Source organism: Trachurus trachurus (assembly GCF_905171665.1).
Source record: "Trachurus trachurus genome assembly, chromosome: 4".
Classification (NCBI taxonomy): Eukaryota; Metazoa; Chordata; class Actinopteri; order Carangiformes; family Carangidae; genus Trachurus; species Trachurus trachurus.
In genome coordinates, this window is record NC_139898.1 from 30,226,893 (window position 1) to 30,371,071 (window position 144,179).

The 144,179-nt window shown below is 39.6% G+C and overlaps 1 protein-coding gene and 3 long non-coding RNA genes across 9 annotated transcripts; all 4 read right to left on the reverse strand.

The window, feature by feature from the left end:
• Positions 1-3,053: 3,053 nt before the first annotated feature.
• On the reverse strand, positions 3,054-92,687 carry LOC310984919 (complement factor H-like). Of its 6 annotated transcripts, XR_014595334.1 has the most exons (27): positions 92,442-92,687; positions 92,157-92,345; positions 91,580-91,685; positions 90,777-90,853; positions 90,416-90,598; positions 89,884-90,066; positions 89,487-89,663; positions 89,163-89,327; positions 61,811-61,978; positions 60,317-60,481; positions 59,295-59,462; positions 58,806-58,958; positions 57,010-57,189; positions 56,730-56,918; positions 55,923-56,090; positions 48,862-49,050; positions 48,215-48,400; positions 28,200-28,382; positions 11,309-11,494; positions 9,028-9,213; positions 7,648-8,151; positions 6,302-6,445; positions 5,220-5,396; positions 4,847-5,011; positions 4,288-4,455; positions 3,452-3,619; positions 3,054-3,212 (listed from the first exon to the last, which is right to left on the reverse strand). XR_014595334.1 is itself a non-coding variant. In XM_083970297.1 (20 exons), the coding sequence occupies exons 1-20, from the start codon at positions 92,509-92,511 to the stop codon at positions 22,527-22,529; spliced, it is 3,276 nt and encodes a 1,091-aa protein (XP_083826423.1). In that variant the 5' UTR covers positions 92,512-92,687; the 3' UTR covers positions 22,213-22,526. The 6 variants fall into 6 exon arrangements, 2 of the variants coding, with proteins under 2 accessions (XP_083826423.1, XP_083826424.1); XR_014595333.1 differs by lacking the exon at positions 48,215-48,400; XR_014595332.1 differs by lacking the exons at positions 57,010-57,189; positions 58,806-58,958; positions 59,295-59,462; ... (1 more) ...; positions 61,811-61,978; positions 89,163-89,327 and adding exons at positions 81,110-81,286; positions 84,332-84,484; positions 85,035-85,202.
• On the reverse strand, positions 16,738-18,627 carry LOC310984965. The gene is made up of 3 exons (XR_014595341.1): positions 18,474-18,627; positions 17,503-17,685; positions 16,738-17,302 (listed from the first exon to the last, which is right to left on the reverse strand). It is a non-coding gene; the product is annotated as an uncharacterized lncRNA (long non-coding RNA).
• LOC310984966 lies at positions 37,297-38,652 on the reverse strand. The gene is made up of 3 exons (XR_014595342.1): positions 38,499-38,652; positions 37,528-37,710; positions 37,297-37,327 (listed from the first exon to the last, which is right to left on the reverse strand). It is a non-coding gene; the product is annotated as an uncharacterized lncRNA (long non-coding RNA).
• On the reverse strand, positions 73,806-78,823 carry LOC310984964. Its single transcript, XR_014595340.1, has 4 exons — positions 78,533-78,823; positions 77,888-78,073; positions 75,096-75,281; positions 73,806-74,103 (listed from the first exon to the last, which is right to left on the reverse strand). It is a non-coding gene; the product is annotated as an uncharacterized lncRNA (long non-coding RNA).
• Positions 92,688-144,179: the final 51,492 nt, after the last annotated feature.

A 144,179-nucleotide genomic window follows, 5' to 3' on the forward strand; every position in this document is an offset into this window, starting at 1 on the left:
TGCAGCAGGGCAAGCCAAGGAAGCTGTTCCTACATGACACACTGAGCCATCTCAGCAGAATATCAGAGACTCTGCAGAAGTCAGACATCTCCATCGCTGACGCCCACCGTTGTCTGAGCTCCACACATGCTGTATTCGAGAGTTACAAGACCAGGTAAGGTTTGTTTAATAAGATAATGTTTTTCTCAGTGTTCAAATAAATACTAGATACATTTTAATATTTGAGGAAAATGTGTAGTACAGTAAAGTGGGATTTTGAATCATCAGAGCAGGACCAATGATGAAAGCCACCAATGACAAGTTGAAGGGCCAGATCCAGGGGTCAGGAAGGTGAAGATAGGGCTCTCATGTCAGAAGCAGCTGCTGGACAGGCTTATCGAGAGCATCGGGGAGAGATTCAAGGATGGCAGCTCAGACGTTTTGATGGCTACAAAGCTGGGGGGGGTGCGAATATCGCTACATTTTTTTTTTTTTAAGACGTTAGTTTAGGCGGCAGCTCTTTCCCGCAGGAAAGCGCTGCGGGAAACCCTGCTAACGCTGTGGATCTTATAGACATTATCCTCACCATCTTTGCATCAACCACAGACTATGAGAGGGGCTTGATCATCATGAAAGTTGTCAAATCAGACTGGCAGTCGAACGTTAAAGCAGACACGTTCTCACCTCTCTGAAACCCACTCTCGACAGCATGAGGTAGGACCGCCTTATTAATATCTGACTGAAATAAATACATGTTAAAATATGTAAAGAAATTCAAAAGTAAATGTAGAAAATTAAATAAATTAGTGTTATAGAGATAGGCTCCAGCTTACCCGTGACCCTAATGCAGGATAAACGGTGTAGAAAATGAATGAATGAATGTTATAATATAAAATGAGCATTTTTTTTTTGTACAATGTTTTTATTTTGTATTTATTTATTTATGCAAGCATTTTTCTGTTCACAATGGCCATTGCTTTTTCATCAGCTATACAGTGAAGAATTTCTCTGAGATTTTTTTTGAACTAACATACGTAGCTAAATGCCCATCCCAATAACTCCCAAAAGACATTTGATGACATTACCATACAAATTACTGTTAGATTGTAGATTTAAAAACACAAAATATACAGGTTTTTTTGTCCCTAATTTTTACATGCAACCATGATGCTCCAATTTAACCTCAAATACCTTACTGAAAAGGCAGCATGTTTGTGATATGATATATGCAACATGACCCCTACCAAATTCCTAACTGGCATATTTGGAACAGTGGTAGAATATACATGTTACAGTTACAGTCCATGTATGAGGGTTATGTGTGATGTAACAAAAACATAAATACGAATATCGCACAATGCAGTTTTCTTTCTCTCTTCTGACCAAAGAACCTGCTCTGATGTCTTTGGACCTTGAGGAAAATTTGCATCAGTGTTCCAGAGTGGGGGCTGTGGGGGAAGATTTGTGGTTAGTAGCACACCTCAGCATATAGTGGCTGTAAATCAGCTATCCTGGTCTACATCACCAGATAGTTATGCATTTAAAATTTTCTGGAAGTTTCTTTGGAAAACAGTTTTGGATATGCATACTTGTGCAGTTAATGTTGCTCTCCTCCCACTGCCCATTGTTGCATGTAATTGTGGCATCTCCCACCATTATGTAACTATCACGGCAGTGATAAGTTACTTCAGAGCCAGACAAGTATTCCCTCTGGTATGACGTCACAGCAACAGCATTTTCAACTTTAGGAGGGGGGCTACAGTGACTGGCAGTAGCTGCAAGAGATTAATGTATCATGTTATACCTCATAATCTTCTTCATAAATTTCAATGTCTGATAAAACATTACAGAGGATGACTCACGTGCACAGATTGCGTTGAGCGATATTCCATTTGAATGCCATTTTCCGTCAACACATGTTAAGTGATCAATTTGAGCCATGTATCCTTCCTTACAACTAAATGGGACACTTTCACCTTGTCCATATTTGTTACGTTGAAATGTCACTTCCATATTAGGAATCCTTGGAAGTCGTCCACACTGGCTTCTTTCTATAATTGATATGATAGCCATTTAGGTTTGTATATTTTGTTTTACTAAAAAATAAAATTGCCATTAAATACACAAAATATCTGCACCCAAAATTACATTTGTACTTCTCCTAAAAAATCAAATTTGAAAGAAAAATGTAACTATACTAGTTAGGTCATGTAGTCTGATCCATAGTGTGCTGTGCCTAGGGTCCTATGATTTCCATGATTTATATCCCACACATCCCACTTAATCATGGACATAATCGTGGAATTGTCTGGGTAAAATTGCACAGAGGGAAGCAAATCTTTGTGTTTTCGAGGAAGATACAGAGACTGCCCCTGACAGGAACGCACATCGAAAACAACTCTGTCTCGTAACGTTCCGTTATTATCTCATAGCGTGGTGAATGTGCAGGTCACAACTTGTCCACGAAAGTGTTTGGGAGTTTTTGGATTGTGTATTTGATGAGTTTGATGAGGGAAACCAAGAAATCCCATCAGCCTCCGTAGTGTAGCTCTGAGCAGCTCGCGGTTCGGCTCGGCCATTCTAAAAATAGCTTACACCGACAATTAAAGATAACGAACCTACTGCTATGACTAGGGATTATCAATGGGCCAATTTGCCAAAATGTTGAACTAACTACTTGCATGGCGGAATGGGGCAGGATACCTCTGTACAGTCAGTTTGCTACTGTGTTTGGGACTGAATGTTTGTTTGTTTTTTTCAGTATTGCAAAATTGTGTATTGGCCAAAGAGGTCAGTTCCTTCAGAAAACTAGGTTGGGAGTCATATTTGAGGACAATTTGAGAGTTGTTTATTCAGGATTGTGCTAAATTCCGGCTCATAGGATAAGCAGCAGAGAAACAGTAATTGGATGTAAATGGGTAAAGACCATATGACAACAAATGCCAAAATTCTTACCCTCATCGTTTTTGTCTTTTAACTACTTGTATAGTAACTTGTACAATTCTGAAACTTCATTTTATCTTAGAAATAGAAATGTTGTAATTAAGACTTGTAAGGCATTAAATATTCATTACCAATGCACTGTTTAAGTCCAGACCACACTCCATCATTACATGTAGCTTCCCCCCACCAGCTTTTGGTCACAAGCTTATAGCCCTCTTCACAGGTGAAGTACAGTGTATCATTGTAAGGGCCAACTATAAATCCATGTGGAACTTTGGGTGGTGGACATGCTGTATGAAGGAAAGAGCGAGAAGAAAATGACATCCAGATAAGACAACACATTCTCATCACATTACTTTTTGTAAATCTTACAATTCTAGTTAGGCACTAACTACATTTTATTGACTTTTGCCTTGCCTTCAGTTTATTAACCACATGGATGAAAGTCAATTTCACTGATCCAGCAGCCTACCAAAGTGACAATGTCGTTTTCAGAGTTCACAGCATTGCATTTGTTGTATGATCTTACCTGTACAGCTCTGAATCCCAGTCCAATTACCTTGACCACAGACAACGGTAAAACGTCTTTTACTGTTGTTTCTGCATGCAAATTGGACTCTTTCATGGTGGTTGTAACTTATCTTCTCATTACGTGTAATGTATGCATTACTGATGTTAGGTTTTTTACATGGTCTCTCTGAAAGAAATTAATAAAAATTGTGAAAAATAATTCTCAAGCAATACTTTGAAATATACTTTATACATATCATTACTTTAATGATAGCCTTAGCTATCAGATATTACAAATTATAAATGTTACAAATCATATACACAGGTAAGTTGAGCTATGCTCAAAGCTCGTCTTGAGGGTCTCTTCAGACTCTGAAAGTCTTTGTCCCAGTTTACATGCAACAGGGAAAATCAAATAACTGACAGTAGTCATTACTCGGGACCGGTCTTGGTCTGATCATACATTGAAAGACCCTTCCTTTCAAGTGTTTATAAATTCACAATTATTGTGAAACTATTTCATGCCTTCAAGAAGTACTGCCCTTTGTTTCCTCTAGTGGTCCAGAATAAGTGCATTGATTTAGAATATTTGCCAATCCTTTACAAATGTAAACTTGTACCATTTAAACAAAGAAAATAGAATACATGTATGCTTTTTTACCGGACAAATTGCATAGATTCACTAAAGTTCAAGTCTCCATTAAAGTAACGCAATAGTAGAATAATACTCGTAGTTTTTACAAAATAACTTTTTGCTCCAACAGATGGGATGGATTGTTTGTTCTTTTTACTCATAGTTATTCATTGACTCCTGTTTTACAATTTTTGGAAGTGACTGTATCTATGTTTTCTTACCTGTACATTGCGGTAACCCAACCCAACCTTTTTGTCCACAGGTTAGAGAAAAATGCCCCTCATAACCATCCTTGCAGACATATTCAACCTGCTCATTGTACTTGTATAGTGACTGAATGTTTCCATCAATGTCTGAATTTGGGAAATATTTTCTGTTGCACGTTACCTCTGGGGAAAAGGAGGGGGAAAAAAAGAAATGTAGAGACTGGTGACTGGCAAGCAGGACCTACATTTAGCTTAGGATAGAAAATCATGTGGAAAAAAGTGTATAGATTTAAATGTAAAGCAATTACATATAACATCCGTTATTGCATTACAATTTATGTTAAATTTGACATAATAGTAAAAATAAGTCTTCTTTTTATGGCTTTGTCCATTTTGGAAGATATGCCTATATAAAACATTTGACTGATTATTTCCAAGCAATGTGCTTATTTCCATTTCTTATAATGTATTTTAAATACATGCACATAAAACTAGAATTAAAAAAAAAAATTGAAAAAAACAAAACTTAAACAATTAATATAAACAAAATGCTGCATTTTTGTTATTTTCTTACCTCTACATTGTGGATTTCCGTCCCAACCATTTTCACCACAGGTCAGATAAAAACGTCCTTCGTAACCATTCTTGCAGAGATAATTGGCCCGTTCATGGTAATTGTATTTTTGCTTATAGTTCACAATGTCTGCAATTGGGAAATCATGCCTCTCACATGTTATTTCTGAAAAAAAAATTGTACACAATCATTGCATCACTGTCAGCAGTGACACTCACTTTTCATTTCAGAATTATAGAATATCAGGCGACGTGATACATAATTTATGGATTTCCTTTTTTTTTTTTTTTTGCAAACACAAATGCTCACTGTTGCAATTAACACCATAGAGCACAATATATTAAAAATATAATGATGATGGATGTTCCAGTACCTTGACAGAGTGGATTTGGCCTCCACCCATCCCTGGTGCAGGTGGCCCAGGTGGCGCCATCTGTGCTTGTGTAGCCCGGCTTACACAAATAACCTACTGTCTCATCCAATGTTATATTTTGTCCTGAGTAGGCATCCCAGTAATACACATGTGGGTCCTTTCGATCACATATAATCTCTAGGGTAGGAGAGAGAGACTTGTTTATCTCAAATACTATAAAATATAATTGATAATCATCTTCACATGTTGATGAACCACCATATCTTGCATCCATGGATACAGTTTGTCAAAAGCCTGTGGAGTTTCATTTCTTTGCATATTGTAGCTGCGTAGTACAACAATCCAAAAGCAGATTTTGCAAAGGTCGGTAATGGATGAGTATGCATGAGTGGTGCAAAGAACAATTTGAATTGTAGATGATGGGGGGGTTGTAGATGATGCACTTCTGTTCGTCATTGACCAGATGTGAAGCGGCCACGACGAGAGTACCGGTAAGCACTTTGAATTCTGAGGCCATGAATAGGTGTCCAGAATGAGATATCTTAATGCTTGTCCTTCACGTTGAAAGGAGCCAACTGAGGTGAAATAGACACAGGTCTATCTTTCTTTGGAGGCTTTCTTGGGGAGGTGCTATCTTTTCCAGAGGGGGAAAACCCAAGGGATATTTTCTAGAGGGAGAAAACACCCACAACTATTTGGAGCCCTACACCCTACCCTGGGAATGCCTCAGAATCCACCAGGACACGTTGGAAAACATTCCTGGGGAGATGACTGTCTGGAATACCCTCCTTAGCCAGCTGCCATCAAAATGTTTATACAAATAATGGTCAAATGATTATTTTGTACCTCAAGTGTGTTGGCAGTCTCCTCTAGGGTGAAACTTTGTCAATGCTTCTACCTTGAGACAAATTACCTTCTTTTGCACCTCTCTGGCATTTGAAGATGATTTATATAGACTTTCTCTGTAACGATTTGACAAGCAATTGGAATAAAAATTCCAGATTAATTAGTACATGTTACTCTTGATTACAGAAAAAGCTTGGCATACGTTTGCAGCTAAAATAGGTGTATGTCAAACTTACCAGTTTGCTGTAAAGATTCATCCACATTCATCAACAGAATAAAAAGCCAAAGAAGGTGAATGAGTCTCATTGTGAACGTTGCAATTTCAGTATTTAGGAAATTCCTTCTGGTTTTCCCCTTGCAGAGATCAGATCAAAGTATTTCTGCACAGAACAAATGCACAACTTGGCAATGAAAACAGTCAAAGGAACATGGGCACCTTTCCCAAATCCCTCCCTCCCTTCAACTCCCTCTCAACATATAAAATATAAACCTACCAGAAAACAATGACATAAAGTTGTATGTAGTGAGAAGAAGTACAACTTGTTCTCATTTACTTTTCTAATACTCTACAGACAATTACAGAATGAAACAGTAAGTTCCTTATGTATAGAATGACTAGAAATCACATTGTATGCACAACAGAAAATAAATGCACGCAGAAGAAGGTAAAACAAACCTATGATTCCTCACCACTTCTTTTTATGAGTAAAGGCAAAAGATAATCGCATCTAACAGTCAAGAACTATACAGCTACATTCCCTTTAATTTGGCACTATATGTCTACCATATAATTTGTGCAAACAGCATGGAGCTCTTTATTTTTTAAATTGTTGCAGATAATTGCAGTTGGTGATAGTACTTGTCTTCCTCACTTTATCAGGTTAATCATTCACTTGTTTGTCCAACCAGCTCACATCCCGTTAACCAAAGTATGCTTGACCGCAAGTTTATTAACATGTGCTGAATGTTTCATCTCATCCCGCTCCTGCCCACTCCCGCTGAATTTCTTACTATTACTGCCCGCAACCGCAACGTGTCACACACGTCAAACATGTCGTTTTATAGGCTTCTCCAAGTGTCAGACTTGCCTTGCTTTGTTTTTGTGTTGTAAAAATTTGTACGGAATCATTGCATCACTGTCAGCAGTAGTAAGCAAGGAGGCTACATTTACTAACATAATTACAGTAATAACATACAGTAGAAATACAAATACATTTAGATTAATTCAGTTTAACAGTAATAGCACTGTCATTCTCCAGAATTTACTCTCACTTTATGTATTGAATAGTCATGGCCATTACAGAACAGCATTGCAAGTCAGACATTGATTCTGCACAGCAGGTGGGTAAGCTGTTTGAGCTAAGGCTGGGTCACAGTTTATAGCGTCCAAAGTTCCTCTAGAGAACATTTTACTTTTCTCTAAACTGGATTATAACAAGGAGTTTTCCATTTTGCTGCTTGTACACAACAATATATATTATTATTTTGTTAACCAAACGCTTCAAATCATGTTTTTGTGTTGTAAAGACCTTTTACGAGAGACTTTGTGCAACTGTGTAGAAAATAACAGGATGTCATTTACCAAAAGTTTCCAAAAGTCTGATAAATCCCTTCATAGGTACATTCAGGTAATACAGCAAGTGTGACTCAGTGACAATTCCAGTAGACAGGTAGAAGTAACCACAATCTGATGAATCAAAGTTTACTTTTATTGAGTACATTTCCACCCAGGAACATGAATTATAGAAAGATGAAAGCTGCAGACGGTTTTCACAACAGCCTAATTTTCATACAGAAGAATTCCAAGTACAAAGGTATAAAGACCACCAACACGCCTCGCCCAGTTAATCATCAATCACAACTCATATTTGTCACTATCAGTTCACTAAAGCTCTTTAATAGCAGGTTGGCAGGTCAATCACACCATTATTACACGTCGGACGCATTGGCAATCTGCCATCATGTCTTCCTCTGGTACAACTGAACTCGATTAGCTCATGATGAGTTACATACAGCTTCTCTTGGTGAGAATACCTGAACTGAATATTATGACCGTTCATGAGTTCTTCATCCACAGTGCAGGGTTCTGCAAAAGATGACAGACACATTCCTGTTAATATCAGGAATGACTGTACAGTATACTGTATCTTTTGTTTAGTCTTAAGTATATATATAAAAAAAAAAGCTTGACATTGAAATCAATAAATCAAATTGCAGATGGAAAAATAAATCATGAACATAATACACTTCTCTTCAGGTAAGACTTCCACATGAGAGACTAATTGTCTGTCTCTCTGTATTGATTTTACATGCTGTCTTGGGGGCATTTTGCATGACTTGTGTTTTTAAGGCAACACAACATTCGAAAATACATTTCCTGACTTTAAAAGAATAGTTCACCCAAAATTCAAATTGCACTCATTATCTACTCAATCTCATGTTGACTAAGAGCTGGGAGAAGTTTCAGAGTTATCCGTCTTCTCTGAGTTACAGGGGGTCTCGGCGTAGCAGTGCATGTCAATGTAACGGTTGCAAATGGATACCAACTGTCTTCGTAACAAAAAGACACACCAAAAAACATCCAAATACCTCCATGCTGCTCGTATGTAATGTCCGTCTTGTATTGAAGCCCCGAAATGCGAAATTGTACCGAAAAAAATTAAATAAGTCTATATTTCAAGCTTGTTTGCAGCAGAAGCTCCTCTTCCTGGTCCGTCCAAATCTCGCGCGATTTGCGCCAGCGTCAGTAATCGCACTGATGCCGAGACCCCCTCTAACTCAGAGAAGCCACGGATAACTCTGAAACTTCTCCCAGCCCTTAGTCGACATGTGGGTGAGTAGATAATGAGTGAAATTTCAATTTTGAGTGAACTATTCCTTTAACTTAACATGTAGGTTTGTTACTGCAACACTGGAAGCTAAAATCTGTGTTATCTATGAAAACGTTCAGAAAGCAACTTACGGAGGCATCTCATCTCTCCAGTCCACTCCCCATTTTTGCATGTTTTGAAGGGGCCACCCTCCATAGTGTAGAGATTAAAGCAGGAGTATTCAACCCTTTCATTGTGTCTGTACTCATTATTTGCAATCGTTGTGATGTCTCCATCTTGAAGAGGAGGTGGTTTCCCACACCCCGACCCTGGAGGAGCTAAAAGTGTTACAGAACGTGGTCAGTGACAGAGTACGAGGTGTTATGTTGCAATCATTACATTTCACTGAGCTTTGACTTTGATCTTCTGTAGTTAAACAATATTTTACAGTCACAAATATGCAGCCATTTCAGCACATGTAAACAATAGCAACAACAAAAATGAATATAACTGAAAAGCTCTTGAATACATCCATGGATCTATTTTGCTCTACACAATTCCACAGAAACTTCATATTTTCAGTACCGGTACTCATGTTTTCTTAAATGTGTTGAGAAACATGATCACTTCCCAAATCATTTCACTGCAATGTTGCCAGCGCCTAAACATTACAAAAGTTTATTATTGCTTTAGTTACAAAGAACAGATCATGTGTTGCCCTTTAGGTCTGATGTAGTGTTATTTTTGGCGGCCTGTTATAATTTCAGTTTTAGTCTAGTCATGTCAAACTGATGTCATTTTAGTTTTTATTAAATTTATTCATATTCATACTCTTAATTTTTCTAGTCAAGTTTCAGTCGACTAAAAGTCTGAGCATTTTAGTCTTATTTTAGTCAGAATAACCCACAACTATTTTCATCTAGTTTTAATCGACGGAAATGTATGACATTTTAGTCTAGTTTCAATGTTTTTAATCTCTTTCTAGTAATGTAATTCTATTTACGCCAGTCAATACAGTAGAATTACCTCGTATCGTATAGACCAAACCAATTTTTTCTTTTAGTCAAACCCATTTTACAATTCAAACATTATTATTATTATTATTATTATTATTATTATTATTATTATTATTATTATTATTACCTTATAGACTCAAGAAAACATCCATTCCAGACGTGGAAGATGCTGCTCAACATATTTATTTTCAGTTCCCAGACACTATATTTAGCAGATATTTTGGAGAACCCACTTTACACTCTCTCTCTCACAAATACACACACATGCTAGTCACACACACACACGTGCGTGCATGCTAGCCACACACGTCTGACTGTCTCAGTGGTTTGATGATACCCGGCTGCCAGGCCATCATTCCCTTTCTTTGTGGCAGACTTAACTTTGTTTCTTAAATTGTGGTTAACGCTAACCCACCACGCTGCATCTTCTAAATAAGAGTGGGGATTGAGGAGGTGACATTGCTGCATAGGTGACAGAAATAGTTTACTGCAAAATAATAACGCAACCAAACATTGTAACGTTATTTCGTATTAAGCAAATTAAACATCTAAGAAGATTGCTGAGACTACGAAAATTGGGTTAAGAACTGTCCAACGTATCATTAAAAACTGGAACAATAGTGGGGAACCATCATTTTCAAGGAAGAAATGTGATCCAATGTCACCACAGAGTCCAGACCTTAACCCCACTGAGAATTTTTGAAAAATTAATACAACTCTGAACAGAAATATGTGGGGCATTAGAGTTTTGTTTTTTCTATATTCATAACATTTATGACATCTCCATGTAAGTTTTAATGCGTTTATGTTGTATGAATGACTCTATGACGGTGTAGCCTACTGTAGAAACGGAATTGGCCTTAGGGGATAAATAAAGTTTTCTCTATCTCTATGTCAAATAAGCAGCTGGGTTAAATTTAATGTGACTTTACAGACCACTACATCCTGAGTTATAACAATTTTGACATGAATTAAGAAAACACCCCGAAACAGCAAATTCCCTGAGACTGTAGAGCAGTGAATCGTCATCATCATTATTTTGAACAAGTTGTGACAAAAGAAAATAACTCATATCCCCCTCCACCTGTATCAGGGGGAGGAGTGGGTGGTAAACTTGTGATGTGACATCTTTCTGTTGAGATTCAGTTTTAGCAAATAGCTGTATACAGCATAAACACACACGTCGATTCTATCTTTCATAATTTTATCTATGTATGAAAATGAATGTAAAAAAAAAATTGCAAATTTGATTTAAGAAGAAAAGATAAAGACAGATGAAATAAGGAAATAGCCTTTATGTCCACATGATAATGCATGCAGTCATAAAAAAGTGTGAGAAAAGTAATGTCTATTACAGTATTTCCCAAAATAATAAAAATGTATCACACAAATACTGTATATTATATAAAAGGTTTACCTGCGCAAGAGGGGACTTGGTGATCCCATTGTCCATTGGTCCCACATGTCAGCTTTTCACGTCCTCTCCGAGTCCTCGGCTGGTCACAGCTGAATGTGAGGGAGTGGCCTGGTCTTATGAGCCCTCCATCCTCTGGTAAACCTTGTACTCTAACGTTGTCAGGTACAACTGGGCGGACACAGCTAACTTTTGAATAAACACAGTCAGTCAGTTAGATCGCTGAACGGGGATTAAGCTGAGTAAAGCAGTAATATGATGTGTAAACAAAAGAGCTTTTGTCAGACAAAATGTAATCAAGTGTCATCACTGCTGAGGACGTTTCTGACATCATGTCACTGTCACTTGTTTTACTGAATTTAAGGACACTACTTACCAAATGTACCACTTACTAAGCCTCCATTGTAACCCTAACTTTACTAACCTGGGGCATAATTCCACTGAGAGTCCCTGTAACGTCACTGAGCTGACAATTTACAGAAGTTCAGTTACATGACATCGTAAACAGTATTATTTTCTTTTACATTATGTAATTTAATTTTTGATTGAATGTTTAATGTAGATTTGCTACAGTGACAATGATAGTAATATTAAAACATTATCATTATTATTAGCCCACTGTTATTATTAGATTGCCATTGTTTTTTTTGGTCTTCTCACTGAATCCCATCCCAGTGCAGGGCTATTGAAGTTTGTGAGATTCTGTGTGCTACGCTATCGAGAGAAAACACTATAGTCCATTCACATTGCTTCTGGGGGATAATTTTGCAACAAGATAGCATTACTGGTTATCTAGTGCAGTAGTAGTACTAATAGTAGTTTTTTTTATGATATTCCAACGGGTATATAATATCAGAAGCTGTTTTATCTTGTACACCACAAAAGAGCTGTTTTGAAATTGTCCCACAAGTGAAGATGAATTGGTTAGGGTGGATTTTAAAATGAATTTTATACACAATAGGTCTTTTCTTACACCTTTTGCATTAATGTAAAATTGTAATCTAGAACATATACTGCCTATTCATATAAATCGGCGTTTTATTTTTTCAGTATTAGACAAAATGTAATTGATTGTTCTAATATGTATTAACTCAAACCAAGTGATTGATCCAAATTATGTTTTAAAAGCTTTGGGCATGAGTATCATAACTCCCTTAGCATGTTCTGAATATGTACACCTTTGGTAAACTACGTTTACTCTTGCTGACACACAGAATAACATTTGAAGAATAGCTTGTAAACACAGCCACACATATTTAAGTAGTGCCGTGGACGACTGAAAACAAAACCAACAATTCATTGTTCTCCCTTTACATTCCTAAAGGGCAATTCCAGGCAAATTCAACCTGGTGCTCTAGTTTTCTTAGATTTTAGGTCTAAAAGAATGAATCTGAATCTTTTTAATTGCTCCAGTTATGCAGTACTTCTGTCTGTCACCATGTCGCCACAGCAGTGTATAATGGGAGCAGATGGATCTTAGGCTGTTTACATCCCACAAAACCACATTTTAATTCCACAGAAAATGTCAGATGGCTATTCAAACACACAATGAGGTGTTTGTTTTCTTCAAAAAAGCCAGCATGTATGTAAATGGAGCTGTAATACAAAGTCTGCTTAAGTCAGCCTAAACAGCCTAAGATCTGTCTGCTCCCATTATACGCAGTGGCAATGCATGGACAGAACCACTGCATAACCTGAGACATTAAAAGGAAAATCTTCAGATTCATTCTTTTAGACCTAAAATATTGTGAAACTATACCCCAGGTTGAATTTGCCTGGAATTGTCCTTTAATCTTGAAAAATTGTTGTTGGCTTTTGTAAAATGCTTGTGGATATACATACGTGTACACTCAAACGTCCTCTCTCCCCATTCTCCATTGTTGCACATAATCTTGGGGTCTCTATCTGAAGTATAATGTTCCAGACAGCCATAGTTTGCTGATTGACTGTTTGTTGAGATTAGTTCAGCATGTTCAACTTTAGGTGCGCGAGGACAGTGAGTTGTAATACCTGAAAGAGATGAAAACATGTAAAGGGATATTCTGGGGTAAATTTAATCCATGGTCTAACGCACCGTGACCGAAGACCCCACCTCAAGATATCAAGTCTGCCAACCGCTAGCTTCTCTATTTGTAGCAACTTTAGCAAAGGCCGCACGATAACAAACAGCACAGTCTCTTTCTCCACATGCAAACCGCGATCACAAAGCCACAAATAATGCTCAGAACAACACCAAACTTTGTCAACAGTACAAACAGGGTCCCAGCACATAATACAAGGCATCAAACATCTGTTAGCTTTGTCTGGTTTCTATTGAAAAGAGACAAAAACACAACTCACCAGTTATACTTTATGCAGCAACTTTCTGCGTCAACTGAATATCCCTTTAATGTTGTTATAACCTATATATGTTGTAATCAAATATTCAATGTGACTCATGTATAGCAACGCAATATCAACATAATGTAAATGAGCAAAAGTTCTTCATTCAAAGTACTGCTGCATCAGAACTGCTGCAGTTTTCACAAAGTCAGGTTTGAATGAAATTGAACTGACATGTATTTTCCTCACTCCTCTGATGTGCCACTGACAACAACAATCAGTAAAATTGTGTCTTATATAATATCTGAAGCAATTTCAAATGCTTCTGAATGTACGTACGTGTGCATCTAATTCTGCTGCTATTTTCCCATTCTCCATTGTTGCATGTAATTGTAGGGCCTCCATCCATAGTGTGATGATAACGGCAGTCATATGTTATTTTAGAACCAGAAGTGTATTCCTTTTGGTACAACGCCGTAGGAGCAGCATTTTCAACTTGAGGTGGGGGGCCACAGTGTTTGGCAGTAGCTGCAAAAGATCAGAGCACATTCAGCATTAAGATATACCTCATAACATTTTCATTTTCAACATCTGATAAATAAGACTGAGGAGAACTCACGTGTACACAATGACGTATTGTTTGGATGCCATTCTCCTTCAATGCATCTTAAGTGTTGAACCTCAGAGGAGTATCCTTCCTTACAACGAATTAGGACGCTAGAACCATCACTATGATTACTTTGTTGAGATGACACTTCCATATTAGGAATCGCAGGAAGTGGTCCACAATCACTTTCCTCTAGAGTTGGTACAATAACAAACAAATAGACTTGTTACTTAACGTAGCAATGTAAAACCAAATGTCCACATTCAGTTTCAGATATTCTTGTAAACCAGTGGTTCCCAAAGTGTGGTACGCGTACCCCTAGGGGTACGTGAGCGCATTGCAGGGGGTACGTAGAAACATTAATTAATTTATTACCAAGATGATAAGTTGATATTCCGAGTCACTTCATAAGCCCATTACTGAAATGGTACGTGCGCCACAACTAGTTCCCCCCAGAAGACAACAACCTGTAGCACAGCTTTGTATAGTTGTCAAAAGTATCGATGCAAAACGGCGCATCTGGATACATTACTGGTTTCTAAAGTATCGATATTAACAGCGCGCCCCCACAGCGCCCGGCGCGCGCACTCGACAGGCAGAGCAGAGCAGAGGAGAGCAGAGCAGAGCAGGCAGCGTCCAGAGCGTTTGGACCTGAGTGAGTAGTTACACAGAACTAGACGCACGTAGGGTGAATTTAGCCCTAAAAGTTTAAAACGGCGATATTAACGGCAACACTCCTCTCTCGTCTCCTCTCTTTTTCTCCGCTGTCTGCGTGCACGTGTGTGTTGTGAGAGAGGAGGGAGGGGGGAGGGGGGAGCCCCGCCCGTCAGAGGAGAGGAGATGCATTGTAATGAATGTAATAAAACAATAGCAACACGCTGGAATTGCACAACTCTTAGTTAGCTTTTCATTTAATTAAAAAAACAAAAACAAACATCTGTTATAAGTCCCTTTGATTATAATAAAAATAAAATATTGGAACAATAATAAGCTGGGAGACACTAGCCTGATGCATCAGCCGCTTACTTCATTACATTTCATATAGCGTCTGAACACGAGCCATAGGGATTCGTTTGCTTCCGGGAGGCGGTTGCTTACATTTGCTTCAACTAATCGCTGCTGCTTGGTGGTCACGTGTGCTATACACCGGTTAAGCTCATGGGCCCTAATTTCTTGGCGCAACTCACGGGGGCGCAGCGAAGCGAGCCCTGACGCAGCTGGCGCAGTGGCATTTTCCTCCAGTGCAACAAGGTGCGCAGCGGATTCGGTAAATTGGTGGACTGCTGTGCGCTGAGATGGGAGTGGTCGCGCAGCAGGGGGAGGTGTCGACAGATTCGCCGTGGCGCAGTGACAATTTGTTGCCGATAGACCGCGCGGAGAGTGCGCCGAAAGCTCGCCAGCTCCAACCTGGTCTAATGTCAGCGCAAGGCGAAGCGCAGCCAGCGCAGTGGCAATTTGACTGCCCAGCGCGCAGTGCAGACACGTCACCAAGACCTCACAGGCAGATTTCCACACTTCCAGGCACATTTAAATGCAATTAATAATAATAATAATAATAATAATAATCATCATCACAATAACCCCTATTTATTGTATCTGAATCAGCACATACACCTATATCTATATAGATTGTCCCGTCACACTGATGACCATCAAAGGCTTGCGTAATGGAAACTCAGCCTGACTGAATTAACACAGATGAAACCAGGGAGGGACTGAGACAGCCGTGGATGTCCCAAGAGCAGGTGTTGACACTACACACTGTGCCGTTGCAGATGATCAGCTATTTATTTATTTATTTACTTATTGATTTATTAGGGGCCAGCGCCGCATCGTCACGCGACCATAACAAATACAACTGAAAACAAATAAACTATCATCTCTCACAGCAAACCACAATCAGCCTGGCATAGTGCTCATAGTGAGCAGATATTAACATCTCCCCTCTCAGGTAAATTCTAAAGAAAAAAGAAAAAGAGAGACGCTCCGCGATGCATCCATTACGCACAGCTGTTTGTGCACACGTGTTTAAATATAGGTTACTAAATATGAGTGTCTTTATTAATGGAAAAGGGCTGTGTGTGTTTTGTTTTTTGTTTTTTTTTACTGGGCAACAGCAATCTGTCAGAGCAAACATCATAACCTCCTCCCTCCCAGACTACTTTTGCACCATCAGCCCGTGAGGTCTGTTCGCGTGACCTGACACTGCCAGCTTGGACCGGACCAGAACATCAGTTTCCTCCCGTCTCACTTGCTCTGACAGATTGAGAGCTGTTGCCCAGTAAAAAAAAACAAAAAACAAAACACACACACCCCTTTTCCATTAATAAAGACACTCATATTTAGTAACCTATATTTAAACACGTGTGCACAAACAGCTGTGCGTAATGGATGCATCGCGGAGCGTCTCTCTTTTTCTTTTTTCTTTAGAATTTACCTGAGAGGGGAGATGTTAATATGTGCTCACTATGAGCACTATGCCAGGCTGATTGTGGTTTGCTGTGAGAAATGATAGTTTATTTGTTTTCAGTTTTATTTGTTATGGTCGCGTGACGATGCGGCTCAATAAATCAATAAGTAAATACATAAATATAGCAGATAATCGTGTAGTGTCAACACAGCAGTAATCCATCCTCATCTTTCATCTGTGCAGCCTTTGATCTGTCATCAGTGTGACGGGACAATCGATATACTGTAGATGTGCTGAATGTGTATGCTGTAATCTGTATGTGCTGATTCAAATCTTCTCTTCCACGGTGAAATCAAACGTCCGCCTTGCGCGCGCGGCGGATTTAAAGGCGAGGAGAGGAGCTCATTTGATTGGTGAAGATCTGACTCGGCTGTGTCAAACCCACTCCTCGCCTTCTCTCCACCCTCTATGCCATTTGCGCCGGTGGGAGGGAAGTAGGCGGGATGCGCTCCGCTGCGTCTCGAAGCAAAATCGCAATCTGCTCCTGGCCACTCCCCGTTGGCGAAGCGAAGGCGAGGCGCAGGGCAGATGCGCCTCGCCTGCACCTAGTCTACCAAATTAGAGCCCATGATCCCTTAAACAAGAGAGATTGGTTCATCTCAAGTAATAGAAATACTTGTACTTGGTAACGATCATAACATATTGACCAACGGTTTACATGATCTGTCAGCATTTGTTGAGAAATAAAACACATTTTCCTTTAGTCTGTAGTAACAAGACAACCATGACAATCTTGTGTATAACAATTTCCACCTGTATGGGTGATGCAAACAATAAAGTCTGGATTACTGAGTTTACGTTCACAAACAGGTGTGGGACTCCATTCTGCTCTAATTCCTAGTTTTGTACATGTTGACGGTCTAAAATCAATGCGACCATGGCCAGGAACGCATTGATAATCCAGGATATCATCTTGATCGTACTCTTGACGATCTCCAGGCACAAATCCATTCTCAATCACTGGGACTGTACATTTAAACCCTGATGAAGAAAAAAACAACCTCAACTTTATGAAAATCCAAATGAACATTTATCACTGATTGACCTCATGTGGGTTGGGTTTAATCTGGGCAAGTTTGTGATAGATATCTAGGGCACATGCCACAGTACATTTAACATAATCATCAATTATTTGCTTAAGTCCACGTGCAGTAAACTGTGGTGTGAATTCAAACTTAAACGAGGAGGTAGTCTCTAACTATTTTGTTTTGCTTGTTAAGGTGATAAAATTGATTGGTAGCGGCTAACAGTGGCTATAGCAGCTTTTCCTGATTATTTGTCCTTTCAGCTTGTTGTACCTGTGCATTTTGGAGCTTGGTCACTCCATTCTCCATTCTCATTACAAAAGATTTCTTGTGCCCCAGACAGGATTTGACTGCTGGGCTTGAAAAAATCGAAGCACACTGCCAAAGGAAGCTTCCTCTGGGTCACCAAGCAGCAATGGGCAAGACAGCAATGGGCAAACAACTAAATTCTTTGTCTCAAAACAACAGAGAACCTTTTTATTCTTAGACCTGGCTCATGTCAGGCTTGGGGGTAGCAAGGCTATTTAGGCCTACTGTAAAAGCCTCAGGTTGTCCTCAGTCCTCAAGTTGGAGAACATGGGTATCTAGAATACCCTCCTCAGCCAGAGGTCAAATGATTGTTTTATACCTCAAATTGTCAATGTGTGTTGGCAGTCACAACTCACAAATAACATTATTTGCACCTCTCTGGCATTTTCCCCTTTATTACAGAAAAAACTTTACTTTTAAAATAAGCTAACCTACCAGTTTGTTGTAAAGATCCATCGATGTTCATCAACAGAACAGAAAACCAAAGAAGGTGAACAAGTCTCATTGTGAACATCTAGAAATTGCAGCATTTAGGGATTTGCCTCTGGTACTGGTTTCCCCCTCGCAGATCAAAGTATTTCTGCACAGAACAAATGCACAAATTGGACATAAAAACAGTCTAAGGAACATGGGCAACTCTCCCAAATCCCTCCCTCTCTTCACCCGTGACCAGAACACATTGAAAAAAGTTGTATGTAGTGCAAAGATGATTATGTCCTACTTTTCTAATACCGTGCATTTGACAGAATGAAATAGTAACTTCCTTAGATCTAGAATGACTGGAAGTCACACTGCATGCACAACATAAAATAAATGCACACAGAAGAAGCTACAACAAACCTACAATTCCTCACCAGAGCTTTATATAATCACATCTAACAGTCAAGAACTATACAACTACGTTCCCTTTAATTTGGCACTGTGCCTACTATATAATGTGTGCGAACAGCATGACACTCCTTTATTTTGTAGATGATTGCAGTCAGTGATAATACTTGTCTTTCTCACTTAATCGGGTTAATCATTCACTTGTTTGTCCAACCAGTAAGTATGCTTGACCTCAAGTTCATTAACATGTGCTGAACGTGGACTTCTAATTCATTATTACTCTCTGTAGTTTATACCTCCATAGCTCTGGGCTCAGGTAGAGGAGACATTCAGATCCTTTGGTAGAGAGTAGAATCACCAATACAACAAAAAATACCCCATTATAGGAAAAGTTTCTTAATGTGAGATGGGGCATGCCACAACAGAGCTGGGAGTTGCCCTTCCAGAAAGTCAGTTTACTTGTAGTTGGAAATCTCAGATGGTCATCATACCGTGCATGACTGACTGACCAACAATCCACACTAGTGTTGACTCCACCTTAAGCAGGTGATTACAAGGAAACATGAATGTGTTTTCTGTCATAATGTAGATGTAACTGTGGAAGAAGGAAATAGACTGAACACTAGACTGACTTTTATTTTAACATCGATGCACAGATGATAAGTTAGTAACTGTACTTTATAAGAGGTCTGACTATTTATTCTTGTTAATAATTTACATGTTTGGTCAGACATCACATGATTTCCAGTTACTGGCAACTAGGCAGAGTGGTCACACCATCTTTACAAAGCTGAAACTTTTCCACTGTGTTGACAAGTCTCCCTGTAGCACACACAAACTCAGTCTTAGAGCTAAATTTCTTATTTCATTCAAATATTACGGTTGTTTATCATTTCTCAATCCACAGTGCAGGGTCCTGCAAAAGATGGGGAAATTTTAGGTCAATAAAGCCCTATTCGCACGGAATTAGTATTACCTGGGGACCTCTGGTAATTTGTAATAATTGCGGAGGACGTCTGTGATCTTAATCCCGTGCGAATGCGCCATGTCAGTAAAAAAGTAAATAAAAATTCCCCCGCAAATTACCTACTATATTTCACCAAAGACCGACGTCCCGTGGTAAAACTAGTCCCGTGCGAATCTGCATCTCAGTAATTGAGGGGCATTTTTTGTTGTATCTGTGTTTTTAAGAGCCAAGTCACCACCACACACACCTTCACTGCTGCCGATAACTGCTGCATTTCGATTTGAATTCGTGAGTCTATCAAGTGCATTGTTTATCAATACGTCATGCCTGTGAATCTGTGAACGCGCACGTATAAAAGGCGGATTCAAGGCAGCAGACAAATCACAACCAGAGCACCGCAGAGAGTAGCGAGGTGAGCGCAGCGCACGCCTTATTTCTCCTGTGATGAAGAAAAAAAAAGAAGCCTGCGGTCCGACCCTACCCGAGTTATTGAATGTTTACGTTTATTTAGAAGAAGTTTAATTGGTGCTGATTAAACTTGTAAATGATGCTGCTCTGGATACGATTCTTTCCTTATATTCTGACTCTTTTAAACAGTGGCCAAACAACAGAACCATTTTATTATATTAGACTATATCCTATATTTTCCATCTTTGCTGAGCATATAAAGGTTTGTTCTAAATTAAATAAAAGCCTGTCCCATATAGACGTGTGTCTCTCTAGACGGGTCCGCTCGGCGCACACACACACACACCCTCCAAAAAAAAAAAAAAAAAAAAACTATTGGCAGAAGTCCGGGCTGTGAGAACCGGCAGCCTACCTCTGGTATGGATAATCAGCGTGGTGATCCAATGGATTTGATCGATCCCGGAAAATCTGTTGTGATAGACTCATGTGTTTTCATAATGTTTCATAAAGTGGATACAATCACCGCAACTCTGTCCGGAGCTTCGCTACTTTTATTTCCGTATCCTTGGTAACAATAACCCCTGGTACAAGGACAAGAATACCTCATCATATACTTTTCAAATATAATGCCCTGCCTGTACCTTTGGCCTTGATAACAGCACTTAAAGTGCATTTTGTTCTGTACCAAAGTCCTCACACAACCCTGACAAATTTTTACTGTTATTTAAAAGTATTGTTATTCCATCTAAAAATAAAAGAGAAGATATCATTGCAACAGATACTGACAAAGAATTGGTTCAGACATCGGACTTCAAAGTGTCTCCCACACCAACTGTCCCACTACAGGCCCTTTTTGGTCAACCATGTTTGTGTAATTATGCCCTAAATAACTAATAGACGGTTTCTTAATATTAAACTGAAATCATCCATTCCAAGTGTAATGTGACTTGTAACTTGCCAAGGTATCTCATCTCTCCAGTCCGTTTACTATTGGTGGAAGGAAATGTAAACAATCTATGATCACAACACCGTAAAATGTCCCAAAAAAAAAGCAATAGATAATTCAGATTTTTTTCAAACTGTTATTAGGCGCCATACAAAAACATTGAATATTTTGCAGACAGTATGTTAAGTATGATTAGATGGATTTAGCAGTAAATAATTACTACAGTTACTTGCAATATCAATATTTTCTCTTTATCCTAAGTGCAATTTGAGCTACTTTCGTGGATTTCAAATATATCTTCTTGAAAATAACAGGGTATTATTCCCAAAAGCTTGTAAAAGTCTTGCTTCTCCACAAAGCATCATAAGTAATGGGCAGCATGCTTCTAGGTTTAAAACACAGCAAGGATGACTCAATGACAATCCCAGTAGGCAGGTAGTAATAACCACAATCAGGTAAATCAAAGTTTGTTTTTATTTATATACATTTTTTCCAGTCAGGAACTATATATAGATAATATAAATGGTAGCACTTTAACCCCAGGCACAGTGCCTAGGGTTAAACTATATCCCGATACTGTATATGATGAAACTGTACATGTCTCCAATCATCACAGCAATGTAAGATGCCTGTGATCCAGATATATTTCAATCTATCATCAGCTGTCATATTAGAAAACATGGTAGGAAAGTCTATAACTATGACATATTTGACCAGCCTTATGCTTTAACCAGGGACAAAGTTTTTCTCTAATCATATCCAATCACTCTGAGATGTAAAAACAAATATGCAAAAATAAAAAATATTTTGCAGATCCAGTAGGTTTAGTGTGCACATTTGCATCAGCAGTAAAGAATAATTAGTTACATGCAATATGAATATGTTCTCTTCATGCTGATTGAAAATGTACTTTGTGCAACTGTGTAGAAAATAACAGGATGTCATTTCCCAACAGTTTCCAAAAGTCTGATAAGTTTGAGGTGTGTCTCCCTTAAGCATCATAGGTGATGGCAGCATGCTTCCAGGTTTATTATACAGCAAGTGTAACTCAATGACAATTCCAGTAGACAGGTAGAATTAACCACAATCTGATAAATTAATCAAAGTTTACTTTTATTAAGCACATTTCCACCAAGGAACATGAATTATATAAATGGTCGTAGGATAAAAGCTGCAGACAGTTTTCACAACAGCTTAATTTTCATACAGAAGAATTCCAAGTACGAAGGTATAAAACAGTGAACGCATGTTTTATTAAGAAAAAGACCACACACACTCCTAGCCCTGTTAATCATCAATCACAACTCATATTTGGTCACTTTCAGTTCACTAAAGCTCTTTAAACGCAGTTTGGCAGGTCAATCACACCATCATGACATGTCTGGCGCATTGCCACTCTGCGATCATGTCTTCCTCTGGTACACCTGAACTCGATTGGCTGACCATGTTTTGCATACAACTTATCTTCAGGAGAATAGCTGAAATCAATATTACGAGCGTTCATGAGGTCTTCATCCACAGTGCAGGGTTCTGCAAGAGATGACAGACACACAACAGTTTGTTAATATCAGGAATGACTGTACAGTATACTAGCCTATTTGTATATATTACTTAGTCTAAGCATATAAAAAATATGCTTGACATTGAAATAAATAAATTTAAATTGCAGATGGAAAAATCATGAACACAATACACTTATCTTTAGGTAAGACATCCACATGGGAGACCCACTGTCTGTCTCTCTGTATTGATTATGCATGTTAAATTTCCACTGGGTACAGCACGGCACATTTCAGGAGCGTCCCAGCAGCGTCTCTCCGTGCCACAGTGCCTATCAATCGGTAGCATTTTTATTTTTGAAGAGGCCGTTGCTAAATCGCGTGAAGCTCAACAGAGCAGATTGCACCAGACAGGAAATCCGACACTGAATCAAAGTAATACTCTTCCACCCCCTTTCAAAATAAAACACACTACGCAGTTCATATAGCCCAGGGGTCCCCAAACTTTTTGCAAAGAGGGCCAGATTTGGTGAAGTAAAAATGTGTGGGGGCCGAGTCGGCCGACCATTCAGCCTGACATCCTTTGAACCATTAACATTAAATGCAAATTAACTATTTAATACTTTTTTTTTCATTGCAAATGGAATTCTTTTCATTTCTTCACATAGATAAATAAATCTAAACAAGTTTTTACCAAAATCACTCTGCTTTTCATATTTGAAGACCACATAAAATGACATAAATGTCTGGAAAAAAAGGAAGCTTAAACATATCTAGGTTAATTTGAAACATTATTATATTTTATATTATATTATAGCTATTTTAAAAAATCAAAAATTGCACTTGAATAAAAATCAAACCAAAAACAAGAATAGACCCTGTCTCTGTTAAGAAAAGATGCACTCAAATATAAAACCACACACAACCAAAACAATAAATAAAATGGCTTATCAAGTCTCAACAAAACTGCACTTGAATAGATATTGACCGTGTCATCACAGTAGATGAGGTAAGTAGTGACTGAGGCTGTGTATGTTGCTCCAAGACGGGTGTGGTGGGGGTGTCAGCGGCGTGGAGTGGGTCTCTGTAGCGGGGACAGCTCCGTGACACCGCCGGTGGGGGCTGTAGGGACGGGGGCGGGGGGCTCACGGCAGCACCGCTGCTCATTGGAAACAGCAGTGATGACGTGCTTTCACGTCCGAGTCTCCAAACCAGAAGCGTTTGTAACAGTAACAGCACCGGAAAAGTCGCTAGATTTGTCGCTAGTGGCTTTTGTCAAAAAGAAAGTCGATGAGAGGGGTTGGAAAGTCGCCAGATTTAGGGAGAAAGTCGCCAAGATGGCAACTGACGTTACCTTGCGTTGCTCCTCACAGACTCACATGCTGCACTGTGTGTGTGGTAGCGGCCCCGCCTCCCCCCACAGAGACAAAGATCCTGGATGACTGACAAGAGGCTTCACTCCCTTCATTTCATTCAGCTATGGAACAAACGCGCCCAGGTGCTGAGACCGAGTCACAGAGTGAAGCCTCTTGTCATTCAGCCTGTTTGGATGCCAGAGACGAGGAAAACAAACAGGCATGCACATGGCAATATATCGCGGCTGAAAAAAAAAAGTTGTACGTGCTGGCGGGCCGCATATTATTGATTTTTTTAATTCCAGAGGCTGCGGGCCGGTTGGAATTTGAACGCGGGCCGTAGTTTGGGGACCACTGATATAGCCTATCACAAATTCACATCAACATTACAATCAATTGGACAAAGGGTCCCAGAGATTCGGCACCATGGACGACGAGAGATTAATCATGGAAGTTGAAGTTGACACTACAGATCCTTTTTATAAGGACAATGGCAGAAAGGACAAAGCCTGGCATTTAATTGCAGGAGAAGCAAAGTAAGCTGTTTGTTGTTGTTGTTTCCTTACAGTTTATTGTGGGATCTCGCAGACTCGCGTATGTTCAGGATTATCGCATGAATACTGCTGGCTCGCAAGGCAGTGCTACGCTGCCGCGGTGCGCCCGTTGGGCATTGACGCCGGGCAGAGGACAGAGCAAAACCATGGCACAACCGTTCCACGGTGCTGACAGACCCAGTGGAAATCCCCAGGCGGCATTATTATGACTTGTGTTTGTAAGGCAACACAACATTTGAAAAGAAATTTCCTGACTTTAACTTAACGTGTAGGTTTGTTACTGCAACACTGGAAGCTAAAATCTGTGTTATCTATGGAAACGCTCAGAAAGCAACTTACTGAGGCATCTCATCTCTCCAGTCCACTCTCCATTCTGGCATATTTTGAAGGCGCGACCCTCCATAATGTAGAGATTAAGGCAGGAGTATTCAACCCATTCATTGTGCCTGTAACCAGGTTTTGCAATAGTTGTGATGTCTCCATCTTGAAGAGGAGGTGGTTTCCCACACCCCGACCCTAGAGGAGCTAAAAGTGTTACAGAACGTGGTCAGTGACAGAGTACAAGGTGTTATGTTGCAATCATTACATTTCACTGAGCTTTGACTTTGATCTTCTGTAGTTAAACAATATTTTACAGTCACAAATATGCAGCCATTACAGCACATGTAAACAATAGCAACAACAAAAATGAATATAACTGAAAATTCCCAGAAAAGCTCTTGAATACATCCATGGATCTATTTTGCTCTACACAATTCCACAGAAACTTCATATTTTCAGTACCGGTACTCATGTTTTCTTAAATGTGTTGAGAAACATGATCACTTCCCAAATCATTTCACTGCAATGTTGCCAGCGCCTAAACATTACAAAAGTTTATTATTGCTTTAGTTACAAAGAACAGATCATGTGTTGCCCTTTAGGTCTGATGTAGTGTTATTTTTGGCGGCCTGTTTTAATTTCAGTTTTAGTCTAGTCATGTCAAACTGATGTCATTTTAGTTTTTATTCAATTTAGTCATATTCATACTCTTAATATTTCCAGTCAAGTTTCAGTCGACTAAAAGTCTGAGTATTTTAGTCTTAATTTAGTCAGAATAACCCACAACTATTTTCATCTAGTTTTAATCGACGGAAATGTATGACATTTTAGTCTAGTTTCAATGTTTTTAATCTCTTTCTAGTAATGTAATTCTATTTACCCCAGTCAATACAGTAGAATTACCTCGTATAGTATAGACCAGTGGTTCCCAAAGTGTGGTACGCGTACCCCTAGGGGTACGTGAGCACATTGCAGGGGTACGTAGAAACATTAATTAATTTATTACCAAGATAATAAGTTGATATTCCGAGTCACTTCATAAACCCATTACTGAAATGGTATGTGCGCCACAACTAGTCCCCCCCAGAAGACAACAACCTGTAGCACAGCTTTGTATAGTTGTCAAAAGTATCGATGCAAAATGGCGCATCTGGATACATGACTGATTTCTAAAAGTATCGATATTAACAGCGCGCCCCCACATGCCGAGCAGACAGGCAGAGCAGGGCAGAGCAGAGGAGAGCAGGCAGCTTCCAGAGTGTTTGGACCTGAGTGAGTAACAGAGTTACACACAACTAGACGCACGTAGGGTGAATTAAGAGTTTAAAATGACGATATTAACGGCAACACTCCTCTCTCGTCTCCTCTCTTTTTCTCCGCTGTCTGCGTGCACGTTTGTGTGTGTTGTGAGAGAGGAGGGAGGGGGGAGCCCCGCCCGCTGGAATTGCACAACTCTTAGTTAGCTTTTCATTCAATAAAAAAAACAAAAAAACATCTGTTATAAGTCCTTTTGATTATAATAAAAAATAAAATAATGGAGCAATAATAAGCTGAGAGGCACTGCTGCTGTATTGAATATGATGTCATATTCAAAATGTTTCTGGGTAAGGTTTTAGTATTGTGACAATCCTACAACTCTGTGAAGACACATTTGACCACAACAAACACCAGCCAGAATCAACTAAATTGCAGGAGAATATGTGTAAAATGTCTTTGTACAAATTGAAGAGAGAAATTGAAATGATTTTCGTTTCTTAATCAGTTGTGTTAAGTTATGACCACTTTATGAGGGAGGGGGTACTTGTGGTATGGCAAAACGGCTCAGGGGGTACGCAAGACAAAAAAGTTTGGGAACCACTGGTATAGACCAAACCAAATTTTTCTTTTAGTCAAACCCATTTTACAATTCAAACATGATTATTGTTATTGTATTATTATTACCTTATAGACTCAAGAAAACATCCATTCCAGACGTGGAAGATGCTGCTCAACATATTTATTCTCAGTTCCCAGACACTATATTTAGCAGATATTTTGGAGAAACCCACTTTACACTCTCTCTCTCAAACAAATATACACACATGCTAGTCACACACACGCGCGTGCATGCTTCCCACACACGTCTGACTGTCTCAGTGGTTTGACGATACCCGGCTGCCCGGCCATCATTCCCTTTCTTTGTGGCAGACTTAACTTTGTTTCTTAAATTGTGGTTAACGCTAACCCACCACGCTGCATCTTCTAAATAAGAGTGGGGATTGAGGAAGTGACATTGCTGCATAGGTGACGGAAATAGTTTACTGCAAAATAATGATAACGCAACCAAACATTGTAACGTTATTTCGTATTAAGCAAATTAAACATCTAAGAAGATTGCTGAGACTACGAAAATTGGGTTAAGAACTGTCCAACGTATCATTAAGAACTGGAACGATAGTGGGGAACCATCATCTTCAAGGAAGAAATGTGATCCAATGTCACCACAGAGTCCAGACCTTAACCCCACTGAGAATTTTTGAAAAATGAATGCAACTCTGAACAGAAATATGTAGGGCATTAGAGTTTTGTTTTTTCTATATTTCTATTTCTATATTCATAACATTTATGACATCTCCATGTAAGTTTTAATGAGTTTATGTTGTATGAATGACTCTATGACGGTGTAGCCTACTGTAGAAACGGAATTGGCCTTAGGGGATAAATAAAGTTTTCTCTATCTCTATGTCAAATAAGCAGCTGGGTTAAATTTAATGTGACTTTACAGACCACTACATCCTGAGTTATAACAATTTTGACATGAATTAAGAAAACGCCCTGAAACAGCAAATTCCCTGAGACTGTAGAGCAGTATCATCATTATTATGAACAAGTTGTGACGAAAGAAAATGACTGATATCCCCCTCCACCTGTATCAGGGGGAGGAGAGGGTGGTAAACTTGTGACGTGGCATCTTTCTGTTCTCAAGGAGAGATTCAGTTTTAGCAAATAGCTGTATACAGCATAAACACACAAGTCAATTCTATCTTTCATAATTTTATCTCTGTATGAAAATGAATGTAAAAAATTTCAAATATGATGTATGCAAGAAGAAAAGATGAAATCACATGAGGTGTCTTTTCAGGCTATTTGACAGAAATGTTTAGCGGAATTGAAATAAGCTTCATGTCCACATGATAATATATGCAGTCATAAAAACATGTGAGAAAAGTAATGTAAATTAATCAAAATATTAAAAATGTATCACACAAATACTGTATATTATCTATTGTCTTAAAAGGTTTACCTGCACAAGAGGGGACTGGGTGATCCCATTTTCCATTGGTCCCACATGTCAGCTTTCCTCGTCCTCTCAGAGTCCTCGGCTGGTCACAGCTGAATGTGAGGGAGTGGCCAGGGCTTATGAGCCCTCCATCCTCTGGTAAACCACGTACTCTAACGTTGTCAGGTACAGGGCGGTCACAGCTAACTTTTGAATAAACACAGTCAGTCAATCAGATCGCTGAACGGGGATTAAGCTGAGTAAAGCAGTAATATGATGTGTAAACAAAAGAGCTTTTGGTACACAAAATATAAACAAGTGACATCACTGCTGAGGACGTTTCTGACATGTCCCTGTCACTGGTTTTACTCAATTACAATCTACCACTTACTAAGCCTCCATTGTAACCCTAACTTTACGAAGAAAAGATAAAGACTGATGAAATAAGGAAAACCACAAAAGAATGAGCACAAGTTCACATGAGGTGTCTTTTCAGGCTATTCGACAGAAATGTTTAGCGAAATTGAAATAGGCTTTATGTCCATATGATAAAACATGCAGTCGTAAAAAAAATGTGAGAAAAGTAATGTTTATTACAGTATTTCCCAAAATAATAAAAAATGTATCACACAAACACTGTATATTGTCTTTTGTCTTAAAAGGTTTACCTTCACAAGAGGGGACTTCGTGATCCCATTGTCCATCGGTCCCACATGTCAGCTTTCCTCGTCCTCTCAGAGTCCTCGGCCGGTCACAGCTGAATGTGAGAGAGTGGCCTGGTCTTATGAGCCCTCCATCCTCTGGCAAATCTTGTACTCCAACGGTCTCAGGTACAACTGGGCGGTCACAGCTAACAGCTGAATAAACACAGTCAGTCAATCAGTCAGATCGCTGAACGGAGATGAAGCTGAGTAAAGCAGTAATATGATGTGTAAACAAAAGAGCTTTTGTCAGACAAAATGTAATCAAGTGTCATCACTGCTGAGGACGTTTCTGACATGTGAAGGCAAGGCAAGGCATCTTTATTTATATAGCGCATTTCATACCAAGGCAACTCAATGTGCTTTACATAAAGACAAAACATTTAAAAAAAAGAAGCATAAGACAGAATAAAAACAAACAAAACACTAAAAACAGAGTTAAAAGCAAGAGCAAATAAAAGTAAAAGAAAAGAAAAAAAAGATAAAGTTTTAAGTTCTCAGCTATAAGCACATGAAAAGAGAAATGTTTTTAACCTGGATTTAAAAGTGTTTACAGTTGGGGCTGATCTCAGTTCTGCTGGTAGTTTGTTCCACTTGTGAGCAGCATCACAGCTAAATGCTGCTTCACCATGTCTGGTCTGAACTCTGAGCTCCACTATCTGACCTGAGTCAGTAGATCTCAGAGCTCTACTGGGTTTATACTCTACTAACATGTCATTCATATATTCTGGACCTAAACCATTTAGTGATTTGTAAACCAGTAGCAGAACTTTAAAATCTATTCTGTAGCTGACTGGGAGCCAATGTAAGGTCTTAAGAACCGGGGTGATGTGATCAGGGGCCGTATTCACAAAGAATCTTAAGGCTAAAAGTAGCTCCTAAGGGCCGAATTTAGGAGCAACTCCTAAAAAAAGTGGGCGTGTCAGTCTTAAATTTAGGACTCCTAGTTTTTTAAAATATGAGTAATTCACAAAGTATTTTATGCCTAAAAGTAGCTCCTAAGTCTGGGAGAGCTTAAAAGTCCTCGTGAGGACACCTAACTCAGTAAGACCTATTCACAAAGAATCGCAAATGGCTGCAGCCAGGCAAATGTATGGAGGACTGCGAATTGCTGCAGAGGGGGGTGCTGGAGCACCTGCCCCTTTGCCCTTTGATGCCCAACGTGCCTTTTTGTCGGTGTTTTTTTTTTTTTTTTTTTTTGGGTCATCTACAACATTTTCGCTATAAAACGGGAGTAGTGACGGTGACGGACTGTCCAATATAGGCGTCACAACGGTCGGACCGAGGTAACTGCGACTGCTGCGATGCAGTCATGCTGATGTGAGCCAAAAATATTTTTAAAAAGTTGCTGGGTGCGCTAGACACACACATCTGTTAGTAGTAATAACTCATGTGATAAGGCAGCTCCCCCAGTAAATTAAACTTATTGTTAGTCTGGGTTCAAATCCTGCTATAGGCCACAAATGTGGGTAATGCATTTTCTTTTCTCATCATTATTATGATAACCATATAGGGCTGTCAACGAATGTGAAAATTAATATTAAAATGTGGGAAGAAAAAAAAACAGCGGCTGCTTTGCGAGTGGACGCACTGACCCTCATTGCATTTATACAGCGTCACACTGCAGAAAGTGAGACACGACAAAAACTGTAGCAGAAAGATGCAGATGGCAGAGAGAAAGACAGAAAGTTCAGAGCCCAACTCGGCAGCAGAGAGAGTGGTTTGGACTCGAAGCAATCTAAAAAGCCCCGTCGGACCTGACGGCAAATAAATAAATAAAAAGTGGAGCGGAGCGGCCGGCGGCGAGGAGGAGGAGAAGGAGGAGGGAGGGGAGGGGGTGCGCCGCCGGCCCTCAACAACCAATCACCGTGTTGAGCGCCTCGAATTCGTGCACGAGAATTGACGTAATCCATAGCAACGGGGCGTCACCAGGGGCGTGACTCTTAGTTTGCTCTTAGTGATTTATCCTTAGTAAGAGTAGGTCTCAGCGGCTTTGTGAATAGCTTTTAAGAAAAAACTCCTACGTAAAAACTTTTAGTGCGAGTTAGGAGCACTCCTAGCGGTAAGATAAAATGCTTTGTGAATACGGCCCCTGATCTCTTTGTTCTGGTTAAAACTCGAGCTGCAGCATTCTGAATGAGCTGCAGCTGTTTTATACTTTTTTGGGGGAGACCAGTCAGAAGACCGTTACAGTAGTCTAGTCTACTGGAGATAAAAGCATGAATCAGCTTCTCCTGATCAGTTTGGGACATAAAACCCTTAATTCTGGATATGTTCTTAAGTTGATAAAAGGCTGATTTGGTGACTGATTTGATATGGCTGTTGAAGGTCAGATCTGAGTCTATCAGCACGCCAAGGTTTCAGACTTGGTCTTTAGTTTCTAAAGACAGTGACTCAAGGTGTTTACTGACAGCAACCCTCTTCTCTTTATTTCCAAAAACAATGACCTCAGTTTTTTCTTGATTTAACTGAAGGAAATTTTGGCTCATCCAATTTTTGACTTGCTCTAAACAGTGACATAATGACTCTATTGGACTGCAGTCATCTGGAGACAGTGCAAGATATATCTGTGTGTCATCTGCATAACTATGATAGTTGACATTAGAGTTCTGTAGAATTTGACCCAAAGGCAGCATATACAGGTTAAACAGAAGGGGTCCAAGGACTGACCCCTGAGGAACTCCACATGTCATAGCCACTCGATCGGATTGATAACTACCAATGGTCACAAAATAACTCCGTTCCTCTAAGTAGGACCTGAACCACTTTAGGACTGTCAGTGTCACTGGTTTTACTCAATTACAATCTACCACTTACTAAGCCTCCATTGTAACCCTAACTTTACTAACCTGGGGGCCCAGGCTGGGGCATAATTTCACTGAGAGTCCCTGTAACGTCACTGAGCTGACAATTTACAGAAGTTCAGTTACATGTATCGTAAACAGTATAATTTTCTTTTACATTATGTAATTTAATTTTATTGAATATTCATTTAATGTAGATTTGCTACAGTGAAAATGATAGTAATATTAAAACATTATCATTATTATTAGCCCACTGTTATTATTAGATTGCCTTTGTTTTTTTTGGTGTTCTCACTGAATCCCATCCCAGTGCAGGGCTATTGAAGTTTGTGAGATTCTGTGTGCTACTACGCTATCGAGAGAAAACACTATAGTCCATTCACATTGCTTCTGGGGGATAATTTTGCAACAAGATAACATTAATGGTTATCTAGTGCAGTAGTAGTAGTAGTAGTAGTAGTAGTAGTAGTTTTTTTTTTTTTAATGATATTCCAACAGGTATATACGGTAATATCAGAAGCTGTTTTATCTTGTACACCACAAAAGAGCTGTTTTGAAATTGTCCCACAAGTGAAGATGAATTGGTTAGGGTGAATTTTAAAATGAATTTTATACACAATAGGTCTTTTCTTACACCTTTTGCATGACTGTAAAATTGTAATCTAGAACATAACATGGATACTGCCTATTCATATAAATCTGCTTTTTTTTCCAGTATTAGACAAAATGTAATTGATTGTTCTATTAACTCAAACCAAGTGATTGATCCAAATTATGTTTTAAAAGCTTTGGGCATGAGTATCATAGCTCCCTTAGCATGTTCTGAATATGTACACCTTTGGTAAACTACGTTTACTCTTGCTGACACACAGAATAACATTTGAAGAATAGCTTGTAAACACAGCCACACATATTTAAGTAGTGCCATGGACGACTGAAAACAAAACCAACAACTCATTGTTCTCCCTTTACATTCCTAAAGGGCAATTCCAGGCAAATTCAACCTGGTGCTCTAGTTTCCTTAGATTTTAGGTCTAAAGGAATGAATCTGAATCTTTTTAATTGCTCCGGTTATGCAGTACTTCTGTCTGTCACCATGTTGCCACAGCAGTGTATAATGGGAGCAGATGGATCTTAGGCTGTTTAGGCTGTTTACATCCCACAAAACCAAAATTTAATTCCACAGAAAACATCAGATGGCTATTCAAACACACAATGAGGTGTTGAAAGCCAGCATGTATGTAAATGGAGCTGTAATGCAAAGTCAGCCTAAACAGCCTAAGATCTGTCTGCTCCCATTATACGCAGTGGCAATGCACGGACAGAACCACTGCATAACCTGAGACATTAAAAAGAAAATCTTCAGATTCATTCTTTTAGACCTAAAATATTGTGAAACTATACCCCAGGTTGAATTTGCCTGGAATTGTCCTTTAATCTTGAAAAATTGTTGTTGGCTTTTGTAAAATGCTTGTGGATATACATACGTGTACACTCAAACGTCCTCTCTCCCCATTCTCCATTGTTGCACATAATCTTGGGGTCACTATCTGAAGTATAATGTTCCAGGCAGCGATAGTTTGCTGATTCACTGTTTGCTGAGATTAGTTCAGCATGTTCAACTTTAGGTGCATGAGGACAGTGAGTTGTAATACCTGAAAGAGATGAAAACATGTAAAGGGATATTCTGGGGTAAATTTAATCCATGGTCTAACGCACCGTGACCGAAGACCCCACCTCAAGATATCAAGTGTGCCAACCGCTAGCTTCTCTATTTGTAGCAACTTTAGCAAAGGCCGCACGATAACAAACAGCACAGTCTCTTTCTCCACATGCAAACCGCGATCACAAAGCCACAAATAATGCTCAGAACAACACCAAACTTTGTCAACAGTACAAACAGGGTCCCAGCACATAATACAAGGCATCAAACATCTGTTAGCTTTGTCTGGTTTCTATTGAAAAGAGACAAAAACACAACTCACCAGTTATACTTTATGCAGCAACTTTCTGCGTCAACTGAATATCCCTTTAATGTTGTTATAACCTATATATGTTGTAATCAAATATTCAATGTGACTCATGTATAGCAACGCAATATCAACATAATGTAAATGAGCAAAAGTTCTTCATTCAAAGTACTGCTGCATCAGAACTGCTGCAGTTTTCACAAAGTCAGGTTTGAATGAAATTGAACTGACATGTATTTTCCTCACTCCTCTGATGTGCCACTGACAACAACAATCAGTAAAATTGTGTCTTATATAATATCTGAAGCAATTTCAAATGCTTCTGAATGTACGTACGTGTGCATCTAATTCTGCTGCTATTTTCCCATTCTCCATTGTTGCATGTAATTGTAGGGCCTCCATCCATAGTGTGATGATAACGGCAGTCATATGTTATTTTAGAACCAGAAGTGTATTCCTTTTGGTACAACGCCGTAGGAGCAGCATTTTCAACTTGAGGTGGGGGGCCACAGTGTTTGGCAGTAGCTGCAAAAGATCAGAGCACATTCAGCATTAAGATATACCTCATAACATTTTCATTTTCAACATCTGATAAATAAGACTGAGGAGAACTCACGTGTACACAATGACGTATTGTTTGGATGCCATTCTCCTTCAATGCATCTTAAGTGTTGAACCTCAGAGGAGTATCCTTCCTTACAACGAATTAGGACGCTAGAACCATCACTATGATTACTTTGTTGAGATGACACTTCCATATTAGGAATCGCAGGAAGTGGTCCACAATCACTTTCCTCTAGAGTTGGTACAATAACAAACAAATAGACTTGTTACTTAACGTAGCAATGTAAAACCAAATGTCCACATTCAGTTTCAGATATTCTTGTAAACCAGTGGTTCCCAAAGTGTGGTACGCGTACCCCTAGGGGTACGTGAGCGCATTGCAGGGGGTACGTAGAAACATTAATTAATTTATTACCAAGATGATAAGTTGATATTCCGAGTCACTTCATAAGCCCATTACTGAAATGGTACGTGCGCCACAACTAGTTCCCCCCAGAAGACAACAACCTGTAGCACAGCTTTGTATAGTTGTCAAAAGTATCGATGCAAAACGGCGCATCTGGATACATTACTGGTTTCTAAAGTATCGATATTAACAGCGCGCCCCCACAGCGCCCGGCGCGCGCACTCGACAGGCAGAGCAGAGCAGAGGAGAGCAGAGCAGAGCAGGCAGCGTCCAGAGCGTTTGGACCTGAGTGAGTAGTTACACAGAACTAGACGCACGTAGGGTGAATTTAGCCCTAAAAGTTTAAAACGGCGATATTAACGGCAACACTCCTCTCTCGTCTCCTCTCTTTTTCTCCGCTGTCTGCGTGCACGTGTGTGTTGTGAGAGAGGAGGGAGGGGGGAGGGGGGAGCCCCGCCCGTCAGAGGAGAGGAGATGCATTGTAATGAATGTAATAAAACAATAGCAACACGCTGGAATTGCACAACTCTTAGTTAGCTTTTCATTTAATTAAAAAAACAAAAACAAACATCTGTTATAAGTCCCTTTGATTATAATAAAAATAAAATATTGGAACAATAATAAGCTGGGAGACACTAGCCTGATGCATCAGCCGCTTACTTCATTACATTTCATATAGCGTCTGAACACGAGCCATAGGGATTCGTTTGCTTCCGGGAGGCGGTTGCTTACATTTGCTTCAACTAATCGCTGCTGCTTGGTGGTCACGTGTGCTATACACCGGTTAAGCTCATGGGCCCTAATTTCTTGGCGCAACTCACGGGGGCGCAGCGAAGCGAGCCCTGACGCAGCTGGCGCAGTGGCATTTTCCTCCAGTGCAACAAGGTGCGCAGCGGATTCGGTAAATTGGTGGACTGCTGTGCGCTGAGATGGGAGTGGTCGCGCAGCAGGGGGAGGTGTCGACAGATTCGCCGTGGCGCAGTGACAATTTGTTGCCGATAGACCGCGCGGAGAGTGCGCCGAAAGCTCGCCAGCTCCAACCTGGTCTAATGTCAGCGCAAGGCGAAGCGCAGCCAGCGCAGTGGCAATTTGACTGCCCAGCGCGCAGTGCAGACACGTCACCAAGACCTCACAGGCAGATTTCCACACTTCCAGGCACATTTAAATGCAATTAATAATAATAATAATAATAATAATCATCATCACAATAACCCCTATTTATTGTATCTGAATCAGCACATACACCTATATCTATATAGATTGTCCCGTCACACTGATGACCATCAAAGGCTTGCGTAATGGAAACTCAGCCTGACTGAATTAACACAGATGAAACCAGGGAGGGACTGAGACAGCCGTGGATGTCCCAAGAGCAGGTGTTGACACTACACACTGTGCCGTTGCAGATGATCAGCTATTTATTTATTTATTTATTTATTTACTTATTGATTTATTAGGGGCCAGCGCCGCATCGTCACGCGACCATAACAAATACAACTGAAAACAAATAAACTATCATCTCTCACAGCAAACCACAATCAGCCTGGCATAGTGCTCATAGTGAGCAGATATTAACATCTCCCCTCTCAGGTAAATTCTAAAGAAAAAAGAAAAAGAGAGACGCTCCGCGATGCATCCATTACGCACAGCTGTTTGTGCACACGTGTTTAAATATAGGTTACTAAATATGAGTGTCTTTATTAATGGAAAAGGGCTGTGTGTGTTTTGTTTTTTGTTTTTTTTTACTGGGCAACAGCAATCTGTCAGAGCAAACATCATAACCTCCTCCCTCCCAGACTACTTTTGCACCATCAGCCCGTGAGGTCTGTTCGCGTGACCTGACACTGCCAGCTTGGACCGGACCAGAACATCAGTTTCCTCCCGTCTCACTTGCTCTGACAGATTGAGAGCTGTTGCCCAGTAAAAAAAAACAAAAAACAAAACACACACACCCCTTTTCCATTAATAAAGACACTCATATTTAGTAACCTATATTTAAACACGTGTGCACAAACAGCTGTGCGTAATGGATGCATCGCGGAGCGTCTCTCTTTTTCTTTTTTCTTTAGAATTTACCTGAGAGGGGAGATGTTAATATCTGCTCACTATGAGCACTATGCCAGGCTGATTGTGGTTTGCTGTGAGAAATGATAGTTTATTTGTTTTCAGTTTTATTTGTTATGGTCGCGTGACGATGCGGCTCAATAAATCAATAAGTAAATACATAAATATAGCAGATAATCGTGTAGTGTCAACACAGCAGTAATCCATCCTCATCTTTCATCTGTGCAGCCTTTGATCTGTCATCAGTGTGACGGGACAATCGATATACTGTAGATGTGCTGAATGTGTATGCTGTAATCTGTATGTGCTGATTCAAATCTTCTCTTCCACGGTGAAATCAAACGTCCGCCTTGCGCGCGCGGCGGATTTAAAGGCGAGGAGAGGAGCTCATTTGATTGGTGAAGATCTGACTCGGCTGTGTCAAACCCACTCCTCGCCTTCTCTCCACCCTCTATGCCATTTGCGCCGGTGGGAGGGAAGTAGGCGGGATGCGCTCCGCTGCATCTCGAAGCAAAATCGCAATCTGCTCCTGGCCACTCCCCGTTGGCGAAGCGAAGGCGAGGCGCAGGGCAGATGCGCCTCGCCTGCACCTAGTCTACCAAATTAGAGCCCATGATCCCTTAAACAAGAGAGATTGGTTCATCTCAAGTAATAGAAATACTTGTACTTGGTAACGATCATAACATATTGACCAACGGTTTACATGATCTGTCAGCATTTGTTGAGAAATAAAACACATTTTCCTTTAGTCTGTAGTAACAAGACAACCATGACAATCTTGTGTATAACAATTTCCACCTGTATGGGTGATGCAAACAATAAAGTCTGGATTACTGAGTTTACGTTCACAAACAGGTGTGGGACTCCATTCTGCTCTAATTCCTAGTTTTGTACATGTTGACGGTCTAAAATCAATGCGACCATGGCCAGGAACGCATTGATAATCCAGGATATCATCTTGATCGTACTCTTGACGATCTCCAGGCACAAATCCATTCTCAATCACTGGGACTGTACATTTAAACCCTGATGAAGAAAAAAACAACCTCAACTTTATGAAAATCCAAATGAACATTTATCACTGATTGACCTCATGTGGGTTGGGTTTAATCTGGGCAAGTTTGTGATAGATATCTAGGGCACATGCCACAGTACATTTAACATAATCATCAATTATTTGCTTAAGTCCACGTGCAGTAAACTGTGGTGTGAATTCAAACTTAAACGAGGAGGTAGTCTCTAACTATTTTGTTTTGCTTGTTAAGGTGATAAAATTGATTGGTAGCGGCTAACAGTGGCTATAGCAGCTTTTCCTGATTATTTGTCCTTTCAGCTTGTTGTACCTGTGCATTTTGGAGCTTGGTCACTCCATTCTCCATTCTCATTACAAAAGATTTCTTGTGCCCCAGACAGGATTTGACTGCTGGGCTTGAAAAAATCGAAGCACACTGCCAAAGGAAGCTTCCTCTGGGTCACCAAGCAGCAATGGGCAAGACAGCAATGGGCAAACAACTAAATTCTTTGTCTCAAAACAACAGAGAACCTTTTTATTCTTAGACCTGGCTCATGTCAGGCTTGGGGGTAGCAAGGCTATTTAGGCCTACTGTAAAAGCCTCAGGTTGTCCTCAGTCCTCAAGTTGGAGAACATGGGTATCTAGAATACCCTCCTCAGCCAGAGGTCAAATGATTGTTTTATACCTCAAATTGTCAATGTGTGTTGGCAGTCACAACTCACAAATAACATTATTTGCACCTCTCTGGCATTTTCCCCTTTATTACAGAAAAAACTTTACTTTTAAAATAAGCTAACCTACCAGTTTGTTGTAAAGATCCATCGATGTTCATCAACAGAACAGAAAACCAAAGAAGGTGAACAAGTCTCATTGTGAACATCTAGAAATTGCAGCATTTAGGGATTTGCCTCTGGTACTGGTTTCCCCCTCGCAGATCAAAGTATTTCTGCACAGAACAAATGCACAAATTGGACATAAAAACAGTCTAAGGAACATGGGCAACTCTCCCAAATCCCTCCCTCTCTTCACCCGTGACCAGAACACATTGAAAAAAGTTGTATGTAGTGCAAAGATGATTATGTCCTACTTTTCTAATACCGTGCATTTGACAGAATGAAATAGTAACTTCCTTAGATCTAGAATGACTGGAAGTCACACTGCATGCACAACATAAAATAAATGCACACAGAAGAAGCTACAACAAACCTACAATTCCTCACCAGAGCTTTATATAATCACATCTAACAGTCAAGAACTATACAACTACATTCCCTTTAATTTGGCACTGTGCCTACTATATAATGTGTGCGAACAGCATGACACTCCTTTATTTTGTAGATGATTGCAGTCAGTGATAATACTTGTCTTTCTCACTTAATCGGGTTAATCATTCACTTGTTTGTCCAACCAGTAAGTATGCTTGACCTCAAGTTCATTAACATGTGCTGAACGTGGACTTCTAATTCATTATTACTCTCTGTAGTTTATACCTCCATAGCTCTGGGCTCAGGTAGAGGAGACATTCAGATCCTTTGGTAGAGAGTAGAATCACCAATACAACAAAAAATACCCCATTATAGGAAAAGTTTCTTAATGTGAGATGGGGCATGCCACAACAGAGCTGGGAGTTGCCCTTCCAGAAAGTCAGTTTACTTGTAGTTGGAAATCTCAGATGGTCATCATACCGTGCATGACTGACTGACCAACAATCCACACTAGTGTTGACTCCACCTTAAGCAGGTGATTACAAGGAAACATGAATGTGTTTTCTGTCATAATGTAGATGTAACTGTGGAAGAAGGAAATAGACTGAACACTAGACTGACTTTTATTTTAACATCGATGCACAGATGATAAGTTAGTAACTGTACTTTATAAGAGGTCTGACTATTTATTCTTGTTAATAATTTACATGTTTGGTCAGACATCACATGATTTCCAGTTACTGGCAACTAGGCAGAGTGGTCACACCATCTTTACAAAGCTGAAACTTTTCCACTGTGTTGACAAGTCTCCCTGTAGCACACACAAACTCAGTCTTAGAGCTAAATTTCTTATTTCATTCAAATATTACGGTTGTTTATCATTTCTCAATCCACAGTGCAGGGTCCTGCAAAAGATGGGGAAATTTTAGGTCAATAAAGCCCTATTCGCACGGAATTAGTATTACCTGGGGACCTCTGGTAATTTGTAATAATTGCGGAGGACGTCTGTGATCTTAATCCCGTGCGAATGCGCCATGTCAGTAAAAAAGTAAATAAAAATTCCCCCGCAAATTACCTACTATATTTCACCAAAGACCGACGTCCCGTGGTAAAACTAGTCCCGTGCGAATCTGCATCTCAGTAATTGAGGGGCATTTTTTGTTGTATCTGTGTTTTTAAGAGCCAAGTCACCACCACACACACCTTCACTGCTGCCGATAACTGCTGCATTTCGATTTGAATTCGTGAGTCTATCAAGTGCATTGTTTATCAATACGTCATGCCTGTGAATCTGTGAACGCGCACGTATAAAAGGCGGATTCAAGGCAGCAGACAAATCACAACCAGAGCACCGCAGAGAGTAGCGAGGTGAGCGCAGCGCACGCCTTATTTCTCCTGTGATGAAGAAAAAAAAAGAAGCCTGCGGTCCGACCTGACCCGAGTTATTGAATGTTTACGTTTATTTAGAAGAAGTTTAATTGGTGCTGATTAAACTTGTAAATGATGCTGCTCTGGATACGATTCTTTCCTTATATTCTGACTCTTTTAAACAGTGGCCAAACAACAGAACCATTTTATTATATTAGACTATAGCCTATATTTTCCATCTTTGCTGAGCATATAAAGGTTTGTTCTAAATTAAATAAAAGCCTGTCCCATATAGACGTGTGTCTCTCTAGACGGGTCCGCTCGGCGCACACACACACACACCCTCCAAAAAAAAAAAAAAAAAAAAACTATTGGCAGAAGTCCGGGCTGTGAGAACCGGCAGCCTACCTCTGGTATGGATAATCAGCGTGGTGATCCAATGGATTTGATCGATCCCGGAAAATCTGTTGTGATAGACTCATGTGTTTTCATAATGTTTCATAAAGTGGATACAATCACCGCAACTCTGTCCGGAGCTTCGCTACTTTTATTTCCGTATCCTTGGTAACAATAACCCCTGGTACAAGGACAAGAATACCTCATCATATACTTTTCAAATATAATGCCCTGCCTGTACCTTTGGCCTTGATAACAGCACTTAAAGTGCATTTTGTTCTGTACCAAAGTCCTCACACAACCCTGACAAATTTTTACTGTTATTTAAAAGTATTGTTATTCCATCTAAAAATAAAAGAGAAGATATCATTGCAACAGATACTGACAAAGAATTGGTTCAGACATCGGACTTCAAAGTGTCTCCCACACCAACTGTCCCACTACAGGCCCTTTTTGGTCAACCATGTTTGTGTAATTATGCCCTAAATAACTAATAGACGGTTTCTTAATATTAAACTGAAATCATCCATTCCAAGTGTAATGTGACTTGTAACTTGCCAAGGTATCTCATCTCTCCAGTCCGTTTACTATTGGTGGAAGGAAATGTAAACAATCTATGATCACAACACTGTAAAATGTCCCAAAAAAAAAGCAATAGATAATTCAGATTTTTTTCAAACTGTTATTAGGCGCCATACAAAAACATTGAATATTTTGCAGACAGTATGTTAAGTATGATTAGATGGATTTAGCAGTAAATAATTACTACAGTTACTTGCAATATCAATATTTTCTCTTTATCCTAAGTGCAATTTGAGCTACTTTCGTGGATTTCAAATAAATCTTCTTGAAAATAACAGGGTATTATTCCCAAAAGCTTGTAAAAGTCTTGCTTCTCCACAAAGCATCATAAGTAATGGGCAGCATGCTTCTAGGTTTAAAACACAGCAAGGATGACTCAATGACAATCCCAGTAGGCAGGTAGTAATAACCACAATCAGGTAAATCAAAGTTTGTTTTTATTTATATACATTTTTTCCAGTCAGGAACTATATATAGATAATATAAATGGTAGCACTTTAACCCCAGGCACAGTGCCTAGGGTTAAACTATATCCCGATACTGTATATGATGAAACTGTACATGTCTCCAATCATCACAGCAATGTAAGATGCCTGTGATCCAGATATATTTAAATCTATCATCAGCTGTCATATTAGAAAACATGGTAGGAAAGTCTATAACTATGACATATTTGACCAGCCTTATGCTTTAACCAGGGACAAAGTTTTTCTCTAATCATATCCAATCACTCTGAGATGTAAAAACAAATATGCAAAAATAAAAAATATTTTGCAGATCCAGTAGGTTTAGTGTGCACATTTGCATCAGCAGTAAAGAATAATTAGTTACATGCAATATGAATATGTTCTCTTCATGCTGATTGAAAATGTACTTTGTGCAACTGTGTAGAAAATAACAGGATGTCATTTCCCAACAGTTTCCAAAAGTCTGATAAGTTTGAGGTGTGTCTCCCTTAAGCATCATAGGTGATGGCAGCATGCTTCCAGGTTTAAAACACAGCAAGGATGACTCAATGACAATTCCAGTAGACAGGTAGAATTAACCACAATCTGATAAATTAATCAAAGTTTACTTTTATTAAGCACATTTCCACCAAGGAACATGAATTATATAAATGGTCGTAGGATAAAAGCTGCAGACAGTTTTCACAACAGCTTAATTTTCATACAGAAGAATTCCAAGTACGAAGGTATAAAACAGTGAACGCATGTTTTATTAAGAAAAAGACCACACACACTCCTAGCCCTGTTAATCATCAATCACAACTCATATTTGTCACTTTCAGTTCACTAAAGCTCTTTAAACGCAGTTTGGCAGGTCAATCACACCATCATGACATGTCTGGCGCATTGCCACTCTGCGATCATGTCTTCCTCTGGTACACCTGAACTCGATTGGCTGACCATGGGTTAAATACAACTTATCTTCAGGAGAATATCTGAAATCAATATTACGAGCGTTCATGAGTTCTTCATCCACAGTGCAGGGTTCTGCAAGAGATGACAGACACACAACAGTTTGTTAATATCAGGAATGACTGTACAGTATACTAGCCTATTTGTATATATTACTTAGTCTAAGCATATAAAAAATATGCTTGACATTGAAATAAATAAATTTAAATTGCAGATGGAAAAATCATGAACACAATACACTTATCTTTAGGTAAGACATCCACATGGGAGACCCATTGTCTGTCTCTCTGTATTGATTATGCATGTTAAATTTCCACTGGGTACGGCACGGCACATTTCAGGAGCGTCCCAGCAGCGTCTCTCCGTGCCACAGTGCCTATCAATCGGTAGCATTTTTATTTTTGAAGGGGCCGTTGCTAAATCGCGTGAAGCTCAACAGAGCAGATTGCACCAGACAGGAAATCCGACACTGAATCAAAGTAATACTCTTCCACCCCCTTTCAAAATAAAACACACTACGCAGTTCATATAGCCCAGGGGTCCCCAAACTTTTTGCAAAGAGGGCCAGATTTGGTGAAGTAAAAATGTGTGGGGGCCGAGTCGGCCGACCATTCAGCCTGACATCCTTTGAACCATTAACATTAAATGCAAATTAACTATTTAATACTTTTTTTTTCATTGCAAATGGAATTCTTTTCATTTCTTCACATAGATAAATAAATCTAAACAAGTTTTTACCAAAATCACTCTGCTTTTCATATTTGAAGACCACATAAAATGACATAAATGTCTGGAAAAAAAGGAAGCTTAAACATATCTAGGTTAATTTGAAACATTATTATATTTTATATTATATTATAGCTATTTTAAAAAATCAAAAAATTGCACTTGAATAAAAATCAAACCAAAAACAAGAATAGACCCTGTCTCTGTTAAGAAAAGATGCACTCAAATATAAAACCACACACAACCAAAACAATAAATAAAATGGCTTATCAAGTCTCAACAAAACTGCACTTGAATAGATATTGACCGTGTCATCACAGTAGATGAGGTGAGTAGTGACTGAGGCTGTGTATGTCGCTCCAAGACGGGTGTGGTGGGGGTGTCAGCGGCGTGGAGTGGGTCTCTGTAGCGGGGACAGCTCCGTGACACCGCCGGTGGGGGCTGTAGGGACGGGGGCGGGGGGCTCACGGCAGCACCGCTGCTCATTGGAAACAGCAGTGATGACGACGTGCTTTCACGTCCGAGTCTCCAAACCAGAAGCGATTGTAACAGTAACAGCACCGGAAAAGTCGCTAGATTTGTCGCTAGTGGCTTTTGTCAAAAAGAAAGTCGATGAGAGGGGTTGGAAAGTCGCCAGATTTAGGGAGAAAGTCGCCAAGATGGCAACTGACGTTACCTTGCGTTGCTCCTCACAGACTCACATGCTGCACTGTGTGTGTGGTAGCGGCCCCGCCTCCCCCCACAGAGACAAAGATCCTGGATGACTGACAAGAGGCTTCACTCCCTCATTTAATTCCGCTATGGAACAAATGCGCCCAGGTGCTGAGACCGAGTCACAGAGTGAAGCCTCTTGTCATTCAGCCTGTTTGGAGGCCAGAGACGAGGAAAACAAACAGGCATGCACATGGCAATATATCGAGGCTGGAAAAAAAAAGTTGTACGTGCTGGCGGGCCGCATATTATTGATTTTTTTAATTCCAGAGGCTGCGGGCCGGTTGGAATTTGAACGCGGGCCGTAGTTTGGGGACCACTGATATAGCCTGTCACAAATTCACATCAACATTACAATCAATTGGACAAAGGGTCCCAGAGATTCGGCACCATGGACGACGAGAGATTAATCATGGAAGTTGAAGTTGACACTACAGATCCTTTTTATAAGGACAATGGAAAAAAGGACAAAGCCTGGCATTTAATTGCAGGAGAAGCAAAGTAAGCTGTTTGTTGTTGTTGTTTCCTTACAGTTTATTGTGGGATCTCGCAGACTCGCGTATGTTCAGGATTATCGCATGAATACTGCTGGCTCGCAAGGCAGTGCTACGCTGCCGCGGTGCGCCCGTTGGGCATTGACGCCGGGCAGAGGACAGAGCAAAACCATGGCACAACCGTTCCACGGTGCTGACAGACCCAGTGGAAATCCCCAGGCGGCATTATTATGACTTGTGTTTGTAAGGCAACACAACATTTGAAAAGAAATTTCCTGACTTTAACTTAACGTGTAGGTTTGTTACTGCAACACTGGAAGCTAAAATCTGTGTTATCTATGGAAACGCTCAGAAAGCAACTTACTGAGGCATCTCATCTCTCCAGTCCACTCTCCATTCTGGCATATTTTGAAGGCGCGACCCTCCATAATGTAGAGATTAAGGCAGGAGTATTCAACCCATTCATTGTGCCTGTAACCAGGTTTTGCAATAGTTGTGATGTCTCCATCTTGAAGAGGAGGTGGTTTCCCACACCCCGACCCTGGAGGAGCTAAAAGTGTTACAGAACATGGTCAGTGACAGAGTACAAGGTGTTATGTTGCAATCATTACATTTCACTGAGCTTTGACTTTGATCTTCTGTAGTTAAACAATATTTTACAGTCACAAATATGCAGTCATTACAGCACATGTAAACAATAGCAACAACAAAAATTAATATAACTGAAAATTCCCAGAAAAGCTCTTGAATACATCCATGGATCTATTTTGCTCTACACAATTCCACAGAAACTTCATATTTTCAGTACCGGTACTCATGTTTTCTTAAATGTGTTGAGAAACATGATCACTTCCCAAATCATTTCACTGCAATGTTGCCAGCGCCTAAACATTACAAAAGTTTATTATTGCTTTAGTTACAAAGAACAGATCATGTGTTGCCCTTTAGGTCTGATGTAGTGTTATTTTTGGCGGCCTGTTTTAATTTCAGTTTTAGTCTAGTCATGTCAAACTGATGTCATTTTAGTTTTTATTCAATTTAGTCATGTTCATACTCTTAATATTTCCAGTCAAGTTTCAGTCGACTAAAAGTCTGAGTATTTTAGTCTTAATTTAGTCAGAATAACCCACAACTATTTTCATCTAGTTTTAATCGACGGAAATGTATGACATTTTAGTCTAGTTTCAATGTTTTTAATCTCTTTCTAGTAATGTAATTCTATTTACCCCAGTCAATACAGTAGAATTACCTCGTATAGTATAGACCAGTGGTTCCCAAAGTGTGGTACGCGTACCCCTAGGGGTACGTGAGCACATTGCAGGGGTACGTAGAAACATTAATTAATTTATTACCAAGATGATAAGTTGATATTCCGAGTCACTTCATAAACCCATTACTGAAATGGTATGTGCGCCACAACTAGTCCCCCCCCAGAAGACAACAACCTGTAGCACAGCTTTGTATAGTTGTCAAAAGTATCGATGCAAAATGGCGCATCTGGATACATTACTGGTTTCTAAAAGTATCGATATTAACAGCGCGCCCCCACATGCCGAGCAGACAGGCAGAGCAGAGGAGAGCAGGCAGCGTCCAGAGCGTTTGGACCTGAGTGAGTAACAGAGTTACACACAACTAGACGCACGTAGGGTGAATTAAGAGTTTAAAATGACGATATTAACGGCAACACTCCTCTCTCGTCTCCTCTCTTTTTCTCCGCTGTCTGCGTGCACGTTTGTGTGTGTTGTGAGGGAGGAGGGAGGGGGGAGCCCCGCCCGCTGGAATTGCACAACTCTTAGTTAGCTTTTCATTCAATAAAAAAAACAAAAAAACATCTGTTATAAGTCCTTTTGATTATAATAAAAAATAAAATAATGGAGCAATAATAAGCTGAGAGGCACTGCTGCTGTATTGAATATGATGTCATATTCAATATTTTCCTGGGTAAGGTTTTAGTATTGTGACAATCCTACAACTCTGTGAAGACACATTTGACCACAACAAACACCAGCCAGAATCAACTAAATTGCAGGAGAATAGTGCAAAATGTCTTTGTACAAATTGAAGATAGAAATTGAAATGATTTTCGTTTCTTCATCAGTTGTGTTAAGTTATGACCACTTTATGAGGGAGGGGGTACTTGTGGTATGGCAAAACGGCTCAGGGGGTACGCAAGACAAAAAAGTTTGGGAACCACTGGTATAGACCAAACCAAATTTTTCTTTTAGTCAAACCCATTTTACAATTCAAACATGATTATTGTTATTGTATTATTATTACCTTATAGACTCAAGAAAACATCCATTCCAGACGTGGAAGATGCTGCTCAACATATTTATTTTCAGTTCCCAGACACTATATTTAGCAGATATTTTGGAGAAACCCACTTTACACTCTCTCTCTCAAACAAATACACACATGCTAGTCACACACACGCGCGTGCATGCTTCCCACACACGTCTGACTGTCTCAGTGGTTTGACGATACCCGGCTGCCCGGCCATCATTCCCTTTCTTTGTGGCAGACTTAACTTTGTTTCTTAAATTGTGGTTAACGCTAACCCACCACGCTGCATCTTCTAAAAAAGAGTGGGGATTGAGGAAGTGACATTGCTGCATAGGTGACAGAAATAGTTTACTGCAAAATAATGATAACGCAACCAAACATTGTAACGTTATTTCGTATTAAGCAAATTAAACATCTAAGAAGATTGCTGAGACTACGAAAATTGGGTTAAGAACTGTCCAACGTATCATTAAAAACTGGAACGATAGTGGGGAACCATCATCTTCAAGGAAGAAATGTGATCCAATGTCACCACAGAGTCCAGACCTTAACCCCACTGAGAATTTTTGAAAAATGAATGCAACTCTGAACAGAAATATGTGGGGCATTAGAGTTTTGTTTTTTCTATATTTCTATTTCTATATTCATAACATTTATGACATCTCCATGTAAGTTTTAATGAGTTTATGTTGTATGAATGACTCTATGACGGTGTAGCCTACTGTAGAAACGGAATTGGCCTTAGGGGATAAATAAAGTTTTCTCTATCTCTATGTCAAATAAGCAGCTGGGTTAAATTTAATGTGACTTTACAGACCACTACATCCTGAGTTATAACAATTTTGACATGAATTAAGAAAACGCCCTGAAACAGCAAATTCCCTGAGACTGTAGAGCAGTATCATCATTATTATGAACAAGTTGTGACGAAAGAAAATGACTTATATCCCCCTCCACCTGTATCAGGGGGAGGAGAGGGTGGTAAACTTGTGACGTGGCATCTTTCTGTTCTCAAGGAGAGATTCAGTTTTAGCAAATAGCTGTATACAGCATAAACACACAAGTCAATTCTATCTTTCATAATTTTATCTCTGTATGAAAATGAATGTAAAAAATTTCAAATATGATGTATGCAAGAAGAAAAGATGAAATCACATGAGGTGTCTTTTCAGGCTATTTGACAGAAATGTTTAGCGGAATTGAAATAAGCTTCATGTCCACATGATAATATATGCAGTCATAAAAACATGTGAGAAAAGTAATGTAAATTAATCAAAATATTAAAAATGTATCACACAAATACTGTATATTATCTATTGTCTTAAAAGGTTTACCTGCACAAGAGGGGACTGCGTGATCCCATTTTCCATTGGTCCCACATGTCAGCTTTCCTTGTCCTCTCAGAGTCCTCGGCCAGTCACAACTGAATGTGAGGGAGTGGCCTGGTCTTATGAGCCCTCCATCCTCTGGTAAACCACGTACTCTAACGTTGTCAGGTACAACTGGGCGGTCACAGCTAACTTTTGAATAAACACAGTCAGTCAGTCAATCAGATCGCTGAATTGGGATTAAGCTGAGTAAAGCAGTAATTTGATGTGTAAACAAAAGAGCTTTTGGCACACAAAATATAAACAAGTGACATCACTGCTGAGGACGTTTCTGACATGTCACTGTCACTGGTTTTACTCAATTACAATCTACCACTTATTAAGCCTCCATTGTAACCCTAACTTTACGAAGAAAAGATAAAGACTGATGAAATAAGGAAAATCACAAAAGAATGAGCACAAGTTCACATGAGGTGTCTTTTCAGGCTATTCGACAGAAATGTTTAGCGAAATTTAAATAGGCTTTATGTCCATATGATAATACATGCAGTCATAAAAAAGTGTGAGAAAAGTAATGTCTATTACAGTATTTCCCAAAATAATAAAAATGTATCACGCAAACACTGTATATTATCTATTGTCTTAAGGTTTACCTTCACAAGAGGGGACTGGGTGATCCCATTGTCCATCGGTCCCACATGTCAGCTTTCCTTGTCCTCTCAGAGTCCTCGGCCGGTCACAGCTGAATGTGAGAGAGTGGCCTGGTCTTATGAGCCCTCCATCCTCTGGTAAATCTTGTACTCCAACGGTCTCAGGTACAACTGGGCGGTCACAGCTAACAGCTGAATAAACACAGTCAGTCAATCAGTCAGATCGCTGAACGGAGATGAAGCTGAGTAAAGCAGTAATATGATGTGTAAACAAAAGAGCTTTTGTCAGACAAAATGTAATCAAGTGTCATCACTGCTGAGGACGTTTCTGACATGTCAGTGTCACTGGTTTTACTCAATTACAATCTACCACTTACTAAGCCTCCATTGTAACCCTAACTTTACTAACCTGGGGGCCCAGGCTGGGGCATAATTTCACTGAGAGTCCCTGTAACGTCACTGAGCTGACAATTTACAGAAGTTCAGTTACATGTATCGTAAACAGTATAATTGTCTTTTACATTATGTAATTTAATTTTTATTGAATATTCATTTAATGTAAATTTGCTACAGTGAAAATGATAGTAATATTAAAACATTATCATTATTATTAGCCCACTGTTATTATTAGATTGCCTTTGTTTTTTTTGGTGTTCTCACTGAATCCCATCCCAGTGCAGGGCTATTGAAGTTTGTGAGATTGGTAACACTTTACACTAAGGTACACAAAATTAGAGTAGTTAATGAGTAACTAATGAAGAACTAATGAGGAACTAATGAGTAGTTAGTGAGGAACTAAGCTACACAAAATTACAGTAGTTACTGAGGAACTAAGCTACACAAAATTACAGTAGTTACTGAGGAACTACTGATTAATTAACTATTAGTTAATGGTCAGTTCTTCAGGAACCCCTGATCAAATTTCAGAGGAGTAGTTACTGAGGAACTAATGAGTAGTTAGTTAGGGAAATGAGATACACAAAATTACAGTAGTTACTGAGGAACTAATGATTAACTAACTATTAGTTAATGGTCAGTTCTTCAGGAACCCCTGATCAAATTTCCGAGGAGTAGTTAATGAGGAACTAATGAGGAACTATTAATGATCAGTTCTTCATTAACTCATGATATAATTTCATAGAAAGTTAATCACAACTTGATGATTAGCGAACTAGTTACTTCATCAGTACAGAATCATTACTCAATAAAATGTCCAGTAGTTAACCTTTATGACCTAAAGTGACACATAATGAGTGGTTTTTCATTTCTTCATCTTCATCTTTACATTAGTAGTTCCTTAAAAAAATCACAGACAGCAGGATTCTTTAGAAGATTTTATTCATTAATTTCAGACCACATACACATCAATATGACCATCCATTTTGCCTTTGAAATAAATATGATAGTTTGTCACATGTTTGGTAGGCTAAATGAATGTATCATGGGGCTGTGTAGTACTGTATACTGATCACACCGTGGTTCACAGTAAAGTTGTTTGAGGTGCACAAAATTTAGAGTAGTTATTTACTATGAAACAAATTTGGAATGAATGAGGAACTCACTATTAGTTAATGGTGAGTTATTCAGTAACTCCTAATCAAATTACTGAGGAACTAACTATTACTTAATCATTAGTTACCCTTTTTGTGTACCTTAAGGTAAAGTGAGACATCAAAATGAGTAGGTAATGAGTACTGAATCATTACTTAGTCATTAGTTACCCTTTTTGTGTACCTTATAGTAAAGTGAGAAATCAAATTGAGTAGGTAATGAGTACTGAATCATTAGTTACCCTTTTTGTGTACCTTATAGTAAAGTGAGACATCAAAAGGACTAGGTAATGAGTACTGAATCATTAGTTACCCATTTTGTGTACCTTATAGTAAAGTGAGACATCAAAATGAGTAGGTAATGAGTACTGAATCATTACTGAATCATTAGTTACTCTTTTTGTGCACCTTATAGTAAAGTGAGACATCAAAATGAGTAGGTAATAAGTACTGAATCATTACTGAATCATTAGTTACTATTTTTGTGTAAGGTACACAAACATTACAGTAGTTACTGATGAACTAATGAGGAACCAAAATAATCATTTGCCTCCATGTGCACCAAAATGACATAGAATGTAAAACAACAACAAAAACCTTTGTAACTTAAAAAAAGTCATGTCTTTTATTTTGGAAACAAGATCTTCAATTCCGGTGGCTCACCTGTGCAGCTTTACTGTGAGGAGCAGTGAATTCATTTGACGACGATGAGAGAAGTAATGGACAGAGCAAGGAAGAGCAGAAGCTCCCATCTCAACTATATCAGAGACGTTCTAAATCTCGAGGATGAGGATGTGACCGTACAGTAGGCTATAAGTACATTTTAATGGTATCTCTCTCTTTTTTTATATATATACAAATTCGGTAAGATTGCTCCTCAAATTTACTGTAAGATAACTTTGTCCAAAGTGAATTTAGCCCTCTAAAACCGACCGTAGTTTGGTTAACCGAACGTTACATTGATGCTACGCTTGCACATGTTTTACAAAACATTAAATAACTTATGAACCGTTTATGATAGAGACGAGCAGCATCTGAATCGGGGGGGGGGGGGGGGGTTATCCGCTTTCCGAGGGTCCTTGAATGGTGCCTCTACGACAACACGTGACACTGGAAGAGAAGCTAAACCGAGCATAGCATTGATGCTGAGGTTGCACATTTTTGTCAATATTTAATAACTTATGAACCGTATATGATAGAGACGAGTTGTGAACAGCATCTGAATCACTGGATTTTTTGAATGGTGCCTCTATGACAACAAGGGACGATATGCGTCATGTAACCACATGGTAAGGGAACAGAGCTAAACCGAGCTAGCATCAATGCAACACTTGAGCATACTTTCATAGAGGCACCATTGAAGGACCCTCGGAAAGCAAAGAATCCCGCGATTCAGATGCAGTTAACAGGTTATTTAATGTTTTGTACAACGTGTGCAAGTGTAGCATCAATACTACATTCTGTTAACCGACCATAGCATCGATGCTATGCTAGGTCACTTTGGAGAAAGTTAGCATAGTAAAATTTGAGGAGTCATCTTACACATCTTCCAAAAAAAAAAAAAAAAGACAGATACCATTAAAATATCACTGTACGGTCACACCCTCATCCTCGAGATATCGTCGAAATGGGATTTTCCTTCTTTTGCTTTTCCCTGCATGGTCCATTGCTTCTCTTGTGGCATGGTCAATTGCTTCTCTTGTGCCAAGTGAATTCACTGCTCCTCACAGTAAAGATGCACAGGAAATGATGATCTCGTTTCCAAAATAAAAGACAAATGACACTTTGTAAATGACCTTTATGATAAGAACATTACTTCATTTGTTGTTTTTATGTTTATTTATTTAGTTTCTGAACATTAGTCAAGGTCAGGGCTTTATTTCTTATATATTAAGCCGACGTTATATTCAGTGCTTTTATTTTGAAAGCGTCTCGCCGAGACCTCATAAACTTCCGGTGCTACGGATTTTACCGGCAGTGTGTCTGCAAGGCCAGAGTATCTTCAATGCTAAAAGTGTGCCTAACTTACATGAAACGCCCTAGCACCTGGCTAATAAGGGGCACAAGGTTTGTTTTTGTTACCTTTTCATGTTATATTTATGTCCGGCTCGAGTTTGGTCGCCGTTGATAGTCTCATGTATGTATGGAACATGTTGTGGTTAGCGGTAGCTATTAGCATTGGCCAGCTCGGCTTAGTTAGCTTAGCTTAGCTCCATCTCACTTCAATACATTGAAGTGAGATAAAGCTAAGCTAACTCGTTGATTGTTTTATTAATGCAACAGGACTGTTTTGTCTGTTTGATGTGAGGTCTGGTAAGGTTAAAAACAGTTTATTGGATTAAAAACAAACGGTTAAAAATATTTATTTCATGGTAATACAGCACTCCATTTGGATATTGTCTTTTGATTAAATAGATAAAAAGGGAGTCAACTTACATTGAGCATGTTTTTATTTCCTTTACCCTGTTTTTAACATTTTTAACTCTTCCTTCTACCCTGTTTTTAACTCTACTTTCCCTACCTTGTTTTAACAATTGTAGCACTTTGAGATCGTGCCGATGAAAAGTGCATTACAAATTAAATTTATTATTATTATTATTATTATGATTGTTTATGTGATAAAAGCAGTTAAAAAATAATTTCATTTATGTAAAAGGAAAGGTAACTGTATTTTATTTTCTTCTCATAGCTCTTACGGTGTGTCTGCAACTGAATACGGTCCATGGAATGAAGGAATGTGAACCATCAGTTTCATCATTTGTGACCATCATTTAGCTGGGGACGCTACACACTTGTTATTTTTTATTAGGCTATTATTAAAACAAGAAAGCTACAAAGGTTTTTCTTTTCTTTTCTTTCTCTTTTTATTATTATTTTTTTTACATTCTATCATATTTTCTTGTGTGTGGACATAAAAAAATGTTATTTTGGTGTACCTGTGCAGGTAAAATCTTATTTTGGTGCCCGTGAAGACAAAAGTTATTTTGGTGCACATAGAGGCAAATGATTATTTTGGTTCTTCATTAGTTCATCAGTAACTACTGTAATGTTTGTGTACCTTACACAAAAATAGTAACTAATGACTAGGTAATGATTCAGTACTTATTACCTACTCATATTGATGTCTCACTTTACTATAAGGTGCACAAAAAGAGTAACTAATGATTCAGTAATGATTCAGTACTCATCACCTAGTCATTTTGATGTCTCACTTTACTATAAGGTACACAAAAAGGGTAACTAATGATTCAGTACTCATTACCTAGTCCTTTTGATTTCTCACTTTACTATAAGGTACACAAAAAGGGTAACTAATGATTCAGTACTCATTACCTACTCAATTTGATTTCTCACTTTACTATAAGGTACACAAAAAGGGTAACTAATGACTAAGTAATGATTCAGTACTCATTACCTACTCATTTTGATGTCTCACTTTACCTTAAGGTACACAAAAAGGGTAACTAATGATTAAGTAATAGTTAGTTCCTCAGTAATTTGATTAGGAGTTACTGAATAACTCACCATTAACTAATAGTGAGTTCCTCATTCATTCCAAATTTGTTTCATAGTAAATAACTACTCTAAATTTTGTGCACCTCAAACAACTTTACTGTGAACCACGGTGTGATCAGTATACAGTACTACACAGCCCCATGATACATTCATTTAGCCTACCAAACATGTGACAAACTATCATATTTATTTCGAAGGCAACATGGATGGTCATATTGATGTGTATGTGGTCTGAAATTAATGAATAAAATCTTCTAAAGAATCCTGCTGTCTGTGATTTTTTAAGGAACTACTAATGTAAAGATGAAGATGAAGAAATGAAAAACCACTCATTATGTGTCACTTTAGGTCATAAAGGTTAACTACTGGACATGTTACTGAGTAATGATTCTGTACTGATGAAGTAACTAGTTCACTAATCATCAAGTTGTGATTAACTTTCTATGAAATTTGATCATGAGTTAATGAAGAACTGATCATTAATAGTTCCTCATTAGTTCCTCATTAACTACTCCTCTGAAATTTGATCAGGGGTTCCTGAAGAACTGACCATTAACTAATAGTTAGTTAATCATTAGTTCCTCAGTAACTACTCTAATTTTGTGTATCTCAGTTCCCTAACTAACTACGCATTAGTTCCTCATTAACTACTCCTCTGAAATTTGATCAGGGGTTCCTGAAGAACTGACCATTAACTAATAGTTAATTAATCAGTAGTTCCTCAGTAACTATTGTAATTTTGTGTACCTTAGTTCCTCAGTAACTACTGTAATTTTGTGTAGCTCAATTCCTCACTAACTACTCATTAGTTCCTCATTAGTTCTTCATTAGTTACTCATTAACTACTCTAATTTTGTGTACCTTAGTGTAAAGTGTTACCGTGAGATTCTGTGTGCTACTACGCTATCGAGAGAAAACACTATTGTCCATTCACATTGCTTCTGGGGGATAATTTTGCAACAAGATAACATTAATGGTTATCTAGTGCAGTAGTAGTAGTAGTAGTAGTAGTAGTAGTATTAGTTTTTTTTTTTTTTAATGATATTCCAACAGGTATATACGGTAATATCAGAAGCTGTTTTATCTTGTACACCACAAAAGAGCTGTTTTGAAATTGTCCCACAAGTGAAGATGAATTGGTTAGGCTGAATTTAAAAATGTAAAATTGTAATCTAGAACATAACATGGATACTGCCTATCCATATAAATCTGCGTTTTTTTTTCAGTATTAGACCAAATGTAATTGATTGTTCTATTAACTCAAACCAAGTGATTGATCCAAATTATGTTTTAAAAGCTTTGGGCATGAGTATCATAACTCCCTTAGCATGTTCTGAATATGTACACCTTTGGTAAACTACGTTTACTCTTGCTGACACGCAGAATAACATTTGAAGAATAGCTTGTAAACACAGCCACACATATTTAAGTAGTGCCGTGGACGACTGAAAACAAAACCATAAATTAATTGTTCTCCATTTACATTCCTAAAGGGCAATTCCAGGCAAATTCAACCTGGTGCTATAGTTTCCTTAGATTTTAGGTCTAAAGGAATGAATCTGAATCTTTTTAATTGCTCCGGTTATGCAGTACTTCTGTCTGTCACCATGTTGCCACAGCAGTGTATAATGGGAGCAGATGGATCTTAGGCTGTTTAGGCTGTTTACATCCCACAAAACCAAAATTTAATTCCACAGAAAACATCAGATGGCTATTCAAACACACAATGAGGTGTTGAAAGCCAGCATGTATGTAAATAGAGCTGTAATGCAAAGTCAGCCTAAACAGCCTAAGATCTGTCTGCTCCCATTATACGCAGTGGCAATGCACGGACAGAACCACTGCATAACCTGAGACATTAAAAAGAAAATCTTCAGATTCATTCTTTTAGACCTAAAATATTGTGAAACTATACCCCAGGTTGAATTTGCCTGGAATTGTCCTTTAATCTTGAAAAATTGTTGTTGGCTTTTGTAAAATGCTTGTGGATATACATACGTGTACACTCAAACGTCCTCTCTCCCCATTCTCCATTGTTGCACATAATCTTGGGGTCACTATCTGAAGTATAATGTTCCAGACAGCCATAGTTTGCTGATTGACTGTTTGTTGAGATTAGTTCAGCATGTTCAACTTTAGGTGCGCGAGGACAGTGAGTTGTAATACCTGAAAGAGATGAAAACATGTAAAGGGATATTCTGGGGTAAATTTAATCCATGGTCTAACGCACCGTGACTGAAGACCCCACCTCAAGATATCAAGTCTGCCAACCGCCAGCTTCTCTATTTGTAGCAACTTTAGCAAAGGCCGCACGATAACAAACAACACAGTCTCTTTCTCCACATGCAAACCGCGATCAAAAAGCCACAAATAATGCTCAGAACAACACCAAACTTTACAAACAGGGTCCCAGCACATAATACAAGGCATCAAACATCTGTTAGCTTTGTCTGGTTTCTATTGAAAAGAGACAAAAAACACAACTCACCAGTTATAATTTATGCAGCAACTTTCTGCGTCAACTGAATATCCCTTTAATGTTGTTATTACCTATATATGTTGTAATCAAATATTCAATGTGACTCATGTATAGCAACGCAATATCAACAATAAATGAGCAAAAGTTCTTCATTCAAAGTACTGCTGCATCAGAACTGCTGCAGTTTTCACAAAGTCAGGTTTGAATGAAATTGAACTGACATGTATTTTCCTCACTCCTCTGATGTGCCACTGACAACAACAATCAGTAAAATTGTGTCTTATATAATATCTGAAGCAATTTCAAATGCTTCTGAATATACGTACGTGTGCATCTAATTCTGCTGCTATTTTCCCATTCTCCATTGTTGCATGTAATTGTAGGGCCTCCATCCATAGTGTGATGATAACGGCAGTCATATGTTATTTTAGAACCAGAAGTGTATTCCTTTTGGTACAACGCCATAGGAACAGCATTTTCAACTTGAGGTGGGGGGCCACAGTGTTTGGCAGTAGCTGCAAAAGATCAGAGCACATTCAGCATTAAGATATACCTCATAACATTTTCATTTTCAACATCTGATAAATAAGACTGAGGAGAACTCACGTGTACACAATGACGTATTGTTTGGATGCCATTCTCCTTCAATGCATCTTAAGTGTTGAACCTCAGAGGAGTATCCTTCCTTACATCGAATTAGGACGCTAGAACCATCACTATGATTACTTTGTTGAGATGACACTTCCATATTAGGAATCGCAGGAAGTGGTCCACAATCACTTTCCTCTAGAGTTGGTACAATAACAAACAAATAGGCTTGTTACTTAACGTAGCAATGTAAAACCAAATGTCCACATTCAGTTTCAGATATTCTTGTAAATCAGTGGTTCCCAAAGTGTGGTACGCGTACCCCTAGGGGTACGTGAGCGCATTGCAGGGGGTACGTAGAAACATTAATTAATTTATTACCAAGATGATAAGTTGATATTCCGAGTCACTTCATAAGCCCATTACTGAAATGGTACATGCGCCACAACTAGTCCCCCCCCCAGAAGACAACAACCTGTAGCACAGCTTTGTATAGTTGTCAAAAGTATCGATGCAAAACGGCGCATCTGGATACATTACTGGTTTCTAAAGTATCGATATTAACAGCGCGCCCCCACAGCGCCCGGCGCGCGCACTCGACAGGCAGAGCAGAGCAGAGGAGAGCAGAGCAGAGCAGAGCAGGCAGCGTCCAGAGCGTTTGGACCTGAGTGAGTAGTTACACAGAACTAGACGCACGTAGGGTGAATTTAGCCCTAAAAGTTTAAAACGGCGATATTAACGGCAACACTCCTCTCTCGTCTCCTCTCTTTTTCTCCGCTGTCTGCGTGCACGTGTGTGTTGTGAGAGAGGAGGGAGGGGGGAGGGGGGAGCCCCGCCCGTCAGAGGAGAGGAGATGCATTGTAATGAATGTAATAAAACAATAGCAACACGCTGGAATTGCACAACCCTTAGTTAGCTTTTCATTTAATTAAAAAAACAAAAACAAACATCTGTTATAAGTCCCTTTGATTATAATAAAAATAAAATATTGGAAAAATAATAAGCTGGGAGACACTGCTGCTGTATTGAATATGATGTCATATTCAAAAAATTTTCTGGGTATTGGAATTGAGTTAGAAATTTTAGTATTGTGACAATCCTACAACTCTGTGAAGACACATTTGACCACAACAAACGCCACAACAGCCAGAAACAACTAAAATGCAGGAGAATATGTGTAAAATGTCTTTGTACAAATTGAAGAGAGAAATTGAAATGATTTTCGTTTCTTAATCAGTTGTGTTAAGTTATGACCACTTTTGGAGAATCATCAACACGTATGAGGGAGGGGGTACTTGTGGTATGGCAAAACGGCTCAGGGGGTACGCAAGACAAAAAAGTTTGGGAACCACTGTTGTAAACTATGCAGAGAGTATCAGCACCACAGTCTTCTACAAAGACTGTTGGACAGTGGTTTGTTTTGTAAACTTGCTATTGCTAGGCTAGCAAGTGTTTCCAGTCCAGCTATGGTGAAACAGTCAGTCTTGTTGGTGCAGTTTCACTTAGTGTATGTTACATTTAACTTCTGTGAAAGAAAAGGCTGCAGTGATAAGTCAATATAGCCATGTTGTCAATACTGAATCAATATGGTAATAAAAGCCACAGAGAAAAGGGTTAAACTCATTAGGAAGCAGGAAAAATCTTATGGTTATTTTCTCTTGACTTTCAAGTATTTGTTTTGTCACTTTAATACAAAAACAATCCTTTGTTTCATCTCTTGAATAAATATTATACATCTTGTCTAAAAAGCCACTGTGGTCAATTTGTTTCCTGCTGGTTATAACTAAGCCAGTAAGACATTAAATATTTCTTACCAATGCACTGTGCAAGAGCCTCTTCACTGTTACATTTGGTCACACCCCACCAGTCTTTCGCCGTAAGCTTATAGCCTTGTTCGCAGGTGTAGTACAATGTATTATTTTGAGGGCCAACCATAAATCCATGTTTAACTTCACGTTTTGGACATGCTGTATACATTAAAGACAGACAAAATCATAAAAAAAGAACAATATATTTGTTATTTGTCATTGTCATTGTTCTTCCCCTTGTCTCGTCTCAAATGCTGCAGTACTCCAACCCTCATCATCATCTAACCCTAATATGAAACATTTTTCAATTCATATTCCCCTCCTCTCCTATAACCTTTACAAAGGCCACTTTTCCTAAACAAATTTTAAAGGTGAGGCATTGACTTGTTCCCCAGGCACTTTATCAATGCATCAAATGTGGATGAGCTTGTATTGTGAACATTATAAGTGAAAATAAGCAGTGTTTGTAATGCATCATGTACTGTAGTTTCTTACCTTTACATTTTTTATCCCCAATCCATCCTTCAGGTCCACAAGTTAGAACAAATCTTCCCTGCTGTTTACCTATGCAGGAATACTCAACTGTGTCTTGGTACGCGTAGAGAGACTTAATCTCTCCAACAATCTCAGTGTCCGGTAAATCTTGTCTGGTGCATTTTATCACTGGACAAAAACAAAAATGCAGAAAATGTTGTTTGCCAAGTGGAAGTTGAATTTCAGTTGGTAGTGGACATCTCTTGTCTGGCATCAGCCACAAACCATTAAAGAAGTTCATAGTAGAGATCTGGCCCCAGAAATGTCTCCCTATACTCCTCCCACCACTAAACTATCAAATTGATAGGACACAAGGATCCTCCCCTCATATACAGACCAGCTTTACAGCTTTTAGTACGTCAGAGAGATGTACAACCCAACATAGGTCATCCAGAGCTCAACAAATGGACAAAAGGCAAAATTGTCAATAACCTGGATTGCCACTTTGTAACCATAAGATTGCAGCTCTTCGGTGCCTGATTTTTTTTTCCTCACAAAAACAACAAAAAGTTAGCATTTCCTGTTTCTTTCTTTCTCAGTCTTGCAAAACGGCAGCCATGTTTCTGTCAGTCTGCCCCAGCTGACTTGGGCAGCTGTGCCTAAAGACGTAGCTTACCATCACTGGTATGAATTTTTATGAATGAATAATCTTGGGCCACTCTTCAGGTTTCTACCCTACTGAATAGCACAAGTGTAACATATGGGAGAATGAATCTTACACGTAACTGACATTGTAACATTTACAACAGTATCTTTTATTCATATTTTTTAATTATAAGGACTTCTATACAACCCTTACTTATCTTATTACTTTTAGAATATTCTATATTTGAACCATTGGATACACTATTATATGGTTATTTTACATACACACTCATTCACCCTCACTCTATGTTTGCACTCTTTTACTGTGCGGTGAACATGAATAATAATAGTTTGCAAAGGGAAAAGAAAAACAGTGTTGATGTGTTGTAGTTTCTTACCTATACAGTTGGGAGATCCCTTCCAACCATTTTGTCCACATGTGAGAACAAAAAATCCCTTATTATCCTTGCAGTCATATTGAACCTTGTCATTGTAATTGTATACTGCCTTAGGTGTTCCAGCAATGTCTGCATGTGGGAAAGTTATTTTGTTGCATGTTACCCCTGGGGGAAAATAAAGAAATGCAGGGGAATCTGTATTTTGTTTTCACATACAAGTTAGTAGATTACATTATCATCATACATCACATTCTCTAAACTATTTTATTTATTGGCACTTTGGCAGTCATGTGTTTCTTTTCTCACAGCTTATGAGCCAGGTTGTGACACCACCTTGAATGTGAATTATAACCTGAACAATTCTATTGAAAAACAAACTGAATATGTTTAGAAGGGAAAATAAAATACAACACCACAAGTGTGTACACCCTCTTACAATAGGAGATGTAGCTTATCAATTAAAGTGAGTCTGACTGACTCTAAAAAGACTTCTCCCACAAAAGACTGAATGTTGTAATACAATTAAAAGGTGCTTCAACACTCTCTAAGAGTGTGCACATTTATGCAAGCAATTTATTCATTGTTTTACCTTACTCCTAAAAGATTTGGTTTCCAATGGAATAGTTAAAGCAGAAGTGAGTGATATATTTGTGTTAATATAAGTCTTAAATAGTTATATCTTCCGACAGCAATCACTTACATAGAGTGTTTGGACTGAAACACGGGTCTCTCAGTCCCTCTGCTCTGCTCTGAGCCGAAGAGAAAACATTTATCGTATCCTACAGTTTTTATCCAATGAGGAGAGAGAACGGCATGCAGGGCTGTGTGTGTGCAACACCGTGAATGTGGTGACGTAGGGACGAGGACTGTTATGGTGCGTTCAAGGAAACTCGTATTTTTCCGACCGTGAAGTGGTACCAGTTCGATCTGGTACGAGTTCACCGGTCGGAAGTTACGAGTGGCCGTTATAGTGACTTTCACCGGTAAAACAGGTCGGAAAAACACGAGTGGGTTGCCTGGAACGCTACAAAGTCGTAAGTTGTGACTTGAAGCTGTAATTTACGATTTCAAAAGCCTGCCTGGAACGCAGCATTAGCGAAAACGACCGGATCACTCACTTCTGCTTTAACATTAAAGGTGGAAAAAGGTCACACATTTAATAGTAATTCAGTTTTCAAATCAAGAAATCAATCTAATTTGAAACCTGAAAATTCTGCAATGCCCAATTACAAATGTAAAATGCCACTTTTACCAGATAAATTGCAATGATGAAAATGAGGCATTGACAAAGCTTTAACTCTTAATATTTAGAAGACTACTCCAACATGACAGTCTTCGTATTTTTAGTCAAAGGCCTTCAATTCCCGATAATCGGAAGAAACTGAAACTTATTTTCAAAGTCTTTGGAAGTTTAAAACATCTGTGGGGTGAATATGAATAATAATAATTCACAAAGAGAAGGACAAACAGTGTTTCTGTGTTGTTGTTTCTTACGTGCACAATTTGTATCCCCAGTCCAACCGTCTTGTCCACAGGTTCGAGTAAAACGTCCAGTGAAGCCATTTTTGCAGTTGTAGTCAACTCTCTCATTGTATCTGTATTCCCTCCTTTTTATTCCGTCGATCTCTGCATTGTCGTAATCTTCTCTTTTGCATGTTACCTCTGAATAAAAAAGACACTGGTGAGCAGCAAGTGGAAGCTGTATTTTGTTTTTACAGTTGGTGAATCAGATTACGATAATTTAGTGATATAGAATATTAAGATTTTATCTAAATAAAGAGATCGATCATCTTTCACTTTTTTTTCACTGCAAACCTCATAGATGAGTGGAGTGGGGCTTAAACAGAGAAATATGGTGATATCAATGAAAATGTTTCTGGGGGAGATTGTAAATGTGTTTGAGCCAACAGCTGAAGGTAGCAGTGATGCTAGCAGAGGAGAGACACGGGCTCATCCCCACTACAGAGCTGATGCTTTATGGTGATGTTTGATGAAAGTGAATGAAGGTACCAGTTTTTGCCAAGTTTGTGGAAGTTCACACAACAGAAAAGACAGTGTGGGCCCACATAGTAGCTACATATAAGGGCCTGCACTTAGGTCACATGGTGACTGTCAAAATCTATAGTTTGAGAAGAAGTGTAAACATTCAAGAAATTGATTTTAATTTGATGTAAAATTAGGACCGGCCACTGTGCATGATGAGTCATCAAACGTCTGAATTTGTTTCACAGGAGGTTTCTCTTGATCAATTTTGATCTAGAAATACTCAAATAATATTTTTTCGGAAATTCAATTTGGTTTATATTGTGAGATCAAAACTTAATATTTGAATGCAGGATTAAAGAAGGAAAAATGATCTTTTCATGAATGTGTTTTTTATGTGTTGATTATGATTCTAATTTCCATCCCTAACTTACATGTAAATCAGTTCTGAAATGATGCACATACGGTCTGTCAAATGGATACACAGAAAGCACTACAGCCACCAAAAGCTTATTGTGTCATTGTAATCATCATAGTGTCCATGAAGGATATACAACATCAGTGTTCAAGAACACACTAACACGCATGCACATCAAACCAGAAGTAAACAGATAGAAAAAAGACAAAACAAACATAAGTTTAAAAAAAGTAATGTGAATTTGTTGTGTTCTGTCTCTTTACCTGTACATCCACGTCCTCCCCAACCGTTTACTGTACAAGTTGCAGTATAACCTCCTTTATAACCAGGCTTGCAGAGAACATTGACCTGCTCTTGATCCCTGTATATTGGCTCAAGTTGGTCAACATCTGCATTCGGTATATCATGTGGGTCACAAGTGATTTCTGGGGAAAAAATTGTTTGGATGGTTTGATTCAGTTTAAGATACAGTATGTGTGTCGGTAATGACATTGAAACAAGGTTTACTTCACAATACCTTCACAGAGTGGATTTGGTGTCCACCCCTGTCCGGTGCATGTCGCCTTGTCGGCTTTCTTCTTGTAGCCCCTAATACATGAATATGTTGCAGTATCTGATACCCTTATTCGTGTCAATTGGGGGGGTCTGAAGTCAGCCACAGGTCCGTCTTTTAACTCCCGTTCACATATAATCCCTTAAACAAGAGAGACTCGGTTCATCTCAAGTAATGGAAATGCAATTGAAAATGATCATAACATGTTGACAAAGGACTAAAATCATTGTCAAAAGACAATGGAGTTTTATATCTTGTCATGTTGGTGTGAAAGTCCATGTTTTGTTTTTTTAGTCACAAATATTCAGCCATTACAGTAAATGTAAACGATAACAACAACAAAAATTGATACAATTTAATAATCTGAAGTAACTGAAACTTTTTTGTGATGTTTGGGAATTTTTGGCCTAGATAACCATGATGTTGTAAACAATAAAGTCTGGATTACTGAGTTTACTTACATTGACAAACAGGTGTGGGACTCCACTCTGCTCTTATTCTTAGTTTTGTACATGTTGTAGATCTAAAATCAATGCGATCATAGTGAGGACGACATCGATAATCCAGGATATCATCTTGATCGTACTCTTGACGATCTCCAGGCACAAATCCATTCTCAATCACTGGGACTGTACATTTTACCCCTGATGAAGAAAAAAGCAACTTCAACTTTATGGGCTCTAAATTCGTAGACTAGGCGCAGGCGAGACGCACTTGCCCTGCGCCTCACCTGCGCCGCGCCAATGGGGTGTGTCCAGGCGCAGTTTGCAATATTCGTGCACTGCGCGGCGGGGCACAATCCCGCCTCCTTCCCTCCCACCGGCGCAAGTGGCAAAGAGGGAGGAGAGAAGGCGTGGAGTGGGTTTAACACAGCCGAGTCCGTTCTTCACCAATCAAATGAGCTCCTCTCATTGCCTTTAAATGCGCCGCGGGTGAGGCGCAGTGCAAATTTCATTTCACCATGGAAGAAGGAGGCAGCAGTGAGACGGCCAAGCTTCTCCCAGGAAGAAACTGATGTTCTGGTCCAGGAGGTCCAAGCTCGCAGTGTTCGAATATATGGTGATGCAGACAGAACAGACCTCACGGGCTGACTGTGCAAAAGTACAGTCCATTAAAGCAGAAGTAAGCGATCCGGTCATTTTGGCTAATTTCTTGTCAGCCGATGGAGTTAGCAGTCCCCGCCCTCGTCCCTACGTCACCGCATGCTCGCGCATCCCTTGGCTGCACACACAGAGAGGACCGCCCCTTTATGCTGTTCTCTCTCCTCATTGGATAAAGGTTGTAGGATACAAGGAAAGTTTTATCCTCGGCTTACAGCAGAGCAGAGTGACTGACAGACCCGTGTTTAAGACCAAACACTCTATATAAGTGATTGCTGTTGGAAGATATAACTATTTAAGACTTATATTAACAAAAATTCTGCTTACTTCTGCTTTAATAAAGACACTCATATTTAGTAACCTATATTTAAAGGAGCATTATCGCAAATACAGCAGTAATAGCATAAAATAAGCTGAAATATGCAAAAGATGGGTCGGGGGGAGCCATAACTAAATTTACAAAAAAAATCGCCAACAGTATAGTGTCCGTGGGGCAAATGCAGCATTTGTCTTTGTTATGATCCAAGCCAGCCCGGCGCTTGCTGCCTTAAAATGCACTCGGAACTCGCAAATCCGACCTCCGAACCGGACAAATATGCAACAGTAAGTAATGTAGCAGTGTTAGGGTGCTCACAGTCACTGAATCGCTGGTAGAACACTTTGTCTCCACGTCCCTGTGTCTTTCTTCAGCTGTCCTCTCAGCGTTATTAAGGAGGAGGACGTTTCAGTTGTTGTTGTCGTTGTTGTGGTTGTGCGCGACGTAGAGCTGCCGCTTCCACTAGCGAGTTTTCTTTTTCCCGCGATTGCACGTTCATTCAGCCTGGTGAGGAGAAGGAGGGGGGAGGGGGAAGGAGGGGGGCGGGGGGGGGGGGGGGGGGGACTAAACGAGGCTGCTCTCTCTCTGACAGCTGCCCACTTGTTTATATCTGATAAGCTCCGCCTGGCTCCATCTACTGGCCGAATTTTGCGATAATACTCCTTTAACAGCTGTGCGTAAAGGAGGCATTGCCAAGCGTCTCTCTTTTTCTTTTTTCTTTAGAATTTTCCTGAGATGGGAATATCTTCTCACTATCTGATGCCGAGGCTGACTGTGGCTGAGAGAGATTATAGTTTATTTGTTTTCAGTTTTTCGTTATGGTCGTGTGACGATTCGGCCGCTCGCCCGCTAATAAATTAATAAGTAAATAAATAAATATAGCGGATCATCGCAATTGCACAGTGCGTATCAACACAGCAGCGACATGCAGTCATCCACCCTCACAGTCCTGCTCTTGGGACATCCACGGCTGCTTTTTAGTCCCAGTCCCTCCCTGGTTTAATCTGTGTTAATTCAGTCAGGTTGGGTTTCTATTACGCGTGCCGAGTCGACAGCCTTTGATCTGTCATCAGTGTGACGGCACAATCTATATAGATATAAGTTTATGTGCTGATTCAGATAGTTACAATAAATAGTGGTTATTGTGATTATTTATTGCATTCGACACCTCCCCCTGCTGCGCCGGCACACCCATCTCGGCGCACTGCAGTCTACCAATTTACCAAATCTGCGCACAGTGCTGCGCCGGAGGAAATTACCACTGCGCTGACTGTCCAACTGTCTGACCATTAGAATATATTCATATATAGTGACAGTTCCAGCAAATATGACTGAATAATTGTTACCAACTGAACCTTTAAATCCATGTTTAGTAAATTGTGGTGTAAATACAAACTTTAATGAGAAGGTAGTCTCTAACTAAATTTTGTTTTGCTTGCTAAGGTGATAAAAATTGACCAGTGGTTAGTGGTAGGCTAATGGTGACTAAAGCAGCTTTTCCTGATTCTTTGTCCTTTCAGCCTGTTGTACCTGTGCATTTCGGAGCTTGGTCACTCCATTCTCCATTCTCATTACAAAAGATTTCTTGTGCCCCAGACAGGATTGGACTCGTGGACTTGCAGTAAAATCGAAGCACGCTGCCATAGTAGGCTTCCTCTGGGTCACCAAGCACCCGAACATTACCGTCCACAGACAATGCTGGGCATTTGAGGGCTGGAAGCAAAAACAGATGTCAGTTTCCAAACAACTAAATTATTTGTCTCAAAACAAGAGAGAACGTCTTTATTATTAGACCTGGCTCATGTCAGGCTTGGGGGAACGTACTGTAAAAGCCTCAGGACCCACCAGGACAAGTTGAAGAACATTTCTGCAGAATACTCTCTTTAGCCAGAGGTCAAATGACTGTTTTTTTGTTTTGTTTTTACCTAAAATTCTTAATGAAACTTTTCCTAAGTATAACTTAAAGCAGAAGTAAGCGATATTTTTGTGTTAATATAAGTCTTAAATAGTTATATCTTCCAACAGCAATCACTTACATAGAGTGTTTGGACCGAAACACGGGTCTCTCAGTCCCTCTGCTCTGCTCTGAGCCGAGGAGAAAACTTTTCTTGTATCCTACAATTTTTATCCAATGAGGAGAGAGAACGGCATGAAGGGCTGTGTGTGCAGCCAAGGGATGCGCGTGAATGTGGTGACGTAGGGACGAGGACCAATAGATCCATGACGAGGGCGGGGGCTGCTAACTCCGTCGGCTGACAAGAAGTTATGGTGCGTTCAGGGCAGCCCGTAACTCGTGTTTTTCCGACCTGTGAAGTCGTACCAGTTCGATCTGGTGCGCGTTCACGGGTCGGAAGTTACGTGTGGCCGTTATAGTGCACTTTCACAGGCAACAGGTCGGAGAAACGCGAGTTGCGGGTTGCCTGGAACGCTACAAAGTCGTAAGTCGTGACTTGAAGCTGTAATTTACGGTTTTAAAAGCCTGCCTGGAACGCAGCATTAGCCAAAAGGACCGGATCGCTTACTTCTGCTTTAAAACAAATAACATTATTTTGCACCTATCTGGCATTTAGAGGTACATATGTTGTGTCACATAAAACTTAATCACAGAAAGACACATAAAAAAAGATCAATTAGAGGATGTTCCGCTTGATTACAGAAAAAGGACTTCTAAAAAAAATAAAAACATGTCAAACCTACCAGTTTGTTGTAAAGATCCATCAATGTTCATCAACAGAATAGAAGGCCAAAGAAGGTGAACAAGTCTCATTGTGAACATCCAGAAATTGCAGTATTTAGGGATTTGCCTCTGGTACTGGTTTCCCCCTCGCAGATCAAAGTATTTCTGCACAGAACAAATGCACAAATTGGCAATGAAAACATGGTCAACTCTCAGAAAGGCCCTCCCTCCCCTCACCTACATCTCTCCTCCCTCTCTTCACCCGTGATAAGAAAACATTGAGAAAAGTTGTATGTAGTGCAAAAATTATTAATATGTCCTCATTTACTTTTCTAATACTGTGTGTTCAATGACAGAATGAAATGGTAACTTCCTTAGATCTACAATGACTGGAAGTGACATTGCATGCACAACAGAAAATAAATGCATGCAGAAGAATCTCACCAGAGCTTTAAATAATAACATCTAACACTAACAGTCAAGAACTATACAACTAAGTTCCCTTTAATTTGGCACTGTGCCTACTATATAAGTTGTGCAAACAGCATGAAACTCCTTATTTTTTTAAGTTGTTGTAGATGATTCCATTTAGTGATAATACTTCTCTTTCTGAACCGGGTCAATCATTTACTTGTTTGTCTAACCAGTAAGTATGCTTGACCTCAAGTTCATTAACATGTGCTGAATGTGGACTTCTAATTCATTATTACTCTCTGTAGTTTATACCTCCATAGCTCTGGGCTCAGGTAGAGGAGACATTCAGATCCTTTGGTAGAGAGTAGAATCACCAATACAACAAAAAATACCCCATTATAGGAAAAGTTTCTTAAGGTGAGATGGGGCATGCCACAACAGAGCTGGGAGTTGCCCTTCCAGGAAGTCAGTTTACTTGTAGTTGGAAATCTCAGACGTCAAACAACAGTTGGTAACTGTCAACTCCCCCATCTTGTTAATATAATATACATAATGTACAGGATTGATTTTCTCTACCGTTCTGTCCCAGATAATTAAATGTGGGATTTTGTTGTACCAGGTAGATAATTCCATGACACCAAGCACAGACTTTACCATGTATGACTGACCAACAATCCACACTAGTGTTGACTCTATCTTAAAGGGATAGTTCAACATTTTGGCAAATTGGCCCATTGCCATAATCGCTATAGTCATAGTCATAGCATTTCTTGGTTTCCCTCATCAAACTCATCAAATACAAAATCCCAAAACGCTTTCGTGGACAAGTTGAGACCTGCACAATCACCACACTATGAGATAATTACGAAACAGAGCCGTTTTCGAGGTAAATACAGGGTAAATACAGAGTCTGCTTGCTGAAAAACTGTCCCTGAACACGACGCGCATCAGCGGTTTTGCATGAATTTACCTCTAAAACAGCTCCGTCTCATAACATTCCATTATTATCTTATAGCATGGTGATTGTGCAGCTCACAACTTGTCCACCAGAGCGTTTTGGAGTTGTTGGGTTGTGTATTTGATGAGTTTGATGAGGGAAACCAAAACATTCCCTTAGCCTCCATAGCTTAGTCGTGAGCAGCCTGCAGCTCCGCTCCGCCGTTCTAAAAACAGCTTACACCAACATATAAAGGTAACAAACCTACTGCTATGACTATAGCGATTATGGCAATGGGCCAATTTGCCAAAATATTGAACCTTTAAGCCACCCTTTAAGCAGGTGATTACAAGGAAACATGAATGTGTTTTCTTTCATAATGTAGATGTAACTGTGGAAGAAGGAAATAGACTGAACACTAGACTGACTTTTATTTAACATCGATGCACAGATGATCAGTTAGTAACTGTACTTTATAAGAGGTCTGACTATTTATTCTTGTTAATAATTTACATGTTTGGTCAGACATCACATGATTTCCAGTTACTGGCAACTAGGCAGAGCGATCAGTCTTACAGCTAAATTTCTTATTTCATTCAAATATTATGGTTGTTTATCATTTCTCAATCCACAGTGCAGGGTCCTGCAAAAGATGGGGCAATAATCTTAGCTCAATAAGTCAGGAAAGGCTGCATAGTGTTACACAGTCAAGAATACCTCATCATATACTTTTCAAATATAATGCCCCGCCTGTACCTTTGGCCTTGATAACAGCACTTGAAGTGCATTTTGTTCTGTACCAAAGTCCTCACACAACCCTGACAAATTTTTACCGTTATTTAAAAGTATTGTTATTCCATCTAAAAATAAAAGAGAAGATATCAATACAACAGATATTGACAAAGAATTGGTTCAGGCATCAGACTTCAAAGTGTCTCCCACACCAACTGTCCCACTACAGGCCCTTTTTGGTCAACCATGTTTGTGAAATTATGCCCTAAATAACTAATAGACGGTTTCTTAATATTAAACTGAAATCATCCATTCCAAGCGTAAATATAAAGTGACTTGTAACTTGCCAAGGTATCTCATCTCTCCAGTCCGTTTACTATTGGTGGAAAGAAATGTAAACAATCTATGATCACAACACTGTAAAATGCCCCCCCCCCCCAAAAAAAGCAATATATAATTCAGATTTGTTTCAAACTGTTATTAGGGGCCATACAAAAACATTGAATATTTTGCAGACAGTATGTTAAGTATGATTAGATGGATTTAGCAGTAAATAATTACTACAGTTACTAGTTACTATAAATATTTTCTCTTTATCCTAAGTGCAATTTGAGCTACTTTTGTGGATTTTAAATATATCTTCTTGAAAACAACAGGGTATTATTCCCAAAAGCTTGTAAAAGTCTTGCTTCTCCACAAAGCATCCTAAGTAATGGCAGCACAACCCGTTTAGCAAATACCGCCATCTTGGACATCCCGCAAAGCACTCTGGGATTGAAAGCGTCCAAACAACAACTCAGCACCGTGCTCCGCGGCTCTGACAGACGGGCCACGGCCGCAATGGACACAGAAGTTAACTTTAGTAATATGACGGTTAGTCATAAATGTAAACGGAATCAAAATAAAACTAGTGAAACTATAGTAAATCAACTTGGAGCTCAGCGTTTATAAGAACCAGGCGCATATTTGCAACAGGCTACTTATTTTTGCAATGACCAGCACCTGCACAGAACAAGGAGTCACTGCAGGAACACTAACAAAACTACTTTTCCCCCCGACATATCTTTATTGACATCAGACAATAAATACGACAGCTTGTCTGTGTTACCACGACAGCTGATCAGAACTTCTATTAGTCCAGCACAACCTGTCACGCTCCCGTGTTTGTGTGTCTCTGTGTGTCTATGTGCACCTGCAGGCGAGAGAGCGAGCTGGAGGAGCCGCTGACTGACAGCCGCTGTAACACAATAATATATTACTATAAAGGGATGTGAACATGTACTAAAATAGCCGCTGTAATATGACGAACCCGTGTACATATTTTAGTACATGTTCACAGTATATGACCAAATATATTATTGTGTTACAGCGTCGTCAGCGGCTCCTCCCGCTCGCTCTCTCGCATGCAGGTGCACACAGACAGAGACCCGAGGTTGTGCTGGACTAATACACCAATTCGGTGAAATAACCGTTAGTCGAGCAGCCGCCATTACTGCGGTGACAGCTCCCAGTCAGGCAGCGATGGGTTCTGTGCGCGAAGCGGGCATTTGAATGCAAGCGCCAAGAAGTGGACCTTTTCTCTTCTGTAAATATGTCTGGGAAGGCTGGGAGGACATGTGCCGTCCTCGACTGCTCTAATATCAGCAAAACACAGCCCCTTACTTCAGGAGGAGTGTCCGTGTTTAGACCGTAACGTTACGTACCACGTGTCAGCAGCAGCAGCTTCAGCAGCAGCAGCCACCAGCGACGCAGTCACAGCTGACCTGTACCTGGCTACTCTCCCTTCTCACCGTTACCTTCACATCGTGGTAAAAGTGGATGGTCTGTGAATGTCTCACTGATCCCTTCAATATGATGTGATCATGGTCGTCTAAAAGCCGGTGTAAAATATGTCCGACCCATCCGGAGCTCAGGTAATTTTGACCATAAAAGAGACCTGTAGGCCTAATTGACGTTTTTTCTGATCATCGGAGGCCAGCTGATCAATAAAATGTTCTTGAATATCTAAAACAAAGCACAAGTTGTTGTTTTTATTCATGTAGCCTGTCCACATGATTAAATATCCCGCTGCTGGCTTGCTAACGTCAGCACGCATAACGTACCTGTATGTTATTGTTTATGATACAGTCTCTTATCTCCCTGTTACTCTAATCTTTCCTGCTAATCGCTCAAACAAATGATTAATTCCTAAATTAATATTGGTATTCATGTAAGATACCTTAATCAGTTACTGGGGGACACTAAACATCACAAATGCAGCCTATTTATGATGCTGTCATAGAGAATCAGTTTACTATGACTGACACATGTCACCGCAGCAATGGCGCCGCCGCAAGATGGCGGCATACACAAATCGCTCGCCGAATTTGTGTATAGCTCTGATCTAGGAGTGTCAACATCTACACGTGTAAACAGGTACACGGATAACAAATCATAACCGTTTAGAAAAAATCAATAGCCGTTTACACGTCTTTTTTCCCCTCCTCGATCATTTCTCACCAATATTTTTAGGTGTGATAATGTTGCCTGAAAGCTTCAGATAATAATGGAACTGCGTGTCAATCCCCCCTCACTTTATCTCCGCGTAGCCTACCGGTCTCTTTCCAGCTGTCCCTTCAGAATAAAGGCCGAGGGGGGAAAACAACAACACCACCGACTCCTCCAGCCTGCGAAGGAAGCTCGATAGCCAGGCTTTGTGTTCATGTTCCAGCTTAACAAAACCTCAAGCCCCGGTCCGACACGGTACTACGAAGCTGGTTATCAACTTGCTGCTGATGCTCAGCTCAACAGGTGAGCAGCGTATTCCCTCAGCTGAACATAGAGACGCTCAGAGAGAAAGTCAACAGCAGCAGATCAGCGCGATCTCGATCCGTACTTAACGCAGTTCAGCGAGGCGGCCGCCTCAAAATTTATAATTCAGAAAAAAACCCTGTTCTGAGTTAGTAAATGTTTTCGATCCGAACCCGGCGTGTCCGGTCGTGTTCTGCCCGGTCTGATGACTGAGCCAAGGGAAGAGCCGGTAGCCTGTGGCCGGAGCATTTATTCAGAAAAAGTGTAGGCTAATTGGTGCAGATTAAACTTGTAAATTAATGCTGCCCTCGATCCGACCCTTCCTTCTATTCTGACTCTTTTGAACAGTAACAACAGAGATTATATTATAGATTTTCTGTGCTGAGCATACGAATTGTTTTAAATTAATAAATAAAAAGCCTTTGTTAGACACAAAAAAAATTGTAAACCCCTACTCTGATCAGCTCCTTGTGTCGTGGTAACACAGACAAGCTGCCGTATTTATTGTCTGATGTCAATAAAGATACAGTATGTCGGGGGGGAAAAGTAGTTTTGTTAGTGTTCCTGCAGTGACTCCTTGTTCTGTGCAGGTGCTGGTCATTGCAAAAATAAGTAGCCTGTTGCAAATATGCGCCTGGTTCTTATAAACGCTGATCTCCAAGTTGATTTACTATAGTTTCACTAGTTTTATTTTGATTCCGTTTACATTTATGACTAACCGTCATATTACTAAAGTTAACTTCTGTGTCCATTGCGGCCATGGCCCGTCTGTCAGAGCCGCGGAGCATGGTGCTGAGTTGTTGTTTGGATGCTTTCAATCCCAGAGTGCATCGGTGCATAACCACAATGCATTGCGCGATGTCAAAAATGGCGGTATTTGCGTAACGGGTTACGCTTCTAGGTTTAAAACACAGCAAGGATGACTCAGTGACAATCCCAGTAGGCAGGTAGTAATAACCACAATCAGGTAAATATATATATATATTTAAATCTATCATCAGCTGTCATATTAGAAAACATGGTAGGAAAGTCTATAACTATGACATATTTGACCAGCCTTATGCTTTAACCAGGGACAAAGTTTTTCTCTAATCATATCCAATCACTCTGAGATGTAAAAACAAATATGCAAAAATAAAAAATATTTTGCAGATCCAGTAGGTTTAGTGTGCACATTTGCATCAGCAGTAAAGAATAATTAGTTACATGCAATATGAATATGTTCTCTTCATGCTGATTGAAAATGTACTTTGTGCAACTGTGTAGAAAATAACAGGATGTCATTTCCCAAAAGTTTCCAAAGTCTGATAATTTTGAGGTGTGTCTCCCCTAAGCATCATAGGTGTTGGCAGCATGCTTCTAGGTTAATAATACAGCATGTGTAACTCAATGACAATTCCAGCAGACAGGTAGAATTAACCACAATCTGATAAATTAATCAAAGTTTACTTTTATTAATCACATTTCCACCAAGGAACATGAATTATATAAATGGTCGTAAGATAAAAGCTGCAGACTGTTTTCACAACAGCTTAATTTTCATACAGAAGAATTCCAAGTACTAAGGTATAAAACAGTGAACGCATGTTTTATTAAGAAAAAGACCACACACACTCCTAGCCCTGTTAATCATCAATCACAACTCATATATGTCACTTTCAATTCACTAAAGCTCTTTAAACGCAGTTTGGCAGGTCAATCACACCATCATTACATGTCTGGCGCATTTCCACTCTGCCATCATGTCTTCCTCTGGTACACCTGAACTCGATTGGCTCAAGATGGGTTGCATACAACTTATCTTCACGAGAATATCTGAAATCAATATTACGAGCGTTCATGAGTTCTTCATCCACAGTGCAGGGTTCTGCAAAAGATGACAGACACACAACAGTTTGTTAATATCAGGAATGACTGTACAGTATACTAGCCTATTTGTATATATTACTTAGTCTAAGCATATAAAAAATATGCTTGACATTGAAATAAATACATTTAAATTGCAGATGGAAAAATCATGAACACAACACACTTATCTTTAGGTAAGACATCCACATGGGAGACCCATTGTCTGTCTCTCTGTATTGATTATGCATGTTAAATTTCCACTGGGTACGGCACGGCACATTTCAGGAGAGTCCCAGCAGCGTCTCTCCGTGCCACAGTGCATATCAATCGGTAGCATTTTTATTTTTGAAGGGGCCGTTGCTAAATCACGTGAAGCTCAACAGAGCAGATTGCACCAGACAGGAAATCCGACACTGAATCAACGTAATACTCTTCTGCCCCCTTTCAAAATAAAACACACTACGCAGTTCATATAGCCTATCACAAATTCACATCAACATTACAATCAATTGGACAAAGGGTCCCAGAGATTCAGCACCATGGACGACGAGAGATTAATCGTGGAAGTTGAAGTTGACACTACAGATCCTTTTTATAAGGACAATAGCAGAAAGGACAAAGCCTGGCATTTACAGTAATTGCAGGAGAAGCAAAGTAAGCTGTTTGTTGTTGTTGTTTCCTTACAGTTTATTGTGGGATCTCGCAGACTCGCGTACGTTCAGGATTATTGCATGAATACTGCTGGCTCGCAAGGCAGTATTACACTGCCACAGTGCACCTGTTGGGCATTGACGCTGGGCAGAGGACAGAGCAAAACCATGGCACAACTGTTCCACGGCGCTGACGGACCAAGTGGAAATCCCCAGGCGGCATTATTATGACTTGTGTTTGTAAGGCAACACAACATTTGAAAATAAATTTCCTGACTTTAACTTAACGTGTAGGTTTGTTACTGCAACACTGGAAGCTAAAATCTGTGTTATCTATGGAAACGCTCAGAAAGCAACTTACTGAGGCATCTCATCTCTCCAGTCCACTCTCCATTCTGGCATGTTTTGAAGGGGCCACCCTCCATAGTGTAGAGATTAAGGCAGGAGTATTTAACCCAGTCATTGTGCCTGTAACCAGTTTTTGCAATAGTTGTGATGTCTCCATCTTGAAGAGGAGGTGGTTTCCCACACCCCGACCCTCGAGAAGCTAAAAGTGTTACAAAACATGGTCAGTGGGTGTTATGTTTCAATCATTACATTTCACTGATCTTTGACTTCGATCTCCTGCAGTTGAACAATATTTTACAGTCACAAATATGCAGCCTTTACAGCACATGTAAACAATAACAGCAACAAAATTAATATAACTGAATAAAATTCCCAGAAAAGCTCTTGAATACATCCATGTGTGTATTTTGCTTGAGACAATTCCACAGAAACTACATATTTTCAGTACTCATGTTTTCCTAAATGTGTTGAGAAACATAATCACTTCCTGAATCATTTCACTTCAATGCTGCCAGCGCCTAAACATTATAAAAGTTTATTATTGCTTTAGTTCCAAAGAACAAATAATGTATTGCAGTTTAGGTCTAATGTTTCTGACAGCAGAGACGATGTGGGCATCTGAAAACATGGCCCATAACTTAGAGTTTTTTTTTTTAAAGAAACCTCAAAGTCGTGTTTCTTATATTATATGTAGTATAGTATAAGAAAAAAAACAACCCTAATTCTCTTTCTCTGACAATGTTTGTCGTCACACTGCACCGCTGTGCTGAGCAACTCAGTGGTGTTTTCAGTCACTTTTTCCAAATGTGTGTTGACAGCTGCAAGCTCCCAACTATTTCCATTATAATTCCCACACCTAAGGCTAACAACCCAAGGGAATTACAAGATTTTAGACCTATGGCACTAACTTCTCTAGTTGTGAAAAATCTTGAAGCATGAGGTTCTCACTCTGGTCTAGGGCAAACTCGATCCACTTCAGTTTGCCTATCAAAGCTACAAAGGAGTGGATGATGCCAAACTTTTTATCCTCAATAAAATGTATTAACACCTGTAGATACCCAAATCTCACATCAGACTTTTATTTGCTGATTTTCCCCGAGGTTTTAATAAAATGCAACCTCACATTTTAACTGAGAGGCTTGCCTCTTATTTTAATTTGCCTGATTAGCTTCTACTAAACCCTGGTTTTGAACACCTGTCTCCACAAGGGTGTGTTCTTTCCCATTGCTTTTTATTTTCTACCCTTACAGCTGTGTAAAATTGTAAATGTCTGCTCCAAAATTATTGGGATGCAAATGATAGATTTAAACTCTCTTTTCTGGGAGAAACGTGTCCTCAAAAAGGCAAAATGCATTATTAATACACGTTCTTGTTAAAGAATTTGCACTAATGCCATTGTGGTGTATTATCAACCTGAACTTTTGGCTTTAACATCATGCATTATCTTCTCTCTTTCTTGGAACTGAAGGAAAGTGTAAGTGTAAGTAACAGTAATAGATGAGGCATGAGTGACCCATGTGAGAGGTACCCGAGGAGAATGTGTTTTTGTTGTTCACAGGGCCTTAAGCTGATGTTCAGCCTTGTCCGAAGGATGAACTCAAGGTCGTAAAATTATATATAGGTTAGATCCTGTCTTGTGTTTATGAACACAATACATGAACTGTGTATGTTAGACAGATACAGCTATTGTTTGGATTTACAGAATGCTTTCATTAATGTTGAACAGTTAATGCCTAATATGGAAAGTTATATCCTTATGTTGGGAGAAGGTGGAGTTTTGGAGTTAAAAAGTATATAAAGATTGTGGTTTTGAGCCATAGGGAGAGATCTCACATTGGCACCATGAGATGCTCCAAGATTTGACATTTTTTGTACACTGCTCTTCTTCTTGTTAATAAACTACTTTTTTGAATGCAAGTGAAGACTTGTCGGCGGTGATCCCTTCTTTTCATCAACACATCAATATACCACACCATCAAGACGGCGACACATGCAGCCTCTTAGGAAGACCAATCAGTACTCCAAATCATTTGTTCCTTCTGCTATTTGGCTGCTGAATGCAGAGAATTGAACTGAGAATTTTTGCAATGCTAACCCTACAGCAGTAATAGTAATATGTCAGGCAATAGTGTTTTCTTTTATTTATTTCTATATTTATGACATTTGTGAAATCTCCATGTATGTTTTTATGAATTTATGTTATATGAATGGTGTAGCCTACAGTAGGAACTGAATTGTCCTTGGGGGGTAAATACAGTTTTCTCTATCTCTCTATCTCTATGTCAAATAAACAGCTGGGTTAAATTACAGACCACTTCATCCTGAGTTATAACAATTTTGATATGCATTAACAAAACACCCTGAAACAGCAAATTCCCTGAGACTGTAGAGCAGTTAATCTTCATCATCATTATCATGAACAAGTTGTGAGAAAAGAAAATGACTTCTATCCCCCTCCACCTGTATCAGGGGGAAGAGTGGGTGGTAAACTTGTGACGTGCCGTCTTTCTGTTCTCAAGAAGAGTTCAGTTTTAGTAAATAGCTTTATACAGCATAAACACATAAGTCGATTCTGTTTCATAATTTTATCTCTGTACGCAAATGAATGTAAAAAAAAAAATTGCAAATATGATTTAAGAAGATTAGATAAAGACAGATGAAATAAGGAAATAGGCTTTATGTCCACATGATAATACATGCAGTCATAAAAAAGTGTGAGAAAAGTAATGTCTATTACAGTATTTCCCAAAATAATAAAAATGTATCACACAAACACTGTATATTATCTATTGTCTTAAGGTTTACCTGCACAAGAGGGGACTTGGTAATCCCATTGTCCATCGGTCCCACATGTCAGCTCTCCTTGTCCTCTCAGAGTCCTCGGCTGGTCACAGCTGAATGTGAGGGAGTGGCCTGGTCTTATGAGCCCTCCATCCTCTGGTAAACCACGTACTCTAACGTTGTCAGGTACAACTGGGCGGACACAGCTAACTTTTGAATAAACACAGTCAGTCAATCAGATCGCTGAATGGGGATTAAGCTGAGTAAAGCAGTAATATGATGTGTAAACAAAAGAGCTTTTGTCAGACAAAATGTAATCAAGTGACATCACTGCTGAGGACGTTTCTGACATGTCCCTGTCACTGGTTTTACTCAATTACAATCTACCACTTACTAAGCCTCCATTGTAACCCTAACTCTACGAAGAAAAGATAAAGACTGATGAAATAAGGAAAATCACAAAAGAATGAGCACAAGTTCACATGAGGTGTCTTTTCAGGCTATTCGACAGAAATGTTTAGCGAAATTGAAATAGGCTTTATGTCCATATGATAATACATGCAGTCATAAAAAAGTGTGAGAAAAGTAATGTCTATTACAGTATTTCCCAAAATAATAAAAATGTATCACACAAACACTGTATATTATCTATTGTCTTAAAAGGTTTACCTGCACAAGAGGGGACTTCGTGATCCCATTGTCCATCGGTCCCACATGTCAGCTTTCCTTGTCCTCTCAGAGTCCTCGGCTTGACACAACTGAATGTGAGGGAGTGGGCTGGTCTTATGAGCCCTCCATCCTCTGGTAAACCTTGTACTCCAACGTTCTCAGGTACAACTGGGTAGAAACAGCTAACAGCTGAATAAACACAGTCAGTCAGTCAGATCGCTGAACGGAGATTAAACTGAGTAAAGCAGTAATTTGATGTGTAAACAAAAGAGCTTTTGTCAGACAAAATGTAATAAAGTATCATCACTGCTGAGGACGTTTCTGACATGTCCCTGTCACTGGTTTTACTGAATTTAAGGACACTACTTACCAAATCTACCACTTACTAAGCCTCCATTGTAACCCTAACTTTACTAACCTTTACTAACTTCTTTCACATTATGTAATTACATTTTTATTGAATGTTCATTTAATGTAGATCTGCGACAATGATAGTAATATTAATACATTATCATTATTATTAGCCCACTGTTATTAGATTGCCTTTGTTTTTTTGGTATTCTCACTGAATCCCATCCCAGTGCAGGGCTATTGAATTTTGTGAGATTCTGTGTGGCACGCTATCGAGAGAAAACACTATAGTCCATTCACATTGCTTCTGTGGGATAATTTTGCAACAAGATAACATTAATGGTTATCTAGTCCAGTAGTAGTAGTAGTAGTAGTTTTTTTTAATGATATTCCAACGGGTATATAATATCAGAAGCTGTTTTATCTTGTACACCACAAAATAGCTGTTTTGAAATTGTCCCACAAGTGAAGATGAATTGGTTAGGGTGAATTTTAAAATGAATTTTATACACAATAGGGATTTTGTTTAGGCTTAATTAGCAATGTAATGTGTTAATCTATTCTTTCAATACACCTTTTGTATGACTGTAAAATTGTAATCTAGAACATAATATGTATACTGCCTATTCATATAAATCGGCTTTTTTCAGTATTAGACAAAATCTAATTGATTATTCTAATATGTATTAACTCAAACCAAGTGATTGCTCTAGATGATGTTTTAAAAGCTTTGGGCATGAATATCATTAACTGCCTTAGCATATTAAGAAAATGTACACCTTTGGTAAACTACATTTACTCGCTGACACAGAATGACATATGAAGAATAGCTTGCCTCTCATATTTAAGTAGGGCCGTGGACCACTGAAAACAAAACCAACAATTCATTGTTCTCCCTTTACATTCCTAAAGGGCAATTCCAGGCAAATTCAACCTGGGGCTCTAGTTTCCTTATATTTGAGGTCTAAAAGAATTAATCTGAATCTTTTTAACTGCTCTGGTTATGCAGTAGTTTTGTTTGTCACAGTAGCCACAGCAGTGTATAATGGGAGCAGACAGATCTTAGGCTGTTTAGGCTCTTTACATCCCACAAAACCACAATTTAATTCCACAGACAACATCAGATGGCTATTCAGACATGAGGTGTTTGTTCACTTCATGAAAGCTGGCATGTTTGTAAACGGAGCTGTAATATAAAGTCTGCCTTAATCAGCCTAAACAGCCTAAGATCTGTCTGCTCCCATTATACACAGTGGCGATGCAGGGACAGACAGAACTAGCCTACTGCATAACATGAGACATTAAAAAGAAAATTTCAGATTAATTCTTTTAGACCTAAAACACTGCAAACTACAGTATAGCTCCAGGTTGAATTTGCCTGGAACTGTACTTTAATCTTGAAAAATTGTTGTTGGCTATCGTACTGCTTGAGACAAAGCTTTCTGTGAGTCACTTTTGTAAAATGCTTGCAGATATACATCTCTATCCAAAGTATAATGTTCTTGGCAGTGGTAGTTTGCTGATTGGCCAGGTTGGAAATCCCTGTTTTGTGAATATTCAATGTGGTTCTTACCACATTGAATATTAGGTTAGACCTCATAACCTCTTCATATGTCATCATCAATATCTATATGCCTACACCTCCATAGTGTTCCCCTGAGACTCAAACCATTAATCTGACTCATGTATAGCAACACAATAAAAAAAATATATATATTAAAAAAAAATAAAAGTTCTTAATTTAAAGTTCTGCTGCTGCTGCATCTGAGCTGCTGTTGTTTTCACAAGTCAAGTCAGGTTTGAATGAAATTGAACTGATATACTTTCCTCACTCCTCCGATGTGCCACTGACAGCAACAATCAGTAAAATTGTGTCTTATAATATCTGAAGCAATTTCAAATGCTTTTGAATATACATACGTGTGCATCTAATTCTGCTGCTATCTTCCCATTCTCCATTGTTGCATTTAATTGAGTGACTAGGGTCTTGATCCGTAGGGTCTTGAGCCATAGTGTAAAGAGGACGGCACTGATAAGTAATTTTAAAACCAGAAGGGTATTCCTTTTGGTATGGCATCTTAGGAACAGCATTTTCAACTTGAGGTGGGGAGCCACAGTGTTTGGCAGTAGCTGCAAAAGATCAGAGCACATTCAGCATTAAGATATAGCCTACCTCATAACATTTTCATTTTCAAGATCTGATAAATAAGACTGAGGAGGACTCACGTGTACACAATGACGTATTGTGATGCCATTCTCCTTCAATGCATCTTAACAGTTGAACCGCAGGGGAGTATCCTTCCTTACAACGAATCTCGACGCTAGAACCATCCCTGTGATTAGTTTGTTGATCAGGCACTGCCATATTAGGAATCGCAGGAAGTGGTCCACAATCACTTTCCGCTAGAGTTGGTACAATAACAAACAAATAGGCTGTTACTTAGCGTAGCAATGTAAAACAAAATGTCCACATTCAGTTTCAGATATTCTTGTAGACTATGCAGAGTCTTCTACAAAGACTGTTGGACAGTGGTCTGTTTTGTAAACTTGCTATTGCTTGTTAAGACTTTCATTATTCAATCATTATTTGTAGCTCTAAGTGTTTTATTTAAGATTTATACCTCTGCATTTTATTTTGAAAAGTCAGTGTGACTTCCGGTGTTGCTGATCACGGCAGTTGTGTCCGGGATGCAATATTTTTTTTCGTAGGATGAGTCCGGGAAAGTCCCGCCTTCCCCGCCTCTGATTGGCTGGATGAATTCTCCTTCGATTGACGTCATCTCACAACAGTACTGTAGTAAACTAAAATACACACAACTGAAATATGAAATGTAATCAGATGCCATGGCGTAGCGGTTTGCGTTTTCACCTGCGGTGTGGTGAATCCGCGTTCGATCCCCGCTGGTCTCACATTTAAAAAAAAATTAGTTTTTAAATTTATATTCCAAGTTTACATTTTGAGTTTGAGAGAAGTGTAATTGTGCCATTGGTTAGGTTTAGGCAATGAAGAAAGGAGTTGGTTAAGTTTAGTAAAAAGACCAGGTAGAGGCTAGACAGGCCAGATAAGTAGAGAGAGTCCAAGTAGATCCAGGCACTTATCACGCTTTGCCGACAGCCTGCGTTTCACAGCCGTTTGCCAGCCGTTTCACAACCAAAACAAACAACCAATCAGGCGAGAGCCCTTCTAGCCAATCAGAGTCGAAAATGGAGCCCATCTAGCCAATCAGAGGCGGGAACGGCGGGAAAGGCAGGACTTTCCCGGACTCATCCTACGAAAAAAAATATCGCGTCCGGGATTCTGGCAGAGGCACATGGCCCATTGGTGAGCTGTAGCTAAGAACTAGCCTGCTAACAATGAGTAACAATAAGGATAAAATGTGTTGATGCTTGTTTCGTTGGTAAGCAGTCTTGGAAGGATGATAGTGTTATTTAGCGCTCGCGATTAGCGCCGCTAGCTAGCGTTAGCATTTCCGCTAGCTAGCATTAGCATTTCTGCTAGCTCCCGATTAGCCTGTTATGCTAACACCGTTAGCATTTTGGGTTGGTGTTTAGCTGGCTGGTACTTACGCTGATTTAATCATTTGGTTCGCTGTATTGATTACAATTTATTGTGTTAATTCATATTAAAAAGTAGGGTTGCACATCTCTCTGTGATAAACGATTCGATATGAATCTAGATACACAGATTACGATTCGATTCAAAAACGATATCCTTTTATTACAGACCGATTCGATCCGATTCGATACAGTGTAGGACGATTTGATTCTACAGTTAATATTTGTTGTAGGCTAGATATTTTATAAAATAAAGAATTCTATGAAAGTGACTATCTTACAGTAGTACTACAATATTTTCTTTTCAAATATATATCCCCAAGCATTGTTGCTTTAAAGCACTGGCAAAAAAAAGAAAGAAGAAAAAGAGAATAACAACAAAATCACATGTCAATGTATTTATTCTTTGACATGGACCAATATCTGTGAGTATGTTTTTGTAATTAGCCCTTTTCCACCGAGCTGGTTCCGGTGCTGGTTCTGAGCCAGTGCCTGCTCAGCACCAGTTCTTGGTTCAGCACCAACTCTTTGCTGGGTCAGAGCTAAGAACCGGTTCTTCCAGGGGCTGGCAGCGGAGTTGCCATAGCAACAAGACCGCTACGTATTACGTTTGTTTATCGATGAAGCTAACTAGCTGAGCTACAGGCAGTGGCTAACAGCAGCTAACGCTCATATCAAAACATATACGTCGAAACGTAGTTGCCGGTCGCGGCGATTACAGCGAAGACGGCTGCTTTTTTTCAGCCGGGTTTAGAGTTATCGCTCATTAATAGCCTAGTCTATGCTTCCACGTCGGGTCCGGTGTTCAACACCCGCAGGTCGGACCAGGTTGTCTACCTGTAGCAGGCAGCAGAGACAGGAGCAGCAGGATGGGGAGTGTGCTAATAGCAGCAGCAAAGCTAACATCAGGACGTCATCTGTTAAACCCCCGTCCCCTCCGTTATTGGACACAACATGAAACTACTCCAGTTAGCGAATCGTGTTGTAACAAAGATATTCGCAGAAAAAAAATTGTTTATACGTGGCACGTTGATTGATTTATGAGCTATTAAAGACACCGCTAACGGCTAAGCACTCTAGCCCATAGCGATAACCGGTTCATGTCTCTACAACCGATTCATCTAGGAATTCATGGCTAATTTGTATCGATTCAGGAGGCTGCTACCGATACAGCCGAATCTCTCACTTGTTAAACCGAATATCCGGTCGCATCGGTTTATCGTTCACAACCCTATTAAAAAGGTGTATGTTTATGTGAAAATATGTAAGAAAGTAAAAAATAGCTGTTTAAAGGTTATAATTTCATGAATACTGTTATATGTAACCTGGTATTTTTGGTTATTCCTTTCAGGTTTATGACCTGTGTTGTGACCTGTGTGGTTACCTGTGTGGTTACCTGTGTGGTCACCTGTGATCATTTGTAATACAAAATAAAGAAGATCAAGGGAAAGCACAAGTTATTCCTTCATGTGCTTCTGTCAAGCCCTTTCGGAGGGCTGAGAATTTAAAAAGTCCGAACATTGCTAGGTTAGCAAGTGTTTCCAGTCCAACTATGATGAAAGAGTCAGTCTTGTTGGTGTTTCACTTGTTTGAGTTTCCTTAGTGTATTTTACATTTAACCTCTGTGAAAGGCTGCAGTGTTGAGTCAATATAGTCATGACAGTCAATATTGAATCAATATGGTAATAAAAGACACAGAGAAAAGGGTTAAACTCATTAGGAAGAAGAGAAAATCTCATGGTAATTTTTTTCTCTACTTTCAGATGTTTGTATTGTCACTTTAATATCTTGAGTAAAAATGATACGTCTTCTCATTTAAAAAGCCACTGTGGTCACTTTGTTTCCTGCTGGTTATAACTACAGTAAGCCAGTAAGGCATTAAATATCTCTTACCAATGCACTCCGCAAGAGCCTCTTCACTGTTACATTTGGTCACACCCCACCAGTCTTTCGCCGTAAGCTTATAGCCTTCTTCGCAGGTGTAGTAGAATGTATTATTTTGAGGGCCAACCATAAATCCATGTTTAACTTCACGTTTTGGACATGCTGTATACATTAAAGACAGACAAAATCATAAAAAAGAGCAATATATTTGTTATTTGTCATTGTTCTTCCCCTTGTCTCATCTCAAATGCTGCAGTACTCCAGGGTGAGCACATTAATATGAAACATTTTTCAATTCATATTCCCCTCCTCTCCTATAACCTTTACAAAGGCCACTTTTCCTAAGCAAATTTTAAAGGTGAGGCATTGACTTGTTCCCCAGGCACTTTATCAATGCATCAAATGTGGATGAGTTTGTATTGTTGAATTTGTATTGTTGTATTGTTGTGGATGAGCTTGTATTGTTCTTGGTGGACTGCTGAACAGAATTGCCCTCTAGGATTAATAAAGTTGATCAAATCAAATCAAATCAAATTTAAAATGATGCAGGAGTAGATAATTATTTAATGAGATGAGTTTATTAGTAGTCATTAAGCCTGACTGGTTTGGGAAAGGTATAGTTAAAATATTCCTGAGGGGCATATGAAGAAAAAAAATGTCAAAAGTGAAAATAAGCAGTGTTTGTAATGCATCATGTACTGTAGTTTCTTACCTTTACATTTTTTATCCCCAATCCATCCTTCAGGTCCACAAGTTAGAACAAAACTTCCCTGCTGTTTACCTGTGCAGGAATACTCAACTGTGTCTTGGTATGCGTAGGGTGACTTAATGTCTCCAACAATCTCAGTGTCCGGTAAATCTTGTCTGGTGCATGTTATCACTGGACAAAAACAAGAATGCAGAAAATGTTGTTTGCCAAGTGGACGTTGAATTTGAGTTGGTAGTGGACATCTCTTGTCTGGCATCAGCCACAAGCCATTAAAGAAGTTCATAGTAGAGATCTGGCCCCAGAAATGTCTCCCTGCCTACTCCTCCCACCACTGAACTATCAAATTGATAGGACACAGGGAGAAAGGATTCTCCCCTCACATACAGACGAGCTTTACAGCTTTTAGTATGTCAGAGAGATGTCAAATGGTTACATCCAGAGGTCATCAAATGGACACAAGACAAAATTGTCAATAACCTGGATCTCCACTATAACATAAGATTGCAGCTCTTTGGCGCCTGATTTTTTTTCTTACAAAAAGGACAAAAGTTAGTATTTCCTGTTCTTTCTCAGTCTCTCTTTAGATAACGCACAAGCCATTTAGCACAAAATGGCAGCCACGCTTGTGACAGTCTGCCCTAGGGCAGCTGTGGCTTACAGTATCACCACTGGTATCACCACTGGTATGAATGTGTATGAATGAATAAAGGTTTGTGTGAAGTACTTTGGATATTTTAAAAGGTGCTATATAAAACCAATCCATTATTAATATTTTTATAACACAAAAGTAAATAAAACCAAAAATCAGATTCTTACTGGAAACCAAAGCATTCAACATATGGGACAATCAATACACGTAACTGACATTGTTGGACATTTACAACAGTATGTTTATTCATGTTTTTAATTATAAGACTTCTATACACCCCTTATTTATCTTATTAGTTTTAGATTATTCAGTATTTGAACCATTGAATACACTGTTAGATATATTGTTATTTTACATACACACCAATGCACACTCTATGTTTGCACTATTTTACTGTGGGGTGAAGATGAGTAATACAAGTTTACAAAGGGAAAAGAAAAACAGTGTTGATGTGTTGTAGTTTCTTACCTCTACAGTTGGGAGATCCCTTCCAACCATTTTGTCCACATGTGAGAACAAAAAGTCCCTGATAAATACCCTTGCAGTCATATTGAACCTTGTCATTGTAATTGTATACTGCCTTAGGTGTTCCAGTAATGTCTGCATGTTGGTAAGTTGTTTTGTCACATGTCACCGCTGGGGGAAAAAAAAGAAAAAGAAATGCAGGGGAATCTGTATTTTGTTTTCATGTACAAGTTTGTAGATTACATTATCATTATCATCATCATACATCACATTCTTACATTTTCCACTTCATTACAGACAGGGAATTCTCTAACTGACTGTGACTCTAAATGTCACTATATAAAAAGTCTACACAACCCTGTTAAAATACCTGTTTTTTTATTGAGGTAAAAAAAAGAGACTTTTCCCACTGTGACAGTCCCTGCTGGCCTTTAACCCTTTGTTTTTTGTCAGAGGTGGAAGTGCTGCTGCCCTTATTTGGACGTTCCTGATCAGCAGCACCTGGACCTGGTGCTCCGTGTAGCTTTAACACCCAGTTCCCCAGCGCAGTGCTCGCTCTCTCTCATCCCCACCGGTGCATGCACATTTGGTTTCTTGTCTTTTGGTTCTGCATCCAACATGACACTAGGGCTTTGACAACGAACTTCGAAATTCGAATATAATTCGAATATTAAAAAAATAACCATATTCGAACGAATATTAGGGCAGCTCTAAATATTCGAACCTGTAATAAGCATTATTTTTGGTAAATGTGTTTGCCTGAAAACGTAGTTTTCAATCCAGATTAAAGGCTTTTTTCAGCCTGTTGAAGTTGTGAAACGCCAGCTCATTAGCATTGATCACCTGGGGCTCCTGTACTTACAGTAGCCTATGACGTTATCACGTCGTTAACGCCTGACGCCTGTTCACACTTCTTCACTGATAAACAATGGCGGAGCAAAAGGCTGCGAGTGCCACCATAGATACTCTACAAACCACGGAGGGAGAAGTTGAAATATGTGTTTCCTCTACATTCATTTAGGAGTGGAGGGCCGTTTTTTTAATTGTCGCAAATACACCACCGCAGCATGTCATCCGTTCATTAATCTCCGCATAGCGCTGTTTCTTATTGGCATGCGTGCGCGCGCACACATACACACACACACACAGAGAGAGAGAGAGAGAGAAGCGCGCATGCAGCATGCATGACAGTGAAAGCGAAACTTATACCGAAACTTATACCTCCGCTCCGACGTCATTGCTACAGCAACCTGTCAGATCGGTCAATAATGTGGCCCAGTCTGAACAGAGCCAAATGCGATTTGGACACTTGCTAAAAACAGTGTGGACAGTCAGCCCTAAAAATCGGATATGAGAAAGAATCAGATTTGAATCAGATTTGCCTGCAGTCTGAACGCGGCCTAAGAGTGTGCACATTTATGCAAGCAATTTATTCATTGTTTTACTTTACTCCTAAAAGATTTGGTTTCCACTGGAATAGTTAACATTAAAGGTGGAAAAAGGTCACACACATTTAATAGTATTTCAGTTTTCACTCAAGAAATTAGTATAATTTGAAACCTGAAAATTCTGCAAAGCCCAATTACAAATGTAAAATGCGAGGCCACTTTTACCAGATAAATTGCAATGAAATTGAAAATGAGGCATTGACAAAGCTTTAACTCTTAGTATTTAGAAGACTACTACCACATGACAGTCTTCGTATTTTTCCTCAAAGGCCTTCAATTCCCGATAATCGGAAGAAACTGAAACTTTTTTTCGAAGTCTTTGGAAGTTTCAAACATCTGTAACTGTGGGGTGAACATGAATAACAATAATTCACAAAGAGAAGGACAAACAGTGTTTATGTGTTGTCGTTTCTTACGTGTACAATTTGTATCCCCAGTCCAACCGTCTTGTCCACAGGTTCGAGTAAAACGTCCAGTGAAGCCATTTTTGCAGTTGTAGTCAACTCTCTCATTGTATCTGTAGTAGTTCCTCCTATTTACTCCGTCGATCTCTGCATTGTTGTAATATTCTCTTTCGCATTTTACCTCTGAATAAAAAAGACACTGGTGAGCAGCAAGTGGAAGCTGTATTTTGTTTTTACAGTTGGTGAATCAGATTACGATAATTTAGTGATATAAAATATTAAGATCTTATCTAAATAAAGAGATAGATCATCTTTCACTTTTTTTTCACTGCAAACCTCATAGATGAGTCGAGTGGGGTTGAAACAGGGGAAGATGATGATATCAATGAAAATGTTTCTGGGGGAGATTGTAAATGTGTTTGAGCCAACAGCTGAAGGTAGCAGTGATGCTAGCAGAGGAGAGACACAGGCTCATCCCCACTACAGAGCTGATGCTTTATGGTGATGTTTGATGAAAGTGAATGAAGGTACCAGTTTTTGCCAAGTTTGTGGAAGTTCACACAACAGAAAAGACAGTGTGGGCCCACATAGTAGCTACATATAAGGGCCTGCACTTAGGTCACATGGTGACTGTCAAAATCTATAGTTTAAGAAGAAGTGTAAACATTCAAGAAATTTATTTTAATTTGATGTAAAATTAGGACCGCCCACTGTGCATGATGAGTCATCAAACGTCTGAATTCGTTTCACAGGAGGTTTCTCTTGATCAATTTTGATCTAGAAATACTCAAATAATATTTTTTCGGAAATTCAATTTGGTTTATATTGTGAGATCAAAACTTAATATTTGAATGCAGGATTAAAGAAGGAAAAATGATCTTTTCATGAATGTGTTTCCATCCCTAACTTACATGTAAATCAGTTCTGAAATGATGCGCATACGGTCTGTCAAATGGATACAGAGAAAGCACTATAGCCACCAAAAGCTTATTGTGTCATTGTAGTCATACAGTAGTGTCCATGAAGGATTTACAACATCAGTGTTCAAGAACACACTAACACGCATGCACATCAAACCAGAAATAAACAGATAGAAAAAAGACAAAACAAAACAACCATAAGTTTAAAATAAGTATTGTGAATATGTTGTGTTCTGTCTCTTTACCTGTACATCCTCCACGTCCTCTCCAACCGCTTGCTGTACAAATTGCAGTATAACCTCCTTTATAACCAGGCTTGCAGACAACATTGACCTGCTCTTGATCCTTGTATATTGGCTCAAGTTGGTCAACATCTGCATTCGATATTTTATTTGGGTCACAAGTGATTTCTGGGGAAAAAATTGTTTAGATGGTTTGATTCAGTTTAAGATATGTGCCTCTGAAATTTCACTATTAAAACAGAAAAACGATCCTTGCATGACCAAAAAGTCTTTCCACACTTTCAAACATACAGTAATGACACTGACACAAGGTTTACTTCACAATACCTTCACAGAGTGGATTTGGTTCCCACCCATCTCCGGTGCATGTTGCCTTGTTGGCTTTCGCCTTGTAGCCCCTAATACATGAATATGTTGCAGTATCTGATACCCTTATTCGTATCAGTTGGGGGGGTTTGAAGTCAGTCACAAGTGGATCTTCTAACTCATGTTCACATATAATCCCTTAAACAAGAGAGATTGGTTCATCTCAAGTAATAGAAATACAATTCATAATGATCATAACATGTTGACAAACAGTTCACATGTTGATTAAGCATTCGTTGAGATATAAAACACATTTTCTTTGAGTCTGTAGTAACAAGACAACCATGATAATCTTGTATATAGCACCAATTTCCACCTGCAAACAATAAAGTCTGGATTACTGAGTTTATATACTTACATTCACAAACAGGTGTGGGACTCCACTCCGCTCTTATTCCTAGTTTTGTACATGTTGAAGATCTAAAATCAATGCGACCATAGCCTTTATCACATTGATAATCCAGGATATCATCTTGATCGTACTCTTTACGATTTCCAGGCACAAATCCATGCTCAATCACTGGGACTGTACATTTCACCTCTGTTGAAGAAAAACAACAACCTCAACATCATGTTCATGAAAATCCAAATGAACATTTATCACTGACCTAACCTGATGTGAGATTGACCATGAGTTTTCAACATCCCCCAGAAATATTTGATAAGTGATGAGGAAATTGGGTTGGGTTTCATTCATTATAGATATCTGGAGCACATGCCACAAAGGGAGACTTTCACATAACCCCTGATTATTATTTGAGTCCACGCTCAGTAAGATGTAATGCGAATTCAAACTTTAACTAGATAGACTAATTACTTTTGGTTGCTACAGTGATATGAAGTGGCCAATAGTGGTAGATTTATGGTGGCTTCCATTCAGCCTACTGTACCTGTGCATATTGGAGCTTGGCGACTCCATTGTCCATCCCCCTGACAAAAAATGTCTTGTTCCCCAGACAGGATTTGACTCCTGGACTTGCAGCGAAATCGAAGCACGCTGCCATAGGAGGCTTCCTCAGGGTCACCAAGCACCTGTACATTATTTTCCACAGACAACGCTGGGCATGTGAGGGCTGGAAGTAAAAACAAGATTGAAAAAAATTGGATGAGCAAAAAACTTAAAATCGAAATGACTGAAGTACAGGTGAGCAGTACCATTTTTACATTTCTCCAAAGGGGTGACACAAAGAAATAGACATATTTGGACAGTTTCCACTGTGTGTGAACAAGATCCTTCATTTCAGTTCGTACCTTCACAGACAGGAATGACACCATCCCAACCTCTTTCCACGCAATTGCGAGTATTTCTGCGACTGACCATGCGATAACTGAAGCAAGGACAATGTAGAAAATGAATAATAGAAATGTCTTATGAAGAGAAGCCAAATGGATGAATGAATGAAACTGCACATATTGTTATGTTCAGTAAACTACAGGGATGTGGTGTAAGGTGAAAAAGCACAGAAATAAACAATGGTGGCCAAAATTATTAGAACAGCTGACAGATCTGAAAATACCTGAACTTTTTTGCTTCCAAAACATGAAGCAAATGCAGATGGTTGCTCTGAGCATAATCAAATGAGTCATCATTGCGGCAATTACAGCAGCACATTTCTCTGGCATAGTGTCAATATATTTCCCGAATTTCAACACTAAAGTTATCCCATGTGTTCTGCTACTCAAGCCAAAGGTTTGTCTTTGAATGTATAATAGATCTGTCCTGTTTATTTTAATTTTCCAACTCGCCCCAAAATTGCTCGATGGGGTTCAGGTCCAGACTTTGTAAATAATTTGGCTTGTTCTGTGAAGGAACAAGATTGTTTCACAGTGACAGTAGGCTAAAATAGGCCTAGCTTGTATTTTGTAAGGTAAATTACCTAAATCTTCTCATGATGGCTCTATTCTATGGTTTATAGAGCATAATGATGATTAATGGCCAACACAACAAAAACAACTGAAACCTGTTAAATATGTTGAGTGTTGTAAAAATTTGGGACATCACTGTATAAGAAAAAATAAACTGCATTGATCTATGTTTATATATATTTCCATACCCTTCGTGACAGGTGTATATAACCCGTGACCCAAAGACATAATCTTCACCGCGGTCCAGAGCGAAATCTGCATTCGGTGCATCGCCAGGGTGACCACATGATTTAGCTTAAGACATATAAATGAGAGAAAACATTAGAGAATATGAATGAATTTTTTGAATGAATGAATTTTTATTTATTTCGGTATATATCAAGCTCATATAACCGAAAGGGTGTAGGTTGAAGCCAAAGCTTATATACCCCTACCCCTTTTTTAAAATAAATAAATAAATATATATATATATATATATATATACGCATTAATACAAAAGGATCAGATCACAGACATTTTGAAATTAATCAGTACACTTAAATTTCTGATCACAACAAAATAAAGAATTGTACACAGCGCATAACCCAAAATAGTACAAAATCATTGAACTTAATTTTCCATACTGTAATATATATTATATTATAGTAACATTGACCTAAACTGCAGTATTGGAACAAATGCTTCTTCCCATAATGATGATAATACATTGTTTTGCAGAATACTGAAACTATTTTCTTTTTCCAAGTGCTAAAATTGATAACTTACCTTTGCATTTATTGCCTACGGGATACCATCGACCACCTGCCAGACATTGTATTTTGAAGAAGCCAGAGTAACCAGCTCTACAGCCCACTCTCACTTCATCTCCAGCAGGGTAGTCGCGCTTCAGGCCAACTGTGTTAAAATTGCCATCATTCAGCTCCTGATCCTCCAAAAAGGCCTCACGTGTACAAACTGTGAGATAGCACACAAAATAAATAGGAACTTGCTGTTATATTCAAATATTCAATTGATTATATTATACAAATAACTTGAAATACTTGGTCTTACCGTCACTTTTCACAAAGGGGAGTGTATGCAGCCACAGAAATAGGACACAACCTCGGGTTATTATGTCCATTGTGTCTTCATTGCCCTGAACTGCAAAACAGAAGAATAAACTGGAGACTTAAACACTGTTATACACAGGTGGAGCTGTGGACTGACAGGCAACAGGAGATTGCTCAATGGTTTACGCAAGTCTCTTTCAGTCTCCAAATATAACCTTAGACTGACCGGGAACAGACAAAGAGGAAGCGACCACACATAAAACCTTATATGATTCGCTTGATCCCTGTTAATCATGAAAACAAGGAAGGAAAGGACCTCAGTGAGATAGATGGTAGTCTATACTTTTAATTCAAAAGGTTAATTTTAGAAAGAAATGCAAATTATAATATCCGTGTGTTGTTAGGCTTTGTTTATCATTGGGAGACAAAAAAAAGAGTATTCCTGTAAATGTAATGTTTTCTTTCCTGGCAATCATTTGCGTCAATCAATTGAGCAAACAAGATCCACTGGATTTCATTGAGTCAGCTCAGACTCTGCTCAAAAAATAAACAGAGCACTTTATTAGTTGAAGATAAATGGTGTGAACATTCTTTAAAACAATTTGAAACTAACATTTCCTTAATAAATGTCACACTTTAAGTCACACCTAGAAACACTGTTTAAAAAAGGTCAATGCAGAGTCCAACCCTCGACCTGTAGCTGTTAAGCAATGCAAGGTTTTCCCTCATTTCCCAATATGGCTTTATTTTAGTCATAGTATTTGTTTTGAAAAGAATCCAAGTGTTTGTGCCATTGAAAACATAAGCACTAACTTCTTCCTTAGAACATGTTTCACCAATTTGTGAAACAAACACACAAAAAACCCAACAATTATAACATGCAATCAGTAGGTGGGATTTTAGATACAGAGATGTGTTTGCAGCTTACATCTAATTGTTCAGAGAGAGAGGGATGGAAGAGGAGTGGCAACAAAGCCTAGCCTAAAAAAAGTCACACGACCGGGAGGAGGCTTAGCAAAACAGCAGAGAAGTGACCCCCAAGGAAGTCATTGTCGAACCTGTGAAAATGTCTTAAATTAGTTAATTCAGACTAAATATAATTTTTTATGAAAAAGCAATACTTGTATTCTGCACCCCTAAACGCCCTATGGATGTATTATTTTTGAAAAAATATAGTTTTTAATAAGCATTCATATTGACATTTTATAATCCCCCTTCAATTGTAGGGATTACAAAGATGTTCTTGGTTCTGTGTTAATCATTGGTCTTTTTTGTCTAATATTAAATATTTTAAACTGCATCAATACAACCAACATTGAAACATGTGTGGACATGTGATCTTTTGTTTTTCTTGCCATGAGTAGTTGCTAAACTGCTTTTCATTGTTTTGTTTCTGTATAACGACAATTAAAGTCTATCTACAAATAAATAAGTTGGCTACATCATTTGTCCCATTAAACTTATGTTACAGCTTTAGATGTTTCATTGACCTCCTAGCTAATACGAATAATTATTAATCAGGGGTAGGTCATGGATTTGTTCTTTAAAATATTCTCTGTTGTTAGCTACTGAATGGCTGTTCATGTCTTTGCTTCTTATTGAGTACTAATGGAACTGTATCTTTTGACATGTTTGTCAGTCTTTCTCCCTGAACAAACATCAGTCAATGAAACCTTGGTTCCAAAAACAACACTGAAAGGGCAAAATACAACACTTACACAGAAGGACACAACTGCCTGGCTGGGAATTGCTCAGCAATGAATTCCTGAGGTTCTGGAAATAAGAGGTTGTTGTAAATAGAGACCATTTTCAATTACTAAGTAATAGATTTTTTTCTTGTTACTAAATGAATCAAGTAAAAACAATTTTGCAGTTCCACAAAACTACTGTTTTTTTGTTTGTTTGTTTTTTACCACGTTATATAAAAATAGGCAGCCACAATGATGCATCAATGGTTTGATTTTTGATTAAGCAAATGTTTCTTGTATCTGGTTTATAAAACAAGTCACTGGGGCAGAGAGACAGACAGCTGGATACACAGAGTCGAGGTTAAAAACAGATGGCACTGAATATTCAAACTCTACAGTATATGCAATCACAGACAAGCAGAATGCAGCAAACACGAACTAGGATATGTGTTCTCTACTAGAAGCAGGCCATCTGCTGGGTGTTCAACTGAATGCAGTTATTGTTTTGCATGGGGCATGCATGTATTTGTTAGATAGATAGATAGATAGATAGATAGATAGATAGATAGATAGATAGATAGATAGATAGATAGATAGATAGATAGATAGATAGATAGATAGATAGATGTGTGAGAATAACATAAAAATACGTCTGTGATCTTCTGGACGGTTTAATTTGACAAGTTAAGTAATATGAAGACAACTCTAGAAACATGTAATGATACTGACAGTCGAAGGGCCTTGGGACCCCAGGGGTCCGTGAGGGTGTTCCTCAGCATCCCCAGCAAAAACGATTATTCATTTTTAACTTTTCACACAATCACAATAACAGACAATTTGGGTCTTGGGTTACATATGGTAGACTGTAATTTTATATGATTATATACAGTATATATATTTAAAAGCCATTTGAGATAGGAGACCCACAGAAAAAAATCTTATTAAATCTGGGTGATCTAACCTGTACCAGTTTAGGGCTCATCAGTGTGAAAGAGTTTGAGAATCACTGGTTTTGACACTTTAAATCTATCTATCTATAAAATAAGTAGCTAAGTACAGTAAACTATATTTAATTTAAGGGTAAGATTAAGGTTTAGTTATTTGTCACTGCCATAATATGCATTTCAACATATCTGGGGGTGAAATACCATAATCAGATCAGGAGAAGTTGCATTAAAAAAAGGAAAAAGAAAAAAAAACTAATTTTATTCAAAAGTATCGCTATACATGTAGCATAAAAACATTAAGAGAAATGTTAAACATTATTATCATTATTATAATTATTATAAAATGTTTTTGTAAAATACCTTTGATACAAGAATTTATACAGAAATACATTCGATGGTAAAATGAGATGGAATATTTAAATGTAATAGAAAGGAATCTTTAAGGATAACATGGTTTCATCTTCATAATACACCTTCAGGATATGTAAATCAATTGATGTTGTGTTTTGTGGGTCAGTCCTGTGCAGAGCACAGCTCAGGGCCAACTCTGAAAACAGTGGCAGATTTAAATCCCTCTGGGCCACACACTCTCTTCCATTCCCATAGGGCTCACCATGTCAGATGGATGCACTTACTGTAGGCTCATAGTGATGGTGCACTGGCTAAAAATATCCACCTACAGTACAGTATATGGATTAGGGTTATCATATGTATGATGTGGCTACGGAGGGGGACCAATATCTATGATAAACAATACAAATTTTGTGTAGAAAAGTTAGATCAACTGGCAAAAGTTTCACAATGTCAGAGTTTAATGACAGAGATCAATCATTCTTTTCTTATAATGGCTTTATGGGTTTGTCTGCAACCCATATTTCTCCACTAGAGGGCAGAAACGATCCATAAAGGTGCCAGAGCAGCACACAAAAGGTAACATGAGAAGTATATGAATTCACAAAATCATCAACTGGATTCTTTTTAAGCTACAATTTGTCTATCATTAAGGCATTGTAAAACAGGGGGAACAAACGGGCAACAGCTGGTTTTCATTTATGATTTTATTGTGTACGTGCACATGGAGGAGACAGATTTGGACTACGTAAGCTGCTCAGCAGGTGGTTAGTGGTAGATCTGTGAGTGCGTTGGTGTTTCTGTCATCCCTTTTCCTGATTCTTCTTCCTTCCAGCCTGTTGTACTTGTGCATTTTGGAGCTGGGTGACTTAATTCTCCATTCTCATTACAATTGACATATTGTGCCCCAGACAGGATTTGACAGCTGGACTTGCAGCGAAATCGAAGTATGTTGCCATAGGAAGCTTCCACTGGGTCACCAAACACCTGCATATTACTGTCCACAGACATCACTGGGCATTTGAGGGCTTGGAGCAAAAAAAAGTTTTTGGATGAGCAAAAAACCTTTAAAATGAATTGACTTAAAGGAGGTGTATGTAAGACTGGCCAGAATTGTTATTGTAGTCAAATTCAGAATACTGCAGTTGTCAGACTAACCTTGGCCCTGTTGAAGCTTTGTGGTACCCCGAGACTCTCTCACACAGTGTGTATGCTGACGGAGCCGTGGTGATGTAGTAACAGATAGTCAGATCAAGCATAGCAGGGTCGTGTAATGTTAGTAACGTAAGACATAATCTACAATGCTTGTAGCTGCAGCTAAGTGGGAACTGGCAACCTGGGTGCTGAAAATGCTACTGACTTTGTGATTGAGGGATAGTGGTGGGTGGCAACATAGATACACATGGGCACTGTCACACCAAATTGTGCGTACAGGGCGGCCATCTTGGTACAGATCCACTCACTCCTACAGTGCATTACGTCTATGGAATGATGTGGCTACACAAATAAAGTCATCATAAATCGCTCAATTGTCAAGCTATTTTCATAGGGTTTGTTCGTTACAAACATCAGACATGATAGATTGAATTTGTATTTGGGTAGTAAAACCAGAATTTAAATTAAAAAAAAAAAATGGCTCGCTTCCAACTAAAACCAAACATGATCATGATCAGAGCCTCTGACCCGGTGTCACAGCTCTTGTCTCGGTGGCACCACGAGTCCACGACACAAACGCGCCCCGTTGACCCGTAATGTTTATGTCTTGTTTATGAGAGATAAGACTACACAAATACACACATTGTAACATGTATATGATAATCCATTGATCCACTGATTGATTATAAAAGGCTTTGTTAATAACAAATATTATATACAGAATAACAAATGCACACGACCGGGAGGAGGCTTAGCAAAACAGCGGAAAAGTGGCCCCCAATGCTGGCTACCGGCTTGTACAAGGTAAACAGGAAGTCATTGTTGAACTTTTAATCGAAACTTTAATTTAATTAATTCAGACTAAATATGTTTTTTTATGGAAAAGCAATACTTTTATTCTACTCTCCCTCTAAATTATTGATGAAAAAATATAGCTTTGAATAAACATTTTCCATATTGAACCTTAACATGATTCCTTAGTCTCTAGTGACATATGTGGGTGATTTTATGATCACTTGCCATACATTTCTTGCATACAGCTCCTTTAAGTGCAGGTGAGCAGTAAAATTTTTGAATTTTTCCAATGAGATGACACAAAGAAATTAACACATTTTGACAGTTTCCACTGTGTGTCAACAGGATCCTTAGACAGGAACATCACCATCCCAACCTCTTCCCAGACATCAGCGGATATTTCTGTGACTGACCATGCGATAACTGAAGCAAGGACAATGTAGAGAATGAATAATAGAAATCGCATCAGATGAGGGATCCTGGTAAAGATCTTACTATAACCTTAGATCTGGGTGTGTGGCTCGTTGGTGTGAAAGAGTTTGAGAGTCACTGGTCTTGCCTAATCAAAGTCTACAAGCAGAAGTATTGCAATTAAGTATTTAAGTGATTTTACATGGGTTCACATTCTAATACACACACCGTTAAGGGTCAAACAATAACTTTGTGTTTAATTTCAGGGTGAGATTAAGATGTATTTATATGGTACTACAGTATGCATTTCACACTATTCCATCCCATAGGGCTCACCATGTCAGATGGATGCAGGTTTACAGTATAGTGACGATGCACTGGCTAAAAATATCCACCTACAGAAGGCCACATGAATTACCCAACGGTTTCGGAGGGTATGTCCAGAATGATGTGGCTGCAGAGGCTATACAGACCACAAAATGGCTAAAACTGGATTAATATCTAGAATAAAAATACATTTAAATTTGTGGGGAAAAAAAGTTAGATCAACTGGCAACAGTTTCACAGTGAACAGTTTAATGACAGAGATCATCCATTATTTTCTCATACTGGCTCTATGGGTTTGCATCCTCTCCATATTTCTCCACTAGAGGACAGAAGCGATCCATAAAAATGCCATAGCAGCAAACAGTAGGCAACGTGAAGCAGATGGATTCATAAAATACAAGAATCAATTGGATTTCTTTTAAATTACAGATTTTCTATTACTAAGGCATGGTTAGACAGGAATAAAAATGGACACCAGCTGGTTTTCATTACTTCCAGTAAACCTATTATTGACCTGAACTTTGCTGCCCAGTCTGCTGGCTTTGGTTGCACATTAAGAAACAATATGAGGACAAGGAGAAGCAGTGCCTGCTCTCTGACCTTTACACTCTTTATGTACTTGATGAAACACATTTCCTCTGGTCTGTTTCAGCATCTCCCTGCTTAACACAAATGTAGTTACACATGGAGGGGACCTAGATTCTGACTACATAAGCTCTTTCTTCCATTGCTTTCTTCTACAAATACAGGAATTTGATCAAACAATCTTCATTGAAATTTGAAGACTGTACCAATAATGTTAAATAAAAAATGCAAAAATACAAATTTCTAATAGCCGTAGTTTAGTATATGTAAAATATACATAATGTTCAAGTGTTGAGGATGATCATTAGTCAAACTGCCATAGCTAATCAACCTGAAATGTATGCTTCTTTTTGATTTGTTGGAGTTTACTCACACTCAGCTATTTTGATGAATGGATGAATGAATAGGTTTTCAGTGCTGGTCAGATGACATACTGTATGTATTTTCCAGCTAGAGCTCCATAAGGCTCCTCATTGACCATTTTGAGGTTGTTGCTAAAGCAGTTAGCATGTTGTCTTTGGCTGCTGGGATAATCTGAGCCTGTTTATTCAGCAGGATGAGCATGAATGTTTAAGCCCACTGCAAACAAACAGACAAGCCCTCCCTGAGGATTTCAGCTTAATGCTAATGATATACAGTAAGCAGGAACACTTTTTTCACAGGTTAATGAACTGGGTGTTTTTCAGCTGAGCGAGAGATTTTCTTTTCAGCGGATGGATGGATGTGAAAACAGAACAGATTGTCGCGATAAACTCAGTCTTAGCGGTCTCTGGGCTTCTGCAGAGTCAATACTCACATGTTCCACACTCTCCCATACTTTGATCTTTATGTTTCTTAGAGCCGACTGTCAGGAGAGGCCCTGTTGAAACACGACTGACCCACTCAAATCCGATCTGTTTCTTCTACTTCTGCAGCTGAGGCTCCTGCAGTTCTTTGCTCACAAAGGAATAATGAATGATTCAGAGTGATGAAATGGGAGGTCGCTCTAGAGTTCAGATCCTTGTTTCAAAAAAGCCCAAACGTAGCCCACCAATGCACTGGGAGCATTACTTATTAAAAACATGTAGGCAGACAAAGAAGTGCATTCACCAACATAGTGATGAGTCAGAACTGAGTTGAGGATGGGCGATGAAACAGGCGGAAATAGATGGGATCTCTCTGACTTCAGTCACAAAGCCAAACCAGTAGTGACAGCGTGCTAATGTATTTGTGCTTTGACAACAGCTGCCACTCTTTAAAACCCGCAGTGCCTGATAATTATTCATGCTGAATGGCAGCGGTGGAGGAAGTATTCAGAATTTAAGTGCATGGTACTGTACCAATACAAAAGAATAGACTTACTATACATTTAAAACAAGTTTATGATCAACTATATGCATTATGAGTTGCATTTCGTTGTAAGATGATGACAGCTTTAATCTTGAGAGAAAACAATATGGGATCATTATGAAGGATGGAGAAAAAATTCTCATTTGACTCTTAAAACCAAACTATGTCACTGCAGTGGCATGTAGAAGATATAACATGACTTGGTCCAAAGCTACTGCGGGTAATTACACTATCTATGTGCCAAAACTATTTCCTGAAACATTGTATTCAAGTAAATGCACTTAATTACTTTACACCACTGCAGAATTGGTTAATGTGTCATGTTTTTGGAGGACATTTCAGTTTGTTCTGCAGGGTGTTTCAATGGATTTCCTACCATTACAAAAACAGAAAGGCAGGAAAAGCTTTTTTTTAGGGTCACAGAGTTAAAGATCTTCAATGTGGCCTAAAAAAAAATACTGGAAATGTGTGTTCAAAATCCCCTATCAGTCAAAACTGAGTCTGTGTCTGTCTTCGTCTTTCTGCTCTGTCAGCAGAGGAGGAAGCTAAAAGTGTGCAAAGCTCACCACTTTCACAGTTCTCAGTCTACAGAAATAATTCAACAATGCAGCAGGGCTAGCTGATGCAACTAAATGAACTTTATTTCTCAAAGGCAATGGCTCTGACAGACAGGAACCCCCTGTTATTTTACAGCCTGAAAAGATTCTGCAGGGTCATATACCGACTGCACAAGTCAAACTCGGTCATGGCCTGCTGCAATATTTAATACGTAAAGTGTAGGATTACACATGTTTTGGCATAAACTATTTTTGAAGTGGCTCCTGAGACCTGTGAGTAAAGGAATGATGTCGAGTTAAAAATCTAATTTGCTCGGTTTAAGTGATCCACTTTGCCAGTTGAATATACATATTGTGCTGTTCTCTCTCAGCAGACTCTAAGTATATTTTAATTCAGGAGTCTTTTATTGGTCGCAGTGCAGTTGTCAGCATGACACTAGGGCATGAAACACCAAGCTGGAATGAGTTATTGATTATTACAGTCTGAGTGTAGAATTATCATCCCTGGGGAAAGGTTTGCAATAAGAAAGTCGGGGACTTTGTGAGCTCACGTTGAGATGAATGTGCCATCAAAAAAACAAAACAAAAAAAACATACTGTGGCTGCATCATTGCAACCAGAAGATGTTTAAAGTGACAAAACGGTGATGTTATATGGTTCGCAATTATTTCTTCTATTTGAGGACGTTGGACGACTTTGCAACTCAAACAGCAGACTGATTTGGTTTTGGCCTACACCTAATCCCCGGTACAGTCAATTAACTTTAATTCCTCAGCGAGAGACAGTGACAGGGTTTTCCCGTGGTCGACTAACCCCAGTAATAACTCTTCATTAGTTCAGAGGGGGCTGAAAGGGAGAGAAAGGATTGCTGCGCGCGATTCTCCCACTGGGCGTAATAACGCAGTTCTTAATTCGTGTGACGAATCATCATATATGTCCGTAAGAAATAATTGTCACTTACCTCTGGATTGCAGCTTTGTCACCGAGTTGTTAAATTGCACTCAGCGTTTTTATGTGCACGGGACACTGTGTGCAATGGCTGTGGATCACATGAGCAGTATAGGCTCAATAATCCAACAGTCTCTCTGTCGTTTGTTGGAGCAAAATTTATTGAACCCACTTTGAGACACCAGTCATATTGTCAAATGTAAATATGTATTTACATTTGGAGGAACAAATAATTGTAGTCAAATGTTTAGATTATCCAAGGTCATGATAATTCAGTTGTAAAATAGCAACAGTGATGTTGATGTGAGTCAAAATGATGAAGAAAATGTGCTTTTTCATAGAGACATAAACCAGACATACTAATGTTTGTTCAGCAGTTTATTATGACCCATACTTACCTTTTGTTTAGAGGTGACATCTAGTGGTTGGAGTAATTATGACACGAGCAAAGGGACAAGTGCAGTGATGGTACAAAGAGCAGCAACGTCTATGTACGGATTAGATGGATGAATCAATTAAACATCAAACACAGCACAGTGGGGTTTGATTTCCACGTGATACTAAATGCTTTAGTGGCTTTGTTTAGGAGTACTGTAACTTTGAGAACAAATGGTCAAATCTTGAGGAAGTTCTTATTCTGACTGAAACCATGACCGTTTTCTCACCCTGATCACACTCAGGTGTCACGTCTGCCGTCCGCCCTGCAGCTGAGCTCCTGGTGACGACTGTGTGTTTTGTGTTAAATTCAATCAGAAAAAGAAAAAGGAAATGTTTCAATCAAGTTGAATACAAACATAATTTGTGGGAGACTGCAGGAGTTGCAGTGTTGCACTTTGCTTTTGCTGAGGCAAAACTGGTGGCTTAGTGTCGCTGATCTAATAGTAGTCTGCTGTTGAAATCCCTGCACTGGCCAGGAAACTGCTGTGTGTGTGTGTGTGTATCTCTGCCTTTGCATGATTCAGAGGTATTGCTCTCTCTTCCATCAGCAACTGTGTAATTTCTCAATGCCCTTAAGCAAGGCACTTAACCTTCCAGCTGCTCCAACAACAACCTCACTGTGAACATACAGTATATTCACTGAAACTGTGCACGTGTGTGGGCCTCAGTGCTGCCTAAAAGTGTGTCTGTCTGTGTGCATGTATTCATCCTTTGCTCTGTACAGTATATTCAAGCTCAGACTGCCAAGTGGAGGCAGGTCAGTTGGAGGGGTGGCTTTATGTGCATCTGGTCTCTTTTGCCTTACAAACCTGATTATGTCCCGTTGCCTTTGCACCTTTGACTGCTCCCACAGAAAGAGGTTTGCCAGACAGCAGTTCCCTGAAACGCTGCAAATCGCGCTACATCCGTGTGAAATCTGGAGCCCCGCTGCGGCTCCTCACCTCAGCCCTCTTGAACGTCACACACCGTAGCCTCTCCCTGATTTCGGTTTCACCAGCTCCCCTGGAGACTCCATCTAAAATCAGCCAATCTGTGGGGCCAGAGAAGAGAAAAAAAATGAAAAAAAATGAAGCCAACTCACTGCCGCACTATTATTTATAGATGGCCCGGTGCTCGTGCTCAGATGCCGCATCACACGAATCCGGGTCAGTGCATATGTATATGTTCAAACATCCACACTGATGTTGTCGTTAATGAGCTTAGGCAGTCGAGTCATCAGCAGAGCTGCTGTGTGGTGCTCTGGGATGTAGCAAGAACAAGGAAACACATGTCAACACTTACATGGAGAAGAGGTGCGTCTGAGGTGACGACAGACCAGTGGTTTGAATTTGACTAATAAATTAAATAAATAACCTGTGAATAATGATAAAATAAATTGTGACGTATATCATCTTTTCCTCTTTCTTTCTTTTTTACAAAAATAATAACTCAATTCAAGGTTCTCTTCATAATATCCTCTGGGGCTTAACAGCACATCTGGGCCAACTCCACGACAACAGAACAAATTTCCATCCTCTGATGAAAAGAAGATAACTCAAAACAGAAAAACCTTCATACTCAAAATATCATTATATTGATTTTGAAAGTAAAAATCCAGAGTCAGGTGTGTGTTTCTGTGTGTGTGTGTGTGTTGTGTTCTCTGTGTTATTGTCCATTTTAAATTTCAAATGTAAAATTTTAACTTGTGATGAAACACAATAAAACAAATGAATCCCCAAAAACAATGAGGCCTTGCACTAAACAAAGGTCCTTATTATATATTATTATCACAGCTTTTAAAATATAAACACCTGGTTTCTCTAGTCTACGGTGCTCGTGGCAGGACGGGTAGTTTGGGCTTTTTCCCAGTTTTTATTTCTGAAAACAGCTGAAGCTTAAAACAAAGCTGATGGTTACAGTTGCTGATGAGGCTGAACTAAAACAGTGAAGTGGCTACTATAGACACTAAAATGCTCCATAGAGCTGAGAGAAGCAGCAGAATTGGTTCATAAATCTCACTTGTGCTGACAAACTCACAGACATTATGGCAGTTGGCGTCTTCACCCTTATCATCGTAACTTCTCCTAGTTTGGATTCCTTCAGCGTTTCAGCTGTAGCTGAATTCAAAACAGACTAGATGATAATAACCAGTGAAAACACTGAATGAAGCAGTTTCCCAGGTTAGACAATGTGTCAGGGAAGAACTGGGAGCTGCAAACCTCTGTTTAGATTCTTTATCTTACTGTATATACCAGATGTTTATGAAGTCAACCAGGGATTAAAACTGATAAAATAATTGAATAAAGCAGTTTGTTTTTAAGTTTCAGCGATTAATGGGTGCAGGATGTCTTGGAGGGGCTGGGAGCTGAGACTGCTTTTTTGTTTCTTTTATAATTTACGAACTGTCTATCCAAAGAGGGTGGACCAAATGGTAGAAACACCAAATAAAGCAGTTTCACTTTAGAAAACCACTAATTCACCAGTGGGCACTAGCTGGGAGCTCTTTTTCATGACTACTAAATACACTAAAATCTTTAAATATGTAGTTGAAAATGAGCAAAGTGTAAATATACACATCTCAAACACAATCTCTTGTGCATGGGTATAATGTCAGATTCAAATCCTCACTTAAAAGAATATAAACAGTATAATATATTTCAAGTAATTCTAGATATTTTAAAGTAGAACGATTACATATAACTTTAAAGCTGATATGAAGAAGAAGCGTAAAACCCTATTATTTCCTTATGTATTGTAATACTGACCAGTGGCCTTATGCGTCCACAATATTATTCGCATTCACATCTGCAGTTACCGCACATGCAATACCAAGAACCCTGTGGTTGTGCTCAGAGCTAGAATATATTGTCCCATTGATGTTGAAAATCAGAGCGGGACCTCTGCCTCTCCTGTGGAGAATTTCTTAAGACGGGATATCTTCCCTCAGAAAGGCAGAGGTGAAAAGATTTATTAAATGTTTCACTCAAGCAGATATACTGTTAACTCAGCTGAAATTCTCCTCAAGCTGTTGTTAAAGCAAGCACTGAGAGAAGTGCTTGTAAAGTAACAGCAGACAACAGCTTCCTCCTATGAGAACATTTCATATAGATAAATAAATAAACCAAAAAATCAACTCCAAACTAAAACATAAGAGCTCATCTGTGTGCGTCTGCCTGGGGTTGAACTGTATTCAGTTTGTCTGAATTAGCTGTGTATTTCGTGCTACATGTGTATCCTGCTATATTTTCTCCTGTTTATGAATAATTGATCTGAGGTTTTTTTTAGAGACATTACCTGTTTGCATACGGTGCCCTGCTCTGACAATGCTTCCTGCAGCAAACAATGGCTTTTTTATTTTCTGACCTTTGATGTAGTTTTTTTTTTTTAACGTTCCTTCCCTTGAAACTTGAAGCAAGTCTTTGTTACTGTCACCTAAACCCAACCCGTGTTATCTCGACTGAGACGCTGTTGTCACTGCTTATCTGCTTTGGCGCTGCTGGTGATCAAGAGTTGGGTTGAGCAAGTCTCTACCAGACCGTATCTCCTAAACGCCACGACCGCATTGTCTGCAGAGGCACGAAAGACCTTGTCATGAGAGCGTGCATCAGCAGCTGCTCAGATGCAGCATGCAATTCAAACCGCACTGCAGCTCTGCAAGTTGCGGCATTGCACTTAACAAAAACAGGGATTTAATCTAAATCGAAGCCCTTTTGAAAATTTTCACATTCCAGCATTAAATATTGTAAGGATTTATGGATGTGCGTTGTCTATTGGTCTGTTGTTGATCGTGCACAGCTGGTACAGACCAATGTGTCTCAAACTGTGTTGATTGAGCCGTTTTCAGAGTGGCACATTATTGCAGGTTTGATTTCCTGGGTTTGAGGTCTGTTCTCATTTTCCTCACACATGCACATTAGGATGATTGATCAATCTAAAGTGCCCATAGGTTTGAACAGGAGTGTGTGAGTTGTTGGTCTCAATATGTCGGCCCTGTGATGGACTGGCAATCTGTCTGCAGTGTAGACTATGAAAGGATGAATGGATGGAACCATTTTCACAAACAGGACAGACTGCCGTGAGATTTTGTAGTTGCAATCATTTTCATTCAACTCGGTGACCTCTGTCTGACTTGAGGGAATTTGTGCTTTGGGGGAAATGTCTTGACAACCATCAGGTGGATTTTGCATGAAACTTTACGCACGTCGAGCGGTGAACAAATGGCGATTGCCAGACTTTTCGTTCAGCGCGTTCATTAGGTCAGACATTTTAATTTGATTTTGTGCTGATTGATTCGTGCTTCAGCACAGTACGGAACAACTGGCCCTAGTTAGTGTGAGTGAACCCTAAATTAAAATTCAGAACATGGCTACAATTATACATGTCACCATGAACATGTTAGTGATGGTGAAAGCACTGCTTGCACATGTAATATTACTCACTTCCCTCACGCTAAACTCTCTATAAACTTTTATTCTCAATCCCAGTCAACAATTACAAGAGTGCAGTAATTAATGGTCCACTGGGATTTGTCCAACCTGAATAACAAAACCATCATTAATACAAAACAGAGGATAAAAACACAAATGTTTGAATAGAAAAAGCGAGGAGGGCAGGGAGGAAAAAGCCTCCAGGTTCCATTAAGAGTGTGTAATTTATGACTTAAAATAACTTGTTCTTCACAGTTAGACCGCATCAGGTGACAGGCCTCTAAAAAAAGAAAATTATGGGGTGCCAGTGGGAGAAGAAATGATGATCAGGAATGATAAGAAATCTCACAGCAAGAAATTACATACAAGATGAATTTGTGGGTTTCCACTCAAAGCGGTATTTGTTTTTAAAGGTTTACAGCACATTAGTTGCCGCTGTGCGAGACTGTCCTCCTGTCCAAATATGTCATCTGAGCAAGCAGCTTGTTGTGACCCAGAGTCGGGTGTCGCAGGGATGATGTATTTTTGAAGCCAGTGTGAATGTTAGCATCACTCTGGTTCCCTTGTCAAAAAAAAAAGAAAAAAAAGGGATTTTTACACACGCTTTTGGATTTTTCTCATAAAACAACCTGTGACAAATAAAAGTTTATGACACTTTTTCTTACTTGTGATACATGTTCTGTGATTTTTCTTAAAGCCTAGCTCTGATCTAATTCTCTCATCTTGAAGAGTTTTATGTTATAAATCAATTAGAATATGTATGTGATGACATTTTTTCACAAACACTGCACCATTTTGTAAAGGATTTGTCTGCTCATTTGTGACCTTCATGGGCAATGGGTGAACTCACTTTGTGCCACAGTTTTTTTTTTTTTTTAATCAGGAAGGTAGGCTTAAAGGGATAATTCAACATTTTGGCAAATTGGCCCATTGCCATAATCCCTATAGTCATAGCACTAGGTTTTTCAAAGGAGGTTAAATCGAAAGCAACTGGACTTAGTTATTTGTCTAGGAAGACGTTTCACCTCTCATCCAAGAGGCTTCATCAGTTCATGTACGCAGCTGACCAGGCTGGGACTGGTCCAAGTATCTGGTGTGGAGACTCACTATTTAACCTCTTGTGTGGGCGTTTCACAAGGGTGATGATGTCAGAGGTTAAATAGTGAGTCTCCACACCAGATAGTTGGACCAGTCCCAGCCTGGTCAGCTGCGTACATGAACTGATGAAGCCTCTTGGATGAGAGGTGAAACGTCTTCCTAGACAAATAACTAAGTCCAGTTGCTTTCGATTTAACCTCCTTTGAAATACTATGACCTGGACAAATGAGAATATGCACCGGCTTAGCACTAGGTTTGTTACTTTTATTTGTTGGTGCAAGCTATTTTTAGAACGGCCGAGCAGAGCGGTGAGCTGCTCAGAGCTACGCTACGGAGGCTAATGGGATTTCTTGGTTTCCCTCATCAAACTCATCAAATAGCTACATAATCCAACAACTCCAAAACGCTCTCATGGACAAGTTGTGACCTGCACATTCACCACGCTATGAGATAATAACAGAACGTTACCAGACAGAGTTGTTTTAGAGGTAAATGCAGAGACTGCTTGCTGAAAAACTGTCCCTGAAGGCAACGCGCATCAGCTGTTTTGCATGTATGTACCTCTAAAACAACTCTGTGTGGTAATGTTCTGTTATTATGTCATAGCGTGGTGAATGTGCAGGTCACAACTTGTCCACCAGAGCGTTTTGGAGTTGTTGGATTGTGTATTTGATGAGTTTGATGAGGGAAACCAAGAAATCCCATTAGCCTCCGTAGTGTAGCTCTGAGCAGCTCACGGCTCTGCTCCGCCGTTCTGTTCTAAAAATAGCTTGCACCGACAAATAAAGGTAACGAACCTACTGCTATGACTATAGAGATTTGCCAATTTGCCTAAATGTTGAACTATCCCTTTAATGTGCTCCAACCTCCACACAACTTTAGTCAAGCTGTGTGTGTTTTCTTGATCATGTGATTAGTTGTGTTGCCTGAAAAACATGTCCACCTCTCTTCCTGGTTCAGTGGCTTTGTTTACATCTGCCTACAAACACGTTGCGGTCGGCGCATCACACCTCTGCCAGGGAACGTCAGCAAAGGAAAAACATACAAAGCCGCGGAGAGCCTGAGCAAATCTGTATGCAGCAACACGTCCGACGGCACATGTATATATACAGCAACATTCACCTACGATAAGAAAGAGAGAGAGACATGAAAAGCTGGTGAGTCTCATCCCTCTTCTCCAGTCTGAACATGCACAGAGCTTCCAATTCCCTGAGCTCGATTCCTCCGCTTTTGATCTTGTCAGCTCCGAGCAGCTCTCTCGGACGGGTCACCGGATGAGAGCTTTGGGCCCCGGCTCCTCCGCAGGGAGGAAACCTGGAACCTCAAAGAGAGGTCAGCAGGAGAAACTCAAACCCCCCGGTCCTCGGGGAGAGGAGACGGACTGCTTATCAGGGGCTTATCAAGCCACGGAGGGTTATATGCACAGTCAGGCCTCTGAGAATTGGCATTAAAACTGAAGAGGTGAGTGCGAGAATGAAAGGGAGGGGAGTGGTGAGGGATGGGAGGAAGAGGGAGTGATGGGTCAGTAAAGGGGCCGGGGTCTCCGAGGAAGAGAATAAAAGGGATTAGTTTTAGATTAGATGAGCTTCATTGTCATCAAGTCAGAAATGTCTTTTTTGTCTCTTTAATCAGCTTCTCTCTGAAAACAGAGACAGAACAAGAGAGGAGACTAGTTGGGATACGATTTAATTCTATTCCAGGACTATAAACACTTGAGGAGCTGTTTAATTTTCATTAGACGCTGTGATGCTCATCAGCAAACTCAAAGAGCGTCTCAGAGACTCGGTGGCGCTCGCCAACAACGTTAAAATGGGCTTCGGTTCACTGTTCCACATTTCCCCAGAGTCAAACTGATTCAAGAAAGTGGATTGGAAAATAACAAGTTGATATTTGATACAACTGTACAGACCACACAGATACACCTTAGGTTGTAATGTTGAGACATTACTTAAAGGTCAAATAAATGGACCAAAGGAAATTACTTCCTTTAGCTCTGTCCACAACAAATTTCAATTAATTTGCAACAGCGAAGACATTTTGAAGGAAACTAAATCATATTTAAAACGAGGTGGCACTTCAAATTATTGATACTGAACCAATTTGCAGAATGTTCCCTGACAAGATTTTACATTTGTTTCCTTCATTGTCCCCTCACACCAACACCTTTGAACTCTGTTTTCATAATTTGGTGTCTAAGTATCAGGAGAGACTCACGAGGAGTATCAAGTCACGACGTGCCGCTTCCACCTTCATGACGAAAAAACTTTACCTGTCAACTAATTAGTTGCATATGATTTAAAAAAAAACAGTTACGGTAAGTAATTATTTTAAGGGACAACGAGGAGTTTTGGATAAGTGAAGCATTTTCACACTACATTTATGAGCCTCCGCGCGCACCGTGAAATTCTTTGACCGGCGCAAGACAGACTCATGTTTTCATTCATCAAGAATTAAAGTCAGAGGTTCGAAGATGATCACATACCGTCTTAGTTCCGACCATAAACAGCGATTCGGCAGCGTTATTCTCATGACTCGCCGCAAAACCGAAAATAAAGAAAGCTGGTCGGCTCAACCAGCATCTCCGCCACCACTAATAATAACAAAATAACGATAGAGACAAAACGATATATTTATCGAAAATGGGCCCATTAACAAGTGTGGGTAGCGTAGATTCATCCACATTAACGTGAGACTTTTTTTTTATAACCAAATAGAAACTCCTCATTGTCCCTTTAAGAATAATCATAATAATCACACATGATTCTTCTTATTCACAATTTTGTTCCCAGTCCTTTGAACTCTTCTTTGGTGTCCAGCCACCAAACAGTTAAACTACCTCAGCTGTCAGATGTTTTTGTGGCCGATTTTTTTCCCCTCCACTGGTCTGGAAACACGTCCAGGATGTTAGTTTGGCTTCAACCCTGTAGATCGACTCCAGTCTGCTGGGATGCTTAGACGATTAAAGATTAAACACAGTGTATTATACAGAATAAATATGCCCCTCATCAGATATAGGTATTCAATACTGAGGATCTAATATTCATAGAGAAGGGGCCGAGGCCAAATACAATAACTTAATCAAGATATGAAGACATACAGAATCAGTGACATCATAACCACAATCCAACAGCAATGTAATATATCACATGTATGTCAAGAGTATATGTTAACTTATCAATGTGTATATATGAGGATGAGGATATGGGTCTTCAACATACAGCTTTAATATCATAAGGAAATATGCAAGGCAGAAAATAAGGGGTGTGTCCATTAATATATGCATAATAACACTAAGGAAGGGTCCCAAATCTATATGTGTGTATGTGGAATATTAAATATTCAAAATCAGGCTTTGATATTTTGTTAGATAAACAGATGCACATATTAACCTCACATTACAACACCTGTTGGTCACCATGCACTCCTGCTGCTCAACATAGCATTAAAACTTCTGCTCCGTCTTCCTCCTGTTTCTCCATTAACAACAATCCTGACGTTGGCGATGTGTAGGCTTCGTGAGTGGGTACGATTCTGCAGTTTTATGTTGCACTTACTGAAGAGATAGAAACTCGATGCTTCCCTGTAGAAGCAGAAGCATAGCAGGATAGAAAACCGGTGCGGCTGAGCAACACCGACGCACAGAAAGCTCCCTGTTAGCCTGCACTAATGAGGCCTGATTGGCTGTAGCAAAAAAAAAAAAAAGATGCAACCATAACCATGTATTCGGGCCAATTATATCATCTTTCCAGCAGGGAAACTGGAGTATATATTGTGCTAGAAGAAACCAGCTAGAGGAACAAAAAATGCCTTAGAGATACACAGATGTGAACATCAAATTGCATCAATATCAAGGCTGGAAGTGGAGGCCTCCGAGTCCTACGGGGATTCAAAGAGACTGTTTTAGTAGCGAAGGAAAACAAACATTCTCCTTGTGAGGAAGGAAGGCAGTGCACTAAGAGCTGAAAATAGAGACATCACTCCACAAAACCCCTCCCAACCCACTCCCAAACTCCACGCACAAACACACACAAAACAGCGTGCAGTTATAGGGCTCTGCAAAGTGATTTTAATTCAAAACGTTTCAATGAGGCAGGAACTCAAAGTTGACCAAAGAGTGTCAAAGCTTGTCTTCCTCAGTTACAACAATAGCTTATCCCAGTGTGTTTCTGTTTGCTGGCTGCAGGGTTCTGGGGTCTAACAGAGCTCACTGTGCTTAATCCAACATGCTAGTCACACCAGAAAATCCTCTAACTCTCGACGCCCCCACACTGCAGCCTGATTCCAGTCAAACCTTTTATATTTTCCACTTGAGAACCCCATTTGGTGTGTTTGTCTGGTTTATCCTTCGGGACATGTTTATTGTTGTTGTTTTATGGTTTATCATAAATAGTTTGTCAGATATCGTGGGACTGTGAGAAAACCTTTCAATCTTCAGTGAGTGAGCTTATCACGGTGTCAGAGGCATTTGGACGTGGACTTTAACGTGAACTTGGGCTGCTGTTGAGCTCACTCCCACCCTGATGCTACACGCTACAGATTTACTCATTTATTTATTTAACCTTTATTCATTCAGGTGAATGCCATTTAGGTTGAAATCTCATTTGCATGTGTGACTTTGAACTTATCCTTCATCCCTCCACCTACTCACAGACCTACCCTTTGCCCCTTGCAACAGTGGCAAGGGGTGGAGGTAGAAATATTCTCATATGAAATGAGACACCACTACTGAACTATAATGTATCATCATATGCATCATAATGCACTGATATGAGATGAATGGTAAAAAGCTAAACATCATCAACATCATAAAAACTTGTAGAAATGCAAGACTGTCGAGCAAATCATCAACAACGATGCCACATTAGTGAACAATATTTTTTGAAAACATTTCTGTGAAGAAGACGATCGTAATATATGGACACGAGATTGATTGTAATTTAACACATTTTAAAAATCCTTACTGATTGCAAAAAATACTTTTACATACATTTATGCGAGGGGTAGAATCAGGACCAGGCCTTCATAAGAGATTGAAAGGAGTTTGTCTTTGTCCTTGTGCCCTTTGCATTTGTCTGGTTTGCTAGTTCCATGAGTGTTAGTGATGCTTTTCATGTTTTTGCAGTTTTACACTGACAAAGTGCATGTTGTAAACACGCCCCCACCTGTGCAGCTGTATGTATATAGGGACACGAGCTCTCAGGTGCAACTTCTTCAATTTTGGTCAAATAATTCAAGCATGAGCTGCTGTGACCTCAAAAAAAAAAAAGTTTCACACAAAAGGTTAAAGCGGGAATTTTGTTAAGACTTGTACTGTAAGTTGAATAGATTAATTTATGGTACTGATATTTTTGTGTACCTAACACACAGACTTCGGTAGCTAAAGCTGAAGACAAAGTTTCCAGCACACAAAAATAACAGTTGTAAAAGGCTTTTAATGTTTCTTATAGGCATGAACAAAATCAGCACCACAGAACCTATGATATGAAATATAAAATGCAGATACAGCACTTTCTTTTATGGATTGAAGGGGAAACACACGAGTATTTAAAGCAAAAATACAATGTGCTCTTTCAGCATTTCTCCTAATTACCTATTGGTCGTTCTGGCTGTCAATAAATAAGTTGGAACTAAACATTGTCATGTCATTAACTCTTCAGTGGATGTGGTGAATGTGGACGCAATCAGCGGCTTAATCACACATTCAGCAGTCACGGGAACAATATCATTCAGTTAGAGTTGTGTTTCTGGCCAGCTAGTGAATATAAGCCCAATGTTGTAACGTTTTTTTTGTTTTTTTTTGGTCTCAACCAACTCCTGAGGGAAATTTGTGGCTCTTTAGTGGCTAAGTGCTCCGCTGTGTCCAGCAGTGAGCTCCTAACAGCGTCTGTCTGCTGCTTTTGTGAAGAGGGTTTTCAGTGCTTTTTCTCTGCAAACAGCTTCGTGCTGGGACATAAAGTGACGCTGCAACGAGCTTTACACACCTGCTTAGCTGTGATTGGATAGTTACTGCTCCATGGGCGGGGTTTATCAAATGGATGAGATTTTTATTGAATAAAACACAGACACAGTGTTTGATGGAGTTAGTGTTTAAGCAGTGACGTGAATGAGTCATTACTTTAAAACTATGTAGGCTACGCGCTCATCTGGACTTCATTTCAAAACAACTGTGTCACATTTATCCTTTGATGGGGGTTAATTGATACCTGCTGCAACTGTAATCACCAGGAGCACAAAGCAGCGCTTACTGTCAGATGTCAGAGCGGAAAAAGTACACAAAATAAAACAAGGAGAAGAATGAATGAAAGAAAGAAGAAGAAACAGAGCGTGGGCCTGAATCCTTATTTCATTCACATGCAACCTCAGTGGCTATGTTTCTTTTCAAATTCCAAGCTGAAGTTCAGTTTTGCGCCTGCAGCATGGTCTTACCTCTTTGAATATAGATTTTCTGTGTAGATATTTCAGTGGCTGAATCTCTGACAGACGGCGAAGCAATGCAATAAACCTCAACACCACAGATAAGCCTGCAATAGGTTAACGTTTGCCTCTATCTGAGTAATGCAACGCTGGCAGTGAAACCAGATATGGTTGGAATAAAGATTTGAATTATTTATACGCAGCGGAACATCAAAACACTTTGCTAATGAGAGAGCCAACAGGTGCAGAAGGGCGGTAAAGGTCACTTTCGATGCAATTACGTTTCACCATTCATGTTCCCCTCATCAAAAAGCTTCAGTCCCTCAATCAGTATTCTGTCTGACAGCGCCGCAGCAAATCAACCAATCACAATTAGTGTACGAGTCATTAGTCTTATGAAAGTGTGTGTTTCATCTTGTTCTGCTGTCTCGGCTAATATGAAGCCTCCCGTTGTTAACGCGTTCGCTTTTGCTGAAGGTGTGACCGAGCGGGATGTTAACAAGAACAAGATGGTTCGGATTCTTGCAGCTATTGTTGGAAGCATCAGATCTCAGCGCTCGGCCCGTCCATCCTCCAACATCCCCGGCTCCTCCTCCTCCTTGAGAAATGGCAGGGACCATGGTTAATACATGAGAGAGGGCAAAACCAGGCCAGATGAGGAGAAAGAGCAGCAAGAGGCAAACTTGCGAGGGAGGGAGGGAGAAATGACAGTGAAAGTGAGTGAGTGGAAAAAGAGCAGCCGCAAAAACTAGTCAGCACAGATGATGTGTGGGCAGAGGTGGGATGAGAAGCTGAATGACAGGGCCACACTTTTCAGATGCTGGGGCACATTTTAAAATTAGTTCTTAGGCTGAACGGTGTAAATATAGTCACATTATTTACCCACTGTAATAAATAAATGCCAAATATACAGCTTTTAATATTCTTATTATGAAGTAATATCAATAAATATCTGCTATTTATCCCATTAAGCTGTGGATCGAACAGGCCTGAGACTCCCCACTGTCATTTTATCTCTTTATGGTCATTGTGTGTCTCTCTCTCTCGTTCCTGTGTGGTCACTTTGTCTCTTTGTAGCTCTACTGTGCCTCGTCTTAGTCATTTTACACGTCTCTGTGGTTGCCGTGTGTCTCCTCTGAGCGGTTTTGTGCGTCTTTGTTGTCATTTTCTCGGTCTTTGTGGACATTTTTCTTTTTGTTGAAGTATTTCTATATCTTTTTTTTTGACTAGATGAATGCATCTTTGAGCTCATTTTTTGTATCTCTTTGTTGCTGCTTGTTGACTTTCCAACAATAATGAAACTCATACTGTATGTCGTTGTAAATGTTCAGGGACCTTGAGCCTGCCTGGCCTCTGATGGCAGGAAATAATGTGCCTTTTTACCGTTCTGTGTTAAAGGTATGAACACAAAGTGGGGCGGCACTGTGATTATGCTTTATGGTGGCAGAGGAAGTATTGACAGAGTCAGATCAACATCTTTGCAGATGTGAGAGTGTGAGAGGCAGCAGTGTGGTGGGACAAGTTGAGACGCTGTTGCTTCTCTAACTCTGAAAATCAGTTTGATTCCTCTTAATGGGAATATAGTGGGATCATCCCTGTTTAAAAGGCCCCAATGACGTGATATCAGTCCAAAGTAGTAAAATCCTCGGTTGGGTCCATAATCAAAAGTTTTATGTTGTTGGGGGTGAAAGGAGGTGCTGGTGCCCAGGAATACGTCACGTCTACAAAGGTAGCAGCAGATAATAAGCAGTGGGTGTCTGATAGATGACCTGCATTAGAAACTGTGTTATGGCCATGGAGCCACAAAAAGAGGGCGGTGATGGGTGTGACGTGGGCAGAGTGGGAGAAGCAGGAAATATTCATGACTCACAGGCTAAATGACTTTAAGGAAACCTTTTTACACAGCAGCATTCATCAAGTGTTAATGAACAACTGAGAGGGTACAAATGCAAATGCGGGAACTGGGACCAGGGGAAAGTGAGAAACAGATGGAGAGATGGGGAGTGAGGGAGACAGAGGGAAGGGGGGGAAACAGAGAAAGAAAGAGAGAGAAAACTATCATCACTGTGATGAATGAGGGTGGTGGCAGAAGCCCTCAGGCAATCACTCAGTCATTGAGACAGGCTTCTGTGGCCCTAACTTCATTATCATGACACAGTCACATCAACACACTCCTTCAGATAAGAGCACAGCAGAAGTCGGCTCGAGGAGGGATCAGTTAGACTGGTCGGGGTTCACTGGCTTGTCACAGATAGAGAGAAAGGCTCGGTTCTATTCAGGCTTTGGAAACCTGTCAGGGCCTCCTGTTCGCACACTGGAAATCCTGACGTGCTGCATGTTGGGTTTTGTACTGATATTGGTTTTTATATATATAAAAAAAAGAAATATAAAAGTTAAATACTGGATAAATGGATGTATGCTTGGAAAATTTGAGCTTTTTACACAGGAAATAGTATGATGTAAAGGAAAATCCAATATAAATAGTTTTATAGCCCCCATACAATATAAAGGATGTTTCTATTAAAGCTCCATACTGTATAAAGGTAGATGTTACTATTAAAGCGCCATACAATATAAAGGTAGATGTTTCTATTAAAGCTCCATACAAAGGTAGATGTCCATGTGTAGTGTGATTATAAAGTAGCTGTAGGTTCTATATTAATACTGTGAAAATATCAAAGCCTCAGACCACAGAGCCTGTATTCAGAAACTGAGCCTTAAAACCAGCCGTCAGGACTTCTTCTGACTTTGTGATGTCACAAAAAAGCAGTCACCAAAAGCCCCACCCACCACCTGGACCCACCATCCAACGCATTCAGAATTTGGTTTCTCTGAGAATTTTAATCTGAAAACTTCTCTGTTATTATTATTATCATTATTTCTTAGATCACAAACAGCCAGCCAATCAGAAGACAGGCTCTTCTGATTGGCTGGCATTGTCCTGTTGTTACTAAAGTTTAAGATTTTGCTTCTTAAATCCACAAATATATCTTCCTATTGATCAGCCGTTTAGATAATACAAAGGTGAAGAGTGAAAAATGAACCTTTAAAAGCTGGTGAAACAAATAGATTTTGCTTGTGGTGGTTGCAGGTGCTTTGTGTTTTCCTCTGTGCACTTCCTTCCCTCATATTACAGCCACTGCACGTCCAACAGTATCTCAGTCTTTTGAGGTGCTCTAAGAAACAAGGCTATAGTTTACAAGGTCAACTTGAATGGTCTTTATTTCTCATTGGCCATTAGACCGCTCGGTGTTGCATATCAACCCATGCAGAACAGTTCCACTTGGCGTCCCTCAAAGAATCCGGTGCCAACAAACAAGCCCTTGCGCCTTGAGCTATGGTATTTATCATAATTGGAATTCATATCCAATATTGTACCAGTTGTTTCATCTTTGTCAATTTTGTCCCCGGGTTAATTTTGCTTTACATTGATTCCCATCCTCCTGGGCGATTTGCAGCAATCTGTGTCTGATTACCCCCAACCTGATTGATGAGGTGCTGTGGCCTCCTGCGCCTTCGGTTGTACAGTGAAACCTACAGGTACACAGGTGGCGGTGGCGTGGTGTAAGATATGAAGGTGAAACATGTGAAACTGTGACCACTTGTCTCAGCATTGTCAGAAACTCAAAGCCTGCCTGCGGCTTGTGAAGTGTGCTTAGCGTGGTCAACAGGGATGGCTTGAGGAGGCTTTCAAAGGTTAATCAATGGGAAAAGCAGTCTTACTAATGCTCTGTGGTGCCTCTCTTTATGGAAGCATAACAAACATAAAGGTAATGAGGGAAATCGTTTCCATAGTGGCTGGGAAAGCTGTAAATTGTGATCTCAAAGATACATTTTGCAGTTAATTGAAATGTGGGAGGTGGGAATATAAAAGGTCCATATCAAATATTTATGCTGTGAATTAGCCCCTTTTCAAATGTGAATGAGAGCAGTGCATAAAATATGCATGAGCGGATAGGTCATTAGGAAGCAACTTACGCCAGATTTACTGCAGAACACAGCGGAAGGAACAGAGTAAAAAAAGGAAAAGAAGATTTTAGATGAAATAAATATGTGTGCGTGTGAAAGAGAGATAAGTTGCAAATGTAGGAACACAAACATACTGACATTGTGTTGAGGGTCATGGGTAAATTTACATATACTCATCAGGTTTAGTTGTCATCTAACCTTCACACAGAGATCGACATCAAAGGTGATGAGAGGAAAACCTCATTTGCACATGGCTGCCATTGATCCCTGATGATGCCCGATACCAAACGGACCTGACTAATACCAGAAATTAGCGCTTGTGACAAAGCTGCCCCCCAAATTACCGACATCTGTGAAAAGCGAGAAAAGGTTATCTGAGAAAACGTAATCATCATAAAACCAATGAGCCGTCGAGCCAACACAGCACCGGCTGCGTGGTGGGTGTGGGGTGTGTGTGGGGGGACGAGCCAGGTTGAAATGTTTTTGCAAATGTATTAAGAGCATGTGGTGTTTGTGTATCGCTCTAAGTAATGTAGAGAGTGAACAGTGTAAAGCAGACTGGGCCTAATGCTGAAACTGAAACTGAATTAGGGATAAAACAGGGTGAAAGATTCTTTGGGAAGAGGACGATCAGTCCTGCTTTAACAAATAATCTAATTTGTTTCTAACCTGTGTGTAACATTCGATGGATAAAAAACATAATTAGCCTACCTTTTTAGATTCTGGTAGTTGGACTATTACGGACAGAACTTTACTGTTATATGTTTATTTTCGCAGGAATACTTCACATAAATCGACATTTCTTTAAATGCGCCAGTATTAGCTAAGTAGCTAATTTTCAGCCTAACTGTAGCCGCTGGGCAAAGTGTTAAACAACCTCTAACAAAACAACACAACACAACATTACATACTATATACAAATTATTATGGTACACCCCTAAATTATACAACATAAAAGCACATATGTCACTAAAATAAAAAGGTATCCTCTTTTTGCAGTCTTTTGCTAAACTAAGCTAAAATAAGTCAAGCTAAATTAAGCTAAACCAAGCTAAGCAGCTGCTGGCAGTAGCTTCACATTGTCCATAATGTTATATTCCAGTGTGAAGAGTGTTTTTAATGTCACTCTAATATGGACCAAGCTTTTTAAATCATTTTAAATATTTCAGCAAAAATACAGCTCTGTAATAAAATTGGAAATATGAAAATAAAATTGCCTCTACTGGAGCCCGGCTACAAAAACACGTCTAAGAAACAAAAGCCCGACAGAGAGAGTGGATGATCTCCACACAGTCAGATGCTCTTCAACACGTGGCAGGTTAAGACATGAGGCGCTGATTGCTCAGCCAATGTCGAGGTCACAACCCGGAGAACAGCAATCCTGAGAGGTCTGAGCCGCTGTGATGTGAGTTAAAAGTCCTTTATTAAAGCATAAGGGACCACTGTCTGTCAGTCGCACCATGAAGAGTCTCCTGAGTCCAAACACTCTGGTTCCCCGACGATTTAATAAAAGACTTTTACCGTGCGTCAGTTTGCCACAGATCTCTCTGTGTTTTCGTCCTCGGGGGTCGCAGGATAAACGCAAACTCAACAATCACTGGTTTATCCCTACAGTCCTGATCTTAGCTGTCCTCTTACGGTGCAGTCTGCCTAATACGCTCAACAGATTGCAGGACAAAAAATATTTCTGGTCAATCCCATGTGGATCGGTGATGTACAGTAACTGTGATGTGGTTTGACCTCGATGACAAGTGCCCTGCAGATCTTATGACCTACAGCATTAGGTTAAGGTTACTGAAGTGAGGACTTAGCAGGAAATAATAAATGCTGAGGATGTTTTGTCTTCGTCAGAGGAGAGTTATTATGTTCAACTCACGTCAACACTTCATGTGACGTTTTGCTCAGAGAAAAAAAAATGGACGTGATGTCGTTGTTAAAATAATAGCCTACTCTGCACAGCTTCTGTGCTGAAGCTGAACACAATGCTGCGTTCATGCCAAGGGGGCAGTTGTCGGTCTGAGAAGTGAAGCTCACTTCCACGTTCAAAAAACTGCAATCCCCTCGGCTTCCTCTGGGGGATGGTGTCAGAAAGCAGCATTCTCCATAGACCCCCATGTTAAAATCGCAGACTTTACATCCTCAATAAACATGATCAAAGCCTGGTGTCAGCACGTTTTTTGATCTCAATCGATAGTTTCTACCCCCGCACACACTCTGAGGGGGGTGATTTTTTTTTTTTAACTCTACCGTTTTACTGTTATTAGGTTAAAACTCTGGCCAATTAGGGCGCGGAAACGTTGAGTGACAGGTCCGGAGCGGTCCGGAGACAGGCTGCTTCAAGGCCAGTGGGCGGGTCCTCGGCCGGCCAATCCAACATGGCGCTGTTCAGGCCGCCATATTTGAGTCACAAAAACGACTCCCCAAAACCAATGGGTGACGTCACGGGTGCTACGTCCATTCTTTTTACAGTCTATGGTTCATGCCATATCATTTTAACCAGTGAATCTCAAACTTTTTCACATCAAGGTCGTGTTAATTGTGCCTTAATGAGACCGCAGTGCTCCACCTGACCAGATTTTATCAGTGTGTCCGACATCTGCAGAGCAAAGTCTTTGAAACCCATCAACAAAATAGTCAAACATACACTTTGTGTTATGGATGAAATTATAGTGAAAATGAATAATTCTGTGATGCCACTGGGGGTTCACAGACCCCAGTTTAAACTGTAATAACATTCAACCTCCAACTTGTAATTCTGAGCTGGTGATATTGGGGAATTACTGACCCTGACGATATCTCCCATTAAATCCAATATGAACACCAACACAATCGATTCAGCTAATTTCACAGGAGCTTGTTTGTATCCGCTTCCACTTGGTAACGAACAATAAAAGCAACTGATTCGACCTCCTACTGTATATTCAACACGTGTGACTACAAGGTTGAACACTACAACTAACCACCTTGGAGCAAAAGTGAGGAAACTCCCAAGTCGGATGTTGTTTTTCCTGTTCTCCCATATCTGCAGATATTGTCTGAATGCTGAAACACACACATACACACACACACACACAGAAAAGTTGGTGCATCCTCTTGGTTGTTAGCTTGCAGCAGATGTCTGTGCAGCTGGTACAGTGGATGTTTTGGGTGAATCAACGCAGACTGCACAAACAGTCCAATCTGGGTGAATGATGTGAGGTGAACATTCAACTGGATTTCTGTCTGAGCACACCTGAAGATGCTTCGTATGGTATGAGCTTATGTTGTGTGCAGACAGAGCATCTGTAGACACATCAGTCACAGTCAGCCACTAGATTCTATTGATGTATAATGTTGTTTTAATTTAACTAACGCATTTTAGGACCCTAGGATTTGATTTGGAGAGGTAAACAACCTAAAATTGAAATGTGGCACTGTAAATTGCAGTATTTTGGCAGATGCTACACATTTACAGATGTCTCCTAAATGCCTGCAGTTTATCTGTAGCACACATCATCACGAGTCCCTCTTATGGGGGGGCTTCAGATGGTATATTGTCTTGATTGTCATCCCAAAATGTGGCAGTACATCTGCAAAGAAGAGGATTAATGTTTAATAGTTTAATAGTAGACAGGTACTGAACAACCTGCAACCTGGAGGAAGACTTCAATCAATCATTGCATTTCCTACACTTGCATTTCTTTTGTGAGATGCAATAAGAAGTTGTGCTGTTCAGAAAAACTCTGGAGCAGAAGGGAAGACAGAATCTTAAGTAAACCTTTCAAATGTTTGTTGAAACAGAACAAAAACCCCACAGGACTTTAACGCCGTGTTTCGTTTTTACTTCTGAAAGTTTTTTCGATGATGTGATGCATGCCATCCCAGGTGGGAAGTCAAACTTTTACACATGGAAGAGCAAGGTCTGACTCACACATACACGCACGCATACACACTGTGGCTATTTCCTGGAAGCAATACAAAGTGCAGACCTGTTACACACATAAATAGCCTCAGTAGAGAAGATTTGTTTTTTCTACTTATGCATTCCCTCCTTTACTGCACGTCTCCCTGTCATCTATCAATGAAATAACTTAATGAATAAATAAATGAGAGAACAGGGACAGGTTTACTTTAATGAAAGCATGATAGATGTAATGTTGGAGTGATGGTTTGCCTCCTCCTCTAAAGAATCCTCGTGAGGGAAACATCTTCCCAAACACACACAGGCTCAGCGGTCACATTGCACGCTGCCATACACTCGTGTCTCTCCCACAGAAGGTAGCTGAGCGTCAGTCGATGACGCTTCCCTGAAAGCTCAGATGAGGCACGTTTTTTTTCTGTATCAGGGAGGAAAAGCTTCCAACGTGGCGAGACGAGCTGAGCCTCTAATCAGCGATTACTGCCAGGCTGAGGGACAGAGGGAAGAGAGGCTCCCCAGTGTGTCCCAAAGCTTATCAAAGCATTCACATATATACAAAAGGGGCACCGACACACACGCCCACACACTCATTCACAGCATCAGCTAAAATACTCGCAAGCACAGGTCACCCATCGGAGCCAATCAGAAGCAAACGTTGAAAAATGAAATGAAAGTGGATTAAATTTTGTCCGGGTTCATTCATTCAAACACTAATTATTACAGACACAGCTCATGGTGGTCCACAATGAGAAAACAATGACAGTAAAATGAAAGGATATGCAAGCGATACAGGGTTGGTTAAAGGGATAGTTCACCCAAAATTCAAATTTCACTCATTATCTACTCACCCTCATGTCGACTAAGAGCTGTGAGAATTTTCAGAGTCCTCCGTGCCTTCTCTGAGTTACAAGGGGCGCAGCAGTATTTGTCCATATAATGGTTGTCAATGGATACCAACTTTCTTCGTCCAAAAAGACACACCAAAAAACATCCAAATACCTCCATACTGCTTGTCTGTAATGTCCCTCTTGTATTGAAGCCCCGACATGAGAAATTGTTCCGAAAAAAATTAAATGAGTCTATATTTTAAGCTTGTTTGTAGCGGAAGCTCCCAGTGTCTCAGTTCACTGCTCTTCCCGTGTCAGTGCAAATCTCTTGTGATTTGCACTGACCGGCGGAACAATTTCTCATGTCGGGGCTTCAATACAAGAGGGACATTACAGACGAGCAGTATGGAGGTATTTGGATGTTTTTTGGTGTGTCTTTTTGGACGAAGAACGTTACTGCTGCGCAGACCCCCCCGTAACTCAGAGAAGTGACGGAGGACTCTGAAAATTCTCACAGCTCTCAGTCGACATGAGAGTGAGTAGATAATGAGTGAAATTTGAATTTTGGGTGAACTATCCCTTTAAGGTGACATAACAATGTTTACAGTATCCCATAACCTACACATACATCTGATCTATATAATCTAGCAATTAAATTAAGTTACAAGGAGAATCTTTTTTATGTAATGGCCATGATTTAAAAAAGAAAAAGCTGTACAGATCTCACAGAGAAGGACAGAGGTTCATCACGTCTTAGGCAAATCTAGAAATCAAGAGAAACTGTTGTCTGCTGCAGCGTGGATAATCAGTGCGTATGCTGGTGTCGGACTGACCTTCGCTTCGTCCACAGTCCTCTGAACTGCTTTCAGCTGTAAGTGAAAGCAGCAGACAGGGGGCGGAATAATGACATTAGCATTTGAGGGATTCATTCAAAGTCCACTCGGCTGTAGAAAAATAAAGACAGTCTAATGCACAGCAAGGTGAGCGGCAAAAAGTCACTGCTCCTGGCTGATATAAATTTCACACGAGTGGCTGCTGAGGCAGAGCAGTCAAAGATCATCATCACCTCCGTCATGTGTCCTCCACTGATCCTCATTCTGCTGAAATGCAACGTCCTTGCTGAGGTTAGCGACCATGAAAGGACCCTCGAGTCAGACCCTGACCTGCCGGGTCCACACAGCCGAACGAATGCGCATCCCTGAGACGCGTGATGTGAATCCTGATCAGGCAGAGCCGCTGAGTTTCCTCTCGCTGCCAATCAGGATGGAAACAGGCGCTCAGGTCGTCACTTGACAGGATTTACCAGAGATAAGGAGATCAAGCTCCTGCAGGAAACTCTCAAGAAACTCACAAAACATCCTCAGACCTTAGGAGCTTTACTGTACCAAGTTCAGCCAGAGGAACCCGGGTCTAAATTTAGTACTTGGTCCAAAGAGCCTCATGTTTCAGGGATGTTTACAGCACCGACCATCTCAATGATATGTAAATTTAAACAGACATCTGGAGTTATAGCTACGAAGGAAACCAGAAAACTAACTCCACTGTGACCTGCTTCAGATGTTATTTTCAAATTAATATTTCACTATTAGTGATCTATGAACGCTGCAGGTACTGTTCTGATAGGATGTAGGCAGTTTTAATGGAGTAATTTTACATTGTAGGATTGTTTTTTTTACAAATCTGAATATGTTTTTCACCTCTGGGTTAAGATAGATAGATAGATAGATAGATAGATAGATAGATAGATAGATAGATAGATAGATAGATAGATAGATAGATAGATAGATAGATAGATAGATAGATAGATAGATAGATAGATAGATAGATAGATAGATAGATAGATAGATTTATTGTCTGCCCCAAAGGGTAGCAGAAATTTGTCTTTGACAGGGCTCATCACTTTACATACACTAAACTTATGTGTATATATGTTTAGCAGAAAGGTAAACATGAAACAGAAATCTCCACATTTTGAGATGAGCAGTTTCTCTTTATCCTGCTTTTATAATCTCAGACCATGCTTTTGCATTTTGATCATAATTAATAAATAATAAACCTTTTTATTTATTTTGGTAAACATGATAGTATAGCTGGAAGAGGAGGAGAGGTCCCAGCGTCATCACAAACTGTGATGCATTTCTGTCAAATGGGAAATGAGATTATCAAAGCTGTACTGCTGTTTAATACAGGAGTGTGCACTCAGGTGTAAAAGAAAAGTTTTCCTCTTTAAAAGAGAAAGTTTCTAAGCTAATTTAATGCAAGTCTTATGTAAATGTTTTGATTTATTAAGAAATCTAACTACAGTTTTGATGCCATAGCAATGTTTTACCTTAATACATGTCGCTTCCTCAGGAAAGCACTTTGGATTGCCTTGTGTTTGATATCATAGCACTGTAGAAACAAGCATGCTTTTAGAAACAAAGAAAACAGAGTATATGAAGCATACAAGAGCTTTTTTAGTTCCTGTTTAGTCCCCGATTTAGTTCCTGCACAGGGCTTCTTAGTGTCTGAGACTATTTGGGTGCAAACAAATGCATGACAGAAAAGCTGTGTAGCCAAGTCCATCTGCAAAAGACCTAGTCCTGTGTTCAGCTCAACAGGCTGCCAGAGAGCAGGAGCACAAGCAGCCAAGACAGGCTGGCAGCTAAATCGTCAGCTGGTGTCATCTCAGGTAAGAAGCAGTCTATTTTAAAAAAAAATAAAAAGAGAGAGAGAGAGGCTGCATCCTCTTCTGTTGTTTTCACAGTGAATTGAAGAGTGGGCTCATGCTCCATCAGAGGGCTGCCAGGGAGAAAAGAAAGAGCCCTGGAGAAAGTCTAAGCGATAAAACACTGCCATGGATACAGCAGCCCAAGACCGTAAGCACAAAAAGAAAAAGAAAAAAAAAAGCGGGTAGTGGGGAGGGTCATCCGCTTTCACTGGCGCTGCACACTCACATTTGCCAGAACTCAAAACCATATTGTAGTCAGCTACAACAGTTTTGAATGGGGGATTTATTTTGAATGTGCACGGCTATTCACAGGTGTTATTCTCTGTCATTTGTAAAAAAAAAAAAGAAAAGAAAGAAAGAAAGCTGAGGCAGATTTAAATAATGACAAAAAAAACTGTTTGGCTTTTAAGCACTTCATCCTGCTCGTCCTGCAGAGCCCAGAGTATAAGCAGATTTCCACAACCTCTCGTAATCACCTGCTGCAGGATGTGGACAAAGCTCAGAAACCCAGCGAAACCAGATGTGTTCAGGAAACATGTGGGACATGCAGGGAATGAAACGAGCCTCCATCAGGGGCAGAATTGTTCTTTTCATGAAACATGTAAGGATATTAATCAATAAAATTTAAACAATCATACAAGGAGAAAAGGTGAAGTTAAATAAAACATAACAATGTAAATAATATAACAATAATAAATCAAACAAAACACCCATCGAGAAGTATGGCTCAATGAAAGCACATTACTGATACATGTACCATTGATAGTTCGTAGAGTGCCATTAAAAAGGATGAAGTAGGAGTCCACTGTATAATTTCCTATCTCTTCATTATCTTAAAAAGAAAAATAATTGTAAGTATAATAACAGAGTAGATCTCAGTTAGTAGAAAACTTAAAGAGGAACTATGCAAGATTTCTACCTTAAAGGGACAACGAGGAGTTTTGGAAAAGCGAAGTGTTTTCACACTACATTTATGAGTCTCCGCGCGAACCGTGAAATTCTTTGACCGGCGCAAGACAGACTCATGTTTTCATTCATCAAGAATTAGAGTCAGAGGTTCAAAGAGGTTCACATACCGTCTTAGTTCCGACCATAAACGGTGATTCTGCGGCGTTATTCTCATAACTCGCCACGAAACCGAAAGTAAGGAAACGCTGGTCGGCTCGACCAGCATTTCCACCACCACTAATAATAACAAAATAACAATAGAGACAAAACGATATATTTATCGGAAAAGGGCCCATTAACAAGTGTGGGTAGCGTAGATTCATCCACAAATGGGCAAGCATATATAAAAATTTTGGAAAAATAAAAAAATGTTATTTTCTAATGTTTCTAGGGTAGAATAACACAATTTTATGATTTTTTTCAAAATATGACCTTTATTTTTCATTTTAGAGTTTGTATCTCCCAAGATACATTGCCCGTTTAGGGTATAAATTTGCCATTTACCAATTTATCAAATAGTTCATTTATGAACTTTTAAAACATATTATAAGCAATTAATTAGCCACTCTCTGTGGCTCTGTGTGTGTGCGAGTGTATGTGTGGAGGATAGGACCACTCAGTGCGGGATTCAAACCGGGGTCGCCTGCAATTAGGACTATAGCCTCCACACTGAGCTAAACACCGCCCCACAACACATCATGTTTTGTTGCAGACAGATGCTGTATCTATCACTGGATCTTTTACATAAGAATTCACTATACTACTCTAATTATACCTTTACATCCTCCCTCTTTACTGTCATTCGCTCCCTTTTCTAATTATTTGTTGCCTGTCTTGATCAATAGATGGTGGTGTTCTAGTAATATTCCATTTTCAACCTTTAAAGGTGTACAGAAATGGCCGTTTGTTCTGTTTGTCGCGCCGAGTTGTCACGAGCTGCAACACGAGTTTACCCGAGTGAGGAAAACAAATTTGATTGGTCGTTATCGAGCGGGCGGGATATTCAAAGCTTGGGGCGAGCCCGAGCTCCGTGTGTGTGTGCGTGTCTCAGACGTTTGAATGACGGATGACGGATCCAATATCAGTGGCTGATGAATCGTGTACAGGCTGACGTATAATCCGTGCGCCTGCATTATCCAATGCGAAAAAAAAAATACACACTTTCATCCCGGATTTACTCAAAAATAGAATTTTGCACAAAGTTTGGCCTACACCGTCTGAAAGATGAGTTATCACATTAATTTTATGACCCAAAGTGGGCTCAAATTCAATTTTCTTTTCTGTACACCTTTAACACCTTTATATTATTGATTATCTGTAGAGTTTAGGCTTCCAAACATAAGTATATCTGAGAGTGATTATGCCAGTTTATATACCCCTGTCTGGACAACGTATCCCCCAGGATACAGACATTCAATGCCTGTTTATCAAAGTTGTGTTAATGGTATTCATTATTTTTCAACAAGAATACATAAAATTATCCTTAAAGAGCAATAATTTCCAAAACAAATCCCCCCATAATGTAATTAACAAGAAAAACCAAAACACTTTACTTATGTCTAGTGTCTCTGTCCACGTAGGTGGCCATTTTGGAGTTTGACATAAAAGTATCAATTTAGTTTTGAATGCTGCCATAAAGTCACATGACCTGGGTACTTGACCCATCCCCCCTTAAGACTTTCTCATGATATTAAGTTCAGATACTTAATGCCCCTCCCCCCCACAGCCTGCCAAATGTCTGTATCCCCCAGGATACAGAAACTGTTAAAGGGTTAACGTGAGACTTTTTTATAACCAAATAGAAACTCCTCGTTGTCCCTTTAATTAAACATCTTTGAAGTAACTGTGACGGTTAAATGACTTGTTACTGGGAAAACGGAGGCGCTCTACCTTCAACCTAGTGTCTTTGGCTCGAAAAAAACAACAACTTTATTGTGAATTAACGAACCAACCATAATCTCTTGTTTATGACAGATAAGATAACCCAAATATATCATAAAACTTTTATGATATATAAGGTGACCAACCTCGGAAGACATCGCTTCATGGATTGCCTTCTCGTCGGCTTTGAAAACAAATGCACATGGTCAGTGGGGGAAGGGAAGAGAGTTAGCTGTGAGTTTTTACAACAGTGTTGTAAAATATGCCCTCCGGGAAAAAAAGCGACCAAAACATTGAAAAAGTGAAGTGGACTTACATAGTTCCCCTTTAAGTTGATGTGACTGCTGCTGTAAACTTCAGTCAAAACCCACCTCAACACGACGGTTAATTACTGGCATTCAAAAGGTCCCAGACGCTGTTTAATGCGCAACTCCAGGATGAAGAGCTAACAATGAATAACCCTTCAAGCTGAGCTCTGGTGAAGTGGTGAAGTGATAGCTCATTAACAAACCGCATCAGGCTCTATAATCTAATTCCCCTCCATGTATTCCACTTTGGCATCGGGTTGTGTAGAGTAAATTGACAGGAGGTCCTGATGGACAGGAGGAGTTTTGCAGCCCCTCTTCTTTCATAACAGGGCCCACAAACTTTGAAGTGAGACTTTTGACTCAGCGCCCCGAGGCGTCTTCCTGTTCATTAAAGGTAAGGAACATCTATTTTTAATATTACCAGAACTCAACAACAAAGAATCCTTTTGATGTACATTAAAGAACCAGAGGTTTGATTCCCAAAATATAAATGGGGTGAAGACTTTGCCTTCCTTTGCTACATTACATCATTACTCATGAAAAAAGCTGTTTTATTTAGCGATGCTGAGATTCACCTCAGGTCAGTTTTCGGCAGGAGAAGCTGTAGAGGAGCTTAGCTGCAACTGGTGAGAAGACAGTAAGTGAATAACTAAGTGAGCAAATATTTTCTTAATCCTATCCTCACAGTAACTTTTACTACTTTTAATGTGTTTATTTTTTTTTAAATCTTTTTTGCCGTGCTAACAATGAAGAATCCTACTAACTTATTCTTGTGGCACCTTCAAATTGGCCTCTTTGGTTTCCGATGATATATCTCAGGGAACGTTTGCAATGGAATTTGGTTCAGACGTTAAAGTGCAAAACATTAAAGGGGACATTTTATGGAAATATCACTTTTTGAAGGCTCTTTTAATTTGGGGGTTTGACTTGCCTTCCGGTCCCCAAAATGTGAGAATTGACTAAAAAAATCTCTAATTTGCAGACTCCCTGGGTTGAAGTCCATGAAGTTTTCCGTGCTGTTCCCTCAGTTGTCGAATGTGCATAATACCACCCCTACCTGTGAGCAGTGGTTCATTTGCATTTAAAGGGACAGACACTGAAACCTATTTTGAGCAGATGAAAAGAGCTGTGATGTTTGATCCTTGGGGTATTTTGACCGAAGCATGTCACAGACGTGTCTTCAACACACCTGGGAACTATTTTAATTTGTGGAAAAGGGGCAGAATATGTCTCCTTTAAGATGATCTCTGTATATTCCTCTTACTTAAATTTCAATTTGTCTTGGATGAGGATTCACATATACGTAGATTTGTGCCATCAACATGAACTCACCGAGCTCAATGTACCAGATGCCTGAATCCAGAGATGTTGAAAGTGGTGCAGGGATCTGTGCAAAGCTAAAAACAATCTCATGCACAGCCAGAGCCACAGGAGCCAAAATATCAGCTATAAGTTCAAATATGAAGAAGTTGGTGAACATGACACTTGAGAACAAATCATTCTTGGTTCTTTCATGAAACAGCTTTTCTCCACTCCCCCCCAAGTCATTATTGGACATTTTTGCCTTTATTCTGAGAGAGAGAGGGGACGACATGCCGCAAAAGGCCTCAATAGATTCAGACCCACGGAGGATTAAACCTACAATGTAAAACTCTGCAATATTTCACGACACTTGCTGCTTTTCCCTTTTCATCTTTGTTTGATTATTACATTTCAGAAACCTGGGTAATAAAGTCATTTATTATCTTCTCACGGCATTTTCTGTCCTTCACAATACTAATTTAATTATTTTACCAAAACATGCCAGTGGCAGCCAAAAAAAGACCGGGCCGGACAAAAGAAAAGAAGTCGCAGCATTCGCAGGGTACACGGGGCAGGATCAAGGATTTTCTTTTGTGTCAGTCTTTATTACAGAGAAGATGAGCCTAAGTCTGGCAGGCAGCGTGGAAGCGGCAAGGTTACACAGAGGTTTTCTCCCTGAAAGCGTTCACTCAGATACGATTTTAAAAGCCTCTCCTGTCGCTAATCCATGAAATAAGCAAGATCCAGACAATCACCTGACTGAGAGGCATGGGAAGGTTTGAGCTGATGTGTGTTTGTGTGTGTATGTGTGTGTGTGTGTGTGTGTGTGTGTGTGTGTGTTTGTGTGTGTGTATGTGTGTGGATGCGTGATTGTGAACATGACTATGGGAGGAAGAGAGCAGACAGATTTTCACACATCCAACACGTCTACTGGACGTTCTCCAGGAAAACAAGTGGATTTGTGTGTCACTGCTACCATTGTTTTTTTTCCTCCTCTCACACACAATATGAGGTGGCATGTAGGACCATGCAGACATTCACACACCGCCGACACCTCTGCTCTTCATCCCATCCATGCTGCTCATTGAGGAAAACCAACAAGAGAGGTTTTCTTCCCCCTCTCCAAACTACATAAAGCTGATGCTTCTGTCAGGGAAAAGGGAAAACTACATGACATGTACTGTGCAGTATGTGGAACTCAGTAGAAATGTTTAGTAGTTAGGTAAATAACAAGTTGTTTTAGAGGCAAATACAGAGACTGCTTGCTGAAAAACTGTCCCTGAACGCGCATCAGCTGTTTTGCATGAATTTACCTCTAAAACAACTCTGTCTGGTAACGTTCTGTTATTATCTCATAGCGTGGTGAATGTGCAGGTCACAACTTGTCCACCAGAGCGTTTTGGAGTTGTTGGATTGTGTATTTGATGAGTTTGATGAGGAAAACCAAGAAATTCCCATTAGCCTCCGTAGCGGCGTAGCTCTGAGCAGCTCACAGCTCTGCTCCGCCGTTCTAAAAATAGCTTGCACCGACAATTAAAGGTAACGAACCTACTGCTATGACTATAGGGATTATGGCAATGGGCCAATTTGCCAAAATATTGAACTATCCCTTTAATGGAACACACACAATTTTTGGTGGTCAAAGGTCAGAGTGACCTCACAAAACACACACATTAGTTCACTATTTATGTTACAGAACATCAACAAAGGAAAAAAAATGTTGATGGGATTTTATATCTAAAAGGTCAAAGGTCAGCTTCACTGTGACATCATAACGTTCTGCAAAACAACTCAGGAGGAGGAGCCTGTGGCCATATTTACTGCAACTTGCACAAGCAGCAGAGTTTCTCTCCTCCTTTGGTCCAGATTGTATTCTTCTATTATCTCTTTTATGGATATATTATATATTATGTTATAATAAATTAATGTTAATATACTGTAAATGAATGAATTCTTCGATAACTTTATCGGTTAGTTCTCCACTTGGCTGCTAAGTGACTGAATGTTATTTCACTTTAGTCACTTTGATACTTAATCAAAGCAGTTAATGTGTGTGAGCGCTCGGTGTGCGGTCATGTGTGTGCAGCTGCAGTGAACCACATACGGAAGAGCAACACAAACAAGCAGCTGTTTGACTTGTTGCCATCCCATCAGGCCTGTGTTGTGTTGACAGATGAAAGAGCGGTTACAGTTCTGACTCAGATAAATCCTCATTTTATGGCCGTGGTGTTGTGTGTTTCTTGTTGCTCCACCAGGTCCTGCCCTCCTGCAGGCAGCAGGTGGTTGGATGCACCTGTTTCCACACTGCTCATCAGGGTTGTGCACAAAACCAGAAGCGTGCCAAGATTAGAGGGTTGTTGTGGTTTTATTGAACATTTTGTGCTCACAGTGGGACGTTAATTCTGTTTGTGTACATGTTTTTTTGTTTGGAACAATCAGTCAATAGACATCCTTATTTATTTATGTTATTTTCATGTTTTTTGTGATGGTGGGTAGTGATTTAGATGTGGTCCTCCTCACTGCCTCTTCTCGGGCAGTGGTTGCACCACATTTGTTTGTCACTGACCTTTATCTACGAGGTTACTATATAGACCCATGTGTGTTCTTTTTATTACTGTCTAGGATATAGGTCTAATAGGATCAAACAGTAGGGACAAGTGTTGTTGTCACATTCACAACTTGTCGATTTTTATGAATATAGTGCTTGATTGTATTTTCGTTAATGTTATTTACATGATAATGTTCTTCATTTTTCTGTATAATATTTTCTGACATTTTTTGACTGTTTCAATACAGTATTTAGCCTATAAATGTTCTGTGTATGTACGTGAATGGAGATTGGAATGCTGAAACGCGTCCGTTTCTTGCTGCCGAGCAGTTTTAATGAATTAAAAAGTGTTTAACTGTTAAGTGAGTGCTGTCACAACCTTTTTTGTACTTTGATTTTTTCGGACTGGCACCCGATTTACTTGTTCATACGTGGAGTTGAGCACACCAAGTCTGCTGATAACCATCCTTATTTATTCCCCTTCTTTCTACTCCTTCTACCCTGGACTTATTACCAAACTATTCATGTGCTTGGAAAGAAAAAAACAGAGACAGAGAACAGAACATAAGGACAAAAAAAAGTCCTTGAACCAGACTGGTGGAGCGTGGAAGAAGCCAGGAGAGTCCAGTGTGTGGAGGATGATGGACAGGGAGCAACGGCTGATCCACGCTCCCGACCCCTGGGCGTTGTCAGTTGTGGGAGCGTGGGGGAGACGCACGGCAGCAGCATCCATGCAGACTGTGGAGGATCTCACCTTGGACTGTCTCCTCTGTTCTGTTGTGTTTGTGGTTCACTGCCTGTGTCTCCGGGTCTGCAGGTTTTTACATGCCTGCCCTCCTCTCTCCTGCAGAGCCAGGCGCTGCGCTCGCTGTCCAAGGTGCTGAACCTACACTGGTGCATTGTGGGTGCTTGTATATCCTCCTCACAGTGAGCAGCCTTGCCCTTAATGTCACACTTTAAACAAAAATCAATCTCTTTTTTTTTCTCTGGGTCGTTGTGTGTTTTTTTTCTTCCCATTTGTGGTTTCATTCAACTATGGAGTATGTGTGTGTGTTCATTTGTGTGTAGTTAATGTGACCATAGGATTTGTGTGTCTGTGACATTAAAGGTGACATTAATAACACAAATCTATGACATCATATTTAACCCTCAACATCTTGAATCTAATTTAACTAAAACAAATTGTACAAATGGAACGAACCATGAATCCAAGCGTTTCAGAGAGAAACAGAGTGGAGGAGTATACAGACAGCTTGTATGCGATAAGTATGGAGATTAATATTGATCAAAACTTTCAATAGTGCCCCACAGGGGTCCAATATCACATTAACAGCCCCTGAAATTAGCATAATAGGTCCCCTTTAAAGAATGAGTAAATTATGTAAATAGAGCAATTGATAATAAAAATATAATATAATATAATAATTATAAAAAATGTAATTGGATGAAAATTTTTTGTAATGAATAAGGCTGCAAAAGTCAATATACAAACTCTGGAAGTGTAGATACTAAACAAGCAGCTGAAAAAACAAAACAGAACACGCATTATAAATGCAAATTGATGTTCATGTCAATCATATAACAGATGACTGTAATTGTATAAGACTGTATTCAAACACAGGCCAGTGCTAAAGGCTAATATTCATGAAAATATAAGTCGCCTTTTAAATGTTCCTCCGGCATTGTTAGAACATTTAAAAAAAAAAATATTTGGCTGCAAATCGCTGTTGAAAAAAAAATATCACCAGCTCCACCGGCTTCTTCAGAGCGAGCTCGATCTTATTCTGGAGGCGGTAATTCAAGGAAATAAATCCAAGTCCCTCACACTCACACAGGGAGGGGGTGGGGGTCTGAAGTTCAAGAGGTTTGGACATTCCCCCCACCACACACACACATTGCAGAGGATTGGTACCCATCAGCACTCGCACCGAGACGGGGAAAAAGAGTAAGGATGGAACAAAGGCAACAGACAGACGTCTATACATCTCTGGAGAAGAGCACACAGCTGTTAATTACTAATGAAGGACACGCAGGGATTTCACACTCAAGGTCGACTGAATGGATAGACAGAAACACAAACATGAAAAGAAAAAACACCCCAGTGGAGTGCAATTAAAGCTGACATTATGAAGGTAATATTATTGATTTAATTAAGATAAAGTTGAATTACAGACAGCCTAGGAACAGTGGACTTCCCGGTAAGGACATGATTTAAAAAAAAAAAATTCAGCTGCCCTTGTTCACTCTGAAACGGAATCACTTAATTGATTAAAAAATAAATTTCAATGGAAGGGAATTATTAGAAGAGAAAGAAATTAAACAACACAATCATTCTTAATGGAAGTGGCTCCTTAATGATTGCACATATATATGCACAGTGTGTTGCAACAACTTATCAGGTATTGACTTGTCTTGTTTATATATAACAGCTTCATTGTGATCACAAATAAGTTCTGTGATTGTGTAAATACATAATTTCTAAAGACAATGATGGCTTCATAATGCCTCACGCTACGGGAGTTTTAAGGGGACTATTGAGCCAAGTGTACAAAGAACATCGATGGTTACAAACCGATATCAGTGACAAAACTCAATGCTCCAGGACAGAGAGTGATCAATGGCACTGGGAAAACAGTCAAGCTTATGTAAAAATCAGAAAGAAAGAGTTTTCTGTGGAGAAACACAGTCAACCATCTTATTATGGTTTGTAATAGAAGGTGATGGGTTCAATATTGCTATTAAATTTTGTTATTGTAAGTTTAGTTTCGTCACAAATAAAGAGAAGCTTCAGGATCAGGGAGAAAAAATGAAGGACATTACAAAAAAAAAGAAAAAAAAATGTGAGAGCTTAAAGCAGAAGTGAGTGATATATTTGTGTTAATATAAGTCTTAAATAGTTATATCTTCCGACAGCAATCACTTACATAGAGTGTTTGGACTGAAACACGGGTCTGTCAGTCCCTCTGCTCTGCTCTGAGCCGAAGAGAAAACATTTATCGTATCCTACAGTTTTTATCCAATGAGGAGAGAGAACGGCATGCAGGGCTGTGTGTGCAGCCAAGGAACGCCGTGAATGTGGTGAGGACTGTTATGGTGCGTTCAAGGAAACTCGTATTTTTCCGACCGTGAAGTGGTACCAGTTCGATCTGGTACGAGTTCACCGGTCGGAAGTTACGAGTGGCCGTTATAGTGACTTTCACCGGTAAAACAGGTCGGAAAAACACGAGTGGGTTGCCTGGAACGCTACAAAGTCGTAAGTTGTGACTTGAAGCTGTAATTTACGATTTCAAAAGCCTGCCTGGAACGCAGCATTAGCGAAAACGACCGGGTCACTCACTTCTGCTTTAAATTTGAGTAGGATTTTGGTAATAAATGACAGTATCATCAGCATGCGGTCGTACAAATCGGGAACATCTCAACAGTTCCAGGACAGCACCCATGTTAAAGGTGTTCAGAAACGTTTGTCCTGTTTGTCGCGTCGAGTTTCCACGAGTTGCCGAATGAGTTAACCCGAGTAAGGAAAACGGATTTGATTGGTCGTTATCGAGCGGGCGGGATATTCAATGTTTGGGGCGAGATGAGTGTGTGTCTCAGATGTTTGATTGACGAATGATGAATATCAGTGGCTGATGAATCGTGAGCAGGGTGACTCATAATTCGTGTGCCTGCATTATCCAATGCAAAAAAAAATAAAAAATTTACCCGAAAATAGAATTTTGCACAGAGTTTGGGCTACAAAGATAGATGATAGATAAGTTATTACACTAATGTTAAGACCCACAGTGGGCCCAAATTCAATTTTCTTTTCTGTACAGCTTTAAAGGTTAATGAGTAAAAAAGGCTGTTCAGAAATGTGTGCTGCTATTGTCTTCTAATTACAGCAGCAAACCTGTGAAAATGTCACAGCTGGACAAAATGTCTAAGGCCTCGTTCACACTGCCACTCCAAATCAGATTTTTATCATATCCAGATTTTTAGACATTCTGAACAGCAAAAAAAACACATGAGATCTGGATACTACTAATACTACTTCCAGGATACAGAGGTGGTTTCAAATGCGATTTCAATCAGATTTGTTCCTGATCTGTTTAAACGTGAATGGCTCCGCTGCTCAAATATAATTTAGAAGCGTCTTCTTGCATCACTTGTGACGCGACAGGAACAAAAACAATAACAATGACAACAGCGCTTTAAATGAAAAGCACTGATAAATCGTGCAGAATGTCTGCTCTCACACTAAGAAATGCGAGCGCCACATTGAATCGTCCAACGTCCCCAGTATGTCATTCCACTGCCGCGCATCGCTGCTCTACCAGCACGAATGGCAGCACGACTCAGCAGTCGCATCGGTTGCTGAATGCGCTGCATATTTTGGGATAGAAACGAGCACAGTTCACCATCGCCTTACCACCGTAATCAATGTGGATAAGACACACGCAATATGCACACGTAGATCAGGGCCGGCTCTACGCAGGGGCAAGAGGAGGCAGCGCCCCCTCAAATAAATGTCTTGCCCCCTCAAATCCAAATTTTAGAAGTTGAGAAAGCACATTTTAATATACTCAAAAAATGTGTATATTACAAGTTGACAAAATTATCTGCAGTAGCACAAAAATCCGCCGAAAAAGGGACACTGTTCTTTTCTAAAATGTTTTTTAGTATTCATAAGACTACCTTTCAGTTTTGTAAATCTTGACCATAGTAGAGTTGCAATGCATCTTCAGGTATATGCACCCCTAACCCCCCATATAATGTGGCTCTTTGCATTACGACAGTAAAAAAAAATTGGGCTCTAAGACCCTAGTTGGCCACCCCGGCCCCTAGTTGGACAGGTCTGAAGGTAGAGGCCTGACAAAGTGCAATCTGCTTCTCCAGGTTGGGGTTGGACACATAGCCAACAACCCAATTCAATGAAGTTACTCTAAGCACAGAGAAAAAAAAGTGCTGGAGCATGATGTGTTCACATGATGCCCCCTTCACATTTCTGACTGCCCCCTATATATGCCTGCCTAGAACCGGCCCTGACGCAGATTGAATCTGATCACTTGCAATAGGTAATGTGGACTTTCAGCCAGTAAGATCAGATTCTGATCAGATTTGGGCTTCAGTCTGAACAAGGCCTTAGAAACTTCATTACAAATGCACCACTGAATAACAATCAAATGCATTTCACCTGTGACGGCAGAATATTTTCTTCTTTTCCAAACAATACAGTGACAAACTGCAATCAAAACAACAGTACTTTTTCATGGAAATGAAGTCACACCTGCTCCATGAAATAATTAAGGATTTTTCTGCAGACAGGTAGTGGAAAAGAGTTTCTACCCAGAACAACAATGTTTTTGAAATATCTCTGATGCTTTTTCCATGCGGTAAGAAATACTTCAGCTTTTATGATCACTAAATCACAATATCTGTTTGGGATAAACAGCAACAAGCAAAAAAAAAAAGGCTGCAAATACTGCAAGCACTGAATGGGCACAGGTTATATATGGAGGACAGCAGCAGTAGGAAAGATAATTCATGGATCCGGATATCCACCCTCTTCACTGATGCACCAGGTGTCTAAATCATCAGGAGGGTTGTAATGTCTTCTTATCTTCTTTTCTGAATACAACATATTCTTTACAGTGGCTTTCCAGGTAGCGGCGCTCGAGGAGATCACAGAGACTTTATAACAAGTTGAGAATTACTTGGAAGAAGACACCTGTTCTGATCTCATTCCTGTCTTGCCTGTGGTGGGCTAATATCTGATCTATGAATATCACTAAATGCTTTTCACGACGAGGCGGACGGCACGCAGAGCAGGAATTATTAATCAAAATGATAATAATTTTTAAAAAGACCGAGGGGAAAAATGTAAATGGGGGAACAGTGGGCTATAAAGTCCAACGTGCATCCCCGCAGCCTTCACATGACCGCTGATCCACCGAGGCTCATGTGATATTAGTATTCAAAGTGAAGCTTTTATGGCACTGCTGGGGGAAACTTACAGCCCTGTACGGAGAGAGACAACTGTTTCAAGGATTTTCTAAAGGGCTCAGTCATGTTTCTTCCCACTGAATGAGGCTACTCCCATTTCACCTCCGAGTTTCCTGCTGCAGACTTTGCTTTCAAATCGCTTCAATTTAATTTCCCACTGCCTTGTTTTCATTAGTTTTCCATGTGCAGTAGGACTGCATAATTTGATAGATTTAAATTCTTTCATACACCCCAAGGAAAGGGGGGAAAAAAAACAGCCTCATTAGAGTGACAGATAGACCGCAAATACTAGAGCAGTTGATAAAGGGCTTGCAGAAAGAAATTTAATTACCTAAAAAAACACATGGGAAAAACAACAACTGCACTCTGAGGAAACGGATCACAATGCCTTGACTGCTTAAACAGCAAACACAGTGCCGTCGCATTGGCAAGAGAGAGAGAGAGAGAGAGAGAGAGAGACTGAGTGGTCACAAAGCATTAATAAAAACCGCCCAATTAGAATTTCCTCCGACTGTTTCCTACACGGACCTGCTGAAGTTATGAGTGTGCGTAATGAAACGGTGCGAGGTCTAAGTGCTAATGAGGGATGATGGAAAAACACAATCCGAGGGGTGTTATCTGCCTTCTATTTGATTTGCACTCATTATTCTGCGACAGTCGTTCACATCACAGGGGATGATCTGTAATCTCCCCGTGCAGATGCCATCTTTCATGGCCTGAGCAGGAACTCTTCCTGCTACACGTTGGCTCGCTTTATTTCAGTAATGGCCGTCACAGTAATGAGTGACCGACAGACAGGCGAGAGACATGATGTGGCCGAGGTTTGCATCACCCACGCACACACACGAGAACCTGGCCATTAAACTTAATTTTCTTCTTTTTTGCTCTTCATTTGAAGCCTCCATTTATGTATAATAGATGAATCAGAGGCAGCCGCGTTCACTTAAGCTGAGTCAGAGAACCTTTCAGACCATTAAGGCAGCTCTCCCATTGTCTCCTTCAAGAAAACCTCAGCGTATACATCCAATTTAAAGAAAATCGATGTAACGTCAGTTTGGTTTTATGGCGGTTATGATGGATGTCAACGGGAACCCTGAGCCACAGAAAAGGCACGTGTGCAGAAGGCTGCAGCCGTGGTTCAAGACATGTTTTTTTACATCTGTTTTTGTTCTTTTTTAAGCAAAGTGCTTCCAATCAGCAGATCTGTTTATTTCACATCCGGAGATATTTGTCGTGCCGTTGTGACATTTCATTTTCGAAGTAGAAATTCTGTCATTAAAAAAAAAAAAAAATGTTGTAAAAAAGCAAGAAAAAAGAAGAGAAGGTTCTGAGGACCAGAGCAATCATACGACATGGTCAAAATACTTTAATTCCCATTAACGTGAAAAGGGATCTCATTAAAAGGAACAAAAATGTTTCAGTGCAGAAACTCTCTGTAATATATTTAGTCATGTTGTTGAAAGCTATTTGATACTTACTGTGCAAAAAAAGGCTGCATATACAATGTTCATCATGAGCGGCATGTCCGTGATTGTTGTTGATTTGAATTCTTGTTCATCAGCGTTAAAAGGCATTAGAAACAGAACACACACACACACACACACACACGCACACAAGGCCTGACATAATTAAATTATGTCATTAAAGACTCTGTAACGACTGTACAGTACATAGTCTACTGTCAACAACAGCAGAGTTCACCACTTTGGGTTCATTATCAGCTGTAAGTAACCAAATGAAAAGCACTGTTAATATGCAGTGGCGTGTTCAGAGAGTGGCCTTGGGTGGCAACGGCCACCACTGAAATCTGATTGGCCACCCCAGGTGCCACCCCAAAATATGATGGTTTATACTGTATGTCCAGTCAGAGGCATTTTATACATTGTTTTATACTGGCAAGTCTTCAAATATGAAATCAAATATTGAGGTTTTTTTTTTATTGTATTTTTAATTGTATGTTGCCTCCACTGTATTTTTGACTAGTAGCTCTAGTTTTTTTGTTGTTGCAATGTTAGTAATAGATATGGGTTTTGCAGACAAAACTGGGTATGGCTAAAACCTGTGTGGGTGTGTGTTTGCGTGTGCATGTGCGAGTACGTAATGTGTGTACGCAGGCTCTTACGCTCACGGTTCATGCCACCCCACCATACAGTAAGTCAGTGCTCCACTTGGGCCACCCCAATCAAAAATGTATGGACACGCCCCTGTTAATATGACTTTGGACAGATTCTCTCTTTTACTTTATACTGTATGTTGGTCCTGAGAAAATGAAAAAAGGTCACAACAATACAAATGAATGTTCTATAAACTCAGTCCTACGACACAAATCTCATTACCAACTATGAATCCACTGTCTGTGAATGAGACAATTTGTGTGTTTGTCTTTTAACGTGTCCTATACGCAGCGTATTACAACACAGGGCTGTGATTTATTGTTGTGTGAGAGAGCAGCAGTCACTTTAGCAAAATGCCTCCAATGTGGCAAATTTATATTGAAGTACAGTAGTAAAGACACCATTAGTACTTATGATAAGAGCTAAGGAGGCAGGGAGGGTCACGCTGGACAGAGAGGTCGATGTTCTACCAGCAATCATTCGTCAGTGTTGGTTTAATTTAACAATTAATTATACATTTGTTTTATAATCTGGATTCATGATGAATAAAATACAACCAAGGTTTTTTGAACTTCATAGAACTGTTACATCATAAAATGGTTATTTAATCTCCTGAGGAATTAAGGAATTGTGTCGTTGGGGACAAAGGACCAGCTGTATGTGGTTGTTCAGGTCGGAGGACTCGTTGGTTTCCTGTAATGTCAGAAGAGAAGCCGCTCTTTCATCTTCGACAATATCACAGCAAAGAAAACCAATTATGTGGAAACGATGCAGTTCGGGCCCCCGAAAAAAAAAAACAAGGTCCCTAATCTCCAGCCATCCTCCAACGTTCAAACAGCACCACCAGTGTTAAGTATGCAGAGATCCGCTAAATGAGAAAGAGAATAACTGACACATTTCCTTTGAAATTGGAAACATTAATCATCCCAACACAAACAAACAAACAAACCAAAAAAAAAAGGACAACAGAAAACTATAGAATAATGTCATTAATCATAACTGTTCACATTCACACAAAAAAAAACCAACAACAAAGCAGACAGCTTCATGTTACAGTAAAATTTATAGTACGACGACTTCTGCGAGTGTGTTTTTGTTCATTCACAGCCTCCTCACAGCGTCTTTTTTTTTCTGTTTGGGGGATGATGCGGAGATTATGTGAAAGCTGTCAGATGGAATCGGGTTAGTCACCAACGAGCTCGCCGTTCACTGCTGTGACTGTGACACACACACTGTACCGCAGACGCCTCGCGCATGCTGATCACATTTTAACACTTTGCTCCCGATCGCAATGCACAATGTATAACAAGTGAACAGAGGCACGGTGCCTGTGTGATGCATGTGATAGATTTCTCACCTCCGGTTCGTGATCATCAGCAAAAAAGAAATAAAGAAACTGGAATTTCAAACACAGAGGTGGGTGATCCCAAACCAGTCAGTGTGCAGATGTTGGTGGTTTTCTTTACAGATGTTCATCTTGGACTTATTACAATATCAATGCATGCCTTGGATTGATATCCTGTGTGTTGCTGTTGTTGAACCACCACAAACCTGCAGAACTCAGGATTCGGTGTTACCTTTCGCTTTGACAATCTCCACTGGAGGGATCAACACTATTCTTTCATTTGATCTTGTGGTGACAGTGTCGTGTTTGCTCCAAATCTCCCAAGAGTGATTAACGTGGCTCTGACTCTGAATCAGCTGACTGTGAAGGTCAAACATGAGTGGACAGAGAGCAGACGAAGAGCAGATACTACACTTAAAATGAAAAACAAAACAATAACAGGGGCATTACCAGTGTAGTTATCAATATATCATCAAAAAAAGATCAATTTTTTCACCTATGGCATAAAAATGTCCTGTAATAAACTATAGTGAAGGCTTACCTATTCAAGCATTTGTGAAGTCTCAGTGTCTTTCTGTTCCTTCAGTTATGTCTGAGCGTAGTTGTCCACCTCATGTACGTATGCAGCATCTGTATAATGATGTATACAGTAATACATAAATTGAACAGGTGAACCGAAAATAAATAAACACTACTACTACTACTATTTATTGCTACTGTATGCATGTTTACACATAGAAATAGATTTTTTTTTATTGCCTACCATTTGCATTGTCTTTGGCTGTGGCAAGTCAGGTGCAATAAAAAACATATCACATGCAAAGTCATACAATACATTACACAAGACACAATGTAGTTATGTTAAAAGAAAAAGGAAACAAGCACTAGAATAAGGCTCATACAAAGAATATGTCTTGATACTAAGGTGCAGACATACAATATCAACATAAACATAAAGTACAGGCTAGATACCAAAAAATGCTATTTAATGGAAAACAAAAAATGTAAATACATCTAAACATGTGTACACACTACACAGTATCAGTGCAATAATTTCAACAGGAAGGGAACTGTGCAGGAGGGACAAGTGAGGATGGGAGGCAGAGTTTGTGAATGCCCTGGGAAGTGTTAATGAGGCGTGCAGCGGATTGGATTTGCTACCAGCTAACATTTTGTCTGCCTAGCAACAGGAATCTGATAAGATTACTTTCTATGGCTCTAGCTTCACTCTTTGACTCGCTACAATCAGCAGCCAGGGTCTCCTCTTAGCCAAAGCAAGTGCAACACTAGATGTATGTTTAATTGATTAATTCACGGTTGATACCAGAGACATTTCAGGTGACCAAAGACGGGGTCTGTCCCAAGAAATTTGGACATTTGGACATTTGGACACCTCACATTATCCAGCTATACACAATCATGACTGACAAGCATGGATGATTCATTAAGTTAGTGTTAGCAAACATGTTTATTGTATTACACAAACTTTAATTAGTCAGTGTTGGGAAACTGCAAACACAAAATTACTTCAGGGATTAATTTATCCTGACAGGTTAAATAATTTTGCTTTATTACGTTTGACTCTGACACCTGTCATCCATGTAGTTTCTTTCTTTCTTTCTTTCTTTCTTTCTTTCTTTCTTTCTTTCTTTCTTTCTTTCTTTCTTTCTTTCTTTCTTTCTTTCCTGTCGATTTGTCTTGAATGGACACTTACTGTGTGACCAATGGATTCCCAGTTGGGGGCCTCCAGTTCCCACATCTCTGTCTGATTAACCGAAAAGCTAATTAATAACAGAAATAATAAAAACCATTTCTCAGAAGTTTTTTTGTTTGTTTTGTTCTGTTTCCTGACAGAATTGTTACTGGTTATTGGTTCAGAAGACATTGTTGAATAAACAGCACCTTCTTTCATGATTCAGATGATACAGGATCATTTGAATTAGGCAGCAAATGAGGCGCTACTACAATTCACGCCTTCGCTTTACATTTCAAGTGAAAATCTGACAAACTAAAGACACCTGACAACTTCTACATGTCAGTTTCATTTCCATAAGAACACACGTAATGGAGCTGATGCAACATTATTGATGACACACACATGGGGAAGGGGTAGGGGGGGAGCTGCCAACACGGTGTAGACGGTGTTGAGCAATTAAATTCTCATACTGGGGTGCTGAGTCAACAATCATGACCGGAGCCATCCATCCAGTAATAAGCCCTGGGTGCAAAACAAATGAGTCCACATTAAACAGAGTGTTGTGTTTGACACGTGGAGGAGTGGCTCTCTGTTTCTCAGGACTAATTGTCTCTCATTAGTATGAAAAGCATGACATGATGCGGTTTGTGCAGCCAGGCTGTGAGGCGTGGTGGAGCTGTTTACCCGTGTGACGGCTGCACTGTTTCATTTCCTTCCTCTATATAAGTGACATCAGTCTGTGTTTGGTTTAAATGCATTTTT

Coding starts and splice junctions, on each gene's coding strand:
- LOC310984919 (XM_083970297.1), bottom strand. CDS start 92,511: ATGGACATAATAACCCGAGGTTGTGTCCTATTTCTGTGGCTGCATACA. Junction 89,664..89,883: donor TCCCACACCTGTTTGTGAAT/GTAAGTATATAA, acceptor CTCTTGTTTAAG/GGATTATATGTGAACATGAG. Junction 28,383..48,214: donor CGCAGTCCCCTCTTGTGCAG/GTAAACCTTTTA, acceptor TTTATTCAAAAG/TTAGCTGTGACCGCCCTGTA.